The following is a 121,896-nucleotide window of genomic DNA, read 5'->3' on the forward strand; positions in this document are numbered from 1 at the left end:
CCTCAACAGAGAGGACTTTCTTCTGCAGGGTAATCTGATACCATGCATTCCATGTGAAGTAACGGACAACTATACTAACTAGAAAAAGTGTATTGAAATAAAAATCCCAGCGAGTCGGGAATGCCCCGTACACCCACTCTGCATAACTCACGCAATAGAAAAAGGGGATGCCTAGACCCCTCCCCGCCCTTTTATACACCTCTATGTTAAAGGGACACTGCAGCAAAAAGTGGTCCATAGACTCCACTTTACCAACACACTCCGCTCTAGGACATTCCCAATCATCCACAGGGCGATGCTTCAAGTTCCCTCTCACATAGAGGCCTTCCATGGAAAGTGAGCTAGGCTTGATTGCTAAACTTCAAAGGGATTCTTTCTAAACTGATTAAATGCAACCTCTCCCTCATTACAGAGCCTGGGCAATCCCTTAAGGCCAGTGGCACACTGAAAGCAGAGCTCAAAATCCTATTCTTCAGAAGATTCCTGGGGAGGGACTTGATATCCTCCACTGTCACCTGCCCACTGTTGAAGTATTTTCAGACACGGGGCAACATAAGTCAGAAGCTTGCCATGTCAGACTCTCAGACTTTTCACTGGCCCACCATCTTCCCAGCATTGCAGAAAAGGCCTAAAACAAGATTGAAAAATACCCACTCATCCTGGCGGGTTCTCTGCTAGCACGTTACCAACATTGTACATTAAAAAGAGAAGAGAAAAGAAAACTATTGGGTTGTCCATTCCTAGGTCACCCTCCCACCCTCTTCTAGATAGCTATTATAAACCTATGCTAAAAAGTTCTGGTAAGGATCAGGCAAGTGATATTTTCCATAATCCCTCTCCAGAACCAAGGAGGCATGCTGGTGATATTCACACTTCCTAAGAAGAAACTTCACCTTAGAGATCTCCCCTGGATCTCCTCTACACAAGACAAGATGATCAAGCTTCCTCCGCAAATGCTGGTAGGCAAATGTACATACCAAGCTGCTACTTCTTACTTATGGACTTGAAAAGTCCAATTGCCCTTTGTTTCACAAGTTCCCACCACTTTGACTTACTGCTACAAACGTCTAGAATAGAAACCTGTGCCTGAAAAAAATCCTCAAAGGATTGTCTTACCTCTATATCTGCCAGGAGAGCCGATTTCAGTTTCCAGGTACCCCTTCCCCTTGGTGGAGTGTCTGAGGCTTTCAGAGTCCCAGACAGCATACAGTGGTCAGAGGATTCCACCGCCCTCAACTCAGGAGCCAAGAAAGCAGAGTTCTCCTTTAAAAAAAAAACGATATATCCTACTCTGACTATTCCCTCTCTGAAATGTGAATCCCGTGCTGCCAGTTTAATGCTCAATATGCATTTAACAGGTCTGCTTGTCTCACCATATCTCTAAGAAAAACTATCATAACCAGGCCTGGACTGGGACAAAAATAGGCCGGGCATTTTAGACTGAGCAGTCTGGGGGGGGGGGGGGGGGGGGCGGTGGTGCTTCGTGGGGGCGGTTGATGATGGGATGTGGGGTTCCAGTACCTTACCCCCTCCCTACAGTGCAGACCCCCTCCCTACAATACAGAACCCCCACCTACATTACAGACCCCCTCACTACAGAAGCCCCCCTAAATTACAGAACCCCCCTACATTACAGAACCCTCCTACATTACAGAACCCTCCTACATTACAGAACCCTCCTACATTACAGACCACCCTATAATACAGACCCCCCCTACATTACAGCCCCCTACACTACAGAACCCTCGTACATTACAGACCTCCTACACTACAGAAGCCCCCTAACAATATAGAACCCCCCTACATTACAGAACCCCCCTACATTACAGACCCCCTACTCTACAGACCCCCCACCTTACAGATCCCCCCTACATTACAGAACCCCCCCTACATTACAGACCCCCTCCCACAGTACAGACCACCCCCTATATTACAGAGCCCCCCTACAATACAGACCCCCCACATTACAGACCCCCCTACAATACAGAACCCCCCAAATTACAGAACCCCCCACATTACAGACCCCCCACATTACAGAACCCCCTTACATTACAGAACCCCCCACATTACAGTACCCCACCACATTACAGACCCCCCTACATTACAGTACCCCCCTACATTACAGAACCCCCCTACTCTACAGACCCACCACATTACAGACCCCCCACATTACAGACCCCCCCTACATTACAGCCCCCTAGACTACAGAACCCCCGTACATTACAGACCTCCTACATTACAGAAGCCCCCTAACAATACAGAACCCCCCTACATTACAGAACCCCCTACATTACAGACCCCCCTAAATTACAGACCCCCTACTCTACAGACCCCCCACCTTACAGATCCCCCTACATTACAGAACCCCCCTACATTACAGACCCCCTCCCACAGTACAGACCGCCCCCTATATTACAGAGCCCCCCTACAATACAGACCCCCCACATTACAGACCCCCCTACAATACAGAACCCCCCAAATTACAGAACCCCCCACATTACAGACCCCCCCACACTACAGAACCCCCTTACATTACAGAATCCCCCACATTACAGTACCCCCCCACATTACAGTACCCCCTACATTACAGTACCCCCCTACATTACAGAACCCCCCTACTCTACAGACCCCCCACATTACAGACCCCCCACATTACCGACCCCCCTACATTACAGACCCTCCACTACAGAACCCCCCTACATTACAGAACCCCCCTACATTACAGACCCCCCTACATTACAGACCCCCCTACATTACAGACCCCCCTACATTACAGACCCCCTACCTTACAGATCCCCCCTACATTACAGAACCCCCCTACATTACAGAACCCCCCTACATTACAACCCCCCCTACATTACAGACCCCCTCCCACAGTACAGACCACCCCCTATATTACAGAGCCCCCCTACAATACAAACCCCCCTACAATACAGAACCCTTTGGACAAGCTAATACATAAAGAAGACCTAGTAATCAAGCCTGCCGACAAAGGGGGCGAAAGAGTCCTCCTAGACAGATCCGACTATGTGGCGGAGTCTCTCCGCCTCCTTGCAGATGATTCCACTTACAAAAAAATGATTTATGACCCAACCAATATCTTTGCAAATGAAGCCGAGGCTTAAACTAAATCTGCCCTCCAAGAAGGCATCCTCACAAAAACAGAAGCCGCCTTCCTACAAAAAAATTTCTACCAAATTCCCTACTTTTACCATCTACCCAAAGTACATAAAAATCTCCATCACCCTCCCGGCCGACCAATTGTGGCCGCTATGGATAGTGTCACCACTGGCTTTAGTTTATACATCGATCAGTTTCTACAGCCCCTGGTGACACAACTGCAATCCTATATTCGCGATGGTCGTCACCTCCTAAAACTTCTGGCCCCTTACAGATGGGAAACTTCATATACCTGGCTTTCCCTGGATGTCAGCTCACTGTATACCTCTATCCCACATGACTTTGGCCTAAAAGCCATTGAAGACTACTTAATCAATGAGCCCCTAATGAATATGAGGCAAGCTGACTTTGTGCTAAAGGCCGTTAATTTTTGTTTGACACATAACTATTTTACCTTCAACGGTGACTTCTACCAACAGATCCAAGGTACAGCTATGGGCGCTAATTTTGCGCCCTCATATGCGAACCTTGCGATGGGCTTCTGGGAGTCCCACTTCATCTACAAAAATAATCCTTTTTCAGAAAACATAATCTTTTTCGGCAGATACATAGATGACCTTATCCTCATCTGGGATGGAGCAGCTGACTCAATCCCCCCCTTTGTTCAACATTGCAACAATAACCCCTATGGCCTATCCTTTACGTCTAATACCAACTCCGAGACCATAGCATTCTTAGACTTAGAACTAGGACACGAAGGTCACGCGATTATTTCAAAAAACTATATGAAACCAACTGCGGGTAACTCCTACCTTCACTTTAATAGCTGTCACTACCCAAAATGGATTAAAAATATCCCAAAGGGACAATTTTGGCGTCTAAGGCAAAATTGCACCAAACAAATTGACTATATCGAATCCAGCAACACTTTGAAAACTACATTTAAAGAAAAAAACTATCCCGCACCTCTCATAGAAAACGCTTTCAAACAGTGCCTCTCAGAAAAAACTACGACAAAAACAGACCGCTCCCCACAAAATTTCTCAAGCAGATTCATCACCACCTTCCATAATGAACATAAAACTATGGAAAGAATTCTAAAAAAACACTGGAGTATCCTACAGCAGGACCCCCACCTGAAAACTGAACTCCCAGTCCAACCATATGTCACTTACCGTAGGGCCCCAAACTTGAGAAATAAAATCGCACCTAGTAAATTAAAAACCCAATCCAATCTTCCCAAAACCCTCCAACTAATACCCCTAACTGGGATGTATCAATGCCACAAAGCACTTTGTAAAACGTGTAAATTTGTCAATCACGGACAAAAAGAATTCACCACCAAGGGCAAAACCTATGCACTAAAAGAATTTTATAACTGCTCATCCGATTTCGTAATATATGCACTGAGTTGTCCCTGTGGTCTCATATATGTAGGGAGAACCATTAGGACACTCAGACAGCGCTTCGGCGAGCATCGTAGATTAATAGAAGGAGGCACAGACCCCCACAGCGTGCCCAGACACTTCGCCCTCTCCCATAAGGGGTCCACACTAGGCCTCAAGGTCTGGGTTATTGAGCAGATCCCCAACCATCTCCCCCCAGCGGAAAGATTTAAAAATTATGCTCTCGCGAAACCTTCTGGATCTATACCCTCGACGCACTCTCCCCAGGGGGAATCAACGAGTGAATCGAAATTGCCACCATCCTCTGATGTACCACTGCTCTACTACCTACCTGTTATCATATGTCGCAGAGCTCAAACTGACCCATACTAGATACACCTTGTCCATGGTGCCCTCTCTATCACACAACATGACTCCACAATAAAAACATCCCCTCATCTATACAGATATCCTCTCAATCTATCCGCTTGTTCTAGTTACCAATACTTATGTCAAATATATTATTATACATACTGTTTTATTATTACTGCATTTCTCAAGCAATTATATTATTTTTCTCTTTCCTTGTAAAGAATCATGTATTGATATTGGCTTGTATATGTACCTATGTACGTTTAGAAAATAATTCTGTATTAGCGAAATACTCCCTATTTCCCTCCCCCCTGCCCATTTTTCCCCTCCCCCTCTCCCCCCCCCCTCTTCCCCCCCCCCCTCTTTTTTTTAGCTTTCTCCCCCCCCCCCTAATTTACTCCCGTAACCTACTCCCTCGTACTCCTTTTTCCTCTCCCCGTGCCCTATACACGCGCATGTGCGTACACACACACACACATGCGTCTGTGTAGGCATATATATGCGGGTGTACATTTTGTATTATTTTTTATTATTTATTTTTTATTTTTATTTTTATTTTTATTTTATATTTATTTTTATTTTTATTCCTATTCTCATTGTCATTTTTTACACTCCCTGATCTTACGTTTTCTTCATTTAATACGGGTAAGCGTACGTATCTTTATGTGTATTTGTATATGTGTGTATACATATACAATTTTTTATCCCCTTATACACAGTCCTGCACGTCCAATTCCCAAATACAATTATATTTACATACTTCATGTATGCTCCTTGCCACTTTTTATCTTCTTTTTTACTCCCCGTTTTTCTAGCTTTTTTACTCTTTTATATATATATATTTTTTTATCAACTTTCATCCATTTTTTTAATCATTCTCCCACTCATTTTCGACTCATATATCTGCTTACATCCACATAAGATTTTTTTCCCATAGACGTATCTACCGATATGTACATAAGATTTCCCCATAGACGTTCTCTTTCCCATCTTCTTCCTTATATCAAGCCGCTACTGCCCTCTCTCTCTCTCTCTCCCCCATTTCCCTCCCCCCCCCCTCATTACTCATCGATTCCTTCCCCACACTCGGCCTCAGCCACGCGCCCTCACTTGTTCCTAGTCCGCCTCCAGCCACGCCTACCTTCCCCACACTCGGCCGTAGCCACGCCCCTTCACTTGTTCCTAGTCCGCCGCCAGTCACGCCTACTGTCCTAAACCTGCCCCTATTTAAATTACGAGCCCCCTTCACTTCTCTCTGATTTTGCCTGATGAAAGAGCGCGGTCGTCTGACAATCTCGACCCGCACGCTCAAGAAATGCGTCGCATACTTTATGACGTCACAGCCCCGCGCCCTGGTCATCTCTGCTTCCCAAGCCTCGTTCTGAAGACCGCACATCTTGCGTCCACCATAAGCCGGCTGCTTCTCAAAAACACCTGTAATGGACCTTATGTGAGAGGAACAGGAACAACCAGATGACAGATGTGGACCGGATCAATAGCTGACGTTCTAAAATCAGATACACCAGATAACCCTTTGTGTTTAATGCCTACTTTTTTGCCTACAAAATGTGAGTGCAAAATTTTATGTTTTTTACACTGAAAATAAAACCTCTTGAAAAATCTGCACCCAGAGGCGCCCCTCTCTCTTTTTTTCTCCTTTATCTGCAGCAATCCAGGAGCTCAAGTTTCAGCTCTTTCAAGGTGGCAGCCCTGTTTGCAGATTCATCCCCCCCCTCTCCATCCCTCTCCCCCCCCTCTCCTCACGAACTAAAGAACTTTCCATTTATTTTTATTTTTGGACTCGTCAAAGTAGTGCATTCTTTGCAATCACTTTTATATGTACTTCTATAGACTTTTTTTTTCTTGAGTGGGAACCCAACATCTTTTGATTTGCGCCAAATACTTGTCTTACAGATCCCCCCTACATTACAACCCCCCCACATTACAGACCCCCTCCCACAGTACAGACCACCCCCTATATTACAGAGCCCCCCTACAATACAGACCCCCACATTACAGACCCCCCACATTACAGACCCCCCACATTAGAGACTCCCCTACAATACAGACCCACTACACTACAGAACCCCCACATTACCGAACCACCCACATTACAGTACCCCCCTACATTACAGAACCCCCCTAATACAGAACCCCCTACTCTACAGACCCCCCTACATTACAGACCCTCCACTACAGTACCCCCCTACATTACAACCCCCCTACATTACAGACTCCCTCCCACAGTACAGACCACCCTCTACATTACAGAGCAACCCCTACAATACAGACCCCCCACATTACAGACCCCCATACAATTCAGAACCCCTCACATTACAGACCCCCACATTACAGACCCCCACATTACAGACCCCCCCACATTACAGACCCCCCCACATTACAGACCCCCCCACATTAGAGACCCCTCTACAATACAGACCCTCTACACTACAGACCCCGCTACATAACAGACCCCCCTACATTACAGAACCCCCCACATTACAGTACCCCCTACATTACAGAACCCCCCTAATACAGAACCCCCATACTCTACAGACCCCCCACATTACAGACCCCCCTACATTACAGACCCTCCACTACAGAACCCCCCTACATTACAGACCCCCTACATTACAACCCCCCTACATTACAGACCCCCTCCCACAGTACAGACCACCCCCTACATTACACAGTCCCCCTACAATACAGACCCCCCTACAATTCAGACCCCCCCACATTACAGACCCCCCTACATTACAGAACCCCTTTACATTACAGAACCCCCTTACATTACAGAATCCCCTTACATTAGAGACCCCTCTACAATACAGACCCTCTACACTACAGACCCCCCTACATTACAGACCCCCTACATTACAGACCCCCTACACTACAGAACCCCCTAACAATACAGAACCCCCCTACAATACAGACCCTCCTACACTACAGAACCCCCTACATTACAGATCCCCTACATTACAACCCCCTCTACATTACAGACCACCCTCTACATTACAGAGCCCCCCTACAATACAGACCCCCCCACATTACAGACCCCCCCACATTACAGACCCCCCCACATTACAGACCCCCCCACATTACAGACCCCCATACAATTCAGAACCCCCCACATTACAGACCCCCCACATTACAGACCCCCCACATTACAGACCCCCCCCACATTACAGAACCCCCCACATTACAGAACCCCCTTACATTAGAGACCCCTCTACAATACAGACCCTCTACACTACAGACCCCGCTACAATACAGACCCCCCTACATTACAGAACCCCCCACATTACAGAATCCCCACATTACAGTACCCCCTACATTACAGAACCCCCCTAATACAGAACCCCCATACTCTACAGACCCCCCACATTACAGACCCCCCTACATTACAGACCCTCCACTACAGAACCCCCCTACATTACAGACCCCCTTCATTACAACCCCCCTACATTACAGACCCCCTCCCACAGTACAGACCACCCCCTACATTACACAGCCCCCCTACATTACAGAGCCCCCCTACAATACAGACCCCCCCACATTACAGAGCCCCCTAAAATACAGACCCCCCACATTACAGACCCCGAACATTACAGACCCCCCTTACATTACAGACCCCCCTACAATACAGACCCCCCTACAATACAGACCCCCCTACAATACAGACCCCCCTACAATACAGACCCCCCCACATTACAGAACCCCCCACATTACAGAACCCACCCCCCACATTACAGAACCCACCCCCCACATTACAGAACCCCCTACATTACAGAACCCTGCTACATTACAGACCCCCCCCCCACATTACAGATCATCCCTACATTACAGTACCCCCGCTACATTACATACCCCCCCACATTACAGAACCCCCTAAATTTCGGACCCCCTACAATACAGAAACCCCCCCTTCAGAACCATAATGTACCTTAAATCAAAGCAGGACTGCATGTCGAGTCCCCTCCCCCTGTGTAGACATAAAGGAGGAGGGAGAGGCGGCTGCTACACTTTGCCGAGCCGAGACTGATCAGAGCCGTGGCCACCGTGCTAGAGAGAAGGGGAACGTTGCGGGTCCCGGCCCCCTGATGTGCCGACAGGTGTCACTCGAGTACGCCGAGGAGGCTCATACGCACCCACCCTCCACTGCAAAGCACAAATACAGCACTTAGTACACCACTGGCCGAACATCAGCGGTCGGTGTTAGAACATCGGTCCTGCGTGTCCGAGCCCGCGGCCGGCTCTGCATATCCCAAGGATGCAGACATGCAGCCCAGCAACCCAGGGGCCCCGCGGCCCCCGGCCCACCAGGGAAAATGCCCGGTCTGCCCTATGGCCAGTCCGGGCCTGATCATAACCCAGCCTGTCTATGGAGCCTCTCCTGTCTTCAGGCCTAATTATGGTGTTAAAGTAATTTCCAAAGACAACCTGCTGGGACGTAAAAAGGAAGGGCTTGATCTCTGTGAGGAGGCATTTTCTTCCCCATATTGACTGCGGTCCATAGATATTGATCAGGCGCAGGTCCTGCCCCCTAACAGATGTCCAAGACCATGCATCTCCCCATTTCTACATCAATTACCCGCCGGCACATTACCATATCGTTTTTAAAAAGGACCGCAACTCCGCTGCAGGGCTCAGCTGCAAGAGACCAAAAGGAGGGGCCGCATCTCCACTCCCTTTTTGCTAGATGTACATCAGCCAAAGTATTGAGCCAGGTCTTTTGCAAAAATAAAATCTCGGCATCAAAAATAAGGCAATCTCACAAGCTCTTGCAGATTTAATGCTGGCGACATTAAGGGTCGCCACCTTTATCGGAGTGGGAACTGTCATCAGGATGATTGGGGAAGTCGTTTCATAGCCTTTACCGCACTCTCATCACCAGTAACAGCTCTCTTTAAACTACCTGATTCCCCCTCATCCATGGATGATAAAGAGAAAGATATATAAGACCAGGGGTGGATCCAGAGTCTAGTCTCGGGAGGGGCACTGCCAGAAAATATGTTTTTTTGCGGGCAATTTATCAGGGCAATGGCTGGTGTTGGCGCTTCAATCATCACGGCACCATAGTTGTTATGGTGTCAGGCTGATTGAAGAGCATTATTTATATTATTACAGTACAATATAAAATAAAATGGTTCAACTCACCATAATGCAGAATCAGTGGGAGCCCTGAGTGTGTCACTTGCCACGTCACATGCCACACATTGTGGATTGTCCACTTGCCATGTCACCTGCCACATGTTGCAGATTGTCCACTATTCACGTCACCTGCCACACGTTGCAGATTTTCCACTTGCCACGTCACCTGCCACATGTTGCAGATTGTCCACTTGCCACGTCATCTGCCACACGTTGTGGATTGTCCACTTGGAACGTCACCTGCCACACGTTGCAGATTGTCCACTTGTCACGTCACCTGCCACACGTTGCGGATTGTCACTTGCTCCAAGTTGGGGGCAGAGAAGGAAGAATGCTGGCACTCTGCCACTTACAGTGGACGCTGGACATTTTAACATGTCTGTCTAAACTCTAAACTACAGCAACAACTGTTCCCCTATTTGAGGCTCCAGCTCCTGTCACATCGGCTCTGAGACTTGAGTCGGATGTGACTCACTGACGTCATTCGTCTGAGACTCAAGTCAGACGTGACTCAGTGCAACTGCGAGTGCGACTGCAACTGTTCTCTCCCTGGCCTGGCCTGTTCTCCAGCAGCTCCTGTTACAGTGAGTTACGTTGGCTCTGAGAGTGAGACTCGAGTCCGACATGACTCACTGACGTCACGTCTTGCTAGACGCCAGGTGGCCCAGGCGTTAGCAACAAGTGCAGGGAAGAGGCTCCACCCACCTGTTCCTCCTGGTATTAGTTGAGTCTCTCTCTCTGCGCCGCTGATCGGCTGACGTGAGAGAGACTCGGCCGAGGCAGCAGCAGAGAATGTGAGAAATGTCATGCCAGTCAGTGGCAGTGCTACTATTTCGGGGGGGGGGGGGGGAATTGCCCTGTTGCCCCCCCCCCCCCGGATCCACCCCTGTATCAGACATCCTATCACCTGACAAAACTGAAAAAGTGTTACCAAGAGGAACCCCTGCTGGGTCCGACTCTGAGGAAGAAATTACCACTTTGCTTATCCTCTTCTTTTTCTTCCTCCTAAACTTCTCACACCCCTCATCATCTGAATCCCTCTCAACAGAGGGTGAGACATGGGATATGGACCCCCTTCCATCAGCCCCATCCCCAACCAGCACACCCACATTCCCCTGATCACGTTTGCATTGGTGAGGGACAGGGACTGGAGGCTGAAAGGGAAGATCTGCTAAACTTGGCCCCCAGCAGCTTCTGCTAGTCTGGAGGATCTACGTACAGAAGAATTCCAGGACTACCACAGAGGGGACAGACTCATCGACCACATCACTAGAGGCAAACAGAATCCAAAACAACAGATGTAACAGACACAGGAGGGACAGACTCTGGGTCCACATTACTAGGGGAAGCAAAATCTGAAACAACAGATACAGGAGGGACAACAACAGTTTCAGCGGCCTCATCCTCCTTATAAAGCCTCTGCAGCTCAGCCTCCAATCCTGGCAAGTTATGTAATGCCTCCAGGCACTGACTATAGGGATGACCAAGCTTTTGGCACAAATTGCACTGAATTTCAGTACAATCCTTAGCCAAATTATCCAGATCCTGGCATAGTGAGCATTTCTTACGGATACAGGTTGATGCAAAATGGCCCTTTTCACCACATTTATTACAGACTTTAGGCTGACCCTGGTAAAAAATGGTCAGCCTATCCCTCCCCAGAAAAGCTGAACAGGGAAGGTGTTGAACTACATTACCCAGCAGCACCCCCAATTTTAGTGACACTGTCCAGGCTTCTGTCCTTATTCCATGCTCATCAAGGACCTTCTGCAGTGGAGTGAGGACCTCACCATATCGGCATAGCCATACTATCAAATCAGCCTGTGGTATGGATTTGTAATGCACCAGGATCGTCAGCGATTTTATCAGAGGCTGCCTCGAAATCAAATTTGGCACCAAGCCACTCCACTGCGGAAGGCCCCTGCACCTCCTATATCGCTCGCAAAATAAATCCAGACCCTCAAGCTTGACAAATCAAATTCATAACTCCCCACTGAGCAAATTAAGGCAAATATATCCAAGACTTTAAACCCCATTTCCAAAACCAGCTCAGCCACCCTCCCCCTTACTGGTGGAGTCTCCTCCCAGTCCCATTTCAACTGAACCACATTCCTCCTCCTGTATCCACCAACCATCCCACCACCAAACCTCCCCAAATTGTGACCACTAACATTTACAAAATTCCCTCCATCCTCCTTGTTGCGACTCCCCAAACCTTCCAAAAACATTTGTGTGTTTTGAATCATCTGACACATTTCTAACAGATATCGATTGTACAGATTTGGTCTGCACAATCAATGAGTCTTTCCTCTGCTGAGCAGAGAGAGAAATGTCATTTTTATTTTTCCCAGTAGTATTAACCCCTTCAACACCACCCACCACATTCATTGTTTTATCATTATTGTCATTCTTAATACTTGCTGGCATATTCATAGTTCCTGCAGTCTTCCCAACAGTCTCAGTTCCCACTGCTGTGCTGGTGGAATCTTCAGCTGGCCTGTTCTCTTCCATCAGGACAGGACTTTCAGCAGGGGATGCAACAGGTTAAACATCTGTAGCGCCGGCTCCTGAAGAGCACGCACTATGTGTTTTGTCATTTAACTTTACCCTTGAACCGCAGTTTGGTCTTGGATTTAATTACTATTTTTACCTCAGCACCAGTCTGGCTGGACTGCATGGTGTTCTGCCTGACCATAGGTGGCGCTGTCATCCCTGGCAGGGTTTAGAACGCAGTCTAGTTGGGTGCATTAAGGTTACTCTTGGAACCAGCCCAGTGGGAGTGTCACTCTTGCTGTGCCTTCTGGGAGAGGGTATTTAAGGTGCGGATGTCACCAGGGCCGTCTTTAATATTGATTGGACCCTGGGCAAGAATTTTCTTGGGCCCCCCCCCCCCCATGCAATTTCACTCTCCATCTGCTCTGAGACATACAATAAATAGCAGCTAGACTTAAAATAAGTTTACTGTATCAGATCAGGCAGCGATTGCGATTGGTTGTCATTGGTTACAGCATATCATTACTGCTTAATGCCTGGTTGCTAGAGGTTACAGTACATATTACGGTTCACTGATTTGTTGCTAGAGGTTACAGCAAATGATTTCTGCTTGTTAATTGGTTTCTAGAGATTAATGTGCAGTAAATACTGCTCACTGATTGGTTGCTAAGGTTACAGCACATCATCTCCTCACTGCAGGGGAGCATGATACAAATACCACCTTTATTTACAAATCAATGCCGCCGGCCACAGCTATTTACTTAGTAATGCCACCGCTATTTACATATGAATGCCGGTTATTTACATTTAAACACAGGGTCTGCAGGTGAGTCATCTGTACACAACAATAGGGCAGAGCTGTGCAGCATTAGTAGCAGCACTTTACACTGAGATATCGGGACACAGCACAGGATTAAATCTTCAACAAACAACAAAGGATTCGCCCTGGGACTTTAAATGAAGTGGGCACTGTTTCCGCCAGTAAACATAACAGTAGTAAATATAGTATATGGTTTATTCAAGTACAATTGTTTACATGGATAAATAACATCAATGGTTGCCAATTAAAAAATATATAAACAAGGAGTATTGGTACATAAATGTAGAAGTAGTACATGGTACACGGGCATCATACTACCCGACTAGTTTCGTGAGATCCAGCTCGCTCTTCAGGGGTGGATGTGTGTAACAATGTACCTAGGATGAACAAAAATATATATGTTTGGCAATATAGCACAGTATTAGTTATAAAAGCACAGGGTAGGAGGGGTTGTAGGCCCCCCCATACTTACCACTGAGCTTGGCCATGGCTCCAGGTGTGCAGCCTCGAGACGGCGGCAGCAGATGCCTCCCCAGGAAGCTGAGGGGGCAGGATCAAATGGGACCCCATCCAGGGCCAGACGGAGAGCAGGCATGGCAAAGGTTTAGTGATGTATCCCTAGGGTCCTCATTGGTCGATAAAAAGTATAGGCTGTGAACATAAGTATGTTTGTCAGGCATCTGAAGTAGTAGAGTAAAATCAATAGATATTGGTATAAAGATATGTATGCATGTATGCATGAATGAAAGGCCTGAGCCAAAGGTTGTAGGGCCATGAAGATGGTTAGAAACCTAGGACAACAGAGGGGTACTACCAGGTGACAAAGTGGACAAAGAAAGGGGGGAAAGAGGTGAACTACAATTGTGTGGGTAGTGATGTATCCCTAGGAACCTCATTAGTCCATAAAGCGTATAAGCTACAAACATATATGTTTATCAGGCATCTAAAGTAGTAAAGTAAAATCAATGAGTATAGGCATAAAGATATGTATAGTCAAGTAAGGCCTGGATCAAGGATGGTAGGGACATAGAGATGGTGGAAAACATAGGGTAGCAAGAGGGTACTAGCAGGTGACAAAATAAGAAAAGAAAAAAGGGGAGGGATGGACACGTGTGGAAAAATCAACAGTATCCAAAAAAAAAAAAAAAAAAATAAGTGCTCGTAAGATAAACGATATGTGAGATATGCAAGTGTGCCTAAATAAAGTATCAAAGAGGTGAATATGGTAAGTACCTGAGTCAGGTGAATATCCTAAGTATAAAAGTAATGAGACACAGCAAGCAATCTCCACAGCTGTATGTGTCCTCAGTGAAGAGTGAAATGAAATCCAAGCCATGCCTGACCTCCAATTTAACCCCGGAAGGCCCCAGGAGACTCCGCCCCCAACACCATGTGTGGATGGCTGACATGTGAGTGCAGGGGGCACCCACTGTCATAGGAAGGCACGCAGATGCAAGCGTACCCCCATGCCATCTGATGATATAGTGCGTCCAGCTATGCCGACGTCTGCAAAATCGCAGACGCCATGCTTCTGAAGCCTAAACATGGTGCCGATGTGTAGGTGTCCCCATCCGCCTGAAAGCAGATGGGGACAGCAGGAGACATGACCAATATCTATTGATTTTACTCTACTACTTCAGATGCCTGACAAACATACTTATGTTCACAGCCTATACTTTTTATCGACCAATGAGGACCCTAGGGATACATCACTACACCTTTGCCATGCCTGCTCTCCGTCTGGCCCTGGATGGGGTCCCATTTGATCCTGCCCCCTCAGCTCCCTGGGGAGGCATCTGCTGCCGCCGTCTCGAGGCTGCACACCTGGAGCCATGGCCAAGCTCAGTGGTAAGTATGGGGGGGCCTACAACCCCTCCTACCCTGTGCTTTTATAACTAATACTGTGCTATATTGCCAAACATATATATTTTTGTTCATCCTAGGTACATTGTTACACACATCCACCCCTGAAGAGCGAGCTGGATCTCACAAAACTAGTCGGGTAGTATGATGCCCGTGTACCATGTACTACTTCTACATTTATGTACCAATACTCCTTGTTTATATATTTTTTAATTGGCAATCATTGATGTTATTTATCCATGTAAACAATTGTACTTGAATAAACCATATACTATATTTACTACTGTTATGTTTACTGGCGGAAACAGTGCCCACTTCATTTAAAGTCCCAGGGCGAATCCTTTGTTGTTTGTTGTATATTACAGGGATGGAAGTGTGTCGCTGGGGACACCAGACCTTTTTCCTTTATCAGGACTAAATCTTCAAGGGACAAGGGAATTTAAAATGTAATTTTTACTGGGTTAGTTGGCAAGTATGAGGCAGCTGCTTTGGGCCCCACAACAATGGCAGGGCCCAGGGCAGCTGCCCCTTTTGCCCTGCCTTAAAGACGGCCCTGGATGTCACGTGTTTCGGGGTTCCGGTCCAGAAGTGCTTTCTGACTATTTGGTCCTGGTCCTGACCAGCCCCCGGGGCTTCCATGGCCTGGTGTGTGGATTCACCTGACTCCAAGTCTCGGCGCTGGCTAGCCCGAGGCAAGGAAACTGAAGGAAGGATTCAGAGGTGGTCCAGTGCCGTCTCGGTTGGTGGAGAGACCCAGCAACTGTGAAGGTATCCAGGGGAGCACTCTTCAGGAGAAGGCCACGCAAAGGTTGTCTTCTCAGCAAGAGTCTTGACAAGTGTGGTATCGCCAGACGTTTATGCACTGCAGAGGCGGTGAGCTATGTCATCCCTGCCTGCAGTTGATGAGGCTATATGAGAGGACTCGGGTGCTGGCTGGGATTAAAGAGCGATCACGGAGCCATGAAGATGATAGCAGTGACAGGCGCTCCAGCCGCCTCTCTTCCTGGGGAATTCAGCAGAGGGGCAGGACCACAGTGTTACATCCATGCCACGGGGAAAGCCAGTGAGAGAGCTGGAGGCTGCAGAGTGAAGACAGAGTGGAGTCATGTCGAAGATAGTCAACTGACCTGCCTTGTGTGCAGCAGAAGGTCAGTGTGTAATCACAGCAGATTAGTGTGTCTATGATCACCAGGCAGGCTGACTGAGAATTCCTTCTTGCCCAGTGACCGTCTACCAGGTGCTATTCCCTAGTACACTGATATCTGTATGCTGAGTCCCACTAAGCGATTAAGCCCTCTCTCCTCTCCCGTCTGTATGTGGGGGGAACTGTTAGTGCTGGCGTTGGGCAGTGTGAAAGAGAGTGTAACAGACACTCTCAGCTTAGACAACTGCAGCCAGCAACCTAGTCCAGTCTGAATAATGTGTCCGGGTTTCAGGCAGTCTGAAACCTGGACGCATGGTTCCAAACCCGAACTGTCCGGGTGAATCCCAGACAGGTGGCAACCCTAGGGAGGCCCTGGGAGGGATTCCCCTGATGACACGGGGCCTAGTGAGGAGGAGGTGGAGGACCTGACTCTGGGTCCAGGCCCCGGGATACAAATGTCTTCAGTCAGAAGATTATCAATCGTTTTAGGGTGATTGGAAGAGCTGAAGAAAAATTTTAAGTTTTGAAGGCTGAACACAAATCCTTCAGAGCCAAATACTGCCAGGCCTGGAGTAAAAATCGTTTGGCCATGGCGCCTGAGTTGCAGTTATTGGAAGAAAAGGTAAAGACACAATCTTTATTATTGGAAAAGTGGAGTGTTTAACCAGTTTCCGACCAGCGCAGGCCGATGTACGTCAGCAGAATGGCACGGGCAGGCATATTGGCGTACAGGTACATCCATTTTTATATGCCACCCTGCCATTGCGCGTTTGAACGATATCTGCGATCTGCGTGCGTCTATTCAACGCTGGATGCCCGTGGATTGGTCCAATCCCAATGGACCCATGCGCCTGTGGCCAGTTGTAGCGCCATGCGCAGTGCGTGTCCATGACAGGGCCTCACGCAATTTTGTTTTAACATTTTGTGCAGGGTTCCCCTTAATATCCATACCAGACCCATAGAGCCTGACAATGGACTTGGGGGGACCCATGCCGTTCTTTTCAAGGATTTTTATGTATATTGCTGGGATCCGGCAATACATTACAGCCACAAACAGTTTTGAATGACATTTTTCCTTTACAAATGTCATTTTGCTGTCTCCCATTCATAAAACTATGTAAGGCTGCCATGTAAGCAGCCTAATATAGTGTGGGGTGTGGACTCAGCCCCCTGAGCCATGATTGGCCAAAGGCACCCCCTGGATGCTTCAGTTTTCTTGGTCTCTCCCCACACGCGAGACAGCACAGGACCACCCCTGGATCAGTAGGCCCCAAGGCTTTTCTGGGCCTACCCTCTCATTTGCGAAGGCCTCTCCCCACACGCAAGGCACAGGACCATGCGACGCGGACCCCAGTCCAGGAGGGCCATGAGGTCGGGATAGCGGAAAAAATGGCGTTGGTGCCTTAAATACCCTCTCCCAGAATGCACAGCAGAGAAGCCACTCCCACTGAGCTATTTCCGAGCAAGAGGTGGTATTCATTACATCCAGCCTGCTGCATTTCCACACCTACCAGCGGTGACAGCGACACCTACGGTCAAGTGGGAACCAGTGCAACCCAGCTGGACTGGCACAGAAACCAGAAATTTTAGGAAAAATTAGTCTGAGCCCAACTACAGCTTCAGACAACTAAATTTGAAAAATAATAGTATCTGCTCATTAGGAGCAGGGCGCTACACATAAAATGTCCACCAACAATCGGCAGCTTCCACAAGGGCATTAGAAGCAAAATCCAGCAGGATCTACAGAGTATAAAAGAGAAGAGAGGCGCCTCTAAAAAATTTTCACAGAAGGGAGTTTAACAAGAGACATGGCAACCTATTAATATTAGAAGAAAAGAGGTTTAATCTTAAACTACGTAGAGGGTTCTTTACTGTAAGGGCGACAAGGATGTGGAATTCCCTTCCACCGCGGGGAGCATCGGTAGTTTCAAAAAAGTATTAGATAAGCACCTGAACGACAGCAACATACAGGGATATACAAGGTAATACTGACATATAATCACACACGTAGGTTGAACTTGATGGATTTGTGTCTTTTTTCAGCCTCACCTACTATATAACTAATGCCGCGTACACACGAGCGGACTGTATGGCGTACTTAGTTCGTCATACAATCCGACGGACAGTCCGTCGTACTTTCCACTGAACGGACTTGACCACACACGGATGCCCAAACAGTCCGTCGAAAGCTTGCGCGATGACGTGTACAGCACGTACGACGGGACTAGAAATAGGAAGTCCAATACACAGCAAAGCACCCTTCCGCCGTGTAAATCCTTTCTGGGCATGCGCCATTCTTAGTCCGTCGAACTAGCCTACTGACGAGCGGATTGTCCGCTGAAACCAAAGTACGACGGACAGAATTTCGAAAAATCCGAAATTCTTAGTACGCCGGGCTGCACGCTGAAAAAGTCCGCTGAAGCCCACACACGAGCGGACTGTCCGCTGAAATGTGTTTCGACGGACTAAGTACGCCATACAGTCCGCTCGTGTGTACGCGGCATAAGTGTAGCAATACTGCTACACTTAGAGGTGCCTCTCTTCTCTTTTATACTCAGTTGTGACATGACACTACTTGTATATCAAGACATCGCTTGTATATCAAGTCAAAATGTATTTTAAAATGTTGCTTGTCTTGCAAAACGCTCTCAAACCAAGTTTTTACTGTATGTGAATTGGATGCGTTCTTAACAGCATCCAATTCACATAATATGTTTATGTGACTGGCATTCAATGGAGCCAGTTAACACATGTGCGGGACGGTTGCAGTGCAGTTTTAAAAAGGGTCCTGTACATTTTTGGGTCCAGTTCAGGTGTAAATTCAGGGAAAAAATTGCACCTGAATCGCACCTGAATCCGTGAACAGAAACGCACCGGACTTAACACCAGCTGCATATATGTGAACCCAACCTTATGGCTTGTTCACACTTGTTTGGAAGTCTGTGGTTTTCTGCACGAGAATAACACCATTCTTCACAAGGGCACACGGAAAATAATTATTGTCTTTGTACCCTGTTCATACTTAAACACAGCCTTTTGAGCTGTGGTTCGGTACAGAAATCTGCAACATGTGAACATTTTTCCATCCTGTACTGCAGCTCGGTTTAAGTAAATATATATATTATCTGTTTGCAGGTGGTATATTTATTTAAAGGGGCAGCTTCACATAAATATTGAATTTCTACAATTTATGTTGGTGCAAATTTTTACTCACAACTTTTTCACATTGACGTATGAGTGTCTGCGTTGCATTGCATAGAAATGAATGAAATGCCAATAGGTGTATATATTTTTTTCTGGAGATAAATGTTGCACTTCAAGCTCAGCACATTCTTCAAATATATATGGTGAATACACCATTAAGAGAACTTCTATAAAGGGACCTATATATTACTGTGAAATATATTAGATAATGTGGCTACTTAGAAAATATTGCATTCCTTAAAGAAGCATACATTTGTTAACCATGGGAAAGGCACTATACAGTGCCTTGAAAAAGTATTTATTCCACTTGAATTTTGCCACATTTTGTTATGTTACAACCAAAAACTTAAATTTATTTTATTGGTATTTTATGTGATAGACCAACACAAAGTGGCATGTAATTGTGAAGTGGAAGAAAAATGATAAATGGTTTTCAATTTTTTTTACAAATAAATATGTGAAAAGCGTGGCGTGCATTTGTATTCAGCCCCCTTTTACTCTGATATGCTTAACTAAAATCTAGTGGAACCAATTGCCCTCAGAAGTCACCTAATTAGTATGTACTACTAATTAGTAAATTACACCTATATGTAATTTAATCTCAGTATAAATACAGCTGTTCTGTGAAACCCTCAGAGGTTTGTTAGAGAACCTTAGTGAACAAACAGCTTTATGAAGGCCAAGGAACACACCAGACAGGTCAGGGATAAAGTTGTGGAGAAGTTTAAAGCAGGGTTAGGTTATAAAAAAATATCCCAAGCTTGGAACATCTCATGGAGCACTTTTCAATCCATCATCCAAAAATGTAAAGAGTATGGCACAAGTGCAAACCTACCAAGACATGGCCATCCACCTAAACTGACAGGCTGGGCAAGGAGAGCATTAATCAGAGAAGCAGCCAAGAGGCCCATGGTAACTCTAGAGGAGCTGCAGAGATCCACAGCTCAGGTGGGAGAATATGTCCACAGGACTATTAGTTGTGCACTCCACAAATCTGGCCTTTATGGAAGAGTAGCAAAAAGAAAGCTATTGTTGAAAGAAAGCCATAAGAAGTCCCCTTTGCAGTTTGCGAGAAGCCATGTAGGGGACCCCAGACGACGTCCTAGGGTGACAAAACGCGTCGGGAGAACCTCACTGCTGTAACCATTTGACAAAAGCGCTATATCTGCTACAGGAATGTAAGTGTGATACCATTTAATTAATAAAATTAAGAATTTTACGGAATTACGATATGTTGGTTCCCTTTTTCCATCCCGTATGATCGTCTTTTGGTGGAGTGTGATCTGCTCTTTGGAGGATATTGTTACATCGCGTATGGTTTGGAGAAGTTTTTGCTGCAACCTGGCCTATATCTCACGATTTTCCGGGGATCATCCAATCCATTCACAATAAAGCTTTGCTGATCCTTCAGGTATATGCCTGTTTGGATCCAAGGCATCTGGTAAGCCTTGATTTTTATTCACGGTGGTGGTAATCACGCAATTGATGTACTCTGCACGTTTTTGGACTTTTTGATGGACTTTTTTCATCCACTTTTCATGTACAAAAAGGAAGGGAAGGAATTGTAGTTGTTCATTCTTTTCACGGATAATATTAGAAGGACTTTCTTATTTTGAGTATATTATGTATATGTACACATAGAAGCATTATGAATGTCACATATATCACCTGCTTTGTATATAAGTTTGTATGATTATCATATTTAGCGCTGCACTTTTCTTTGCTATAAGCCATGTGGGGGACACAGCAAACGTGAAAGAAGGTGCTCTGGTCAGATGAGACCAAAATCAAACTTTTTGGCTTAAAAGCAAAACATTATGGCGGAAAACTAACACTGCACATCACCCTGAACACCATGGTGGTGGCAGCATCATGTTGTGGGGAGGGTTTTCTTCAGCAGGGACGGGGAAGCTGGTCAGAGTTGATGGGAAGATGGAAGGAGCCAAATACAAGGAAATCTTAGAAGAAAACATGTTAGAGTCTGCAAAAGACTTGAGACTGGGACGAAGATTCACATTCCAGCAGGACAACGACCCTAAACATACAGCCAGAGCTACAATGGAATGGTTTAGAGCTAAGCATATTCATGGGTTAGAATGGACCAGTCAAAATCCGGAGCTAAATCCAATTGAGAAGCTGTTGCAAGACTTTAAAATTGCTGTTCACAGGCGCTCTCCATTTAATCTGACAGAGCTTGAGCTATTTTGCAAAGAAGAATGGGCAAAAATATCACTCTCTAGATGTGCCAAGCTGGTAGAGACATACCCAAAAAAGACTTGTAGCTGTAATTGCAGCAAAAGGAGGTTCTACAAAGTATTGACTGGCTGAATACAACACTCTTTTCAGATATTTATTTGGAAAAAGTTTTGAAAGCCATTTATCATTTTATCATTTTCCTTCCACTTCACAATTATGTGCCATTTTTGTGTTAGCTTATCACACAAAATCCCAATAAAATACATTTAGGTATTTGGTTGTAACATGACAAAATGTGGAAAATACTTTTTCAAGGCACTGTATACTGTACCTAATCACTAAATCTACTAAATGTTTTAACGTGTACTTCATTTCAAAAGTAATTTTTAATATTTTTAAATCAGTAGTCTTTATTAAAACAGTGCCTGGTGATCCTGCCAAAAGCTCCTTTTTCATCTACTTCCTGCTAAAGCTTGACAACACTCTGCCTTTGTCTCCTACCAGTGTTGTCACACACTCTCCCAATGGAGACTACAAGTGCTGTGACCATTTTCTGAGAAATGCCGAAAACCTTTTCTGAGAAATGCCGAAAAAAACCCAATGGAGTGTATACATGTAGATATGACATGTCCACAAAGTAGTTGCATAAAATCAGCAACACTGAGATACAACAAATCATGGAAAAAAGGTAACATAAAAAAGATGTGTATAAAAAATGGCATTTATTGATATGCAGTTCTTTAGCAAACAAAATGTCCTTCAGTTAAAGTTTACATATGCTTTAAGAACATTACATCTCATTTTGGATGCTACGTGTTAATGGCCTCACACTGTTTTCTAAGCTCACAATGCAGGGCCATGAGAGATGGCATACGTACCTGGGAGTAATAAGATGAGAGCGAACATCCATTGATAATATGGACCCATCCTGAGTGCTGCCAGTGTGAAGTCTGGGTTGTCTAACTCGGTATGTTATAAACACTACACGACCACACATGAGAAGGAAGTGACCACAGGAAGAATATAACCATGAAACATATTCTTGTAGATAGAGAAGTGGGTCACTGCCACACAGTAAGTTGGAGGAAAGTCGCAGGCACTCTTAAAGTGTATCTAAAACTTAGCATCCGTTTTCTTTTTTATAGGCTATTTTTACTGTATTTTCAACTAGTGCCAGTAGCATACTTCCAGTCCTAGGATGACAACGCCTACTTACTCTTCTGTATCAGGGCAACAGAAACAAGATAGAACATTGTATACAGTACCAGCCCCTCTGCTATTGTTCATAACATAGAGGGTGTAGTTCTGTAGTCCCCTGAGATAACGCACAATAATGTAGTTGATACTGGCAGGATTAACAGATATATTTTCAAATTTACCAAACAGATATACCTAGAGCAGGGGCGTCAATTTAATCGTAGGCCACATCAGCAGTATAATTGCCCTCATAGGGCCAGGGTGTGCTACGTGCAGGGTTCAGGAGTGTGTTACATACAGAGTGCAGCGTTCAGGAGTGCATTATGTACAGAGTGCAGGGTTCAGGGGTAACCTATGTAAAGAGTGCAGTTTCGGGAGACACTTTGAGCAACCTGTCCCTTGTATATACAGAAGATGTCCAAGGGGCAGCATAAGAGGAGGGTGTGAGCTGGAGGTGGCGGAATGGAGTTCCGCCATGTTCCAACTGCAAAACTGGGTGCAAGGGCCACATAACAAGGCCTGGCTGGCCTTATTTAACCCATGGCCTTGTGTTTGACATATGTGACCAAGAGGGTTTCAGCAGTCTGTTTTACAGACCAAAAGGGACTAATAGGAGAAGTTCATTATTAAGGTTTACATATCATTTAACCACTTCAGCCCCGGAAGAATTTACCCCATTCCTGACTAGAGCACTTTTTGCGATTCGGCACTGCGTCGATTTAACTGACAATTGCGCGGCTGTGCGATGTGGCTCCCAAACAAAATTGACGTCCTTTTTTTTCCCACAAATAGAGCTTTCTTTTGGTGGCATTTGATCACCCCTGCGGTTTTAATTTTTTGCGCTATAAAAAAAGAGCGTCAATTTTGAAAAAAAGCATTATTTTTTACTTTTTGCTATAGTAAATATCCCCCAAAAATATATAAAAAAAGTTTTTTTCTCAGTTTAGGTCGATACGTATTCTACATATTTTTGGTAAAAAAAATCGCAATAAGCGATTATTGATTGGTTTGCACAAGTCATAGCGTTTACAAAATAGGGGATCGTTTTATGGCATTTTTATTAATAATTTTTTTATTTTTATTGTGACTGCGACATTATGGCAGACAGATCGGACATTTTTGACACATTTTTGGGACCATTGTCATTTATACAGCAATCAGTGCTATACAAATGCACTGATTCCTGTGTAAATAACACTGGCAGTGAAGGGGTTAACCACTAGGGGGGAGTGTAGGGGTTAAGTGTGCCCTGGGGAGTGTTTCTAACTGTGGGGGGCATGGCTACGTGTGACATGTCACTGATCTCTGCTACCGATCACAGGGAGCAGAGATCATTGACACGCGACCCGACTCACGGAGCTTGCCGAAGGCGCATGTGCGATCGCTGGCCACCTCTTAGAAGGCCACATACAGGTACCTTAGTTTGCCTGTACGAGCCTTTCTGCCGACATATATCGGCCTGAGGCGGTCAGCAAGCGGGTATGCTTTCACTAAGATACAGTACATAGAGGGGTACAGTCAAGTGCCTGCTGTAGAAACTACTAGTTGCCTGTCTTCAGTCACTGAGCCAGAACAAGCATGTAGCTAATGAAGTCAAAGGAAAATGTTATTCCCTATTCCGCATATTTATTGGCCAATCGTTGTGGTCACCTGACCATCACACATAGCTCTGAAAACTATTTCAAGGGTTCCTCCTTAGTAGAAAAAGACTTCATTATACTCATTGTAAGGCCTAATGTACATGGGACGCTGAGGCAACCTATTCCGAACAATTTTTTTGACATCTTGAAACCAGCATTTAAAAACGTCCGTTTAGCTATGTTTAGTTGCGTTTAACGGTACTGTCGTTTAGCCGCCTTTGGCATCTGAAGCCCTCGAAACATTAGCGTCGGAAATAATTTTTTGCCTTCAAAGAAAAGCCTCTAAACGCAACTGCCTAAAAATGACATTTAGGCCCCTTTCACACTGGGGCAGTGCGGGCGTTGGCGGTAAAGCGGTGCTATTTTTATATGGTATTCGGCCGTATCATGGTATAGCCACGCTGCCCCATTGATTTCAATGGGTAGGAGCGGTGAAGGAGCAGCGAATACACCGCTCCTTCACCGCTCCAAAGATGCTGTCCTGCTAGCGCACATCTCCAGTGTGAAAGGAGCCACTTTTTTCAGGCGCTATACAGGCAGGGCCAGATTAAGAACATCATGGGCCTGGTGCTGAAGATTTTGGTGGGGCCTTTTATAAACAATAAATAAAAATGCAAACTATTTTTTGTTATAAAAAATGTAATTATAAAGAGAGAGGGAGGATGAGAGAGAGAGAAAGGGGATGACAGAGGTATGAGGGGTAAGGGAGGGAGGATGAGAGAGAAAGGGGGGATGAGAGAGAGAGGATGCACATGAGCATGTGTGGGAATGACATCAACGCAGCCTGGCCAAGGCAAGTGACCAAAGGCACAGAACCCAGAAGGAAGACCAGGTGAAGATGGAAGTGCCCGGGCCCTGCCGGACTGATCACAGCACAGCACTGGAGGGCTCAGTCTGACAATTTAAGTGTACCCTAATGTGCTAATATGCTGGGCATACTTGTACATTATGGCATAACCTACCTCAGGGTCTCTAAAAAGTAGTAATGTTAGAAAAGTTTACTATCGCTTTAATATCACAGGTCTCTCATGGGGCCCCCTACTGACCCTGTGGCCCTTGGGCAGTGCCTAAGTGCATAGTTGTCAACATTTCAAAAATATTTTCAGGGACGCTTTTTTTTACAAGTGCTATATTTAGAGTAGCTGACATCCCCTATGTTCCTCTATACATCACAATAGTAATTACAAAATTAAATAAGTACTAATAATGGGGTAGAACAAATATGAGGACTGTGAGATTTCCTTTAGTTGAACTAACAAAAGTGTGCCCATTCTAGAGCTGGTAACATTGAGGATATTCAGTATAATTTTAAAGAACAGTTTTTGTGGGTAAGAGGCATAGGGGAGGAGTATGGATGGTATAAAAGTGGGAAGTATGTGCAGGCGAGGGAGAGGAATGGGGAGGGTCTAACAGTACGCACTATGTACATGAGAAGAGTGCAGAGGGTATGGCAGAAGGCACTATGTACAGGAGAGGAGTGTGAAGGGTATGACAGTGGGCAGTATGCACAGCAGAGGACTGTAGAGGGTATAAGAGAAGAGTGTGGAGGGTATGACAGTGAGCAATATGTACAGGAGAGAAGTGTGGATAGTAGGACAGTAAGCAGTAATTACAGGAGAGGAGTGTGGAGGGAGGGTATGATGGTGGGCACTATGTATAGGAGAGGAGTATGGAGGGTATGAATGTGAGTAGTATGTACAGGAGAGGAGTGAGGAGGGTATGACAGTGGGCACTATGTATAGGAGAGAAGTGTTGGAGGTATGACAGTGGGCACTATGTATAGGAGAGGAGTATGGAGGGTATGACAGTGAGTAGTATGTACAGGAGAGGAGTGTGGAGGGTATGACAGTGAGCAGTATGTACAGGAGAGGAGTGTGGAGGGTATGACGGTGGGCACTATGTATAGGAGAGGAGTGTGGAGGGTACGACAGTGGGCACTATGTACAGGAGAGAAGTGTATGACAGAGGGCACTATGTACAGGAGAGGAGTGTGTAGGATATGACAGCGGGCGTTATGTATAGGAGAGAAGTGTGGAGGGTATGACAGTGAGCAGTATGTACAGGAGAGAAGTGTGGAGAGTATGACAGTGGACACTATGTATAGGAGAGGAGGATGAAGTAATCTGGGAAGGAAAAATTTAAAGATTTGTGGAAGGATGTTTAGGGACAGCGTAGTGGTTAATCGGGCCATACATGGATTGAAATTACACCAATTAAGCAGAGACCAGCCATAGTCGATCTATGTATGGACTAGCTGGTTTTACACAAGTCAACCTATTAGCCGACTTGAGTACAACCATCCTGTCAGGTTTTCCCCAAAACAATCAGTGCTGCCAGCTATAGTTAGCAACACTAATCATTGTATTCACTGGCAGAACACAATAACACTGCGGGAGTGATTGCCCCATTCACAGGTCAGCAGGTGATAGAGGGAGTGGGGAAAGGCTGGGGAGAGATACTGGTCAGTCCCTGGGTAGGCACTGGTTGGTATGAGAGCCAGATACACACAGGTTACATACGCCACGATTGTTAGAGCGAGAGCAATAATTCTAGCACTAGACCTCCTCTGTAACTCTAAACATGTAACCTGTAAAAAAATGTAAAGCATCGCTTAGTACACAACAAAAAATCGTGCTAACTTTAGTGTTTTTTTTATAAATGAAACAGTTTCTTTCCAAAAAAAAGTTTGAAAAATTGCTGCGCAAATATCATGTAACATAAAACGTTGCAAAGACCACCATTTTATTCCATAGGGTGTCTGCTAAAACAATATATAATGCTTGAGGGTTCTGAGTAATTTTCTAGCATAAAAAAATGATGACTTTTACATGGAGGAGAGAAGTCTCAGAATGGGCCTGGGTGGCAAGGGGTTAATTATCATAAGTAATATACAAATAATTATTATCAGTCTGCTGCAGAGTGTTCCAGCTTGTATTTAAACTGGCCGCTCTGTATGTAGCTTCTGACAGGCTGCGCAAGGAGCCCCGTATCTCCGGAACCATAGAAGATAGCAGCCCCATATTTTAACCAGTGCTGGAATGGGTCTTTAGCTACCTACCCATCCTGATCGCCGAGCTACAATCCCCGAAGTTTTTTTTTTTTTTTTTTGGGCAAATGGGCCTATCTTGAGAAAGGGGCCTGGAGCTGCAGCTCCAATAGCCCCTTTGTTAATCTGGCCCTGCCTCTGAGAGTTACAAGGCTCATATAGACCATATGCACAGTGTGGTCATATCCCTCCGGTGAGAGCACATCTGGTGGAGGGATCACCGATCACTGAGTTTTCTGGGCAATGGTGGTGGAAACAGGGTTGACCCAAGACATTGTGGTGCCTGGGTCCAAGAATGAAATGCTGCCTCCACCCAAAAAAAAAATCATGCCCACCAAAAGGTCTCCACATCCATTATTTTGAATCATGATAATTAAAACTAAAATTAAATTGATCAGGAAGTCAGATTTACAGGAAACAACATTTTGTCTATATGTAAAATTATATGACATACTATTATGTTCAATTCCAAGGGGCGGGATAGGGAAGTATAGAGAAAGGCTAGGGTAGTATATGGACAGGCTATGGTAGTATAGGGATGGGCTAGAGTAGTATATGGATGGGCTAGGGTAGTATTTGAACGAGCTAGGGTAGTACAGAGACGGTCTAGGGTAGTACATGGACAAGCTAGGGTAGTACATGAACGGGCTAGGGTAGTACATGTACGGACTAGGGTAGTACAGGGGTGGGCTAGGGTAGTATATGATATTTGTATCAGTGGTAGTGCTGGGGAGGGATGGGATCATTGGCAGTGCTGGTGGGGGGATGGGATCAGTGGCAGCACTGGTGGGGGGATGGGATTAGTGGTAGTGCTGGTGGGGGATGGGATCAGTGGCATTGGTAGGGAGGGATGACGATAAGTGCCAGTGCTAGGGAGGGATGGGGATCAGTGCCAGTGCTATGGAGGGATAGGGATCACCCCACTGCTAGAGAGGGATGGAGATCAGCGGTTGTGCTAGGGAGGGATGGGGATCAGTGCCAGCGCTAGGGAGGGATGGGGATTAGTGGAAGTAGTAGGGAGGGATGGAGATCAGTGCTAGGGAGGGATGGGGATCAGTGGCAGTGGTAGGGATGTATGGGGATCAGTGGCAGTGCTAGGGAGGTATGGGGATCAGTGGCAGTGCTAGGGAGGGATGGGGATCAGTGGCAGTGCTAGGGAGGGATAGGGATCAGTCCAGTGCTAGATAGGGATGGGGATCAGCGGTTCTGCTAGGGAGGGATGGGGATCAGTGCCAGCGCTAGGGAGGGATGGGGATTAGTGGCAGTAGTAGAGAGGGATGGAGATCAGTGCTAGGGAGGGATGGGGAGTAGTGTCAGTAGTAGGGAGGGATAGAGATCAATGCTAGGGAGGGATGGGGATCAGTGGCAGTGGTAGGGAGGTATGGGGATCAGTGGCAGTGCTAGGGGGGTCAGTGGCAGTGCTGGGGGGCAGTGACACTGCAGGGAAGGTCAGTGGCAGTGCTGGAGGAGGGGGGCCAGTGGCAGTGCTGGGGGGCAGTGGCAGTGCTGGGGGGGCAGTGGTATTGCTGGTGGGAGGGGGGTCAGTGGCAGTGCTGGGGAGGTCAGTGGTAGTGCTGGTGGGGGATGGGATCAGTGCCAGTGCTAGGGAGGGATGGGGATCAGTGCTAGTTCTAGGGAGGGATGGGGATCAGTTAGGGTTGCCACCTGTCTGGGATTCACCCAGACAGTTCGGGTTTGGAATCATGCGTCCGCGTTTCTGACCACCCAGACACATTATTCAGACTGGATTATAGCTTACTATCAGGGTTGCTGGCTGCAGTTGTCTAAGCCAACGGTGTCTGTTTCACTCTCTTTCACACTGCCCAAAGCCAGCACTAACAATTGTCCCCCCCCCCCCCCCCCCCACACACACACACACACACACACTCATACTAGAGAGGAGAGAGGGCTAGATCAGCTCCTCTTCCCACCGCTGGGAGGAGGGGGGCCAGTGGCAGTGCTGGGGGGCAGTGGCAGTGCTGGGGGGGGCAGTGGTATTGCTGGTGGGAGGGGGGGTCAGTGGCAGTGCTGGGGGGGTCAGTGGTAGAGCTGGTGGGGGATTGGATCAGTGCCAGTGCTAGGGAGGGATGGGGATCAGTGCCAGTGCTAGGGAGGGATGGGGATCAGTTAAGGTTGCCACCTGTCTGGGATTCACCCAGACAGTTCGGGTTTGGAATCATGCATCCGGGTTTCTGACCACCCAGACACATTATTCAGACTGGATTATAGCTTACTATCAGGGTTGCTGGCTGCAGTTGTCTAAGCCAACGGGGTCTGTTTCACTCTCTTTCACACTGCCCAAAGCCAGCACTAACAATTGCCCCCCCCCCCCCCCACACACACATATACACACACACAAACACACTCATACTAGAGAGGAGAGAGGGCTAGATCAGCTCCTCTTCCCACCGCCTCTACCCCTCTGTGTCTGCCCGCACTCCAATCCCTGGCACTGTGCCTCAGAAAAGGAAAGTGGGGGCCAGAAATTTGAAGTCCAACAGCCTCAGATACATATGGATGAGAGGTGCTGACTACCAAGCGGTGAGTGAGCTCACCATCCATCCCTGTCTGTGACTGAAGTCTCCCCTCTTCTCTCTCCTGCCTCTGAGTGAGTACAGTAAGGGAAATCCGGGTTCTCAGAGCACCCCTTACATCAGAGTTCCCCTTTACGTTGTCTGTGATTACCACCACACCAGTTCCAGTGTCCCTGATCACCGCCATACCAGTGCAGTGTTGCCTCTGCCTGTACCAATCCTGACTTGCTTATTGACCATGTTTCTGCCTGCTGCCTGGACCGATCCTTTGCCTGTTTGCTGACCATGTCTCTGCTTGCTGCCTGAACTGACCCATCTGCATGTCCTTCTGACTAGTGACTACATTCCTGTGAGACACCAGGACAGCGAACATGGCATTCCTAGGGGCAACCATGTACCAGTAGGCTAGGCTTGCTTGGCTTATATGAACTGGGACTGCTATAGTTGACGCTACAATAAGATATATTTCCTGATCACTTGTATAGAGGTGACCATTACAGTACATTGGTTTTGACACAAATGGTTGATTTGTGTGATACACAAGATACAATGTCCGGTAAATAATCATACTTAAAAATGCTCAAACATGGGGTATCATCATACTGAGGAGGATTAGTAGAATGTATTTTGGGGTGCAATTCTAAGTAAAAAAAAAAGAAGTCTACAAAAGACTCACCATGCCTCTTAAAAAATACCCTGGGGTGTTTACTCCCCAAAATGTGGTCATTTTGTGGGTGTTATACTGTCCTGGTGCTCAAGGACCTCCAAAAAATCTGATAAGTAGCAGGAAATTAGATGTGTCATTTATGCCCCTAGAAAGCCTGAAGATGCTCCTTGGACTTTGGGCCCCTCTATGTGGCTAAAGTCTCACATGTGGTATCAGGAAAATTAGCAGACTGTGTTTGTGTAATTCTAAAGCCGCGTACACACGGGCGGACTGTCTGGCCAACTTAGTCCGTCAGACAATCCGACGGACAGTACGTCATACTTTCGAATGAACGGACTTGACCACACACACCACTTTTTGAGCGGACTAATACGGCGTACTAAGTCCGCCATACTATCCGCCCTACTTTTGAAATGAACGGACTCGCCCACAAACGCGGAGGAAAGTCCGCTCATTTCGAGCGCGTCTCCCGGTAGGCGGGGCCCGCGAAGGAGACGTCGCAGGCCCCGCCGCCTGGTATGGACTTAAAGGGGAACCCTAACGCCGAAAAAAATCAGCGTGGGGGTCCCCCCCAAGTCCACAACAGACCCTTGTCCGAGCACGCTACCCGGCCGCCCAGGAAAGGGGGGCGAGGGAGCGCCCCCCCTCCTGAGCCATACCAGGCCGCGTGCCCTCAACATGGGGGGGTGCCTTGGGGAAGGGGGGGCCGCCACCCCAAAGCACCTTGTCCCCATGTTGATGAGGACAAGGGCCTCTTCCCGACAACCCTGGCCGTTGGTTGTCGGGGTCTGCGGGCGGGGGGCTTATCGGAATCCGGGAGCCCCCTTTAATACCGGCCCCCCACCCTATATGAATGAGTATGGGGTACAATGTACCCCTACCCATTCACCTGTAAAATAAAAGTACCAAAAAAACCACAACACACGAGATAAAATATTTTATTGCACAGCTCCGGGGGTCTTCCGTCTTCGGGGGGTCTTCTCGCCGGACTCCTCCGCTATCTTCTTGTAGCTCTTTTGCTAGCGGAGGAGTCCGGCTTTCTTCCTCGCCGCCGGCCTCTTCTCCCGACTTCGGGGGTCTTGTCCCCCTCTTCGGTTCTTCTGCCGGGCCACCGCGCCTTCTTATAGCTCTTTTACAGGCCCGGTCTTCTGTCGCCGCCGCCGCCACCGCCGCCTTCCGTTCTTCTTCTTCTTCTTCTCCAGGAGATGTTGCCTCGACGATCTCTCCGGCCGGAATGCCAGGGACGCACTGGGCGGCCACTTATATAGGGACAAGGGGCCGGAGAGGCACCCCCCCATGTTGAGGGCACGCGGCCTGGTACAGCTCAGGAGGGGGGGCGCTCGCTCGCCCCCCCTTTCCTGGCCGGCCAGGTAGCGTGCTCGGACAAGGGTCTGTTGTGGACTTGGGGGTGCCCCCACGCCGATTTTTTTCGGCGTTGGGGTTCCCCTTTAAGTCCATACCAGGCGGCGGGGCCAGCAACGTCTCCTTCGCGGGGCCCGCCTACCTGGATACCCGCTCGAAATGAGCGGACTTTTCTCCGGGCGGGAAAAGTCCGCTCATTTCAAAAGTACGGCGGACTGGCATACACACAGGCGGATTGTCCGCCGAAATGCGAGTACGACGGACAGTATTTCGAACATTCCGAAATACTTAGTCCGCCGTACTGCACGCTGAAAATGTCCGCTGAAGCCCACACACGAGCGGACTGTCCGCTGAAATGTGTTTTGGAGGACTAAGTAGGCCATACAGTCCGCCCGTGTGTACGCGGCATAAGTATGCCTATGCTTGCAGAGACCGTGTGTGAGGAAAGGAGAGTCAATTTGTGCAGGTTCACAGAGTGCATTTACACATCATTTCTCCCAACTTTTTGAGATGGGAACGAGGGACACCTTTTAGCAAAAGTATATAGGCATAGGACACACCCTTCGTCCCATCCTCTTAACCACCGCAATACAGTGCACTTACACCCCCTTCCTGACCAGACCAATTTTCAGCTTTTAGCGCTCTCACAGTTTTAATAACAATTACTCAGTCATGCAACACTGTATCCATATGAAACTTGCGTCCTTTTTTCCACGCAAATAGAGCTTTCTTTTGGTGGTATTTAATCACTAGTGGGTTTTTTATTTTTTGTGCTATAAATAAAATAAAAGTAAATTTTGTGAAAAAAAATGCCTTTTTCTTTGTTTCTGTCATAAATTTTTGCTAATTAGTAATTTTTCTTCATAAATTTTGGCCAAAATTTATACTGCTACATATCTTTGGTAAAAATAACCCACATTAGTGTATATTATTTGGTCTTTGTGAAAGTTATAGAGTCTACAAACTATGGTGCCATTAACTGAAATACCTTCCTCCGCCCCCCTCTTCTTTATACCTTTTAACCTAGATCCGCCTTTCTATACTTTCTTACTTTCTCTTATTAGGTCCATAACTCAACTGTTTAATAAACGTTACGGTTAAAAAGGGAAGGGGAGAAAAAAGGGATCTCCCAGATTTTTGGCAGGAGACACATTTCCACTGTATCGCTGTGAGTTTTCTGCACTAAGAAAGGAGAAAGACAAATGTCAGAAAATCCTAACTGATGAAATATACGACATCATACATACATGTTTGTAACTTACCATGTTTTGAGGGATGCGCCCTTCCTATACGAATAAGATACTGTAACCATCTTTGTTGTCATATCTTGTGTGGACCTAATCTACCCCTGTTACTGATAAAAACAAATAAAAAGATATTTGCAAAAAAAAAAAAAAAAGCAAAGAGCTCTTAAGACCTTTGCAATCTTATTGTTGCAAAACATACTGATGGATTTCTAAACTTCTGAATGTTTCAGTGAGCACTGTTGGGGTCATAATCTGCAAGTGTAAAAAACATATTTAATACACACAAAGGGCAGGGGAGAAAGGGAAGAAGGAAAACTGGGGATTTTTATGCGGTGCTAGATATGACAATGGATCTGATAACAATGTACTAAAAATTCATAGAAAAATATTTATTGATATACATTAAAAAACATGACAACATCACATACGATGTGTGAGATTATAAAAAAAAAAAAAAATACACAATGTTACTCAGCGGATGAAATCCCAAAGATACTGGTTGACAGCCTGACAGCACTTATTCCCAACATGTTTCGCAGATTGCTTTGTCAGGGGAATTATGCAACTAACAACAGACAATAATAATAATTAATATATGAACAAAAAATGACATTCACTAAATTAGTAATACATCACTAATAATTTCAAATCAAAAAATAGTGACCTCACAATTAGAAAACCTTGTAAGGTAACAAGCTTAAAGAGGTGTGATCTAATGGGATGGCGCTTACCCACTGTTTGCCAGAAAGACCGCTTGCCGTAAGAAGACAACATGGATGTAAAACAGGGTCTACACCTGACCTAATCAAATCACCAACCGCCTCACCCTAAAGGAGGACATAGATGGGGGTAAGTGCAGTGCTGAGGTAAAGGGGAAAAAATGATGAAGGGTAATTATATGGGGAAAACAATGAAATAGGTATATGAGATGAGTAGAACGAAGAAAACATACTTTTACCATAAACCAGTCACAATCAGATGCTCCTTGTAAGATTTCTGACAGAGGAATGAAAAGAATTATCAGAAGAGTTGTCGAAGAGCCAAGGACCACATGTGGAGAGCTTCAGAAAGACCTGTAGTTAGCAGGTACAATTGTTTCAAAGAAACCAATAAGTAATGCCCTCAACCGCCATGGCCTGTATGCATGCTCCTCGTGCAAGACTCCATTGCTTAAGAAAAAGCATGTTGAAGCTCATTTAAAGTTTGCTGCACAACATTTAGACAAGCCTGTGAAATACTAGGAGAATATAATCTGGTCAGATGAGACCAAAATTGAACTCTTTGGATGCCATAATACACACTATGTTTGGAGGTCAAATGAAACTGCACATCACCCCAAAAACATCATACCAACCGTGAAGTTTGGAGGTGGAAACATTATGATGAGGGGCTGTTTTACAGCATATGGTACTGGCAAACTACATATCATTGAAGGAAGGATGAATGGATAAATTCTTGATTCTTGATAAAAATTCTGGATTGTTAATAAAAATTTGCTGCCATCTACCAGGATGATGAAGATGAAACAAAGGGTGGACATTTCAGCAAGAAAATGATTCCAAACACAAAGCCAAGGAAACTCTCAATTGGTTTGAAAGAAAGAAAATAAAGCTGCTGGAATGGCCCAGCCAATCACCTGACTTAAATCCAATAGAAAATATATGTAAAGAACTAAAGATCTAAAGAGTTCATATAAGAGGTCTACTGAACCTTCAAGATTTGAAGACTGTGTGGAAGAATGGGCCAAAATCACACATGAGCATTGCATGCGACTAGTTTCTCAATACAGGAGGCATCTTTAAGCTGTGATTACCAACAAAGGATTGTGTACGAAGTATTGAATACATTTCAGTTAGCGTGTTCAAGAAACTTATTTTTTTTTTTTGTATGCACGGATTGCATGGGTTGTTATCGACATGTGGTGAAAAACTCATGTCAATAGCACCTTTAGAAATATATTTACCTAGAACAATTGTGGCTTGTTCAATATTTTTTAGAAAAGGTTTTATTCTATAAAAACAAAATACACAGGTAATCCAGTGAGCTATTATAACTTTATAAAATAACATTATACATACAGTAATGCATTAGGAAGAGTTTGTGTTGCACTGCATCATAACAGAATGAAATAAGTTGATTATACATTACGCTGTACATATAGTATAAGACGATTATATATATATATATATATATATATATATATATATATATATATATATATATATTCAGACAGTGTAGGTCGAAGAATAAGCACAGACCGTACATCTACCTCTAAGGCCCCTAAATGTAATGCTCATCTATCAGGGCCACGCAGTAATCTCATCATGACTAGTTTTTTAGTGCTCAGCCCCCGGGTGCCAAGCCAAGGGGCACATCGTTTTTCAAATGCTTTCATCCGACCCATATGTTGATATATACCTTTCCATGAGAAGAGTATTTCCCATATTATTCACCCATGTTTTGACAGAGGGTGAGTTAGTAGATTTCCAGCAAGGGAATCATCTTCCTAGCCTGGAACGGAGCTCTGGTGAAAGCTACTCTCGTCATCTCCTCTGGGAACTCCAAACAGACAGAAAATTGGACTTAAAGGAACAATAGTTTGGAAGACCATGTTAAGTGTGGAAAGAACCTCGTTCTTTGAAGTTTTGTGCATCTCCAGAGGAGATGAACGAGATCCCCAGCATTCTTCCGCATTTGCCACACAATGGATCAGGAAGCCTACCCATTTTTTTAGATTTTACAGGGGTATAGTACACTCTAAGCAAGATGTATAATTGAAACACTTTCTGGGATTCCTTGAGGGAGCTTATAGTAACTGACTGGAAAGCTTACTCCCATTGGTCACCAGTCAGTGAGGCCAGGTCTGCCTCCCACTGGGACATTGCTTTCATAGGATAGCCTTTTAAGAATTCCGTTAGGAGCAAATTATAGCATTGGGAAATATAGCCTTTAGTTTCAGTGGTGGATTGAAGCAGGAGGAAGATGGGTGTGTGTGACGGTGATTACACCCAGTCCATTGCAACTCCCTGGGCTCTAACAGCGTGGTGCAATTGTAAGTAGTAGAAGAACATTGTGGTGGGCAGTGCAAACTTACGCTGGAGATGCAGGAAAGTCAATAACTTCCCATTTTGAAAAATTTGAGATAAACGTGTCATTCCTAGAGGAACAGGGAACATGGAGTTAGGTACTGTAATATAGCAGCCTTATAATAAAGCCAAGGATTAGGAAACGCCAGGCCACCATCATCCTTAGGATGCTGTAACTGTTTCAGCTTTATACTAGGAGAGTGGGCATTCCAAAGCAAGCTTTTGAAGAGTGCGTTAACTACTCTAAATGTTTTTAACGGGGTGAAAACTGGGGAGTTATGAAGAACATATAAAAATTGGGGCATGATTATCATGTTAATTAAATTGGTTTTCCCTGCCAGGAACATTTTAAGTTTGTTCCAAATAATAATCTTGTTCCTAAAGCGGGTCAATAATGGGTATATATTGAGTTTGCAGTGGTCTGTAAGTGCAGGGGAAATTTGAATGCCCAAATATTTAAAGGAAGATACTACCGGGACAGAGCAGGAACTAGGCGCCTGCTGACATGGTGTGTCGTCCAGTAACATCAAAGCAGATTTGGTCAAATTAATAGTAAGAACTAAAGTACTTCCCAAAGTTTGGATAGGGATGCAGAAACATCCCCTAAAAAAAGCAGCATGTCATCTGCATACAACATGATCTTTTCATGCATCTCTTCATACCTAAACCCAGACATCTGTGGACTATTACGGATCTGAACTTCCAAAGGCTCAATTGCAATAGCAAAGAGCAAGAGGGACAGGGGACAACCCTGTCTAGTCCCCCTGCCCAACGCGAAGGCGGGTGACATTCTGTCTGATACTCTTATTATCGCTAGGGGTGAATTATAGAGTAAACGGACCCAGGGTATAAAACGAGTGCCAAATCCGAATTTAGATAGTACTGCCCACAATTATTGCCAGCTAACACTGTCAAATGCTGTTGTTGGCATCAAGAGAGAGAAAGGCCCTCTGGCCAGTATTGTCTGCAGGTGTTTGCATATTTAAGAAAAGCTGTCTGAGGTTGGTGGCAGTGGACTTTTGCGCCAGAAACCCTGCTTGGTCAGAACTGATAATGGATAGAATAAACATATTCAATCTTAAGGCCAATACCTTGGCTAGGATTTTTCATCACTTTGGAATAGGGATATGGATCTATACGAACCGGGATCCAAAGAATCCTTCCCCAGCTTAAGCAGTAGCACTACATTGCCCTGGACATGGATGCAGGTAAATAGCCTAAATTGACAGAAGCATTAAAGATCTCTAATAATCTGGGTAAAACTGTATCCCCATATGTAGTATATACCTACACGGGGATACCATGAATGAATGAATGAATAACTTATATACCCTGTTTCCCCCGAAAATAAGACCTAGCGTGATTGTTGGTGATGACTGCAATATAAGCCCTACCCCCAAATAAGCCCTAGTTAAAGTCCTTGTAGGTCTTATTTTCAGGGTAGGGCTTATTTTTGGGGAAACAGGGCAGGGCTTATTTTGGGGGTAGGGCTTATATTGCAGCAATCAGCGACAATCACGCGACAATCACGCTAGGTCTTATTTTAGGGGAAACAGGGTAGCACTACATATGCAAACTAAATCACCTCAAGGCCCTTTAGCCACCAGTGTCCATCTGGGTCTTCAGAAGAGATGAGTCTTGAGCTTCTTCCTGAAGGCCAGATGGCCATCATCCCCAGGGGCCTTACACGTGGGGAAGGAACAGGCCACCTTCTATAATTCCTCTACTGTGAGTGGTGCATCCAAAGCCAGACGAGCCGAGTGTGACAAAGTGGGTAGAAGTATATCTTGAAGATAGTTAGCCAGCATTTCAGTAGAGTAAGTATCTCGGGAGCTATATAGATCCACATAAAATGAGGCCAGCTCAGTAACAATTTGCTCAGAGTCATTCACCACTCGAACCGTGGAGGAGCGGATAGCTCCAATGGCAGGAGAAGACTATTGGGACCCGGCAATTTTTGCTAGCAGGCGACCTGTTTTCTCCCCTCCTCATAAAATGCATTTTTTGTAAAAAAGCATTTCCGCTCTGCAGCGGAGGATCTCAACCGATCCAGGAAATCCTGGGCCGATATCCATGTCTCCCTTGTAGAGTCAGAAGGATCAAGTACAAAGGATAGAATCAGAATAAGTGCAGCGCTAAATACAAAGTATCACCTGACGGACACGTAGTGCATTCAATAAACAATATTATAAATAAAGTACAATATGCAAATTTTCCCAATGTGTTCTTATATAAATCAACCAATATGATAAATATTAAAGTGCAATGTGCAGATATTGTTCATATAGTGTCCTTATGAAAATCAATCAATGGTGAAAAAATCATGCCAATCCACTATAAGCATAGTGAATAAACAATCTCTCCACAATTATCCACACGTATATGTGTTTCTCAAACTCTTTGTCCTCCCTCCACCTGTTGTGCCCTCACCTTATAGGCCTTAAAACAAGCCTGTGTGTATTATACTTGTATAACACACACAGGGAGATGTCCAGAGGAAGTCATAAAGAGTGACAAAACTAATAGGAGGGACCTGAGAGGCTGACGAACGTGGAACCAGGAAGCACCATTCTGAGTGGAACAGAGGCAAGGAGTACTGACGCCGGGGCTGCAGAGTTGGTTGAGAGGTGACATATTCGTCTTAGCACTGGTGTTACAAGTATAATACACACAGGCTTCTTTTAAGTTTTAAAATGTGAGTGCACATTTGTTGTTTTTTTTTTTCTTATATTCAAAAAGGTCATAATTATAAAACACTATTGCCAGATCTGATTGCTTTGCATGTGGTTGATGTGATTGGAGTTCACGAGCAGCAGCAAGGAGGTTTAAACCTTTGATTGACCAATGTGACTGGAGTTGCCGGGACCCGAGAGCCGAGGAACGGGTCGGCCTCGGGCGGCCGACATCGCGGGCGCCCTGGACAGGTAAGTGCTTATTAAGGCTGGGTTCACACTGCTGCGGCTACGAGAACCAGATGTGATTCCCACCTCACTGCAGTGCAAATCACATCCGATCTCTGTGCGATGCGAGTTCAGCCATACAGATAGTATGGCTGAATTCACATCGCACCCGCCCCAAACTCGCACAGGACCCTTTTTTTGGTCCGCAGCAGAATCGGATCGCATGGGTGTTCACACCATGCGATCCGATTCCTGTCCGAGTTTGCAGATCGCACTGCGATATGCGAACTGATCTGGGGGTGTCATTAACATTTCACTGACACTCCCAGCAGTTCGCATAGGGCAGTGTGAACTGCCGCCGGGAGGCATGCGATGCGGGAACCTGCCGTGGATTTGCGGCGTTCCCGCATCGCTGCAGTGTGAACCCAGCCTAAAAGTCAGCAGCTACAGTGTTTGCAGCTGCTGACTTTTAATTTTTTTTTTTTTAAACCGGCCCTCCTCTTTAAGTATTCTTGGCATTTTCTTTATCTTTCACTACTTTTAATAAATGTTATATTTATAAGTATTTGTGTGATCTCTCTTTGCACATATTGAATTAAAACCTTAAAAGAACTTAAACTATCACGTGACCATGATACAACAACCCTACAACAACCAACGTCCTACAGACTAAATAATAAACACTGATTTGGGTTATTTTCAAAGAAGAAGAAAGATTATTTGCAAAATTTTGTAACAGAAACAAAAAAAACGTTTTTTTTATTCAAACTTTTGTATTTTTGTTTTATTTATATAGCAAGAAAATTAAAAAAATCGTCCAGATTGGTCCAATCAAATCGGGCGATCAGATTGGTACAATCAAATTAGAGCAATGAGATTTCTCTATTCAAATCGATTGCTTAAAAATGGCCCAGAGTAGGATATAGGTGGACAGATTGAGGCAGACAGTTCTAAAGAAAGAGAGAAGTTCTGGAGAAGTCCTGGAGGGTAATATTTTACCAAACATTTCTCAGACACCTGCCTAACCATCTGACCTCTGGACCATGTCTGGTCAATAAGAGTGGTCCAATCAAATCGGCCAAACAGATTACCCCAGCCAAATCGGCCAATCAGATTGGTCAAATCAAACTGGCCAATCAGACTGGTGCAATGAAATTGGCCGATCAGATTTATCTGACAAAACATTCCTTGGCTTTATTATAACATTTTAACAAAAAGGTTTTTTTGGTGTATGTAAAATACCTGTTTTGTAGATATTAATGAAGCATCACCTCTGAAAGTGTGTATTATTCCTGATGCTTCCATTCCCACTTATGTTTTAAAACTTTTTTTTGTTTTGGATGTAGTATAGAGGGATTAGAACATCTGCCAGATTTTTAACGCTATCTGCATACCTGTCAGGGAGATTCACCCTCTCCATTTGTCATGTTTAACGTCATCACCAAGAGTGGAAGCAAAAGAAAACAGGTTTAGGGTTGTCCCCAGAACTTGAATAGCGGGGAAATTGTCCTATGGGGACAATAGTTCTGGTGACTACAAGGGATTTCCTAATTTTGGAGGGATTTACTCTCACTTGCTGTTATGGCTATAGGGCAGGAAATGAAAGAAAATCTCCCCAATGGGAGACAGATGGCAAAAGATCCACCTTAACTCACTGCAGTTAAGAAATATTTGGTGTTACATAAACTGTAGAAAGATTTGCTTCTAATGAGTATAGGAACATGAAAATGCGTGCTGTGGGGGAAAGTGGGTGTGGCTTCAATTACGCTAAATATTGAGCATGACTTAAATGGGGTGCGATTAAATAGTGCCTGAGATGACTTACATAGAATGTAGAATGTGGTAATGTTAAATAGGAAAATGTACAGTGGAGAATGAGGGAGGATGGAGATGACTGTGTGTGTTCAGGATGGAGGTGACAGTTTTAAGGTGTGCGTGTGTAGGTTGGAGATGATAGTATGAAAGTGACTGTGTGTATGTGTGTGTGCAGGATGGAGATGACAGGACAGAGGTGTGTGTGTGTGCAGGATGGAGATGACAGGATGGAGGTAGGTGCAGGGCTCAAGTCCTGCGGGATCGCATGGGAACGGAGTTCCTGTACTTTTTCCACAACAGGAACTCAGTTCCCGTTAGTAGCTGACACAGCTCGCAATAGTAAGTGCTGCACACCTGACCATTCAGGCATTGCCAGTAGTACAATAGTAGTACAATACCTGGCAAAGTTTAATGCCAGGAGGGATGTTTATGTGGAAATATGTGAAGGGTTGGAATAGCAGTGAGTGTGTGTTGGAGCCCTGCAGAGTTTGCAGCCCCCCAAGCTAACATACATCTCCTAAGCAGGAACACATCACATCTCCCTAAGCATTCTGTCCAGATAATGTGCAGTTGATTTATGACCTTTCCGTTTAACCCTGTGTTATTCAAACTCTGTTCAATGAAAAGTGTAAACTCACCATATAAACACTCTATATACAGTGCCTTGCGAAAGTATTCGGCCCCCTTGAACTTTTCAACCTTTTGCCACATTTCAGGCTTCAAACATAAAGATATAACATTTTAATTTTTTGTGAAGAATCACCAACAAGTTGGACACAATTGTGAAGTGGAACGAAATCTATTGGATTTTTGAAACTTTTTTAACTAATAAAAAAATGAAAAGTGGGGCGTGCAAAATTATTCGGCCCCCTTGCGTTAATACTTTGTAGAGCCACCTTTTGCTGCGATTACAGCTGCAAGTCGCTTGGGGTATGTCTCTATCAGTTTTGCACATCGAGAGACTGAAATTATTGCCCATTCTTCCTTGCAAAACAGCTCGAGCTCAGCGAGGTTGGATGGAGAGCGTTTGTGAACAGCAGTTTTCAGCTCTTTCCACAGATTCTCGATTGGATTCAGGTCTGGACTTTGACTTGGCCATTCTAACACCTGGATACGTTTATTTGTGAACCATTCCTTTGTAGATTTTGCTGTATGTTTGGGATCATTGTCTTGTTGGAAGATAAATCTCCGTCCCAGTTTCAGGTCTTTTGCAGACTCCAACAGGTTTTCATCCAGAATGGTGCTGTATTTGGTTGCATCCATCTTCCCCTCAATTTTAACCATCTTCCCTGTCCCTGCTGAAGAAAAGCAGGCCCAAACCATGATGCTGCCACCACCATGTTTGACAGTGGGGATGGTGTGTTGAGGGTGATGAGCTGTGTTGCTTTTACGCCAAACATATCGTTTTGCATTGTGGGCAAAAAGTTTGATTTTGGTTTCATCTGACCAGAGCACCTTCTTCCACATGTTTGGTGTGTCTCCCAGGTGGCTTGTGGCAAACTTTAGATGAGACTTTTTATGGATATCTTTGAGAAATAGCTTTCTTCTTGCCACTCTTCCATAAAGGCCAGATTTGTGCAGTGTACGACTGATTGTTGTCCTATGGACAGACTCTCCCACCTCAGCTGTAGTTCTCTGCAGTTCATCCAGAGTGATCATGGGCCTCTTGGCTGCATCTCTGATCAGTCTTCTCCTTGTCTGAGCTGAAAGTTTAGAGGGACGGCCAGGTCTTGGTAGATTTGCAGTGGTCTGATACTCCTTCCATTTCAAAATGATTGCTTGCACAGTGCTTCTTGGGATGTTTAAAGCTTGGGAAATCTTTTTGTATCCAAATCCAGCTTTAAACTTCTCCACAACAGTATTACGGACATGCCTGGTGTATTCCTTGGTCTTCATGATGCTCTCTGCGCTTTCAACAGAACCCTGAGACTATCACAGAGCAGGTGCATTTATACAGAGACTTGATTACACACAGGTGGATTCTATTTATCACCATCAGTCATTTAGGACAACATTGGATCATTCAGAGATCCTCGCTGAACTTCTGGAGTGAGTTTGCTGCACTGAAAGGGGCCGAATAATTTTGCACGCACCACTTTTCAGTTTTTTATTTGCTAAAAAAGTTTAAAATATCCAATAGATTTCGTTCCACTTCACAATTGTGTCCCACTTGTTGGTGATTCTTCACAAAAAATTAAAATGTTATATCTTTATGTTTGAAGCCTGAAATGTGGCAAAAGGTTGAAAAGTTCAAGGGGGCCGAATACTTTCGCAAGGCACTGTACAAAATAAAATTCCCCAATAAAGATCAGAACATGATGTTCACATTTGCATGGAAGCACAATTGAATGAATGCCAATTATTCAGAGAATTACCGTATTTATGTTTATTGAGGATTTTTTTTTTTTAATATACTAACAGTTAAGCTTCATACACACAATACGAAAATTGGATGAAAAATACCACTTTTGAAGCATGGTATTGAAGTACGTATGAGCGTATCATTTTTATTTTTTTGGTGGGGGAGTGGATCTTGGGTGGGAGTTCCCACACTTTTTTCCCCTGGACTTGACCCCTGGGTAGGTGTGTGCGTGTGTGCAGGATGGAGATGACAGGATGTAGGCGGGTGTGTGTGCAGGATGGAGATGACAGGATATAGTTAGGTGTGTGTGTGTAGGATTATACAATTCCTCTATTCTCTTTCAAACACTTTATGCACTTGAACATACCTTGAACATACCTCCTGAGACCCAGTCTGGGAGGACAGTATGGCAGCTAGCCGACTTGTCAGACTCCACATGCAGCTTTAACTCAGCAAGAAGATTCAGAGCAAAATTTATTGTCATTTATTAAAGGCTTGTCAGGTTACAAAGATGTTTTGAGCATTTAATGAAGGTGAACGTGCATCATGGAACAATATGCTTTCTAACTGTATGATAGAAGCTTTTTACTCCATAAGGACACAAACTAAAGTAGCTAGAGTGCATAGGCAAGTAGGGAATGGCAACTAAGCTCTGGTTTACCTAAAGCATGAAAAGAATAAGAATCAGTGGAATGTACCAAGGCACAAAACATAGTAATAAACAATAAAGCTGGCTTTTGGTAGCAGTACATCCATAATTTTTCAAGGTTCTCCTCCACCAGTTTCTGAAGCAGCAAGTTTTGCCATCGATACAGCACTGCAGAAGGAAAGGGACACACTAAGTAATACATACAATATATACTTTCACCACAATTACTTTCAATGACATTTTAACACTTTTAGCAGTTTTCATAGTTAAGGAGTAATTATATTCTTATTCAATTTAGCTATACAGATATGCAAACATACATTATCATCTTACAGTGTCCAAACAAAGTTTTTTTAATTTCGATTTGGACTGAGTGGGGAAGAGGGAAAGCCCTTGTTTTTTTGTTTTTTTCTGCTGTCTTGGGCTTTGTTAGAGATATTTACCCTCATTTACTGTCCCAGTGGCTACTAGTTTAACCAGACATGAAGTGGGAGAAAATCTCCAAAAGTAACACAAGTAAAAATAAAAATGCTTTTTCTAGGAGCCAAGGGGAAGGCTCCTGATTATTTTTTTTGTTTACAAACGTTTTTATTGAAGTTGAACATGAATATTCCAGAATGTACAAGCGATGCAAGAACATTCATTATAGGTACAAATGAAAAAGTATCTACAAACATGTACATCACTTATGATTATGCACCAGATGATTGAGTGAACAGTCCATCTGAGAAGTATGGGAGAAATTAAGGTCCATAGACAGACCACATTAAAATAACTTTGAAAGTAACTGAGGAAGAAGATAAAAATAATAAAAGAACCAAAACTCTTGATGTGCACGCAAAATACAGTACCAGTACAGGCTACATCCATACAAATTATCGTATCTATTTGCAGAGTCATAAGACAGTCTGGGTCGACCACCTCTATCTTGTGTATGTTTAATAATTACAGTGCTCTGTACCACCGAGGTGGTAACTATGAGGAACTAGGGGTCCTCAAGCCCTGAGCTAAGCAGGTGGGCCATCCACACATTCCATTTACGGTCAAATATAGGCATGGAGTCCAGGAGAGTATGATGGATTCTTTCCATTAGTCTAATGGACTCCATACGGAGGAGCACCTGTGACCACGGTACCGAGAGGCCCCTCCAGTTCAGCGCAATTGCCCATTGAATGGCACTGAAGAGGGTATGGATCAATTTCTGTTGTGGGGGGGATGACCTCTGGGAGTTCAGCATAAAGAATGCACATTTGATGCGTAAGAGTATCTGAGATTCCGGTTATCTTAGTGATTAGGTTAGATGTTTTAGCCCATATATGTTTTAAAAGCTTACAGCTCCAAAAGTTGTGTAGGAGTGTGCCCCTGTCCCGACATCCTCTAAAGCATGTGTCGGGAACCAGAGGAAACATCCTGTATAGACGGTCTGGGGTGTAATACCACCCAGTGTGGAGCTTGAGGACCGTTTCCTTAATGGATATGGAGTATGTACATTTGTGCATGTTGTCAACCATATCTTGCCAGTCTTCCACTGGGAATTCCTCAGCCACCTCCGCCCCCCAGCCCAACATTGCAGTAGATTTGGGGGTTGTGTTGTGATCATTAAGATACCTGTATAGGGTTGAGATGGTACCCCTCTCCCTGGACGCCTCCCCGCACATACTTTCAAACAGTGTTTTTGTGTTTTCTATTGTTGCAGAGAATTTAGCAAGATAGAAGTGCCTTATCTGAAGAAATTGATAGAAAGCAGATCTATCCAAGTTGGAAGGCTCCTGATTTTTATTACTGTCTGTGTCCCTGCCTCAGATTTTCCAGTTTCCTGTCTGGTGTCACCATTATAGAAAGTGAAGGTTAATCTCTCTAATCTACCCTGGATAGCAGTCAAAACCCAGCAGGCCTTTAGTCCTTCACCCACTATTTTCAAAATGTAAAAGAAAATTTTGACTGACCACGGTACTCACGAGGAGCATGTCCATTGTATAAGCTTCCCTTGCCCGGTATAAGCCGTTTACTACTTTTAAAGGAGCTTTTATTATAAGATGTCCAAGCTGAACAAGGATTTCTAAAGGATCTTATGCTATGAGGAGACCTATAGTGCATAGTATATCTGTCTAAAAAGTAATAATTTACAGAAAATATCATAAATAAATAAATTAATAGACCAAGAGAGCAATTGATGTGTAAACAACAAAGTATCACTCGTGCCGTGATATAAAGCCAGTGATCAAACAAATAAAGTGCCGATGTGCATATAATATTGCTTATAGCAAATAGACATCAATAAATAAAACAATAATGTTATTATCCAAAGTGACCGATATAATAATCCAGTAGTGGGTAAGGCAGTGAGGGTGTCACAAAAACGATTAAGCTGTATAGTGGAATTGTGCATTCACAGTGCAATAATCTCTCCACTCCTGTGATATCCACATGCTCACTAGGTACACCAGGTAATTATATTTGGGAAAAGTCCTTTATTAAAAAAAAACAAAAATAAAAACTGTCCCGCAATGTCCATTCATCTTCAATCACAGCGCCCGATGGACCAGGAAAAAATAAAACAAAAAGCATAACAACTCCGCCTCCATGGGAGGCTCCTGTTGACTGAAGCCTCTTCGCGATGACAGCTGTTATATAGCTGAGGGCAGGGCCACATGGTGATGTAAACGGGTGACCCCGCCTTCCTCTGACATCCCCTGGCATCAGAGGGGGCGGGGTCACCAGTTTACATCACCAGGTGGCCGCCTTCAGTTATATAACAGCTGTCATTGCGAAGAGGCTTCAGTCAGTGGGAGCCTCCCATGGAGGCGTAGTTGTTGCGTTTTTATCTCTGGTCCGTCGGATGCTGTGATTGAAGATGAATGTAAAACGGGGGACAGGTTTTTTTATTTTATTTTAATAAAGGACCTGTCTCAAATTGTCTACTGTAATGTTTACCATTTTGACACTTTTTTTGGTGAATGGGTAAGCATACAATGTACCCGATAGCCATTCACATAGGGGGGCTGGGATCTGGGGTTCCCCTTGTTAAAGGGGGCTTCCAGATTCCGATAAGCTCCCCGCCTTCAGACCCCCACAACCTTCAGGCAAGGGTTGCAGGGATGAGGCCCTTGTCCCCATCAACATGGGGACAAGGTGTTTTGGGGGGTCCCCAAAATACCCTCCCCATGTTGAGGGCAATATTTCATTTTTATTGTTTCACTTTAAGCATTATTAAAATCACTGCTCCTGAAAAAAACGTCCCTTTTTAAAACTTTTTTTTTGCATTGATACATGTCCTCTGGGGCAGGACCCAGGTCCCCATGATGTTTTTTTCAATGATTTTTATCTATATTGCCGGGATCCGATAATTCATTACAGCCGCGAGCAGTTTTAAATGAGATTGGTTTCCTTTAGAAATGTCATTTTGCTGTGGTATTGTTCTAAACATGGAAAAGATGCGCTACTTTACAGGCAGACTAAGGACACCCCCAGACGCGATTGTTAAAGGAATATTAAATTTTTATTGTTTCACTTTAAGCATTATTAAAATCACTGCTCCTGAAAAAACATCAGTTTTTAAAACTTTTTTTGCATTGATAGATGTCCCCTGGGGGAGGACCCAGGTCCCCATACATTTTGGTAATAACCTGCATATAAGCCTTTAAAATAAGCACTTTTGATTTTTCATGTTCGTGTCCCATAGACTTTAAAAGTGTTCGCTTGTTTAAATGTTTTGCCTGCTCGCATGTTCTGGTGCGAACCAAACAATAATTCTAGCACTAGACCTCCTTTGTAACTCTAAATATGTAATCTGTAAAAAAAATTAAAGAGTCGCCTATGGCGATTTTTAAGTACTGAAGTTTGGTGCCATTCCAGGAGTGTACGCAATTTTAAAACATGACATGTTAGGTATCTATTTACTTGGCGTAACATCTTTCACATTATACAAAAAAAGAAAAAAAAAGTAATCTTTAGTGTTTTTTTATATTCATGATACAGTTTTTTTTTTAAAAACACATTTCAAAAATTGCAGAGCAAATACTGTGTACATGTATAACTCATGTAGGAGAATTTGTTTCATCTCTGTGTATCACCTGAGTCCAGTCACTTCACTGGGTATATGTAAGTGTTTACAACCACTTTAAATTGGATATTTGTTAAATGTATTAACATCTATTGTGCTCCTGCCTAGGCAAGAATGAAGTCTGGGACCGACCCCCCCATCCCTTCCTGGATTTTGTGTGTAGCCAGTGCCCTGTATCAACTCGCGGTCCCATGCCAAGCTGGCCGAGGCTCTCCAGTGACAGGAGAGCACACCTTTCAGCATGTGTGGGATTTCTCCCCCTCTCTTTTTTCTCTTAACTGACTTTATGCTAATGCGAGCAGTGCACGCAAGGACACAGGCAGCCGCTCCGCTCCCTTCCCTGCATCCTCATTGGCAGGAACAGAAGAGCCAATAGGCAGCCACCTGTTTGCAGCAAGGAATTATGAGATATGTAGTCCCCATCTTAAATGGCCCCATAGCCTTGTATGGGGCATGGAGCTACAAAGCCCATCATGCTCTGCACTGGAGGGAGTAGTTGGGGACTCCATCTTGTCTCCTGAGGGAAGTCAGTTACCGCGAGGCAGGGGAAGAGACTGGACTCAGGGGAGAAGTGCCTCCCAGTTCAGTCCACCACATTGTTCCAGGTGTCCACAGCCGGTTGGGACATCCAGCCTGAGAGAGCCGGATTCCAGGTGCACATCCAGGCACACCTGCACTGACAGTGTAAAGCGATTGAGTTTGAGGTGATCAGTCAAGTCACCAGAAGAGCCTGCCTATTCCAGGACGTTTGTTGGGCCTTGACCGCAGGATTGGTGAGAGGGCACTTACCCATCTGCAGGAAACAAGGACACAGCACATAGAACTGAGAACCGCCTCACTTTTGCCTAAACTTACCAGAACCTTGGTCTTGTTAATGGCCTGTTAAGCAGTCACAGTGTTGGCCTTGTTATTATATTTGTAGTTGGGCCTGTGGTGTCAGGGGATAAATAACAGAGGTCTGACATAAGAAAAGGTCATTCTTCTACTCTCCTCCTGTCTGGACTCATAGAACCAAATTATGTGGAGGTAAACAATTTGATACAAAATTGCCACTGCTGAAGTGCTTGCCTCTGCTCTTGGGGTTATTCTCAGGTTTGGAATCCCTTGAAAGCAGCCTGAATATAGTATTGAGCTATATTGCTCTTGATCTCAGTTATTGCTCTCCAGTTGGATTACTTGAATATATATACTGTTATTGTGTGTTACCCTTTTCCACATAAATATTGCAGTAAAGACAGTTTCTGTGTTTTATCATAATGTGTGTGTTTTCTATGGTTCTTGCACTCACACTATTGCCAGGTGTGCCAGAAGGGCTGAGACTGTTATTGTTGTTGAGAGGTAGAGTATGGAACCAAACATACTTAAGCCGCTCCTTCGGGGGTAGCTCTACATGTGTGCAGGGCCGGGACAAGGGGTGGGCAGGAGGGACGGCTGCCCCTGGCGCAATGGTTTATTGCAGGGGTAGGGGGCACCCTGACCCTAACCCTAAGGGAAAGGGGGGCGCAGTTTGGCATCTTTGCCCTGGGCGCTGGATGACCTTGTCCCGGCACTGCATGTGTGTATGCAAATGCATGGGTTTCCTGCATATATGCATACATGTATGCTTTCCCCACACACACCCAAAGAAGGAAAGCACATGAAGTCAGAAAATGTCCTTGTCGATGTGCACATGCTGGAAATAATCTGCGTATGTGCAGATGTGTCAAAGGGCTCTGCCAGGACCAGATGGTCAGCCCCAGCCCTTCAGGCACATCTGTGTCAAGTGCCATAATAGTGAAGCCAGAGGTCAGGGGACATCTTTAAGACAGTGCTGCCTCTGACTGCTAGTCTCACCAGATTTGAAGTGAGACTTAGGGTTTACAACTGCTTAAGTGACATCACTAACACACCACTTTTCCCTTCAGGTAAGCCTAGAATAAGGCTTACATGTAGGTACTGGAAATATCTCCTAAACCTGTACGGTTTGGGAGATATTTGCAATATACGCTTGTGCCAAAGTCATTGTCTTGTGCCGTTTCTAAAGGGCCCTGGTAGGAAGAGGGGTGAAGATGGACGTCGCAGCCTTCGTTTTGAGGTAAGTGCAACATAATAGGCTAGTATGTGATGCATACTAGCCCATTATGCTTTTACTTTGCAGGGGAAAAAAAGTTTATTAAAGGGTATTGTGCTGCTCGCTATTGTCCTTGCTAGAGAGAAAGCTGCACTGCATGCATCTCCCTGCATCTGCTTTCTTCATTCTGTTTTTCTGCATCTTGAATAGTTCCCCACTAGTAGAACCCAGCATAGTAAGTCAGTGATGGGGAAAAGAGCTGCAGAGAGACCACAGTCAGTACTGGGGATTAAGCTTTTGCCTTTTTTGGGCACAACATCCACAGTTCAAATGTTCTTTAAAATGTTACTAAACCCACAACAGTAAAATCAGTGTGTATATGCAGTAAAGCATACTTGTTATACTCACTGTGGAACCTAAGGGGTTAATCCTCTGCATTGTGTAAAAAGGCTGTTTGATCCTGTCTTCTCTGATCCTCCCCTTCTTCCACTGTCTCCAATCCACCTCCTGCCTTTGGAGTCACCCTGCACATGTTCAGCCTGGTGTGCATTGCTAAGGAACTTTTATTTCTTGGGAAAGTGCATGTGATCATCACAGAGCCAATCAGCACTGTCCAGACAGAGGGTCTGTGATCATGCAACATCATAGGACTGTCAGAGTAGAATGAAAACTCCTCCTACAAGCTTTAACCAGACACTGATTGAAGTCACAAGACTGCTATATAATGCTGATAAGAAAGGGTATTTAGCAGTTTATATTTACTGAAATAATTGCATTTGCATGTACTGTGTACTGTGGGAGACTAGATATAGTGAATGCAGGGTCCTGAGTTTAGTAACACTTTAATTCTAGAAGTTTTACATTAGGGCTGATTTATAAAAGCTGCAAAAAGGAGATATGGCCCTCCTGCCTATGGCTGCCAATCAGGTTTTGCTGAAGAAAGCAGATAATTGGTGTGTGGTAACGCTGCTGATATGCCAAACCCCAGTATGGATACAGTCGCTTCTTACAGACAGCTGTAATATCTCTATGCAGCCTGTACTGCTGATTTTCAGACAGTGCTGGGAGAACCCGCAGTGCTTTATGCAATGATACTGGTCAATTAAAGCTTGTAGGACATTGTTGCAATGCCTTCCCTATTGTTACATTGGCTTTAGTTGAGCTTTTATACTTACAATATGCTCTATTCCTGTATCTTGCAGCTTACCTGATAGATGGGGTCTTATCTTTTACCTTACCTATAAAACATAAGAGAATACAGTTAGAGCTGTGATTTTTTTTGGTGCAGTTCATTTTAGGTGTGTTTTACATGCATTTTAGTCTTGTTACCATTGCACTCTATAGAATATGTATTTTGATGAAAGCGCATCAAAGAAGCAACATGCAGCAGATTTTTTAGTGCACTGCGCCTGAAATGCACATAAAAGGCTCTAAAGTGTTTTAACCACTTCAATACTGGGCAGGGCACTTTCATTCTCTTCCTGCCCAGAACAATTTTCGTCTTTCAGCGCTATATAAAACACTTTGAATAACAATTGCACGGTCATGCAATACTGTATCCATAGGACAGTTTTATAATTTTTTTTAACACAAGTAGAGCTTTTTTGGTGGTATTTAACCACCATAGGATTTTTTATTTTTTTGCTGGATAACCAAAAAAATAAATTAACATTTTGAAGAAAAAAATAGTTTTTTTGAAAAGAAATAATATTTCTTCATATATTTAGGCCAAATTGTATTCTGCTACAGTTCTTTGGTGAAAATAACCCAAATCAGTGTATGTTATTCAGTCTGTAGGACAGCTATAGAGTCCCCAAACTATGGTATATACAGTATCTCACAAAAGTGAGTACACCCCTCACATTTTTTTTAATATTTTATCTTTTCATGTGACAACACTGAAGAAATTACACTTTGCTAAAATGTAAAGTAGTGAGTGTACAGCTTGTATAAACTAAGTTTGCTGTCCCCTCAAAATAATGCCGCGTACACACGATCAGACTATCCGGCGGATGATCCGCCCGTGTTTGGGCTCCGGCGGACTTTTTTTCCCCAAAAGTCCGGTGGACTTAGAAAGTTGTTTTGACTCAAAAATTGTCCGCCGGACTGCGAGTCCGGTGAACAATAATGCCATCTGTGTGCTAGTCCGCTGGACTTTTCAAATGAACGGACTTTCCCGCACATGAAGATAAGTCCGTTCATTTTGAACGCGGCTCCAGGTAGCCGGGACTAGCGAAGGAGGTCAATGTCGCCGCCTTCGGCAGTGAGATTGACACGTCGCTGGCCCCGTCACCTGGTATGGACTTAAAGGGGAAGCCCTACACCGAAAAAACAGCATGGGGGTCCCCCCAAAGATCAATATCAGACCCTTATCCGAGCACGCAGCCCGGCCGGTCAGGAAATGGGGTGGGGGTCTGTGGGCGGTGGGCTTATCGGAATCTGGGAGCCCCCTTTAATAAGGGGGCCCCCAGATACCGGCCCCCCACCCTATGTGAATGAGTATGGGGTACAATGTACCCCTACCCATTCAACTGGTAAAAAAAAAAATGTAAATAAAACACCACAAGGTTTCAAAATAATTTATTGCACAGCTCCGGGGGTCTTCTTCCGTCTTGGGGGTCTTCCCGCCGGACTCCTCCACTATCTTCTGCTAGCTTTTACTAGCAGAAGAGCCCAGCTTTCCTCTTCGTCGCCGCCCGGGGGTCTTCTTCCGACTTCGGGGGTCTTGTCCCCATCTTCGGTTCTTCTTGCCGGGCCTCCTTCCAGCTCTTACAAGCGGTGGCCCGGTCTTCTGTCACCGCCGTCGCCGCCATCTCTTCTTCGCTTCTTCTCTTCTTCTTCTTCCTTGAGATGTTGACTCAACGCTCTCTCTGGCCGCAATGACAGGGACGTGTTGCGCGGCGCCTTATATATGGACAATGGGCGGGGTTACCAGGTGATGTCCCCGCCCCTTATGATGTCCGCAAGACTAAGTCCACCAGATAGTCTGATCGTGTGTACGCAGCATAGCTCAACACCCAGCCACTAATGTCTAAACCGCTGACAAAAGTGAGTACACCCTGTACAAACAACCGGTTTTCCCGTCGGACTAAACCCTGAAGGTTTTTCCAACGGAATTCCGCTGAAACTGTCTTGCGTACACATGATTACACCTAAGTCCGACCATCAAGAATGCGGTGACGTACAATACGTATGATGGGACTAGAAAAATTAAGTTCAATATCATACGAACGAGCGGTTTTTCTGATAGGAATTGGTTCCGTCCGAAATATTTAGAACATGTTCTATTTCTAGGTCCGTCAGAATTTTCGATGTAAAAAGTCCGATGGGGCATACACATGTAGCACTGACCCCCTGAAGGAGCTGCTGGTTTGATTTGGGCCTGCACTCTGCCAATAAACCCCACTAACTTGACTCAGTCCCCTTGACACAGCTGTGGTGCAATACAATACAGTACAATATAATATAACACAATATACCTGTATTGACACGTCAGGATCCACTGGCTCCACCTGCTGGGGAAAAACACTCCACACAACGGGGTACTTAACCAAAGTATATTTTACTATATTAGCAAACAGGTGGTTACAATAATTGTGCTGTCATCCCAACATAGAATGACAGAACAATAACTTTTGATAAAACAGTTTATAAACAATATAATTACAAGGGACCTCACCCTACTTTTATAGCTATGTGTGAGATCTCACTTAAAGTACTCAGTCTTTTTGGTCTTCTTGTCTTTGCTAGCAATGATAATTCCTTATAATTTGTAATCCAAGGGGTTAAAGTAATTAAAGTTGAGTCAAAGATGATCCTAGTGCTGGTTCTGCAATTATAATACAATACTGGGGATGCGATAGTAAGTAGGCCTTATGCCTGCCTAGTGTCAGTTGCTATACTCCTCCTCCATGGGACTATGGATCCCAGCGAGGCCTGTTTAGAAGTCTGACTAGGTGCAAAGTTAATAAACTGTGGGCCACAACCACCTCACCAACTGGATCAAAAGCTCGGTATGGTAACTTTGGTCCAGTGTTGGTCCAAGCCCTCAGAGGCAGGCCATGCATTCCCAAGATACCAAAGATGGCCGCTCTGGCTTCTTTTATGTCAAACCCAGCATGCACTGTCAGAGAGGGTGTCCATGGGTAGGTCACCTGGCATCCTGGGTAAAGGTCAACTCTCTAGAGTAAATAACTGTCACTTCCTGTAAATAGTTCAATGCTTGTGAAAGCAAAAATCATTTAAATCCACTATCAGTGTTTGGCCACTAGATGGCGCCAAACACTAAGCCATAGAAACGTCCATAGACTTTCATTATAAAATGTTAATATAATTTAATAAGCTTAAGGGTAACCGTGCTACACACATAATCAGAATATATGATGAAAAGCTCCCGTCTGTCTTTTCTTGTCGGACATTCCACTCGTGTGTACGCGGCCAATGTCCATATTGGGCCCAAAGTGTCAATATTTTGTGCAGCTACCATTATTTTCCAGCACTGCCTTAACCCTCTTGAACATGGAGTTCCCCAGAGCTTCACAGGTTGCCACTGGAGTCCTCTTCCACTCCTCCATGACAACAGAACTGGTGGATGTTAGAGACCTTGCGCTCCTCCACCTTCCATTTGAGGATGCCCCACAGATGCTCAATAGGGTTTAGGTGTGGAGACATGCTTGACAGTGGCAGTGGTTGTCTTGGAGGTGTGTTTGGGGTCCTTATGTTAGAATACTGCCCTGCAGCCCAGTCTCCAAAGGGAGGGGATCATGCTTCAGTATGTCACAGTACATGTTGGCATTCATGGTTCCCTCAATGAACTTTAGTTCCCAAGTGTCGACAGCACTCATGCAGCAGCAGACCATGACACTCCTACCACCATGTTTGACTCTAGGAAAGACGCACTTGTCTTTGTACTCCTCACCATGCTTGACACAATCTGAACCAAATAAGTTTATCTTGGTCTCATCAGACCACAGGACATGGTTCCAGTAATCCATGTCCTTAGACTGCTTGTCTTTAGCAAACTATTTGAGGGCTTTCTTGTGCATCATCTTTAGAAGCAGAGCTATCTGAAATAAATCTGCTATAAAAGGTGTACCACATCCCCAGAAAGATAGAAAAATGGAGAAACCCCTAGATGTGGGACTTTATAGATACTACCATATTCACATACGTAGGAAAATATGTAAAAAAAAATTATTATACAAATAAATACATAGTTACAATATCACAGAAACATATAAATAATCAAGGATGCATAACAATACACAAAAAATCATGGATAGGTGTAGTGGAGTAACCCAAACTCAACGACGTTTCAGAGATGAGTCGTATTCTCCTTCATCAGGGTTTTTTCAGGTAACACCATATCTAAAAGATTTAGACAAGGGAATCAGCCAAAAAAATCACAACTAAAATTGTTGTAATGCCATTTTATAGTACAATACATATACTTACATCCTAATCATTAGATATGTACATTTTAGCATCCAAAACTTTTTTTAAAATAAATGCAGAAGAGACATCCTGATGAAGGGGTCAATCCAAATCCCGTCCAACCAGATATTCTTTAAAGAGTATATAGATGGTAAAAAAAGGGAAATTGGAGAAGACAAGGGAATAGTATTGCATTCAGCGTCCGTCTCCAAGCCCTGTCTCACCTGTACTCAAGCAGAGCTTAAATAGTGAGCTAAGGGCCCAGCAAAAGCTGGAGAATCTACCGTATATACTCGAGTATAAGCCGAGATTTTCAGCCTCTTTTTTGAGGCTGAAAGTGCCCCCCTCGGCTTATACTCGAGTCATCGCTGTCTGCCCGCTCGATCAGCGTGTCGAGCAGACAGACAGCGGCCATTCTATGATTCAAAAGCCGCGCCTCCGGCTCCGCCTTCGCCTGTGATAGGCGGAACACTGAATTTCCCAGCAGCCTGTGTTCCGCCTATCACGGACGTCGTATCATCCTCGTACTACGGACGAGGATGATACGACGTCCGTGATAGGCGGAACACAGGCTGCTGGGAAATTCAGTGTTCCGCCTATCACAGGCGAAGGAGGAGGCGCGGCTTTTGAATTTTACAATGGCCGCCGACGAAGAGGGCACGGGACGGAGGCAAGGCAAGGCACGGCACGGCACGGGACGGGACGGGACGGGACGAAGGCAAGGCACGACACGGGACGGAGGCTCGGGACAAAGGCTCGGGACACAGGTAGGCTGGACACACACACACACACACACACACACACACACACACACACACACACACACACACACACGGATGGAGACACACACACACGGATGGATGGATGGATGGAGACACACACACACACAGGGATGGATGGATACACACACACACAGGGATGGATGGATGGATGGAGACACACACACACAGGGATGGATGGATGGATGGATGGAGACACACACACACAGGGATGGATGGATGGATGGATGGATGGAGACACACACACACAGGGATGGATGGATGGATGGACACACACACACACAGGGATGGATGGACGGACACACAGGGATGGACGGACACACAGGGATGGACGGACACACAGGGATGGACGGACACACACACAGGGATGGACAGGCATGTCTCACCCTCGGCTTATACACGAGTCAATAAGTTTGCCAGTTTTTTTGGGGGTAAATTGGGGGCCTCGGCTTATATTCGGGTCGGCCTATACTCGAGTATATACGGTAAGTCAAACAGTGATGTCATTTGCAGGCCACTAATAAACAGGAAAGGGACGCATCAAGGGCCCCGGGGTCCCATGAAATTGTACCCACTGGTAGATGTAAAAAAAAAGGAATATATATATATATATATATATACACACTGTATATATATATATATATATATATATATATATATATATATTAGAGCTGCACGATTCTGGCCAAAATTAGAATCCTGATTTTTTTTTTGCTTAGAATAAAAAGTTCACGATTATCGTGACGTAAAATCTTTCACATTATACAAAAAAAAAAATGGGCTAACTTTACTGGTTAGGTTTTTTTTCAAAAAAATTGCATTTGAAAGACCGCTGCGCAAATACAGTGTAACATAAAATATTGCAACAACCACCATTTTATTCTCATGGGTGTCTACTAAAAAAAAAAAAAAAAAATATGTATTGCAAAAATAAATAAATAAATTATTTTAATGTGAAACCAACAAATGTCAGAAAAAGGTTTAGTGTTTAAACTTTTTTCATTTACACACAAAATCCATTGAAAAAAATTTTTCAATGTTAATACTGAAGTTCAAATGATAAAGAATGTTTTGATTCTTGGCAGACTGCCCAGTTTTTCCCTTTCTTTTGAAGGCTGTGGCTTCAGAAGAGCAGAGATAATTCTTTGCATAGAAAGAATTGTGAAACACTTTAGTCAAGATCACGACAGTTCAAATATCCCCCAAATGCAGGGACGTGCAGGGGAGGCAGGACCTCACCTGCCATAAACATTAAAAAAATAAAATCGAGCTTAGAGGGTCGTAGCTCGGTGACCTGGATTTAAAGAGACCCCAAATTTGGGGGGTATGTAGCCTAAGAGTCCATTCACACAGGGGAAACTCCTGATCCGACTTCAGGTCGCCCCTAGTCGCCTCAGGTCGGACAACATTTAAAAAGCAATGTAAGTGAATGAGAGCCGTCTTAATGCACACTACTGAAGTCGCTCCGACTTCAGAAAAGGTTCCTGTACTACTTCTATCCGACTTGTAGGCGACCGGTACCCATTGATTTCAATGGAGATCGCCTCCAAGTCAGATCTCCGTCTATACGGAGGCGACTCTGACAGAATTATCAGCTCTCAAGAGGGCACTCCACGCCAAATTTTTGAAAAAAAATTTGCGTGGGTTCCCCCTCCGAGAGCATACCAGGCCCTTAGGTCTGGTATGGATTCCAAGGGGAACCCCCTACGCCGAAAAAACGGATCCACACCAGACCCTTATCCGAGCACGCTACCCGGCCGGCCAGGAAAGGGGGTGGGGACGAGCGAGCGCGCCCCCCCTCCCGAGCCGTACCAGGCCGCGTGCCCTCAACATGGGGGGTGCCTTGGGGAAGGGGGGGCCACGCGCCCCCCCCACCCCAAAGCACCTTGTCCCCATGTTGATGAGGACAAGGGCCTCTTCCCGACAACCCTGGCCGTTGGTTGTCGGGGTCTGCGGGCGGGGGGCTTATCGGAATCCGGGAGCCCCCTTTAATAAGGGGGCCCCCGGATACCGGCCCCCCACCCTATGTGAATGAGTATGGGGTACAATGTACCCCTACCCATTCACCTGTGAAATAAAGTACAAAAAAAAACACAACACAGGGAAAAAATATTTTATTGCACAGCTCCGGGGGTCTTCCGTCTTCGGGGGTCTTCTCGTCGGACTCCTCCGCTATCTTCTTGTAGCTCTTTTGCTAGCGGAGGAGTCCGGCTTTCTTCTTCCCCGCCGCCGGCCTCTTCTCCCGACTTCGGGGGTCTTGTCCCCCTCTTCGGTTCTTCTGCCGGGCCACCGCGCCTTCTTATAGCTCTTTTAGAGGCGGTGGCCCGGTCTTCTGTCGCCGTCGCCGCCGCCGCCGCCTTCCGTTCTTCTCCTTCTTCTTCTCCTGGAGATGTTGACTCGACAAGCTCTCCGGCCACAATGCCAGGGACGCGCTCCGCTGCCACTTATATAGGGACAATGGGGCGGTGTCACATGGGTTGATGTCACATGGGTTGGTCACATGGGTTGATGTCACATGGTGACCCCGCCCCCTTACCATGTGACATCAACCCATGTGACATCAACCCATGTGACACCGCCCCATTGTCCCTATATAAGTGTCAGCGGAGCGCGTCCCTGGCATTGTGACCGGAAAGCTCGTCGAGTCAACATCTCCAGGAGAAGAAGAAGAAGGAGAAGAACGGAAGGCGGCGGCGGCGGCGACAGAAGACCGGGTCACCGCCTCTAAAAGAGCTATAAGAAGGCGCGGTGGCCCGGCAGAAGAACCGAAGAGGGGGACAAGACCCCCGAAGTCGGGAGAAGAGGCCGGCGGCGGGGAGGAAGAAAGCCGGACTCCTCCGCTAGCAAAAGAGCTACAAGAAGATAGCGGAGGAGTCCGACGAGAAGACCCCCGAAGACGGAAGACCCCCGGAGCTGTGCAATAAAATATTTTTTCCCTGTGTTGTGTTTTTTTTTGTACTTTATTTCACAGGTGAATGGGTAGGGGTACATTGTACCCCATACTCATTCACATAGGGTGGGGGGCCGGTACGGCTCAGGAGGGGGGGGCGCCCGCTCGTCCCCACCCCCTTTCCTGGCCGGCCGGGTAGCGTGCTCGGATAAGGGTCTGGTGTGGATCTGGGGGGGACCCCCACGCCGTTTTTTCGGCGTAGGGGATTCCCCTTGGAATCCATACCAGACCTAAGGGCCTGGTATGCTCTCGGAGGGGGAACCCACGGCAATTTTTTTTCAGAAATTTGGCGTGGAGTTCCCCCTTGAGCTCATTCTCTGCTTGGCCACGGCAAAAGTCGCCTGGCCTGGGGCGACTTGTAAGTCGTCCCAAGTCGCGCTTGAAGTCATCACAAGTCGTTTTGAAGTCGTCCCAAGTCGCGCTGTGATCTTAACTCAAGTCGTGTCCAAGTTGCCTGACTCAAGTCACCTACAAGTCGTGTTGCCCCTGTGTGAATGGACTCTAAAGCCGCGTACACACGTAGCCATCTGTCCGACGTACTTAGTCTGGCGGACTTCCCGCCAGACTGTCCGTCGGACTTTCCAAACGGGCTACTTGCCCACACACGGCACTTTTTCAGCGGACTAATATGGCGTACTAAGTCCGCCGTACTATCCGCCCTACTTTTGAAATGAACGGACTCGCCCACACAAGAAGAGGAAAGTCCGCTCATTTCGAGCGGGTCTCCAGGTAGGCGGGGCCCGCGAAGGAGACGTCGCTGGCCCCCGCCGCCTGGTATGGACATAAAGGGGAACCCCAACGCCAAAAACATCGGTGTGGGGGCCCCCCCAAGTCTACAACAGACCCTTGTCCGAGCACGCTACCCGGCCGGCCAGGAAAGGAGGGGCGAGCGAGCACCCCCCCCCTCCTGAGCCATACCAGGCCGCGTGCCCTCAACATGGGGGGTGCCTTGGGGAAGGGGGGCCGCGCGCCCCCCCCCACCCCAAAGCACCTTGTCCCCATGTTGATGAGGACAAGGGCCTCTTCCCGACAACCCTGGCCGTTGGTTGTCGGGGTCTGCGGGCGGGGGGCTTATTGGAATCCGGGAGCCCCCTTTAATAAGGGGGCCCCCGTATACCGGCCCCCCACCCTATGTGAATGAGTATGGGGTACAATGTACCCCTACCCATTCACCTGTAAAATAAAAGTACAAAAAAAACACAACACACGAGATAAAATACTTTATTGCACAGCTCCGGGGGTCTTCCGTCTTCGGGGGTCTTCTCGCCGGACTCCTCCGCTATCTTCTTGTAGCTCTTTTGCTAGCGGAGGAGTCTGGCTTTCTTCCTCGCCGCCGGCCTCTTCTTCTGACTTCGGGGGTCTTGTCCCCCTCTTCGGTTCTTCTGCCGGGTCACCGCGCTTTCTTATAGCTCTTTTACAGGCGGTGGCCCGGTCTTCTGTCGCCGCTGCCGCCTTCCGTTCTTCTTCTTCTTCTTTTTTTCTCCGGGCGGGAAAAGTCCACTCATTTCAAAAGTACGGCGGACTGGCACACACACGGCCGGATTGTCCGCCGAAATGCGAGTCCGGCGGGAAGATTGGAGTGCAACACGGCATTCTAAGTCCGCCGTACTTTCGGGTCAAAAAAGTATGCCGGAGGCTACACACGGGGGGATTGTCCGGCGGACTTCAGTTTGCCGGACTTTTCCAGCCGCTTGTTTGATCGTGTGTACGCGGCATAAGTCCTACCTCACCACTGGTATTTGGGTCTCCTACAATCTATGGTTCTGGAGATACGGGGCTCCTTGCGCAGCCCGTGTGAAGCTAAATACAGAGTGGCCACTTTAAATACAAGATGACACACGTTTGCAGCTGACTGAGAGGTTGAGCTCACAGTACCTCTCCTCACTTCTTGTCAGAAGCACTAAGCTTAATGAACAGCTTGGAGTCTTGGACCAATGGTAAAGTACCATTGGTCCGCAGTGTCTCCGACAGTGGAGACAGAGGATGCATGGATGGACTGCGCTGGAGGGAGAGATCACCCGTCGCTGGATCAGATCAGCCATCTCTGGACCCTGGAGCGATGATCATCGGTTGCTGGATATCAAGAGTGGATTACCACCACTGGAACCTTTTTTTTTTTTTATAAAGGAATTTTTCAAAAGTGTGCTTGTCTTATTTAACTATTTTTTACACTTTCCTTGTGAAATGGTAGGGGTACTTTTGTACCCCCTTACCATTTCAAACGGGGGGATGCTGGGATCTGGGGGTCCCCTTGTTAAAGGGGGCTTCCAGATTCTGATAAGCCCCCACCCGCAGACCCCCACAACCACGGCCAGGGTTGTGGGGATGAGGCCCTTGTCCCCATCAACATGGGGACATGGTGCTTTTGGGGGGACCCCAACGCATCCTCCCAATGTTGAGGGCATGTGGGTCCAGGAGGGGGGGCGCTCTCTCATCCCCCCTCTTTTCCTGCGGCCTGCCAGGTTGCGTGCTCGGATAAAGGGTCTGGTATGGATTTTTAGGGGGACCCCCCACATCAATTTTTTTAAGGGGTTCCCCTTAATATCCATACCAGACCTGAAGGGCCTGGTAATTGAATTTGGGGGAACCCCACTTTTTTTTTTATCAATGCAGTTTTTAAAACTTTTTTTTGCATTGATCCATGTCCCCTGGGGCAGGACCCGGGTCCCCAAACACTTTTTAGGACAGTAACATTTTATATCTTCTCCTGTCCACCCGAGCTGATGTCACATACAAGCACTCGGGAAGTACAGGAGGGGAGGAGCACGCTACAGCCAATAGGGTGCCAGCCACTTCCCTGCCTATCTCTGCCTGTGTCTGCGATCCTGCTGTCAGCTGCCTGCGACTAACAGTCAGATTGCCACGAAACCCCTGGGGTCCTCTCGTGGAACCCCGGTTGAGAACCACTGGCCTAGAGGGAGGGGAGAGAGCTGATCTCTAGGGTTGGGCGAACCCAAACTGTAAAGTTCGGGTTCGTACCGAACTTTTGGCTTTTTGGGTCCCGAACCCGAACAATTGACTGTATGTTCGGGTTCGGGTCCGGTGTTCGGCGATGTAATGAAGCATTTTAAAAAGCCCTGCAGCAGCCAATCAACATTCGTTTAACTGGTGTGCCCTTAGAAGCCATCACAGCCATGCCTTCTAATGGCATGGCTGTGATTGGCCAGTGCAGCATGTGACCCAGCCTTTATTTAAGCTATAGGCACACAGCACAGCACAGCACGTCACTCTGCTTTAGTCAGTGTAGGCAGGGGAGGGCTGACAGCCTTAGGCCTGGGGGGCAAGTCCAGTCACGTGGCCCACTTTAACCCCAAATAAGTTCACTATCTATGCCCACCTTGTATTACAAGGTTACCCATGGCTAGTGGCCAGCAGAGCCCTACAGGCCATGATAAGCTCCCAGCAGGACCTACAGGTGCATGGCCAGCTCCCAGCCTGTGGGTCCTGCTGGGCACTGGCCATAGCCAGTTTCCAGTAGGACCAACAGGCAGCGGTGGTGCGTCCATAAAGGCGCATGAGCGCTGCCCCCCTGTCACTCGCTCTCTCACATAGATAGATTGCATGAATCTATATATGGTTGCTGCTGCCGCCCCCTATTCATGTGCCTGGTCCTTTGTTGGGCGCCATGCATATGAATTACAGCGGTGGAGTTTCTTTGGAAATGCCTGATTAGAGCCATGGGCTCAAATAGGCTTCCTGATTAGAGCCATGGGCTCTAATAGGCTTCCAAAAGGGAAAACAGCGGGCACACTGCTGTGCATTCGCCGATTACTTATTGGTGTGTTAGAGAACCGAAGACATTGCTTTCCTAACACTGACCTGGCTCACAGCCAATCAGGTTGCTCAGGTCATGTTACCTGTCACCTAATTGGCTGAAACAACAGGCGCCGCTATTGGACGCCTGATGGGAGGAGAGGACGGGAGGAAAAGAAGTGCAGGAGACGCATGAAGGACCCACTCGTTGTCACCTGCTGCCCCACAAGACAGGGCAAGTGCAGGGCAGAAGGCAAGCGGGTGGCACACTGTCACACTGGCAGCATTTGATTGGCACAGTGGCTGCGAATAATTTTTTTTTTTCACATTTTTTTCAGTTTGCCCCCCCCCCCCCAAAATATTTTAGCACCAGCCGCCACTGCCAACAGGCCATGATTAGTTCCAGCAGGACCCACAGGGAATGGCCAGCTCCCAGCAGGACATCATGTACTGTACCATTCCCGAGTCTTTTCTGCAGGTGATCCCTCTGTGTAATGCGGGGACAAGGTCATCCAGTGCCCAGGCAAAGATAGCAAACTGCGCCCCCCCCCCCCAGGTGGAAGAGGGAATAGGGGTAATAGTGCCATAATGTTTGTGACATGCTGTGGGGTCACTGGAAGGCATTTCTGTCAGTTTGAGAAGGACTGATTGATAACTATGTCAGTGCCATCCAGTGCACTGCGATAAAATGTAGAATTACTGTATATTATTGCAGCTTACTGCACCGCACCTCTGGACGGTACTGCAGTGTAAATGGGGCACATAGAGAACAGCTGTATTCTATGTGCTCTAGCAGTAAATGGTATTTTTTTCAGTGTGGAAAAATGCCAGTCACTGCACTAGTGTGAAAAAGCCCAAATTCTGTAGTATAAGTTAATGGAGAGTGAGGGGCTGCATGTGTTAGACTGAGGCATGATTCTGACAGAACTATTGTATTAGGCAAAAGTAAGCTGGGATGGAAAGGGTGTCAGCCCAAGTACATGTGTGGAATGCCCAGAGCTGAGAGACTACAGTGATTTATATGAGGAGAGCAGAATTACAACACAGGAGAGAAGATAAAATGAATGGGAAAAAGATAAGTGAATTGGTGCAAGGAGAGTGTGACTTACCTACAGCAAGATTGTACTGACCAGGAGAGATGAGTGCACAGAGGGAGGGGGAGGGGGATGAAGCATGAGTGAAATCAGCCTGGAATAAATGAAAGAATCTGAACAGAAACAAACGTGATGTGTCCTGAAAGGAGAGAGAGGTTATAGGAGAGCAGCCAGTAGGAGAGTTAACACAGCAGCAGGAGAATGATAGCTTGAAGTTGCTGGCTGACCGGTGTCTTGTCAATTAGGGTCCTCCATCAGATGCTGTCCTCTGCGTACTGCGCATGCGCAGTACACAGGAGCACAGATTCCGAAAATTGCCGAGGACGAACGGCGCCTGCGCCGTGAGTCCAGGTTCTATCCCCACTATCCAAGTGGACATAGAGTTAGAATAAAAAAGAGCCGAGCGCAGCGAGGCCGAGCCCGAAGCGTGGCGAGCGAAGCTCGCCCGCGAGGGGCCCTCTAAAATTCTAAACCCTATGTCCGCTTGGATAGTGGGGCTACCTCCTCCACTCACGGCGCAGGCGCCGTTCAGCTTCGGAGATTTTCCGAAGCTTCGTCTGCTCCGTACTGCGCATGCGCAGTACGGAACGGACACATATCGATGGCCGGACTCTATTAGGCAGAACACCGGCCCCCCTGTGAAGTGATGGGTCTCTCTGCCGGTGTTGTAAAATTTCATGCGACCCGTGATTTTCGCTCACCCCGTCACTTCCGGTGAGGCTACGTCATTCGCACAGCTGACGGCGGGCCTTTACTGCGCATGTGTCAATCCCCTGCCCTTAACAGCGCATGCGCTGTAGATTTATTATCACGGTGGAGAAAAATTATAGCCTCGAGTGGGCGGAGACTTGCGGGTGGGCGGGCGGAGCTGAACAGATGCTCAGGACGTCAGCAGCAGCCCCGCCCACCCTAATAACATGCCTCTGAATATTAAGTGGTGGTGAAAAATCATACTCAAGTGGGCGGAGATTTTCTCCAGGCGGAGGCTTCAGGAAAATGTCTCCGGAATCAGGGACAGGTGTGAATAGAGACGAGTCCTGGAAGATGCTGATAAAAGGGACATTGGTGGAATGGAAGGGGTTTGGAGAGGAGGTTGGCAGGGGAGCTGTTTTGGTCTAAAGCAGCAAAAGAATCACAACTCCCAGCAGGTGAGGGGGGGCTGAGTTCTGGAGCTTGTGGGCTTTGCTGGGACTTTGTAGTTCAGTTCTAGGTGGAGGAAGGATACACAGAGCATGCTGGGATATGTAGTGCTCCGGTGTGGGGGAGGGGACATGCTGGGATATGTAGTGCTCCGGTGTGGGGGAGGGGACATGCTGGGATATGTAGTGCTCCGGTGTGGGGGGACGGGACATGCTGCGATATGTAGTGCTCTGGTGTGGGGGAGGGGGACATGCTGGGATATGTAGTGCTCTGGTGTGGGGGAGGGGACATGCTGGGATATGTAGTGCTCCGGTGTGGGGGAGGGGACATGCTGGGATATGTAGTGCTCCGGTGTGGGGGGACGGGACATGCTGCGATATGTAGTGCTCCGGTGTGGGGGAGGGGACATGCTGGGATATGTAGTGCTCTGGTGTGGGGGAGGGGACATGCTGGGATATGTAGTGCTCCGGTGTGGGGGAGGGGACATGCTGGGATATGTAGTGCTCCGGTGTGGGGGGACGGGACATGCTGCGATATGTAGTGCTCCGGTGTGGGGGAGGGGACATGCTGGGATATGTAGTGCTCTGGTGTGGGGGAGGGGACATGCTGGGATATGTAGTGCTCCGGTGTGGGGGAGGGGACATGCTGGGATATGTAGTGCTCCGGTGTGGGGGGACGGGACATGCTGCGATATGTAGTGCTCCGGTGTGGGGGGATGGGACATGCTGCGATATGTAGTACTCCGGTGTGGGGGGATGGGACATGCTGGGATATGTAGTGCTCCGGTGTGGGGGACGGGACATGCTGGGATATGTAGTGCTCCGGTGTGGGGGAGGGGACATGCTGGGATATGTAGTGCTCTGGTGTGGGGGGATGGGACATGCTGCGATATGTAGTACTCCGGTGTGGGGGGACGGGACATGCTGGGATATGTAGTTCCCCGGTGTGGGGGTGGGGAAATGCTGGGATATGTAGTGCTCTGGTGTGGGGGAGGGGATATGCTGGGATAGGTATTGCTCTGGTGTGTGTGTGTGTGTGTGTGTGTGTGTGTGTGTGTGTGTGTGTGTGTGTGGGGGGGGGGGGGGGGACACATGCTGGGATATGTAGTACTCCTCCAGTGTGGGGGATAATGTATAGATTGATGTCGGTGTCCCTGTCTCATCTCCTTCCTGTCTCCTCTCTCAGGCACCATGCTGTACGAAATCTCCAGGATCATCCAGGGCGGCGCTGCCGTCTGCCGCCACGCCTCCACCGCCGCCAGGGTAGAGCATGAACACCTATTCCCTGTGAGTACTGATTGGTTGGGGGAGGGGTTAACCGCCTGGAGTGTCCCCAGTGGGGGAGGGGCATGCCACCTAATGTGCGCGCTCTGCTGCCGGACGGAGCCCCATAGACACTATGCCTCTCTGGATATAAATTTGGATACATTTGTAGCCATTCGGATGTATCTGAATCTCGGAGATGAAATGGTAACACATTTTTGTTGAAATTTAATTTACGTTCATCGTTTTCTCACCCATTCCAAATTATTTATGTACGACTTGGATTCGGATCGTTTGGGGGGAGGGGGAGAAACAAAAAGGTCAACCGATTCGAATCCTGTGTCAAGAAATAGCTGGTTGCTAAAGGGGGGGGTGGCCGCCGCCGCCTCCTTAACAACCAATGAGTCATCAGCTGTCAGCGGGCTTCCCTACTGGCTGAAATGTAAAACACCCCACCCCCTTTGTGACATCAACAGCCCAGCGTTACCTGGTTGGTGATGTCACAGGGGCGGGGCCACCCCTTAGCCATGTAAGAACCGTCGGACATTCAACAGCGTGGAGCGTTCGAAAGGGGTTTTTATTTATTTTTAAATTTTTTGGGGTGGAAAGGGTAGGGGTACTACGTACCTCATACTCATTCACATAGTTGGAGGTAGTGTGGGATCTGGGGGGGACTCCTTTGTTTTTTTGCTAATACCCCCCCCCCCCTTTCCTTGCCTGCCCCTCGGTCTGCATCGGATAAGGGCCTGGGGGGGACTTTTTATTTACTATTTTTGATCTATGTACACCATACTCATTCACATAGGTGGGTAGGGCGGGATCTGGGGTCCCCCCCCCACAACCACCAGCCAGGGTTGTTGGAAAGAGGCCCTTGTCCCCATCAGCATGGTGCTTAGGGCAGGGCCCTGGTATGGTGACCTGGTATGGTTTGGGGTGGGGGGGCACTTGCTCATACACCCCCCCTTCCCCCCTTTCCTGGGTTGCATGCTTGGATAAAGGTCCGGACCCCTATGCTTTTTTTTTTTTTTTTTTTATTCCTCTTCCCCATCGGGGGGGGGGGGGGGGGGCTGGTGCCCATGCAGGGTTGGTTGTTGGGGGGGGTTTGTTTTTTTTTCCAGGATTTTCTATTGCCAGCACTCATTTGTTTTTACGTTTCAGCTGTCAGTGGGGAATCCCGCTGACAGCCAACGAGTCGTCGGTTGCTAAGGACGTGGCGGACGGCGCCCCCAGCCCGATCCTTAGCAACCAGCTATTTCTTCACACAGAATTTGAATCATTGATCGTGTGGTGTTTGTGTTTTGTTTTGGGTTTTGTTTTGTTTTGTTTTTTGTTTTTTTTATTTTGTTTTTTACGAGTTCAAATTGTTTTTCAAAAAATTGTGGAATCCGTCAGAAAATGAATAAACAAAATTAAAATTTTTAACTAAAATTCTGAAACCAAAATTTGGTAACGTAAGAAATTTGAATGTTCTGCTCACACCTCTAGTGCCGCTCACACCCTGACCGCGGGACGGTGATCGCTGTCAGTGGGAGGTGATCCCAAACATCTGCTTCCTATAGGCTGAATATCCACCAAAGACTCCACCCAGAATGTCTTCTTTTTAACCCTCCCAATCATAGAAAAGCCAAAGCGAAGGGCACAGGTCTGACATCTGTTTATTTATTTTTAAATCTGCAGGCCGCCCTCCAACCGCGGGACTACGCCGTGCCCAACCCCACCTGGAACCCCGAAACCAAGAGGCTGTACGAGGAGCTGAGCCGAGACCCGAGCTGGAGGAGACTTCCCTCCTACGAGGAGTTCGCTGGCAGCAGATCGAGTACAAGAATAAGAATAGTGTTTGGCTGTGGTGGGGGATGACATTAGAGTGTAAGCTCCTCTGGTGACCTCTGACCTCCTCCTGTACAGGTATGAGCCTGGAGGCCGACGGGGAAACTCGTTTCTTCACCAGGAACCTGGACCAGGAAGGAATCGGCTTTGAGTATTGTATGTTCTATAACGAGGCGGAGAAGAGGACAGTCTGCATATTCCAGCCCGGGCCCTATCTGGGGGGCCTCGCAGGGTGAGCATTATTTTCTTTTTTCTTTTTTTTTTTTTTTCTTCGCAGAGCCTACCCTAACCAGAATCCTTTGGTTCCTCGGGCTCTCCTTGTTCTCCTTCCACCTCTCGCGTCCCCTCTTGCCTTCTTCTAGGTACACACACGGGGGCTGCATCGCCACCATCGTAGACTCCACCGTGGGGGCGGGAATTGTAAACAGCATCGGACCGGCTATGACCGCCAACCTGAACCTCGACTATCGGAGGTAAGCGCCCAGGGGGGAGAAGAGGACCTACCTGACACTACATGGTTGTCAGGAGATTGTACAATCGATGGCCGGCGGTGATGATGTGGTAGTGACAGGGGAAGAATAATATTGGGGAGACTCTCGCGGGGGGGGGGGGGGGGGGTAGGAGTTGTTGATGTTCTGAAGCTGTGATAGCAGAGAGGTGTAATGAGGTTCTCTTTGTGTCTGTAGTCCGATTTCCTCTGGGATCCACAGTCCTCATAGACAGCCGAGTGGAGAAGGTCGACGGTCAGAAAGTCTACACCAGATGCCAGGTCCGCAGTCATGACAGCGCTGTGCTTCACAGCGAGGCCACCGGTGAGGACTACTGCTGGGAAATCTTCATTCTGTAACTCCATTCCTTCCTCTCTTGTCTCTCCTGTCACTCATCTGTGGTTTCTGATCTGTCGCTCCTGTCATTGCTCTTCTGTCCCTCCTCCTCCTCTGCCATTCCTGTTTCTTGTCTGCTGTTCCTGACTCTGCTCCTTTGTTGCTCCTCTGCCGGTGCTGGCGTTGCTCCGCTGCCATTCCTGTTTCTTGTCTGCTGTTCCTGTTGCTGCCCCTCTGCCATTCCTGACATTGCTCCTCTGTCCCTTCTTGTTGCTGCTCCTCTCTCCTTGTCTGCCGTTCCTCTGTTGCTGCTCCTCCTCTGTCTCTCCTGTCATTGCTCCCGACGTTGCTCCTCTGCTGTTCCTCTTCATTGTCTGCTGTTCCTGACGTTGCTTCTCTGCCGTTTCTGTTATTGCTCCTCTCTTCCTCTGTCATTCCTGGTGTTGCTCCTCTGTTGTTGCTCCTCTGTCCCTGCTGTTGCTGCTCCTCTCTCCCTCCTTCTCTGCCGTTCCTAGCATTGCTCCTCTGCCATTCCTCTTGTTTCTTGTCTGTTGTTCCTGTCGCTGCTCGTCTGCCGTTCCGGTCGTTGCCAATCCTGTCATTGCTCCTCTGCCATTCCTTTTTGTTTGTTTCTTGTCTGCTGGTCCTGACACTGCTCCTTTGTTGCTCCTCTGCTGTTCCTGTTGCTGCTCCTCTGCCATTCCTGACATTGCTCCTCTGTCCCTCCTTGTTGCTGCTCCTCTCCTTCTTCTCTGCCGTTCCTCTGTTGCTGCTCCGCCTCTGTCTCTCCTGTCATTGCTCCCGACGTTGCTCCTCTGCTGTTCCTCTTCATTGTCTGCTGTTCCTGACGTTGCTTCTCTGCCGTTTCTGTCATTGCTCCTCTCTCTCCCTCCTCTGCCATTCCTGGTGCTGCTCCTCTCTCCCTCTTTCCCGTTCCTGGCTTTGCTCCTCTGCCATTCCTCTTGTTTCTTGTCTGCTGTTCCTGTCGCTGCTCCTCTGCCGTTCCTGTTGCTGCTCCTCTTTCCTTCTCTGCCATTCCTAGCGTTGCTCCTCTGCCACTCCTGTTTCTTTGTCTGCTGTTCCTGTCACTGCTCCTCTCTCCCTCCTCTGCCATCCCTGTTGTCTGCTGATCCTGTTGCTGCTCCTCTCTCCCTCCTTCTCTGCCATTCCGGTTTCTTGTCTGCTGTTTCTGTTGCTGCTCCTCTCTCATTCCTCCTCCTCCTCCTCCCTCCTCTGCCTTTTCTGTTGCTCTTGTTGTTGTTCTGACAATTTACACTTTTTTTTTTTTTTTCTCTCCTCCAGCTTTGTACGTTATGTTGAAGTCAGGAGAATCTGAAGCCCGACTATAATTTGCACATCTCAGACCTCAAGAAATGTTACAGATTCTGTTGGTTGGCAGCTGCACTTTGTACTGTAATGTATCCTGTCTGTCACTAGAGGGCAGCAGATCCCGTACCATAGAAACCCTCCTGGGAGAACTTTTTTATAATGTACTCACCGCTCTCTTGGATTGATCTTTTGTAGCGGTCCCTTTTTTCTAGGTGCAATGACCTCAAACCCGCCCCCACCATGTACCCGTTTTTGTACAGCCCTGTTTTTTTGCCTCCTCCCAACCAAATGTAATTAATAATCGTTCATAATTATTGTATGTGACGTTTATTTAAACTGAATAAATACAGAAAATATTTTCACAGCATTTCAAGTGTTGCAAATACCTTCATTGTATCTTCTTCATCCTGGGGACCGTTCCTCCTCTCGCTTCATCCTCGGGACCGTTCCTCCTCTCGCTTCATCCTGGGGACCGTTCCTCCTCTCCTCATCCTGGGGAACATAACTCCTTTTGCCTCTTCGAGGGAACCATTCATCCTCTCTCCTCATGCTGGGAACCATTCCTCCTCTCTTCTCACCCTGAGGACCATTCCTACTCCTCATGCTGGGGACCATTCCTCCTCTCCTCTTCTCACCCTGAGGACCATTCCTACTCCTCATCCTGGACACCATTCCTCATCTCTCCTCATGCTGGGAACCATTCCTCCTCTCTTCTCACCCTGAGGACCATTCCTACTCCTCATGCTGGGGACCATTCCTCCTCTCCTCTTCTCACCCTGAGGACCATTCCTACTCCTCATCCTGGACACCATTCCTCATCTCTCCTCATCCTGGAGACAATTCCTCCTCTCTCCTCATCCTGGAGACAATTCCTCCTCTCTCCTCATCCTGGAGACAATTCCTCCTCTCTCCTCATCCTGGAGACAATTCCTCCTCTCTCCTCATCCTGGAGACAAGGATCCTGGATGAGGAGAGAGGAGGAATTGCCCCCAGGATGAGGAGAGAGGAGGAATTGCCCCCAGGATGAGGAGAGAGGAGGAATTGCCCCCAGGATGAGGAGAGAGGAGGAATTGCCCCCAGGATGAGGAGAGAGGAGGAATTGCCCCCAGGATGAGGAGAGAGGAGGAATTGCCCCCAGGATGAGGAGAGAGGAGGAATTGCCCCCAGGATGAGGAGAGAGGAGGAATTGCCCCCAGGATGAGGAGAGAGGAGGAATTGCCCCCAGGATGAGGAGAGAGGAGGAATTGCCCCCAGGATGAGGAGAGAGGAGGAATTGCCCCCAGGATGAGGAGAGAGGAGGAATTGCCCCCAGGATGAGGAGAGAGGAGGAATTGCCCCCAGGATGAGGAGAGAGAGGAGGGATGGTCCCCAGGATTAAGAGAGGTATCTCCCCAGCTGGACACAGACACCAGTTCAACCTAACAATGGTTATCCCCATCCTCTCCATGCCATGTACAATCACCCCCCATCCTCTCCATGCCATGCGCCATCATCCCCCATCCTCTCCATGCCATGTGCCATCTGTTATCCCCCATCCTCTTCATGCCATGTGTCATCATCCCCCATCCTCTCCATGCCATGTGTCATCACCCCCCATCCTTTTCTTTGTTCTTCTCCTGTTAGACACATCCTGAGCCCGGAAGTCCCATCTTCTCCCCCATACCTGAAACTAGACAAGAGAAGTTGGCATTGTCCTCCACCTGAGGCTGGGGACCCCTGAGTTGGTGGACACTTTGGGGGGGGGGGGCAGCCTTGTATATGGGGATTCCACCATTCTATGGATCGGGGGCCCCTGTATATTGTTCTCTGCAGCCTTGTCAGCCGGTCCCAGCCACATTGCTACCCATTAATAGACGCTCACAGACCAGCACCTGGTAGAGACGTGGCAGGAGGGACTCCTAAGGGTGAGTGATGGCATGTAAACCTGCAAGACCTAGTGAACCCCTAGAAGAGTGAGTGTGGCTCCACCCACCATATTCTGGGGTCACCGATGAGTCCGGACTCCATATTCTGGGGTGTGGGGTCACCAGTGAGATCAGCCTCCATATTCCAGGATCACCAGTAAGCCCGGCCTCCATATTCTGGAATGTGTGGTCACCAGTGAGATCAGCCTGCATATTTTGGGGTCACTGATGAGTCCGGACTCCATATTCTGCACTGTGGGGTCACCGCTGGAGCCAGCCTCCATATTCTGGGGTGTGGGGTCACTGGCCTCCATATTCTGGGGTGTGGGGTCACCGGTGGAGCCGGCCCCCATATTCTGCACTATGGGGTCACCGCTGGAGCCGGCCTCCATATTCTGGGGTGTGGGGTCACTGGCCTCCATATTCTGGTGTGTGGGGTCACCGGTGTAGCCGGCCTCCATATTCTGGGGTGTGGGGTCACTGGCCTCCATATTCTGGTGTGTGGGGTCACCGGTGTAGCCGGCCTCCATATTCTGGGGTGTGGGGTCACCGGCCTCCATATTCTGCACTGTGGGGTCACCGGCCCCCATATTGTGCACTGTGGGGTCACCGCTGGAGCCGGCCTCCATATTCTGGGGTATGGGGTCACTGGCCTCCATATTCTGGGGTGTGGGATCACCGGTGGAGCTGGCCTCCATATTCTGGGGTGTGGGGTCACTGGCCTCCATATTCTGGGGTGTGGGGTCACCGGTGGAGCTGGCCTCCATATTCTGGGGTGTGGGGTCACTGGCCTCCATATTCTGGGGTGTGGGGTCACCGGTGGAGCTGGCCTCCATATTCTGGGGTGTGGGGTCACCGGCCTCCATATTCTGCACTGTGGGGTCACCGGCCCCCATATTCTGCACTGTGGGGTCACCGCTGGAGCCGGCCTCCATATTCTGGGGTATGGGGTCACTGGCCTCCATATTCTGGGGTGTGGGGTCACCGGTGGAGCTGGCCTCCATATTCTGGGGTGTGGGGTCACTGGCCTCCATATTCTGGGGTGTGGGGTCACCGGCCTCCATATTCTGCACTGTGGGGTCACCGGCCCCCATATTGTGCACTGTGGGGTCACCGCTGGAGCCAGCCTCCATATTCTGGGGTGTGGGGTCACTGGCCTCCATATTCTGGGGTGTGGGGTCACCGGTGGAGCTGGCCTCCATATTCTGGGGTGTGGGGTCACTGGCCTCCATATTCTGGGGTGTGGGGTCACCGGTGGAGCTGGCCTCCATATTCTGGGGTGTGGGGTCACCGGCCTCCATATTCTGCACTGTGGGGTCACCGGCCCCCATATTCTGCACTGTGGGGTCACCGCTGGAGCCGGCCTCCATATTCTGGGGTATGGGGTCACTGGCCTCCATATTCTGGGGTGTGGGGTCACCGGTGGAGCTGGCCTCCATATTCTGGGGTGTGGGGTCACTGGCCTCCATATTCTGGGGTGTGGGGTCACCGGTGGAGCTGGCCTCCATATTCTGGGGTGTGGGGTCACCGGCCTCCATATTCTGCACTGTGGGGTCACCGGCCCCCATATTCTGCACTGTGGGGTCACCGCTGGAGCCGGCCTCCATATTCTGGGGTATGGGGTCACTGGCCTCCATATTCTGGGGTGTGGGGTCACCGGTGGAGCTGGCCTCCATATTCTGGGGTGTGGGGTCACTGGCCTCCATATTCTGGGGTGTGGGGTCACCGGCCTCCATATTCTGCACTGTGGGGTCACCGGCCCCCATATTCTGCACTATGGGGTCACCGGTGGAGCCGGCCTCCATATTCTGGGGTGTGGGGTCACTGGCCTCCATATTCTGGGGTGTGGGGTCACCGGTGGAGCCGGCCTCCATATTCTGGGGTGTGGGGTCACCGGCCCCCATATTGTGCACTGTGGGGTCACATATTATAAGATCAAAAACAGGCAGTGGTAAAAAAAAAAAAAAAAAATCTTATAGTAAGTGCATATAGTGGCTCTCCTACTATGTATATTCATTGTGGCCAAAATTGGTGTGTTTCTTGCGTAGGACCGCTGAGCCTTGTTGTTCACAGCTTGAAGCCATGATTTTTCTTCACCAGTGAAGAAAATCTTGGGGTGGGCGGGGACGTTCTCACCATCTGTTCAGCTCCGCCCGCCCACCCGCAAGTCTCCGCCCACTCGAGGCTATAATTTTTCTCCACCGTGAGAATAAATCTACAGCGCATGCGCTGTTAAAGGCAGGGGATTGACACATGCGCAGTAAAGGCCCGCCGTCAGCTGTGCGAATGACGTAGCCTCACCGGAAGTGACGGGGTGAGCGAAAATCACGGGTCGCATGAAATTTTACAACACCGGGAATAGAAGTTACCTGCTTCGCTGCTCAGTTCCCTCCAGTCTCTACCCACCAGACTACAACTCCCAGAATGCAGTGCAGCAGCAACACAGCCAATCAGCGGCCGACTTCCTCAAAAAAAAAAAAAAAATGTCAGCAAACAGCCTGTTTTGATTAAAAGTTAGACGGCCTGGGGGGAGATTTCCACCCTGCCCCCCGGCCCAGCCCGCCCCTGAGTGTAGGGAAAGGTTCCTGGCTGCTGCTGCTGTGAGGGAGAGAATTACATGATAGGAAAGTGTTAGTTGTGTTTTACACTGCACTGAGAGAAAAGACAGTGTAGGGCAAGGTTCCTGTTGCTGCTTTGAGGGAGAGAGAATTATCTAGGAGTCCAGATTCAGAAATCTATTCTAATAACTCAGCGATCTACATAGATTTACCTTGTTGGGTTGCAGTGCACAGTCTTTTTACACTGCCATGAGCCCAGTGCCAGAGAAAATATAACTTTTATCTGCAAGCTCAGTGCACCAGCACTGCATATGTTGCTGTGAGATGCACCCTGTACATACTGTGGGTGTATTCTGCTATTGCAAAAACACCCATTTAGTGCAAAAAAAAAACATTGCAGTGTTTTCTGCATATGTGGAGGTGTGTGTTACACAATTTATATATTTTTCTTCTATTGTGCTATTAAAAAAATTTTTTTTAGGGCAAAAGCATTTTTTTTGAATAGCATTTTCAGAATTTCTGTAGCTCAGAGATACACCGTTTACATACTCTGGATGTATTCTGCTATTGCAAAAACACCCATTTAGGGCAAGATCCTAAATTTGGAAAATATGAGGAAAGCATCAAAGAAGGGATGTGGCTCCGGTCGTGGTGCTGCTGGTGGAGCTCCTGTTGCAGGGAGAGGGCGTGGTCGATATGTGCCAGTTACACGCACAAGTGAAACAACATCCTCGGGTGCGAGTAGGTGACAGAGCAGCGGTATTTGGTCAGGCCTAATGCGGCTGTACAAATGTTGAGGCCAGGACAAGTACAGACGATAGTAGATTGGGTTGCTGACAGTGCCTCCGGTTCCTTTACATTGTCTCCCACCCAGTCTCCTGATGAAAGATCGGAGTTGGCACCAGCAGCCGATGTCCATCAGTCTTTCACATCACCCCCTTGCAAATCAGCCAAGCAGTCTGAGCCCCAAATCATGCAGCAGTCTCTTCTGCTTTTTGATGACCCTGTTAGCAGGGTTTCCCAGGGCCATCCACATAGCCCTGCCACAGAAGTGGAAGAGATTGTGTGCACCGATGCCCAACCACTTCTGTTTCATGATGAGTAAATGGGAGGACCATCGCAGCACGTCTCGGATGATGACGAAACACAGGTGCCAACTGCTGCTGCTTTCGCAATTGTGCAGACCGACAAGGAGGGCAGGGGTGAAGACTGGGTGGAAGATGATGTGGAGGACGATGAGGACTTGTTCATTCTGCTTCATTCAGTAAAAATGGTTGCTTATACCAATGTAATCCACTGCTATAAGCAATCGTGTGTAAAAAAAAAAAAAAATCCTGATCACTTCCCCAGAGTAGTAGTAGTACTATGGTAACACTGTATTGCTCTGGTCAAGGTGTGTTAAAAAAAAAAGAAAAAATGTAATAATTTTTTTTAAATGTAGAAAAAAAATCTTAACAGCTAAAGGAGCAACTTACAGAATCTGAGGTATCAGCGCACAATAAGAATGGTCAGATCCCTGTATGAGCCTGCAGCTGCTGCGCTGCTAGAGACACTCATACACTGTCAGGTCTCCGCTCCCTTAAGCGTATCATCACTGCCACGTGACTTTCTCAAAGGGTTGCTGGGCTGGGCTGGACTGGGCTGCAGGACAGTATTCCAACATAACGACCCCAAACACACCTTAAAGACGACCACTGCCTTGCTAAAGAAGCTGAGGGTAAAGATAATGGACTGGCCAAGCATGTCTCCAGACCTAAACCCTGTTGAGCATCTGTAGGGCATCTTCAAATGGATGGTGAAGGAGTGCAAGGTCTCTAATGCCCCGTACACACGAGCGGACTTTTCGACATCCAAACTCCGACGGACTGAGTCCGTCAGACTATCCGATCGTGTGTGGGCTGCAACGGACTTTAGCTTCGCAAAAGTCTGACGGACTTTAGAAATGAAGCATGCTTCAAATTTTCCCGACGGAACTCCGCCGGACCCGGTCCCCTTCGAAAAATTCGCTCGTGTGTGTGCTACTCCGACGGACTAAAACCGACGCTAGGGCAGCTATTGGCTACTGTCTATGAACTTCCTACGTCGAATCCAGTCGTACGTCATCACGTTCGACTCCGTCGGAGTTTGGTGTGATGGTGTGTGGTCAAGTCCGTTCGGTCGAAAAAGTCCGCCAGAACTCCGTCGAAACTCCGGCGGAACTCCTTTGGAGGTCTGTCAGACTTAATCCCTCTCGTGTGTACGGGGCATAACACACACCAGCTCCGTGATTGCATCATGGAGGCGTGGAAGAGGACTCCAGTGGCAACCTGTGAAGCTCTGGTGAACTCCACGCCCAAGAGGGTTTAGGTAGTGATAGTTAAATAATAGTGGACACACAAAATATTGACACTTTGGGCCATATTTGGACATTTTAATTTAGGAGTGTACTCACTTATGGTGCCAGCGGTTTAGACATTAATGGCTGTGTGTTGAGTTATTTTGAGGAGAAAGCAAATGTACACTGTTGTACACTCACTACTTTACATTGTAGCAAAGTATCAATTCTTCAGTATTGTCACATGAAAAGATATAAAATATTTACAAAAATGAGAGGGGTGTATATATATATATATATATATATATATATATATATATATATATATATTAAAGGATTAGCATCAAATGTAGAGCTTGAAGGACACCATCACTCGCTGGTTCTTCTTTTTAAGGGCTTTGTTTGCCCACTTTTATTAAAAGAAAGTCCATCAAACAAAGATAGGTTTCCCTCGCAGAGGTTTCAGCATTCCTTTTCATCAACAAAACTACATTCAGCCTAGTAGGCTCTCACTTGCAGCACTGCTGCTCTGGCCTTACACTCCAGGCCCTTGTCTGTCTCCTACAGATTGTTTCACCGACCACCTTGGTGCACACAGCTGGCAGCCTCCTGCTGTACTGGCTCCCCCGTGGAGCCCTCCTGACTCCTGGTACTCAGACTTCCTTTCTGCCAGGGTGGAGCCCAGAACCATGGTCAGGTCACTACTAAAATATAAATATAAATATATATATATATATATATATATATATATATATATATATATACACACACATATATATACATATATACTACCACCATTCCAACCTTCAGGAACCAGAAACCCCTGCCACAGATGCCCACCAGTGACTCCTTACACGTGGGTGACCCGCCACAGCCACAAGGCCCCTTGTAGACCATCCTGGAGCCCCAGGAACCACATATCTATTACCACTGCGGAAAGATGTACCCCATCCCTTCTTAGATAAAGACCAACGTCTTTCTCCAACTCGCAATGGAGCACCACCAGCCCCCCATTGCGGACTACAAACTTTGCCACTGCTTCGTTTACACGTTCCACTGACTGTGCCCCCCCGCCAAGCCGCCCTCCCAATAATGTCCGACCATACTATTATCGTATCCAAAAAGGACACCCGGAGATGGAGGAAGTCCCATTTCACATCCCTGATAAGCTCCCTGTAGGCCCTGAGGCATAGATCGTTGTCCCCAACATGTAGCAGGATCACATCCGTAGGCCTGTCCAGACGAGCAGAACGCTGTATTTCTGGCAATACCTTGAGACCACAGGATGCCTGGGATCCCTATCCACCGCACCATAGCCTCCGCCCGGGGGGAAACTCAAATGTCTTCCTTACAGTCTGACCAATGCCCTTTTTTGCCCCCCAGTGCACATAAGAATGGCCCAGGATCCACATCAGACAAACTGGGCCTGTAAGAAAGAAGCAAAGGAGACATATACCCAGAGAACAGGCACCACACACCCATCATGCACATACCCCGGAAAGACAGCCCACATAAACACAAACATGAAAACACAACAAAGGACATGCTCCCCCCCCCTCCCTTTACAGGAGGTGAGGGCACTCATATAACCTAAACCAATTATATTCCCAACGTCCCATACGCTGCAGGATTTGATCACTCAAACCCCACTGCGATGCTTCCGTCGCCGCCCCTTTTCGAAATGAATGGGATGAATAATCCATCACAGAGAAACCCCCCACTTCCAAGCATCTCTTGAACACCAACACGAATTGGTACCTGGACAGTGGCAACCACGCCTCATGAATCGAAAATGGACCCACCCCAGGAGGCCGTAAAACCGCCCACTCCCGGATGATTTTGACCAGACATAGTGCCAAGCCCGGAAAACTCCCTGATCCCTTTTCCCAAAGGATCAATCCTTGACTTGCGGATGAGCAGCATCACCGAATCATCCGAGACGCCTAACACCCCAACCACTTAGATGGGATTACCAATTCGCCCGAAAAAGGCCACCACAAAAGCCGTCTTAAGCAGCTGAACTTCAAAGGAAGAGAAACACACTTGGGGTTAACACTGCTGTCAAAACCTCTAACATCCCCAATGACACCAGGCGCCTTGAATCAGGCATCACCCGCCCCTTCCTATAACCCCATAACACCTTCTATACAATTAAATTCTTAGTCATGTCTTCTACACTTCCCAATTTAAACATAAAGGCCAACCCAGCCATCTTACGATTTAAAGAAGCTACTGACACTTCCTCCTCACAATTCTGCCCAAGAAAATAAAGCAATTCATGGAGCCTATCCTCGGTGCCAGGACAACCACCAATGCTACTCGCCAACTCATACCACTCTGCCAAACCCGCTCATACATCTTCCAAGTGGATTCCACTACCGTCTGCCGAAGCAACGCCATCACAGTACCATCACAAGATCCCATAAACAACTGGGACACAGAACCCCGATCCACTCCACCTCCAGTGCCAACTGCCAGAATCTGTCCCACTGTAAACGAGAAAGTGCATCAGCCACTTCATTCTCGACTTCTGGTATATACACAGCGAAGATAACAATGTTCAAAATAAGACAACGTAACACCAAATGACACAACAAATGCGCCATCAGTGAATTGATTGCTTCAACTCCCAGGTTATCACAATGAAAACAACCCTCCGGTCTCTGATCAACAATGACCCCACCAATGCCTCCAGCCATCGCTCTGCACACCACCTCCCTTGAAAGAAAGCTGGAAAACCCATGGACACTGCAGCATTCGTGAATAGCCCCAGTTCCTGTACCTGCACCGCTGGTCCAAGCCAAAAAGACCTCCCATTATACAGCTCCAAAAATTGTTTCTAAACCTCTAAATTGTCCCTATGGTCCCGACCCAAACAAAGAAAATGATGCGTTGACCCCAGCCGTTGCACCTGCCAGCCACCGGCAGAACACCCTTCCCATTGGCATAATGCGGCGTGCAAAATTTAGTTTCCCCAGTAAGGACTGTAATTCCCACAATTGTACCTTTGAGCGGCGAGCCACCGCTGCCACTGACGCCTTATAATCCTCCAGCTTATCTCCTGGAAGCCGACACTCCATACGATCAGTATCGATCACGATACCCAAAAACGTCAACACTGGCACTGGACCTTCCGTCTTGTCCTGAGCCAACGGTACCCCAAAAACATGAAAATGTGCTAAATGATGGCCAGCAAAGTCAGACAGGAATGATCGTCCGGAGGACCTATCACCAAAAATCATCTAAATAGTGCAAAATCGAATGAAGGCCCGATAGATCCCTAACCACCCATTCCAGAAAGGAGCTGAACACTTCGAAGTAAGAACAGGATATGACGCAATCCATAGGGAGGCAACTATCCATGAAAAATTCCCCCTCCCAACAACACCCCAGTAAAACGCACGCTATCCGGATGAACCGGCAACAGATGAAAGGTCAACTTAATGTCAGTCTTTTCCAGCAGAGGAGGTGGTGGCAAGGGGTGGGGGAGAGGGAGACACAGACAACATAGACACAAGTCTAGATAAAGGAGAAGAAAAAGAAGAGGACTTACCAGGCTGCCCAGGCGAAAACGACTGACCGGCCGCTACTCCAGATCCCTGTAGAGGCCCAGACAGGCCTGTCTCCAAACCTGGCAAGTCCTAATCGGTCAACTCTCCTTCCAATCGCTGGTCCTCCCGGCCAGCAGAGGATGCTGTAGAAGGGCAGGGCGATCCCGTTTGGGATTAATATCAGAGGCCCTCCTCCTGGCTTGGCTGTCTACCGCCGACCTCCCACGCGGGGCCCTCTTCTTACCAGCAGCTGCTGCTCTGGAACCGATGCCTTCAGCTGATGGACCTCTGCTTCCCCCTGCGATGGCCGTGGTCGCCCTTTGGGAGTAGCCCGCGCCCGCTCTGGCAGTTCTTCCACGTTGGGCTGCACTGCTCAGGGCAGAAGGCCCTGCACATGCTGCCTGGTCCTGCTCCAATGCCGCTGCGTGCCTGCACGGGCCCGGGGTGATAGAGGGTCCGGGATCAGGCTCCCTGATCGGCTGCCCACCCTTGGAGCTACATCAGGACTAAAGCACGCCGGAGGCCGTGACCTCTGTGCACGTGGCGTGGGGGGGGGGGGGGGGTGGCTGACTGACCTGACATACCCTCCACCGACTCCGGCAGCAGCTCAGCCAGTTGCGCAACTAACCACTCTGGCCCATGAACCAAGGCCGCAGAGCAAAGCCGCTCGAGGATCCGGTCTAAGTTTTCCATGGAGAGGTAACGGCACAACACACTAGCCTGTGTGTTACCTCTTGCGCTATGGATCTGACTGATAAGCCCCGCCCCTTCCTCATGTTAAGTAAAAGCCTAAGTACTGCCCTGAGCCCCACAGCCAAAAACTCCCCTTCCTGCCCACGACTTTTTGTTGCACCTAACAGCGTCCACTCAAGTTCCTCTGTTCCGGGGCTTATCTTTCATTGTGTACAATTGTCATGTGATTGGAAACGGGCCGTTACACTGATCAGTCTTCATATGATGTCCACCCAGAACGACAAAGGTCCCCTATTTGACAAAAGGTTGGGCAAGAAGTCATTAATATAAAGGGGGTGTTTTGTGTTTTTTGTGTCCATGACCAAAAAATAACATTTGAAAAAAATAAAAATAAATTTGCAGTCAGATAAATATGAAATATTGCATGGACAAAGCTCATATTCACAATAAAGTGAAACTCCAGGCAAACTTTTTTTTTCCAGCTCTGGTTTAGCATGGGGAAGGGCTAAAATGTTTGTCAGGTTTTAATTGCTCTGTGTCTTTACTAGGGAGATTCCCACTCACGTAGTGTCTCAGACACACAACAGGAAAGAAAAGTGAATCAGCTCAAAGTGAAGAGAAATGTCTTCTAAAGCAGTTTTCACAGCAACATCTGTTCCCATTGGAAGATTTCCCTTCTTCACAGGAATGGGCGTCTATAAAACAGGTTTCAAATCTATCCGACGGACTAAAAATCTGGGAAAACCATTCGTCTGTGTGTTAGTCCGACGGACCAAATACGACGCAAGGGCAGCTATTGGCTAGTGGCTATTGAACTTCCTTGTTTAGTCCCGTTTACGTCATCACTTTCAAAACGAAAGGACTTTCGAACGGACTTAGTCCAGTCATGTGTGTCCAAGTCCGTTCCTTCAGAAAGTCAGTTAGAACTCCACCGAAAGTCAGTCAGGAAGACCGTCGGGCCTAGTCCTTTGAAAAGTCCGGTCGTGTGTATGTGGCATTACATGCATAAAACATTATTACTCGAATGTATCCAAAAATAACAGGGGTCTGCAAATGTCTGTTTTGTAATATCTTTTCTGTAAATATTTTCTTGCATCGTATTTCCCTTCATTTCATTAAAGCTATATCTGAAAAATAATAATCTAAATGAGACATTAAAGTGGTTGTAAAGGCAGAAGGTTTTTTATTTCTTTGCACTCTGTGCATTAAGATAAAAAGCCTTCTGTGTGCAGCAGCCCTCCTCAGCCCCCCTAATACCTGAGGTCCCTCTAAATCCATCTATATTGCAGGAGTGTCTCGACGGCACAGGTTGCCCTCCCCATTGGCTGAGACAGCAGCATGGCGCCCCTGCTGTCAATCAAAGTCATTCAGCCAATGAGGAAGAGAAAGGGGGCAGGCTGGACCTGAATAAACATAAGCTGTGACTTGGCTCAAGTTCCTCCATTGAAAGTTGCTTGCTGTGGGGGCACTCAACAGATGGGAGGGACCCAAGAAGAAGAGGATTGGGGCTGCTCTGTGCAAAACTATTACTGAGCAGGTAAGTATAACATGTTTGTTATTTTTAACTACAAAAAAACAAGACTTTACAATGACAAGGTATAAGTTCACTTTTAAAAAAAAAATTAAATTAAATGCACTTTTTTTACAAGGTAAAAAATTTACATTTACTATTTTTTTTTTAGGGGCCCGGGAAGCATTGCAGTAGATCACTGATGTCATGCAGGTCTCCTGCAGACTGTCAGTGTGAGCTGTCTGCCCCATACTTCAGATTGGATTTCTTTTAAAACAGAAAGTAGAAAATATATTTTTTCAAAATCTTCACTTATATCGCAAAAAATAAAAAACCCAGTGATGGATAAATACCACCAAAAGAAAGTTTTATTTGTGTGAACACAATGATAAAAAATTTATTTGGGTACAGTGTAGCATGCTTGAGTAATTGTCATTCAAAATGCGAGAGCACAGAAAGCTGAGAAGGAAGGTGGTGAAGGTGCTCAGAATTGGTGGAAAAGGTGAAAAGGTCAGAATTGCTGTTATTTCTCTGAAAGTATATGTACCCATTTGTATCTTTACTCAATTTAATAGGAATAAAAGCTGTTTGGTACCAGAAAAGAGTTGCAACAGTAAATGCTGTGTTTCAATTAATTTCTTGTTGTCTGCCTTGTAGTAGTTTAAGGGCACTTTCACACTGAGGTGGTGGCGGTAAAGCGGCACTAGTTTTAGCGGCACTTTACCGTCGTTTTATTGGCGCTTTTCGGGCCACTAGCGGGGTGCTTTTAACCCCTGCTAGCGGCCGATAAAAGGTTAAAAAGCACCTGCAATTTCAATGTGGGTTTTCAAAGATGCTGTTTGCAGGACTTTTTCCTTCACCGCTCCAGTGTTAAAGCACTCGGGCTTTCACACTGGAGTGACAGCAGAGGAGCTTTACAGGCGCTATTTTTAGCACTAAACTGCATGTAAAGAGGATCAGTGTGAAAGTGGCCTTACTGCTACAGGGCAGCAGCCGTGAGCCAGATCACATGTATACAGTGGCTCGCTTCCACTGTGATAGCACACAGCGGAAGGCGATCAGTGGATGCCGGGTACTCAATGTGCACCGACACTCCCCGACAGAGACACAGAACTGTGATCTGCCTATGTAAACAAGGCAGATCGCTGTTCTGACAGGGGGGAAAGGAGGGCGTTTGTGTCCCTGCAAAGTAGGGAATAAATTCCATCTCTTCTGCTAGTAAAAGCACCTCCCACAATTCACATAAACACTGGCTAGGCACACAGTTAACCCTTCGATCGCCCCTGATGTTAACCTCTTCCCAGCCCATGTCATTAGTACAGTGACAGTGCATATTTTTAGCACTGATCACTGTATTAGTGTCACTGGTTCTCAAAGTGTCAATTCGTTTTAGAATGTCTGCTGCAATATTGCAATCCTGCTTTAAGTCACTAATTGCCACCATTACTAGTAAAAAAATAAAAAAAAATAATAACCCATAGTTTGTAGACGCTATAACTTTTGCGCAAACCAATTAATATACTCTTATTAGGATTTTTTTATCAAAAATATGTAGCAGAATACATATTGACCTAAATTGATGAAGACATTAGATTTTTTACATTTTTTTTTATTGGATATGTTTTATAAAAGTAAAACATATTGTTTTTAGTCAAAATTGACACTCGTTTTTGTTTATAGTGCAAAAAATTTAAAAAAAGCAAAGGTGATCAAATACCACCAAAAAAAAGCAGCACATAGATGCAACAAAAGAATAAAAATAAGTTTAAAATAGTAATTTATGAAAATAAACATGGCACTTTAGTCAATGGGACAGTGCTATAGAAAACTAAACACCATCCAGTTATCCAGTGCTATATCAGCTTGCTGAATCAGGAATTGCAGTTGTACTTACATTTGTATACTATTACAGCTGTAAATGGTATTGCTATCATTGTAAGGATGTGTAGTAGGATATGTAACACTATTTTGATACTCTGGGCCTCAGCATTTGGTGGTGGGGTTATCTGAAATCATACAAATAGTACACTTTACTGTATTATAGGAAGAACTGGACAGATGTAATCTTGGGAGACTATAAGAAAATGAAAGTTTGCTGCTGAATACAATTTACCTTCATTGGAGTCATGGAAGTCAGGCTGGTATAGGAAGAAGTGGGGTTTTTGTCACCGTCCTCATTTTCTAAAAACATAAAAGCAGCAAAACAGTAAATTGTATACAACTTCACCTGCATATGGATTTTAGTTGTAGTCTAATGAATTGTATCATTTAGATTTGTATAATACACTATATATTACTTATATATTTTTTGTCTGTTATCTGAATCAATGTCGGTATGTTACTTTAGGCTAGGTTCACATTGCTGCGATGCGGGAACGCCGCGAATCCGCGGCGTTTTCCCGCATCGCATACCTCCCGCCGGCAGTTCACACTGCCCTATGCGGATGGCTGGGGGTGTCAATGTTATGTTAATGACACCCCCAGATCCGTCGGCATATCGCAGTGCGATCTGCCGACTCGCACAGGAATTGGATCGCATGGTGTGAACCCCCATGCGATCCGATTCCGTTGCGGACCCAAAAAAGGGTCCCGTGCGAGTTTGCTGTGGGACCGCTGCGAGTTCAGCCATACTATCTGTATGGCTGAACTCGCAGCGCTACGGAGATCGGATGTGATTTGCTGTGCGAATCACATCCGGTTCTCCCCCCGCAGCGGTGTGAACCCAGCCTTAGGCTAGGTTCACATTGCTGCGATGCGGGAACGCCGCGAATCCTCGGCGTTTTCCCGCATCGCATACCTCCCGCCGGCAGTTCACACTGCCCTATGCGGACGGCTGGGGGTGTCAATGTTATGTTAATGACACCCCCAGATCCGTAGGCATATCGCAGTGCGATCTGCCGACTCGCACAGGAATCGGATCGCATGGTGTGAACCCCCATGCGATCCGATTCCGTTGCGGACCCAAAAAAGGGTCCCGTGCGAGTTTGCTGCGGGACCGCTGCGAGTTCAGCCATACTATCTGTATGGCTGAACTCGCAGCGCTACGGAGATCGGATGTGATTTGCTGTGCCAATCACATCCGGTTCTCCCCCCGCAGCGGTGTGAACCCAGCCTCAAAGCGAAACTACACTGCATATGAGCACTACAAACCAAAAATGCTTTTTGATTAATTTTTATTATTCAAATTAAACGTCCCTATTCATCTAAGTCTCCATTCATTTTTCTCATTTAGCATTTCTGGCTGTGGCCATCTTAACTATTAACTAATGATAGCGACATAAGGATTTAAAATATAAATGAGGAAAAGTACGCCTCTGAGTATGTATCACAAAATTATTTATTAAAACAGCAATATCCACTCACATGAAAGAAAGCCCTTGTACACACGGTCGGAGAATCCGTCGGAATGTGTTCTATTGGACCGTGTTGTCGTAATATCCGTCGGACCCAATTTTCCAACATGTTGGAAATATTTTCCAACCAACTGGTTCGATCGGACATACTCCGATCATGTGTAGAGAATTTTGATCGGACCAAGTGCCACGCATGCTCAGATCAAATTCCTACATCAAAGCTATTGGCTACTAGTCCCATCGTAACGAAATTACGTCATCACGTCCTGAATGATCGGATTTTTAGACAACTTAGTCCGACCGTGTGTATGCAACAGTTTCGGACAAGATCTGACAGGCAAAATCCGACGGACAAAATCCGACGGATTTGGTTGGCAGAATGTGCGACCGTGTGTACAGGGGCAAAGAGGAGGAGCATTCAATTCCATCATGTGGGCTGAGGAGATGATGTGGGACTACAGGTCACAGCAGATCCTGTGTAACTGGCATAACATCAGATCCACCACCTCCACCCTTTCCTGCCTGGATCTGATGTTATGCCAGCTACAAAGGATCTGCTGTGACCTGCAGTCCCACATCATCCCAACCGTGACACTACCTGCCTGGAGTTTGCATGTTCTCCCTGTACCTGCGTGGGTTTCCTCTGGGTACTTCGGTTTCCTCCCACAATCCAAAGACATGCAGGTAGGTTAATTGGCTTCTGTCCAAAATTGGCCCTAGTATATGAATGGGGACCTTGGATTGTGGGCTCCTTGAGGGTAGAGACAGATGTGAGTGTGCAATGTACAGGGATAGGGACAATTGTAGACACTCACTCAGGTTGAACTGGATGGACTGGTGTCTTTATTCAACCTTATTAACTATGTAACTATGTAACTATAATGTACCCATCTCCTCAGCCCACATGATGGAACTGAATGCTACTCATCTTTCTTTCATGTGAGTGGATATTGCTGTTTTAATAAATTATTTTGTGATACCCACCCTTTTAGATTGTAAGCTCTTCTGAGCAGGGTCCTCTTAATCCTTTTGTATTTAATTGTATTGTAACTGTATTGTCTCCCTCTTATATTGTAAAGCGCTGCGTAAATTGCTGGCGCTATATAAATCCTGAATAATAATAATAATAATAATACATACTCAGAGGCGCCCTTTTCCTTGTTTATATTCTAGTTTATTTGAACCCGCTTTTGATTTTCTTTGTGGCTGCCCTGACTGACCTTTTGGCACATACACATATACGGGTGTACATACATACATCATTCTACCTTTGCCCTTGGACTATTGGGTACTACGTTCTGAGGTATCTGCACATTGTGTCTTTTTACTTGTTCTAAGGGTTTAAAATAGATAATGTTGAGAAGGTGAAATTCTGCTTTAAGGCCCCATTCACACTTCTCCACGACTCTACATCTCTGTTATTCTGCCCTCAATTCCAAATCATATGGCGATTGCTACAAAATCGCAAGAGGGAATACTTGTTTCCACAATGTGAAAGTGTGAATGCAGCCTTAGGCCCCTTTCACGCAGGTGGACGGATCAGGTCCACATGTTTATTTTTTAGGCAGACTCGATCGGACCATTAATCACCCTCTATAGAAATGCGTATGTAAATGTACGTTTCCATTTACACCCGCCATCATCCGATCTGCTAAAAACAGACGGATGGGTGATCCATTACCCATCTGTCTGCTGGATCGGATGACAGTTGCATGTAAACAGACAGATGAAGGAAAATCTGCAATAAATATACAGGGAGAATATGCATCTAGCCTTCCCCTACTCTACTTTAAAAAAGCACTTTATTTCTGTCTGTGTCTGTTGAAGTATTACACTAACATGCTTCCTGGTTAAAGTGGTTGTAAACCCATAAAAAAAACCAAAAAAAACCCCCCAAAAAAACAAACAAACAAAACCCTGCAAGACAAAGGCATAATGAGCTAGTATGCATCACATACTAGCTCATTATGAAATGCTTACCTTAGATCGAAGCTGGTGCAGCGGTCCCCGTACCCCAATGTAACCAGTGACATGTGTCCGGAATGTTACTAGGTTTGCGGGCTCCGGTGCTGCGATTGGTCGGAGCCGCAAAGACATCACTCCCACACATGCGCGTGGCAGCCGCCAATCATGGCACATCAGCTGAAGCAACGGCACAAACGAGCCGCTGCTTCAGTGTGCATTTGACGATGACGGCACATGCTGATACAGTGGATATCTCCTAAATGGTGCAGGTTTAGGAGATATCCACGGTACCTACAGGTAAGTCTTATTATAGGCTTACCTGTTGTGAAAAGTGGTTAGTAAGGGTCAGTGGCGGCTGGTGAAGTTTTAGGATGGGGGGTGGCAGACCCCTCCCTTCCTTTTTGGCCCTTCCCACTTGGTGAAAACGGGCATGGTGTCAGCGAAATAGTGGGCGTGGCTCTAAGCCCTTGTATACACGGTCAGAGAATCTGTCGGAATGAGTCTTATCGGACCGTGTCGTCAGATAATCCGACTGTGTGTGGTATGCATCGGACTGATTCCGTCCGAATCTCCGTCCGACCCAATTTTCCAACATGTTGGAAATATTTCCCGACCAACTGGGCCGGACGGACCTAATCCGATCATGTGTAGAGCATTTTGATCGGACCAAGTGCCACGCATGCTCAGATCAAATTCCTACATCAAAGCTATTGGCTACTAGCCTGATTGTAGTTCCATCGTAATGAAATTCCGTCATCACGTTCTGAAAGATCGAATTTTTCGCCAACTTGGCCTGACCGTCTGTATGCAACAGTTTCGGAACACAATCCGTCGGACTAAATCCGACGGGCAAAATCCGACGGATTTGGTTGGCAAAATCTCCGACCGTGTGTACGTGGGCTAAGGTGGTGTGGTCAGCGTCTGAGATGAACGAGGGATGGAGGGAGAGGGAGAGAGGGATGGAGGGACAACAGGCCCAGAACTACAATAGAAATATGTGTGTAGCACTGACCCCCAAAGGAGCTGCTGGTATTTGATTGGGCTTACCGTTCCTTCACTGTTCCACCATATCCGTCATAGGGGGTCCCATTAAAGACTTCTTGCCACAGATTTTAGCTCCGACACATAGTCTCTTTTTCCAATTCTTTATTTAAGAAAGACATATGCAAAAGGATGAAGGGTTTAGGGGAACTCAGGTACCTTTGAATTGCAGATCAGGAATACTTTCTTTGATCCAGAGGGCAAAAGCTCCACAACTGGATTCAGCAACCACCGGATAGGCCTCTCTCACTGACCTAGCAGCCGATGCGATGCTCGGTCATGGTCTCTGCCACAGACTTTAAGATTTGGTGTAACCGTTACACAATCCTCTGCCACAGGATTGGGTAATTAGCGGCTTTTTGAAATGTTAAGGCTTGATCACATAGTACCAGTCCCCTTCTTCTGAACCTATGGTACTGTGTGGTAGGTTTCCGGGGATACATCCTCCAACTGAGTCTCCAGGCTTTTCAAGAGGCACCGCCCTTGTTACGCGGTCCTTTTCTGAAAAGTCCTGCCCTGGATCCCCCAGTCGCTCGGCTTCTTCCCGCAGGCAAGACAGCACAGGACCATCCCTGGATGGGTAGGCCCCAAGACTTTTGGGCCTACCTTCAGTAACGACGCCACGAGCCAGCCGGCCCTGAGACAATTTAGCGACAGCAACACACCTGAGGCCAGGAGGGCCATCAGGTCAGAACTCCCCTGTCATGTGGTCTGTCCCTTAAGTACCCTCTCCCAGAATGCACAGCAGGCAGACCACACCCACTGACTGTTTGCAGGCAAAGAGGCACTCAATACACCCAGCTTGTTGCAATTTCCAACCTTGGCAGAAAAATAGGGCGCCATCCTTAGGTCAAGGGGAAAACCACACAACCAGCCAAGCTGAAACAGAACCAGAATTTCCAATAATGGCAGTCTGAGCTAAACTACAGCTTCAGACAAACAACATTTTTATTTATAGCGTCTGTACTGAAAATACCAGCACTACATGTGTATTCTAGAAAGTTTAACAATCAGCAGATAAAGATATTCCAAAACACCCAATGTTAGCACTTCAATCATCCCGGCACCATAGTTGTTATGGTGTCAGGATGATTGAAGCACATTGTTTCTATTAATACATTGTAATATAAAATGAACTCACCATAATGCTGAATCAGTGGGAGCCCTGAGCGTGTCACTAGCCACGTTGCCTGCCACCAGGTGCCATCAAGTGTCCCCAGCGGAGTCCATCCTTACATGCAGCCATGCCTGTGTCCATCAAATGCAGCCTTGCCTGTGTGTCCCCCAAATGCAGCCTTGCCTGTGTGTCAACCAAATGCAACCATGCCTGTGTCTACCAAATACAGCACAGTGGTACTTACCTTGCTGTGTGTTGTCCTCTCCGGTGGTGTCTCCTTCCAGCGGCGATGGAGAGGTCCATCCTCTTATACTTCCTGTTTCCTCTCTCTCTCGGGCGCAATGGGAGAAAGAAACCAGGAAGTGACATCAAACTGAGATGTCAATCAAACCGCCCAGCCATAGTAATAGATACTACAAAGCTACTCAGCACTTTACAAAAATCGCCGCAAGGCGTGCTAAACACCCACAAATGAAGCACCACGTCTGCGATCTCACTTCCCATAAGTGCACTTTTTTGGGTATTTTTTTTAAAGCAATTGAAATTCTAACTCTTTAATAAAGGGGGGGGGGGGGGGGTGCCCCGATACAGATTTTCGCCAACGGTGCTGGAGACCCTAGGTACGCCTCTGTCTTAAAATGCACTAAAATTGCAAAACGCAGGTTCAGGTGTTATTTTCAATGGCACCTAAACTGCAGTGCGGTTTTGCCATGATTGTCATGTGATTTATCATCTGGCAATCACAGAAAGTCGCATCACATGAAGCTTGTCATCCAAAAGGAACTTCTTTTGGGCGACAAGCTTCAAGCAATGTGATTTACCGCATGATAAATTGCACCAAACCCTCACTGCATTTTAGGTACCATTGAAAATAATGGCAACTGAACCTACGTTTTGCGATTGTAGTGCATTTTCAGATCATGGCCAAAACTCCCAGATGTGAATGGAGCCTTACTGAGCACCGGAGAAAAAAGAGTAAAAACCTGGCAGGGGTCCTAAACCTTCCCTACTAAATCCAAAATAAGAAATAATTTTTGGCTGGACATACACTTTAAAAGCACAACTCCAGCCAAAACATTTTGTTTTAAAAATAGCGGGCGGAGGGATAGCTATGCAGTCTATGTTCCTATTGGGAAGATGTCCCCCAATTAGTTTTAGGACAGGAAGTAATGGTGGTATGTAGAGGTTTCAGCGGAATGACCAGCAAAACAGCTACTGTACATTTATTATTATTATTTAAGGTACTTGTATAGAGCCGCCAATTTACGCAGCACTTTACACATACATTTACATTGGTCCCTCCCTACCCTCAAGGAGCTTACAATCTAAGGTCCCTAATTCACAGTCAAATACTATGGCCAATTTAGACAGAAGCCAATTAACCTACCAGCAGGGGAGTAACTAGAAATTACAGGGCCCCATAGCCCCATTGATTCAGAGTCTAGTCTTGGGAGGGGCACTGCCAGAAAATAAGTTTTTTTGGGGGCAATTTATCGGGGCAGTGGCTGATGTTGGCGCTTCAATCATCACGGCACCATGGTTATGGTGTCAGGATGATTGAAACACATTATTTCTATTATTAAATTGTTAAAGAAAATGAAATAGTACAACTCACCATAGTGCAGAATCAGTGGGAGCTCCAAGTGTGCCAGAAAGCAGGGCATGCACCGGGCGGTGGGAGATATCATCTCTCTGCTCCGCCACCCGCTGATTTGCCACCCACCTAGCCTCCCAGCTGGCAGCTTCCCACCCCCCACCGCCGAGCCACCCAGCTGCGTCTGCTCGTACAGTCAGTGTGCTGTACGAGCGCTGAGCCGATGGGCAGCTCGGTGGCTCACCCACCGCCCGCTCACCATGTCCTCCTCGGCTGCGGGCCCCATAGCGCCCACCTGGGTCGCTATGGCAGTAGTTCTGCCACTACCTACCAGCATGTCTTTGGAGTGTGGGAGAAAACTGAAGTAAACCCACAGGCACAGGGAGAACATGCAAACTCCAGGCAGGTAGTGTCATGGTTGGGATTTGAACCAGCTACCCTTTTTACTGCTAGGCGGGACTGCTACCCTCTATGCCACCCCGATTGAAAACACAACCTACCTAACCATGTAAGGTCATCTGCTTCTGTCACTGGGAGGTCACTTGTTCCTTTGTGTCTGTGTCTGTCATTGGATTCTGTGCTAGCATCTGATTTATCTCCTAAAATAATAACAATACATTAATAAAAAAAATTAAAAAAACACGCTCAAAGGATCACAATATATATATATATATATATATATATATATATATATATATATATATATATATACTTATAATTATTTTTTCTCCCTCCTAAAATTCAGTGTTATTAAATTTTTAACAAAAAATAAAAACCCCAGAAGTGATCAATTACCACCAAAAGAAAGCTCTATTTGTGTTGTGGGAAAAGGACAAAAATGTAATTTGGGTACAGTATTGTATGACCGCACAATTGTCATTCAAAGTGCATCAGTGCTGAAAGCTGACAATTGGTCTGGACAGGAGGTTACGTGCCCAGTAAGCAAGTGGTTAATATGTTCATAAACGACCTGGAGGATGGGGTAAACAGTTCAATCTCTGTATTTCTGGATGATACTATGCTGTCCAGTTCTGGGCACCAGTCCTCCGGAAGGATGTACTGGAAATGGGCAACAAAGATAATAAAGGGTCTGGAGGATATTAGTGCCTCCAGGAAAAGTTACGAGCACTGAACTTATTCTCTCTGGAGAAGAGATGATTGAGAGGGGATATAATTTCAATGTATAAATACTGTACTGGTGACCCCACAATAGGGATAAAACTTTTTTGCAGAAGGGAGTTTAACAAGACTCATGGCCACTCATTAAAATTAGAAGAAAAGATGTTTAACCTTAAACTACGTAGAGGGTTATTTACTGAGTGGCAAGGATGTGGAATTCCCTTCCACAGGCGGTGGTCTCAGCGGGGAGCATCGATAGTTTCAAGAAACTATTAGATAAGCACCTGAACGACAGCAACATACAGGGATATACAATGTAATACTGACATATAGTTAAACACAGGTTGGACTTGATGGACTTTTTTCAACCTCACCTACTATGTAAAAGAATTGTTTTCTATGTCCCGCGATCACAGCCTGAAGGTGCGGTGCACACATGCTGCATTCTATCTCACTGGATGGTACCACATGCCACCGATGATTGTGCGGCTGTGTGGTAACATAAATAAAGTGTCACATTGTGCACTTCAAATAAAGTTGGCAAAAAAAAGAAAAAAAAAAAGGGAACTTTGTGATGCTGCACGTCCCTGCAGGCCAAAGCAAAAAGTTTAACTCGCCTTTCCTTGAAAGGTCCCCGTCTCTCCCTGGCGCTGGAATCTTTTGTTGGATTCCAGTCTTTGGCCATCTTTTTTGCTTGGTATGGGATGACGTCACTCTAGAAGTCAGTCATCCTGGCATGTCAGCAATGTAAGCTGAGCTATGCATGCAGCAATCTGAATGGACCAGTTTGCTTTAATCAACCTGATTGGAGCAATTTAATTGCACTAATTTGATTGGACCAATTGTTTGCAGCAATATGATTGGACCAATATGAATAGACAGATTTGATTGCACCAATTTGATAGCAATAACCTGAGTCGGTTTGATTGGACCAATTTGATTGGACCTATTTAACTGCACAGATCTTATTGAACCAATTTGATTGCACCAATCTGATTGGGCTATTTTGATTGGACCAATTTAATTTCACCAATCTGATTGGATATATTTATTTGGACCAATTTGATTAGACAGATTTAATTGGACAGATTTAAATGGACTGATTTGATTATACCAATCTGATTGGACCAATTTGATTGCACCAATCTAATTAAATCATTTTGATTTTACTAGACCAGTTTGATTGCACAGATTTTATTGGACTGATTTGTTTGGGCCAATCCGATTGTACCGAGATGATTTCACCAGTTTGAGTGCACCAATCAGATTATGCCGCGTACACACGGTCGGAGAATCCGTCGGAATGCGTCTTACCGGACTGTGTTGTCAGATAATCCGACTGTGTGTGGTATGCATCGGATTGATTCCGTCCGAATCTCCGTCGGACCCAATTTTCCAACATGTTGGAAATATTTCCCGACCAACTGGGCCGGTCGGACGTAATCCGATCATGTGTAGAGAATTTTGATCGGACCAAGTGCCACGCATGCTCAGATCAAATTCCTACATCAAAGCTATTGGCTATTAGCTTGAACGTAGTCCCATCGTAACGAAATTACGTCATCACCCGACCGTGTGTATGCAACAGTTTCGGACAAGATCCGACGGACAAAATCCGACAGGCACAATCTGACGGATTTGGTTGCGGAAATCTCAGACCGTGTGTACGTGGGCTTAGATTGATTTGATTGGACCAATTTGATTACATCATCTGATTGGAACGATTTGATTGCACCAATCTGATTGGATAGATTTGACCATGCTGACCACACCCACAAAATCATGCCCTATTTTGAACATGCCCTGAAACAAACGGTCACAGACATTCCAGAATTAAGACAAAATGCTTTGGGCACCATGAGCAGAGGAATTGTAGGTGTCTCTCTCGGAATTGTAGGTGTCTCTCTCTTGCCCCCCTCTCTTTCCTCTCTTTCACCTCTCTCTCTCCCCCAACCCCTCTCTCCCCCACCCCCTCTCTCTCTCACCCCCCATTCTCTCTCACTTTCCTCTGCCACCCCCTCTCTCTCTCTCTCTCTTTCACCTCCCTCTCACACCCCCCTCTCTCCTCCCCTCTCCTGCATTCAGGCAGGGGGAACCAAGTAGGCATTGACTAACAGGTGACAGCAAGCGAGAGTTAGTGACCCCCCCCAGCACTGTCCCTCAGAGCTCAGGATTTTAAACGCCCCCCCAATGGAGGGGGTAGGAATCAGGTCAGTGTAATGGTCAGTATAGGAATCAGGTAGGTTAATATAGTGGTTAGGTAGGTCGGTAGGTCGGTGTAGGAATCAGGTCAGTGTAATGCTCAGTATAAGAATCAGGTAGGTTAGTGTAGTGGTCAGGTATGTTGGTGTAGGAATCAGACACGTCAGTGTAGTGGTCAGGTTGGTCAGTGTAGTGGACAGTGTAGGAATCAGGTAGGTTAGTGTAGTGGTCAGGTAGGTCAGTGTAGGAATCAGGTAGGTCAGTGCAATGGACAGGTAGGTCAGTGCAGTGGACAGGTAGGTCAGTGCAGTGGCCAGGTGAATTAGGTAGGTCAGTGTAAGGGTCAGTGTAGTGGACAGGTAGGTTGGTGCAGGAATCAGGTAGGTCAGTGTAGCGGAGAGGTAAGCCAGTGTAGTGGTCAGTGTAGGAATCAGGTAGGTTAGTGTAGTGGTCAATGTGTAGGAATCAGGTAGTTCAGTGTAGTTGATAGGTAGGTCAGTGTAGTGGATGGGTAGGTTAGTGTAGTGGATGGGTAGGTCAGTGTAGTGGTCATTGTAGGAATCAGGTAGGCCAGTGCAATGGTCGGTATCGGAATCAGGTACGTTAGTGTAGTGGTCAGGTAGGTCAGTGTAGTGGTAAGTGCAGGAATCAGGCAGGTCAGTGCAAGACCCCTTTCACACTGGAGCAACGCCCTAAAACAGCTGCTCCATTGTCTCCAGTGTGAAAGCCCAAGGGCTTTCACACTGGAGCGGTGCGCTGGCAGAGCGTCAGAAAAAGTCCTGCCAGCAGCTTCTTTTGAGCGGTGAACTCACTGCTCCTCCACCGCTGCTCCCCATTAAAAGCAATGGGGCAGCGCTGCAATACTGCTGGCAAAACGGTGCTCCAGTGGCGTTTGGCGGGCGGATTTAACCCCTTTTCGGCTGCTAGTGGGGGGTTAAAACCACCCTGCTAGCGGCCGAATAGCACCACTTTACCGCTGATGCCCAGGTAGACAGGTAGCTCAGTGTAGTGGACAGGTAGGTCAGTGTAGTGGTCATTGTAGGAATCAGGTAGGTCAGTGCAATGGTTATTATAGGAATCAGGTAGGTTAGTGTAGTGGTCAGGTAGGTCAGTGTACGAATCAGGTAGGTCAGTGTAGCGGCCAGTGTAATGATCAGGTTTGTCTGTGTAGTGGTCAAGTAGGTCAGTGTAGTGGACAGGTAAGTCAGTGTAGGAATCTGGTAGGTAAGACCCCTTTCACACTGGAGGCATTTTTCAGGCGCTTTAGCGCTAAAAATATCACCTGAAAAATGTCTCATCTGCAGTGAGTTGTGCAGTTAAAAAAAAGTCCTGCAAGCAGCATCTTTGGGGCGCTTTAGGAGCGGTGTGTACACTGCTCCTAAAGTGCCCCTACCCATTGAAATCAATGGGCAGCGCCACCAAAGTGCCTTGACAGCGGCTCTTTGCGGACGATTTTAATCCTCTACATGGCCGCTAGCGAAAAGCTCTAAAACTAGCAGCGCTTTACCGCTGACGCGCTGTCAGTGTAAAGGGCTGTTAGTGTAGTGGTCAGATATGTCAGTGTAGGAATCTGGTAGGTCAGTGTATGTCCAGATCCCTCAGGTCATTTGTATTCCTTTTGTCGTAGAAAGTACTCGAGCTCCAGGCCTCCTCCCACAACAGGCCAACCATGAGTATTACAGGTCCTTCTCAAAAAATTAGCATATTGTGATAAAGTTCATTATTTTCTGTAATGTACTGATAAACATTAGACTTTCATATATTTTAGATTCATTACACACAACTGAAGTAGTTCAAGCCTTTTCTTGTTTTAATATTGATGATTTTGGCATACAGCTCCTGAAAACCCAAAAATCCTATCTCAAAAAATTAGCATATTTCATCCGACCAATAAAAGAAAAGTGTTTTTAATACAAAAAAAGTCAACCTTCAAATAATTATGTTCAGTTATGCACTCAATACTTGGTCGGGAATCCTTTTGCAGAAATGACTGCTTCAATGCGGCGTGGCATGGAGGCAACCAGCCTGTGGCACTGCTGAGGTGTTATGGAGGCCCAGGATGCTTCGATAGCGGCCTTAAGCTCATCCAGAGTGTTGGGTCTTGCGTCTCTCAACTTTCTCTTCCCAATATCCCACAGATTCTCTATGGGGTTCAGGTCAGGAGAGTTGGCAGGCCAATTGAGCACAGTAATACCATGGTCAGTAAACCATTTACCAGTGGTTTTGGCACTGTGAGCAGGTGCCAGGTCGTGCTGAAAAATGAAATCTTCATCTCCATAAAGCTTTTCAGCAGATGGAAGCATGAAGTGGTTCAAAATCTCCTGATAGCTAGCTGCATTGACCCTGCCCTTGATAAAACACAGAGGACCAACACCAGCAGCTGACATGGCACCCCAGACCATCACTGACTGTGGGTACTTGACACTGGACCTCAGGCATTTTGGCATTTCCCTCTCCCCAGTCTTCCTCCAGACTCTGGCACCTTGATTTCTGAATGACATGCAAAATTTGCTTTCATCCGAAAAAAGTACTTTGGACCACTGAGCAACAGTCCAGTGCTGCTTCTCTGTAGCCCAGGTCAGGCGCTTCTGCCGCTGTTTCTGGTTCAAAAGTGGCTTGACCTGGGGAATGCGGCACCTGTAGCCCATTTCCTGCACACGCCTGTTCACGGTGGCTCTGGATGTTTCTACTTCAGACTCAGTCCACTGCTTCTGCAGGTCCTCCAAGGTCTGGAATCGGTCCTTCTCCACAATCTTCTTCAGGGTCCGGTCACCTCTTCTCGTTGTGCAGCGTTTTCTGCCACACTTTTTCCTTCCCACAGACTTCCCACTGAGGTGCCTTGATACAGCACTCTGGGAACAGCCTATTCGTTCAGAAATTTCTTTCTGTGTCTTACCCTCTTGCTTGAGGGTGTCAATGATGGCCTTCTGGACAGCAGTCAGGTCGGCAGTCTTACCCATGATTGCGGTTTTGAGTAATGAACCAGGCTCGGAGTTTTTAAAAGCCTCAGGAATCTTTTGCAGGTGTTTAGAGTTAATTAGTTGATTCAGATGATTAGGTTAATAGCTTGTTTAGAGAACCTTTTCATGATATGCTAATTTTTTGAGATAGGAATTTTGGGTTTTCATGAGCTGTATGCCAAAATCATCAATATTAAAACAAGAAAAGGCTTGAACTACTTCAGTTGTGTGTAATGAATCTAAAATATATGAAAGTCTAATGTTTATCAGTACATTACAGAAAATAATGAACTTTATCACAATATGCTAATTTTTTGAGAAGGACCTGTATATGTTTTTCTCTAAACATGGGAAACTGCGCCACTTTACAGGCATACTTGATTTTTATTGTTTCACTATAAGCATGATTAAAATCACTGCTCCCGAAAAAAAAGGCAGTTTTTAAAACTTTTTTTTACATTGATACATGTCCCCTGGGGCAGGACCCGGTTCCCAAACACTTTTTATGGCAATAAATTGCATATAAGCCTTTAGAATGAGCACTTTTGCTTTTGGTTTTTCATGTTAATGTTCCATAGACTTTAGCGGTGTTCCGTGGATTTCAAATTTGCCGCGAACACCGCATAATGTTCGCTGTTCGGTGAAAACCCGATGTTCAACACGAACTTACGTTTGTGTCAAACATCGGGCTCATCCCTAGTGCTATATAGCACCAATATTTGGGTTCTAGTCCCTTTAACCACTTGCCCACTGTGTCACGCAGATATACTGCGGCACAATAGCTCTCCTGGCTGAAATCCCATACGGGTACGTCCTACCCGTTTTCAGCCAACAGAGGGCGCGTGCACGAGTAAACACACAAATCCATGTGCGGTCAGAGGAGAGGAGCCATATTGTTTCTTCCTATCAAGAAGGAAAAACTATATGGCTCCTCTCCTAGTCACACACATCCCCACACAGTTAGAACATGCTGAGGGAACACACATTTAACCCCTTTATCGCCCCCTAGTGTTAACCCCTTCCCTGCCAGTGCCATTTACACAGTAATCAGTGCATTTTTATAACACTGATCATTGTATAAGTGTCAATGGTCTCAAAAAAGTGTCAAAAGTTGCACCACCAAAGGCCAATTTTTCTGCCCCTGTTTCAGGGGCATGTAATTACAATTCTTGATATAATATTTCACAGCAGGGCTTGTTCCTGCTCCCAACAAGAGTAACTGTGAGGACTTACAGTGTTCTGTTACCTCCAACACCTTACGACCCAATTTTCTGCAGAGTATATAGGGCAGGCCATATAGTATATATACTGCTGTTCAGAGTATATAGGGCCTGGGGGACCCCCACACCATTCTTTTAAACATTTGGGTGCGGGGTTCCCCTTCATATCCATACCAGACCTGAAGGGCCTGGTATGAATTATGGGGGCGACATATACACAATTTTTTTTTTTTTTTTTTTTTTTATCTATATTGCTAGGATCCGACAATACATTACAGCAAACATGGGGACGAATAGTTGCTCCACAGGCATACTAAGGATGCCCCCAAGCACGATATTTAAAGGAATATTTAATTTTTATTGTTTTACTTTAAAGCGTATTTCCACCCTAAAGTGGACCTTCCACTCATTGGAACCCTCCCCCCCTCCGGCGCCACAATTGGCACCTTTCAGGGGGGAGGGGGGTGCAGGTACCTGTACAGTACAGGTATCTATACCCAATTCCGGCGTAGATTCTACAGAAGGTACGCCCCTTTCCGCAGAATCTACGCCCCTTTCCGAAGGTCCCCCGCTGCCTGCTGGGAAACACACGGATCCCAGAGACAGCGGGGACCATCCTTATTGCGCAGCGCGACTCGCGCATGCGCAGTAGGGAACCGGGAAATGAACCCGAAAGGCTCCACTTCCTGATTCCCATACCCAAGATGGTGGCGGCAGCACCCGAGAGACGATTGAGAGATTGGCTTCTGGTGCCGACATCGCGGGCACGCTGGGCGGGTAAGTGTCATTATTTTAAACACACTGTGACCTGGCTTAACAAGAGACGCTAGTTTTACCTTTTACCATGTGAGTAACTTTTTCATGCATTTAATAAAACGAAATTTTAAACGGGATTACACTATGTCTGCCCTTTTCTGCTTCTAATGAGGAAAAACTACTGAATATTACTGGATGCCAACCGGATCAGCTCTGCAGAGCGGCACAGGGGCTCACACTGTGAAGGCACATTAACCCATTAGGGGGAAAGGGAGCTGGTGAGTGCGGTCATTTTTCTTACACACGGAAGTCGCACCGGTTGCTATCCAGAAATTCATCAATACAGAAGCACATTGGCACTTTCTTTGTGAAGAACTTTCTATTGTTCTTTTGGAGTGGTTTTATATCAACTACAAATGTGGAATTAATCGCATATTTCCATTTAGCGATTTTAAAAAATCGCATGCCTCTATTTAGCAATTTTATGAACAAAAAAGACTGGATTTGTGTTCGGTGGCAACCCTAATAGCACGTGACACTTTTTTATTTAGCCAATTTTGGTATTATGGCACTTTATTAAGCACGTAGCACTTTTTACTGTACGGTTTGCACAAATTCATATCAGCACTTTAGTATTGTAATAAGGGGTTTTATTTGCATATTTATATATTCACATAAGCACTTTAATATTGTAACAAGTGGTTTGTTTGAGTATTTTTTGCACTTTGCATATCTTATAGTGGCAGTGATATACACATCTATTTCATTATTTTATCATTTGTTGTTTGTTTTTTTGGGAGAGGAACTCCTAACATAGCACTTAAAGAGGAAGTAAACCCTTCCAAACAACTTGGACCTATAGGTAAGCCTAGATTAAGGCTTACCTGTAGGTCCAAGCAATATCTCCTAAACCTATATGGTTTAGGAGATATTTGCCCGAAAATGGGCACCGCTGTCTACGGCGCATGCGCCGTAGACAGCGGCGCGCAGGCGCACTAAATGCGGCAAATCCAAGAATGGATTTGCCAAATTTGTCGACTCCCGTGCGCATGCGCGGGAGTGACGTCATCGCGGCTTCGCCGTATGACAGCAACGGAGCTGCGAGGCGCGACTCCCGTGCGCATGCGCGGGAGTGACGTCATCGCGGTTGCGCCGCTGTCATTGGTCGGAGCTGCGAGACGCCACCAGCAAGATGGACGCGGCGGACTACAGGGATCAGCGGCGACTTCGCTGGCTCCTGTGTCAGGTAAGTGACACATAATGAGCTACTATGCGATGCATAGTAGTCCATTATGCTTTACCTTTGCAGGGAAAAAAAGAGGAAGTAAACCCATCAGGGTTTACTTCCTCTTTAATGCACCAAAAAGGTGTTGTTTGAAGTATATTTTTTATTTATTTTTTACTTTAAATAATCAGGCGGGTTTGCCGCAAGTTCAATCATTAACAGGTGAGCGCCGTAACTACCACCCTAGCATTTATTTTTGTCCTTCACCTTTTAGGTGATTATATTAGGTAGTGGCAGCCCCTTTTCATACAGTTCGTTTGCACATTTGGGTTTTTACTTTCGGCATAATTTAGTTGTTTACTGGTTTTGTTTTATTTAGAATAGTCCAGGGTCCTTAGCGCAACTTTTCCCCCCTTTTTTTAACACTTTTTATGGCAATAACTTGCATATAAGCCTTTAAAATTAGCACTTTTGTTTTTTCACGTTCATGTCCCCTAGACTTTAACGGTGTTTATGTGTTTGAACAATTTTGTTGCCTGTTCGCATGTTCTACTGCAAACGGAACCGGGGGGTGTTCGTCTCATCCGCAGTGGACAGTTTAGGCCGGGTTCACACCGCTGCGATGCGGGAACGCCGCGAATCCGCGGCGTTTTCCCGCATCGCATTACTCCCGCCGGCAGTTCACACTGTTCACAGATCCGTCTGCATATCGCAGTGCGATCTGCCGACTCGCACAGGAATCGGATCGCATGGTGTGAACCCCCATGCGATCCGATTCTGTTGCGGACCAAAAAAAGGGTCCCGTGCGAGTTTGCTGCGGGAGCGATACGAATTCAGCCATACTATCTGTATGGCTGTACTCGCATCGCTACAGAGATCGGATGTGATTTGCGGTGCGAATCACATCCGGATCTCCCCCCGCAGCAGTGTGAACCCAGCCTTAAGGAGAACTCCTTCAGTGTGGACTGCTTCCCAGTGTCCGCAATAGAGATGTGAGGTCTCCTTATACAGTGATTCAATGGTTCAACATACAGTACACGGACATTGTCCTCCTGCAGTACCAATTAAAAAATCAGACAAAACCGATATTACATTTTCTGCATTATTTATATTCGTACCCACAGAACGGTTTATATTTCATAACAGACAACCTGTACATATCAATACAAGTAAATTCAGTGCACTAAAAACTGTGTGTAATTACTCCCTGTCTGGGTACCCTGGCGGAGGCCCCGTCTACATTTTGATCCTGCCAGAAATTCAGTGAACTGACAACTTCCTTTGCTCACTACACCTACTTCACCATTTTTAGTTGTAACGATTCCCAGATCGCTATGTGGACTACAGAACACCTCCCCCTATATTATAAAGAGGAGGAGGAGAGGGAAGGCGCTCTGTAGTTATAAAACACTTCCTGTCTGAGGGTGATAAACCTGCTGCTTCGTAAATACAGTACAGTGAGTATGCATTGTCAGCCTATATAGGAAGTGTGTCACTGGCAGAATCACCAGGTGTAAATAATGCCGAAAAAAAATATACAAAAAAATAAAACGAATGGAGTCACCATAAGGCCTCATGCACACGAGACGCTGTTAAACGCGTGTTCAGAGGCAGCTGGACACTTTTTTCAACTGCCCCTGAACTCATTCAATGTTATCCTATGTGTCCATGTACACAGTCTTGTTTTTTGCTGTTTTTATGCAGTTGCGTTTAACCTCGTTTTTCCGGGAGCAAAAAAATGGGTTCAGACGCAAAAGTTTTCCACGTTTCAGACGCAAAATGTGGCAAAACGCTGCTACCGCGTTTAGTTTATAAGCGCTTTTAAAGGTGACCTTTTTTTTTACATTAAAAATCTCAAAAATGATTGCAAATGATGAAAAACCATTAAAAAAATATTTTAAACAATTACAATTGCAAGTGGACAATACACAACTTGTGGCAAGTGACATGGCAGGTGGCAAGTGGACAGTCCACAACCTGTGGCAAGTGACATGGCAGGTGGCAAGTGGACAATCCACAACTTGTGGCAGGTGATGTGGGAGGTGATGTGGCAAGTGGACAATCCACAACTTGTGGTAAGTGACATGGCAGGTGGCAAGTGACGTGGCAAATGGACAATCCACAACTTGTGGCAAGTGACATGGCAGGTGGCAAGTGACGTGGCAAGTGGACAATCCACAACTTGTGGCAAGTGACGTGGCAGGTGAAGTGGCAAGTGACGTGGCATGTAGACAATCCACAACTTGTGGCAGGTGACATGGCCGGTGACGTGGCAAGTGACCTGGCAGGTGACGTGGCAAGTGGACAATCCACAACTTGTGGCAGGTGATGTGGCAGGTGACGTGGCAAGTGGACAATCCACAACTTGTGGCAAGTGACGTGGCAGGTGACGTGGCAAGTGACATGGCAAGCGGACAATCCACAACTTGTGGCAGGTGACGTGGAAAGTGACCTGGCAGGTGACATGGCAAGTGGACAATCCACAACTTGTGGCAAGTGACGTGGCAGGTGACGTGGCAAGTGGACAATCCACAACTTGTGGCAGGTGATGTGGCAGGTGACGTGGCAAGTGGACAATCCACAACTTGTGGCAGGTGACGTGGCAAGTGACATGGCAAGAGATGTGGCAAGTGATGTGGCAGGTGATGTGGCAAGTGACGTGGCAAGTAGACAATCCACAACTTGTGGCAGTGATGTGGCAAGTCACGTGGCAAGTGGACAGTCCACAACTTGTGGCAGGTGCCGTGGCAAGTGACACGCTAAATACAAGTACACTGCTGCTCTCACAGCTGCTGCTACTCACTCTGGTCTCACAAAATTGCTGAAATAGTTAATACTGTTTTTTGAGCTTGGGGAGGGTCTATGATGTTAGCTTATCTAAATGCGTCTAGACGCAAACGCGGTAAAACACCGCTAAATGGTGGTGAAATTGCGGCAAAACTGGAATTTCCAAACGCCGGTTTCAGCTTTTAAAAACATGTGTCCAGCAGAGTTTGCACCAGCGTCTTACAATTGCAAGTGGACAATACACAACTTGTGGCAAGTGACATGGCAGGTGGCAAGTGGACAGTCCACAACCTGTGGCAAGTGACATGGCAGGTGGCAAGTGGACAATCCACAACTTGTGGCAGGTGATGTGGGAGGTGATGTGGCAAGTGGACAATCCACAACTTGTGGTAAGTGACATGGCAGGTGGCAAGTGACGTGGCAAATGGACAATCCACAACTTGTGGCAAGTGACATGGCAGGTGGCAAGTGACGTGGCAAGTGGACAATCCACAACTTGTGGCAAGTGACGTGGCAGGTGAAGTGGCAAGTGACGTGGCATGTAGACAATCCACAACTTGTGGCAGGTGACGTGGCCGGTGACGTGGCAAGTGACCTGGCAGGTGACGTGGCAAGTGGACAATCCACAACTTGTGGCAGGTGATGTGGCAGGTGACGTGGCAAGTGGACAATCCACAACTTGTGGCAAGTGACGTGGCAGGTGACGTGGCAAGTGACATGGCAAGCGGACAATCCACAACTTGTGGCAGGTGACGTGGAAAGTGACCTGGCAGGTGACATGGCAAGTGGACAATCCACAACTTGTGGCAAGTGACGTGGCAGGTGACGTGGCAAGTGGACAATCCACAACTTGTGGCAGGTGATGTGGCAGGTGACGTGGCAAGTGGACAATCCACAACTTGTGGCAGGTGACGTGGCAAGTGACATGGCAAGAGATGTGGCAAGTGATGTGGCAGGTGATGTGGCAAGTGACGTGGCAAGTAGACAATCCACAACTTGTGGCAGTGATGTGGCAAGTCACGTGGCAAGTGGACAGCCCACAACTTGTGGCAGGTGCCGTGGCAAGTGACACGCTAAATACAAGTACACTGCTGCTCTCACAGCTGCTGCTACTCACTCTGGTCTCACAAAATTGCTGAAATAGTTAATACTGTTTTTTGAGCTTGGGGAGGGTCTATGATGTTAGCTTATCTAAATGCGTCTAGACGCAAACGCGGTAAAACACCGCTAAATGGTGGTGAAATTGCGGCAAAACTGGAATTTCCAAACGCCGGTTTCAGCTTTTAAAAACATGTGTCCAGCAGAGTTTGCACCAGCGTCTCCTGTGCATGAAGCCTAAACATATTGTGCTTGGTTTTAAATTAATTTTAAAGAATTGATTCTAAACTGTTGTTCCTGAGTGTATTGTATATAGTGTATGTTAGGCCGAGTACAAGTTTTAGCCTGGGTTCACACCTGTGCGATGTAGACACTGCAGGAATTACACCGCATTCCTGTGCACATCACATGCAATGTCTGTGTGGTACGATTTCAGCCATACATTTTGTATGGCTAAAATCACATTGCATCCGCACCAAAATCATTCAGGCCCCTTTTCTTCCCCTACTCCTGAATCGCATCGCATTTTGCAATCTGTTTTGGGGTGTTAAGATAACATTGACACCCGCAGCAGATCGCATGGACGCCATTGCAATGTGGTGCGGGAAACATGCAGGATTTGCTTTGTTTCCTGCATCGCATACGTATGAAAAACGTGTGAGTAACTTAAATCGTAGGACAAGTTAAAGTGGACCTTTAGTCATTTTTTCAACTTTCCATCTATGAAATCTTCTGCCTTGTTGTTTTAACTTTGGATAGTAAACCTTTTTTTCTGCCAGTAATACCTTATACAGCCCACTTCTTGTTTCTTGTCTGGTAAAAAGCTTAGGCTTATGCCATAATTCAGAGCTTTCTCTCTCACTCTCTGAGAGTTTGCCAGGAATGAAGGGAGGATGAGTCATAAGAGGGTCAATGAGAGCTGCAGAGCTAGAGGTGTGTCTCTGTAAATCCAGGAAGTGAACAGGCAGCAGCTTCAGCTGCCAGAGTTAAAATGGTTGCAGCCAGACTCAGTGGAGGGAGATTTCTGCAGCATATTTGGCAAATACAGAATCGCAGTAAAATATACATATATATATATATATATATATATATTTATTTATTTATATGCAAAGTAGTTGGAGGGAAGCTTCAGAATGGCAAAGATGTTTTTATTACAAATTATGTGAGCAGACTGCAGTTACTCTTTAACCACTTGACGCAAATCGCCGCACCCGTAGATCGGTACTTTGACGCTAGCTGCCATAACCACAGTATTTTCAGAAACGGAGTGCATTTCTCTTTAAGATAAAAGTGGTCTCTGCAGCAGATTCGCCGCAAGATCACTTTTATCGGCGGTGGGAGAGGTGCCCCCCTTCCCGCCGCTTGTAGCTGCAGAGGCAATCACATCCTCTCCCGTGGATGCCTGGCTACCGACTGAGGGGGAAGATGGCCCACGCTCGGCTCCATGGCATGGGAGGACAGAAGCGATGTCAAACGCGATGTCAAGCGCTTAAAAAAAAAGGAGAATTCTTTTAAAAAAATTTTTTTTACTGCATTTTAGTGTAAATATGAGAGCTGAGGTCTTTTTGACACCCAGATCTCATATTAAAGAGGTCCTTTTTTCTATTACAAGGGATTTCTACATTTCTTGTAATAGGAATAAAAGTGACCCAAAAATTGAAAAAAAAAGTGTCAAAATAAAAAACTAAAAGTAAAATAATAAAATAAAATAAAATTGTTTTTAAAGCGCCCCGTTCTGCCGAGCTTGCACGCAGAAGCGAACGCATACGTGAGTAGCGCCCACACATGTGTGGTATCTCCATGATCATTAAAGCAAGAGCAATAATTCCAGCCCTAGACTCCTCTGTAACTCAAAACCGGTAACCTGTAGACATTTTTAACCACTACAATACAGGGCACTTTCGCCCCCTTCCTTCCCAGCCCAATTTTCAGCTTTCATCGCTCTAGCGCTTTCAGTGACAATTGCGCGGTCATGCTACACTGTACCCAAATGAAATTGTTATCATTTTGTTCGCACAAATAGAGCTTTATTTTGGTGGTATTTATTAAGAACTCCGTTTTTGTTTTTTTGAGATATAAGCGCAAAAAAGCGGAAATTTGGAAAAAAATCTATATTTTCATTTTTCTATTTTAAAAGAAATCCAATAAAATCTAATTTTGTCATAAATTTAAGCCAAAATGTATTCTGCTACATGTTTTTGGTAAAAAAAATTCCGTTAAGTGTATAATAATTGGTTTGTGTGATCACGGACATATGTACGCAAATGATCACGTACATATGTGTGCAGATAAACATTGGGACATGTGATTTTAGTGGGACATATTTGGGGACATGTTTTTATTATTAGGGACATGTGTTTTTATTATTTGGGGACATGTATGTTTTGGGGACATGTGTGTTATGGGGACATATGTGGGGACTGTGCTTACACTGTGTGGTGTGTTGTGTATTACACTAGACTGGTGATCAGTGTGTAAAAAGCTGTAAAAAACAGCTCATATTCACTGATCATCAGCCGGCTGCAGCGATCTGCTCTCCTCTCCTCAGCGATGACTTCTGTGTGAGGAGAGGAGGAGCCGATTGCCTAGCAACCGGCTGTTTGTTTACATCACATGACGGCCGTGATTGGACACGGCCGTCATGTGATCAGGAGGGCCAATCAGAGAGCCCTCCTGCTGATCTGAGATGCGCCGTGTCCGGGTGACACGGGCGCATCGGGATCCCGCTCCTTCTGATGGATGTTCCTGAACGTCCTATCAGAAGTAGACGGCTTAAACATGGCCTATGGAGATTTTCTAAGGGTAAAGGTTTGTCGCCATTCCACGAGCGGGCGCAATTTTGAAACGTAACATGTTGGGTATCAATTTACTCGGCATAACATTATCTTTCACAATATAAAAAAAATTGGGCTAACTTTACTGTTTTATTTTTTAATTAAAAAATGTATTTTTGTGTATTTTTTCCCAAAAAAGTGCATTTGTAAGACCGCTGCACAAATACGGTGTGACAAAAAGTATTGTAACAACCGCCATTTTGTTCTCTAGGTTGTTAGAAAAAAATAAACATAATGTTTGGGGGTTCTAAGTAATTTTCTAGCAAAAAAAATAAATAAAATTATTTTAAAAGAGGCTTGGGCTGAAGCGGTTAAAGACATACAAACATAATGTTGGTTACTCCGGGGTTGTCTGCAGATATGACAGCAGATTTATTGGAGTTGATGTTGGACAGATTAGTTTCCATTAGTTAGTTATTTATAGAAGCATTGTACTTACTTTCTTGAACCTTCACAGTGTAAATGTTCTTCTTGTCATTGAACCATCCAGAGATCTCCATTCTGCAGCAGTATATTCCTTCATCTTCCTTTGTCACATTAGTGATGGTCAGGGACACGTCCCCTCGCTCAATGTCTCCCAGTATTTGGTATCTATTAGATGTCTTTTTAGTCACTTTTCTGCCATCAGTCTTGATGATTCCATTATCACAATAGGTCTTAAATACAGCTGTACAGTCACCTCTTCCCCAGCACATGGAGGTTCTTCCATTATCAGTAACAGAATATGTGCAGTGTAGAGTCAATGTATGACCTTCTACAGTCCAGATTTCTGGTTCTCCTGACACCAATACACCTGCAAAGATAAATCAATATATAAATCATTCTGTAACTCCAGTCAGAAAAACCTGTTTTCTGCCAATGACAGCAGTCATTGTCCGCGTGCGAAACATTTCCCACCTGTACTCTGCTTCCTGTCCCAGGAATCCCGCCCCCATACGATATGACTTCTTTACTCCAGACTATTACATGTTATTTTTTCTATGGAGCCTCTGTACTGACACATCTAATGCCACATACACACGTAGCCAACTATCCGGCGGACTTAGTCTGGCGGACTTCCCGCTGGACTGTCCGCCAGACTTCCCGAACGAGCTACTTGCCCACACACGGCACTTTTTCAGCGGACTAATACGGCGTACTAAGTCCGCCGGACTATCCGCCGTACTTTTGAAATGAATGGACTCGCCCACACACGCGGAGGAAAGTCCGCTCATTTTGAGCGCGTCTCCAGGTAGCCGGGGCCAGCGAAGGAGGCGTCGCTGGCCCCGTCACCTGGTATGGACTTAAAGGGGAATCCCTACGCGAAAAATCGGCGTGGGGTCCCCCCAGGTCCATATCAGACCCTTATCCGAGCACGCTACCCGGCCGGCCAGAAAAGGGGATGGGGACGAGCGAGCGCCCCCCCCCTGAGCCGTACCAGGCTTCGTGCCCTCAACATGGGGGGGGCGCATTGGGGAAGGGGGGGCCGCGCGGCCCCCCCACCCCAAAGCACCTTGTCCCCATGTTGATGAGGACAAGGGCCTCTTCCCGACAACCCTGGCCGTTGGTTGTCGGGGTCTGTGGGTGGGGGGCTTATCGGAATCCAGGAGCCCCCTTCAATAAACCGGCCCCCCACCCTATGTGAATGAGTATGGGGTACAATGTACCCCTACCCATTCACCTGTGAAAAAAAGTAAAAAAAAATACAACACACAAGGGTTAAAATAGTTTATTGCACAGCTCCGGGGGTCTTCTGTCCGTCTTTGGGGGTCTTCTCGCCGGACTCCTCCACTATCTTCTGCTAGCTCTTTTACTAGCGGAGGAGCCCGGCTTCCTTCTTCGCCGCCGCCGCCCTCTTCTTCTGACTTCGGGGGTCTTGTCCCCCTCTTCGGTTCTTCTTGCTGGGCCACCGCACCTTCTTATAGCTCTTTTACAGGCGGTGGCCCGGTCTTCTGTCGCCGCTGTCGCCGTCTTCTGTTCTTCTCTTCAGATGTTGCCTCGTCGCTGCCTCCGCTCACAATGGCAGGGACGCAGCGCGCGCCAACTTATATAGGGACATCCCGGATGATGTCCCCGCCCATTATGATGTCACAGTCCCAGAGGATGCTTATAATCATAATAAGCTTCCTGATGACGCTCAAATGCGAAACGCGTAGGAGTTGTGGGAGACATACGGTTCTTGAATAGAAGCCAGGAACAGATCTGCCCAATGGAGGGAGACTAACACCACCTGCGGAACACCCGTGGCTTCCCAGATTTTAGAACGGTTTTCTCATTGCTGGAAAGGCTTGGTGTCGGCCAATAGACACATTGAAATGTGAGTGCAATACGTTTTTTATTGATTTTTCCATTAAAGTCAAAATGATTTTACACTATATTGGTTCCATTTAATTTTGTATGAATATATGGACGTTGAGGAATTGCTAACGGGAGGAATGCATTGTGGATTGGTTATCCGTTGAATGAACCGAAGGCTTGGGGACATCTGGTGAGTGGCCATTCTACTTGGTGACGGTGGCACAGTTTTGGTTATTTTAGTGGACACAAGTGGACTTTTGATTAGAAGATGATTGGTGATTAAGACGGCACAGTTGGAGCAATCAAATTAAAATATCGCACAATAAGGATGCTATATTTTTTGCAACTATAAATGAATGTCTTGTGTACCGTATATACTCGAGTATAGGCCGACCCGAATATAAGCCGAGGCCCCCAATTTACCCCCAAAAAACTGGAAAAAATTATTGACTCGTGTATAAGCCGAGGGTGAGACATGCCTGTCCATCCCTGTGTGTCCGTCCATCCCTGTGGGTCCATCCATCCCTGTGTGTGTGTCCATGCATCCGTGTGTGTGTGTGTGTGTGTCCATGCATCCGTGTGTGTGTGTGTGTGTGTGTGTGTGTGTGTGTCCATGCATCCGTGTGTGTGTGTGTGTGTGTGTGTGTGTGTGTGTGTGTGTGTGTGTGTGTCCGTGCAGCCTACCTGTGTCCAGCCTGCCTGTGTCCGTCCAGCCTGTGTCCGTCCAGCCTGCATCCCGTCCAGCCTGCGTCCCGTCCAGCCTGCGTCCCGTCCAGCCTGCGTCCTGTCCCGGCCCGGCCCGTCCCGTCCCGGCCCGGCCCGTCCCGTCCCGAGCCGAGCCTCCGTCCTTCAGCTCTTCGTCGGCGGCCATTCTAGGATTCAAAAGCCGCGCCTCCGTCGGTGATAGGCGGAACACTCAATTTCCCACTGACTGCTGTTCCGCCTATCGGATGTCCGTGATAGGCGGAACACTCAATTTCCCAGCAGCCTGTGTTCCGCCTATCACGGGCATCGTCTCATCCTCGTCCGTAGTACGAGGATGAGACGATGCCCGTGATAGGCGGAACACAGGCTGCTGGGAAATTCAGTGTTCCGCCTATCACAGGCGAAGGCGGAGGCGGAGGCGCGGCGTTTGAATGTTAGAATGGCCGCTGTCTGTCTGCTCGATACGCTGATCGAGCAGGCAGACAGCGATGACTCGAGTATAAGCTGAGGGGGGCACTTTCAGCCTCAAAAAAGAGGCTGAAAATCTCGGCTTATACTCGAGTATATACGGTATATATTTTGGATAATATGGGGGGCACAGTGATTATTTAGTGAATATAAGTATTATTAAGCATACTCTATTGAGAAGGGGGTAGTATAAATAGTGAGTGGGAGGCGCAATCCCCTAAAGATATATATATATATATATATATATATATATATATATATATATTGGCTAATAGTTAACTATTTTATAAGTATATAAATTATATATGAAGGGTATGTGGTATGTGTTTATTGAATGATTTTACCGCCTGTCAGTGCCACCGCATGAGTGCCCATCAGTGCCACCTATTAGTGCCACCACATGTGTGTCCATCAGTGCCACCTATCATTGCTGCCTCCTGTCAGTGCCCATCAGTGCCGTCTGTCAGTGCCATTGCATGAGTGCACATCCGTGCCACCTATCAGTGCCACTGCCTGTCAGTGCCACTTGTTAGTGCCACCGGATGAGTGCCCATTAGTGCCACTGCCTGTCAGTGCAACCTATCAGAGCCACTGCCTATCAGCGCCGCCTATTAGTGACATGGCCTGTTAGTGCCTATAAGTGCCGCCTGTTAGTGCCACTGCATGAGTACCTATCAGTGCCGCCTATCAGTGCCACTGCCTGTCAGTGCCCATCATTGCCACCTGTCAGTGCCACCTCATCAGTGCCCACCAGTGAAGGAGAAAAATTAATTATTAAAATGTTATAACAGAAACTCACCTCCTTCTTGTGCGTGTGGCCATTACACTCTGTAGCTCCAGGCAATCCCGCCCCTCTGGACTACAACTCCCATAATTCTTTTCAGTACAGGATGGAGGGGTAGGAACGCTGAGCTCTGTTCTCTCCCCTATGTATTGCCACTGGCGGGAGAGTGATTGGAGGAGGCAGCAAAGGTAGGAGAAGAGGGGCGGGATGCTGGGAGAGGGGGCGGTCATGTGTCCCTGGGATCACGACCGGTGTCTTGTCAAATAACGTCCTCCATCCGATAGTATCCGCTGCGCATGCGCAGTACACAGCAACACAGATTCCGAAAATTGCCGAGGATGAACGGCGCTTGCGCTGTGAGTCCAGGTTCTATCCCCACTATCCAAGTGGACATAGAGTAAGAATAAAAAAGAGGCGAGCGCAGCGAGGCCGAGCCCGAAGCGTGGCGAGCGAAGCTCGCCCGCGAGGGGCCCTCTAATATTCACAACCCTATGTCCGCTTGGATGGTGGGGCTACCACCTCGACTCACGGCGCAGGCGCTGTTCAGCTTCGGAGATTTTCCGAAGCTTCGTCTGCTCCGTACTGCGCATGCGTAGTACGGCCTGGACACAATTTGATGGGCGGACACTATACGGCAGAACACCGGTTATACTAGCTGACAAATGGGCGGCTACAAGTAGCACACAGTCAGGCTGGAGACACTCCAGCTCCTCCTCTTCAGCTGCTTTGTGAGTACTACTGCAGTAGCGAACACATACCTGGCTCCTCTCACAGCCAGTGCAGCCCCTGTCCACTGGGAAACTGCCTGCCCAGGATCTGCGTTGCAAAAGCATGGACAAAAGCGGGGACAGATGGGGTACGGGGACCATGCCCTCAGTCCGGGGACTGTCCCCAGAAATCCAGGACGTCTGGTCACCGTACACTATACATACACACCCCCCCTCCCCCACCATACACTATACATACACACCCCCTCTCCCCCCACCATACACTATACATACATACACCCCCCTCCCCCCACCATACACTATACATACATACACTCCCCTCCCCCACCATACACTATACATACATACACCCCCCCTCCCCCCACCATACACTATACATGCATACACCCCCCTCCCCCCACCATACACTATACATACATACACCCCCTCCCCCCACCATTCACTATACATACATAGTCTCCCCTCCCCCACCATACACTATACATACATACACCCCCCCTCCCCCCACCATACACTATACATGCATACACCCCCCTCCCCCCACCATACTCTATACATGCATACACCCCCCTCCCCCCACCATACACTATACATGCATACACCCCCCCCCCCCCTCCCCCCACCATACACTATACATGCATACACCCCCCCTCCCCCCACCATACACTATACTTGCATACACCCCACCCCCCTCCCCCCACCATACACTATACATGCATACACCCCCCTCCCCCCCACCATACACTATACATACATACACCCCCTCCCCCCACCATACACTATACATACATACACCCCCTCCCCCCACCATATACTATACATACTTACACCCTCCCTCCCCCACCATACACTATACATATATACACCCCTCCCCCACCATACACTATACATACATACACCCCCCTCCCCCCACCATACACTATACATACATACACCCCCCTCCCCCCACCATACACTATACATGCATACACCCCCTCCCCCCACCATACATACATACAACCCCCTCCCCCCACCAAACACTATACATATATACCCCCCTCCCCCCACCATACACTATACATACATACACCCCCTCCCCCACCATACACTATACAGACATACATACATACACCCCCCTCCCACCACAATACACTATACTGACATACAGACATATACCCCCTCCCCCCACAATACACTATACTGACATACACCCCTCCCCCACCATACACTATACATACATACATACATACACCGCCCTCCCCCCACCATACACTATACATACAATTGATCCAACTGGATTAGTACAATCAGATTGTAGATTAATTGGTGCAATCAGATTGATCCAATCAAACTGCTTGTTCCTTGTACCATGAGCCACGCACGAGCAGCTCACTGTACATATTCAGCAGTGCCGAATATGACTGGCCTCCCACCCATGCGTAAAGGCTGCTGACAATTAAAACCCAGAACCCAGCCTGCTCAAACTTGTCAGCAGCTGGACGGGGAGCTCAGACACGCTGCATCGCTGGAGTCAAGGCGAGCAGGTGCTTTTCTGCATGCGCATTTTTGATGCGTTCCAGTGCATTTTTGATGCAGTCCAGTGCTTCCCCTCCCCCTTTTTTCTTAACCATAAGTGTGTTGCAGTAAATTCCGGTGCGTTTTGATGCGTTTTACAGCGTTCTAGTGCAGAAAAAAATGCAGCATGTTCTACTTTTTGTTTCTGGAACTGGAATGCACTGGAACTGCAAGCACTGGTGTGAACTATGCCATTGAAAACCATATAACCTACTTTCCATGCGTTTTTGATACAGAAAAAAAATGCACTGGACTGCACGTGGCCCTTAAATTTTATGTAAACCCAAACACTATATTACCTATACGCTTTAACATGCTAATGTAATTTAGTATGTAATGTATAAAAAAACATTTTCTGTCTTTCCAAATCTGCAGCTTTAATTAAAAAATTCCTGGTGATCCCGTCAAAAGTCCTTGTTTATCTACTTCCTGTTAAAGGGTGACAATGCTCTTCCTTTGCTCCCAGTTGTGCTCCTGTGTTGTCATGAGAGATGGAATACGTACCTGGGAATAATAAGATGAGAGCGAACATCCATGGAGAATATGATGCCATCCTGAGTGCTGCCAGTGTGAAGTCTGGGTTGTCTAACTTGGTATGTTATACAGACTAATCCACACATGTAGAGGAAGTGACCACAGGAAGAATATGAACACAAAACATATTCATGTGGTCAGAGACATGGGTCTTAGGTGAGATTTCTGAATTTCCTGTACTGCAGCTTTTGGATGCCGAAAGACGCATCACTAATAAAGTGTATCTAAACGTCCAAAGAATAAAATATGTTGCAGTTTATTAGTTCTTAGATATGACATAGCTCCCAACTGTCCCTGATTTGGAACAAAGTCTCTCTGTCCCTATTTCCTCCTCATTTGTCCCCCATTTTGGTCTGATCTATATAGCTATATATAAAATGCACTATTTATCTTTCAAAATAGTGTTTCCCTGTGCTAAACCTTTTATCTGATTTCTAAATTGCTGCATTTATAAATGCCAAAAGCCAGTATAAAGGAATAGTAGGTGTAAAAAAAAAAGCACTTGTGGGTTTAACTAATAATTTTTGTATACTTCTCCTTAAAACGGGCATGGCAGGGGGGTGTCCTAGGCCTTCATACTTTTGCTCAGAGCATTTTTTCTCAGAGAATAGGTGCAGGAACTCCTCCCCGTCACCCCTTGTCTCTGCCCAATACCCATCTCTGACCACCGTCCCTTGATTCCACCCCCTACCCACCTACCAGTACTGCCCCGTTTAGAGAATACAGAACCAAGTATCATTTTGTGGTGCTAAATCATTTGTATGATGATAAAAAAAAAGCAGTAAAATAGATCCCCACACAACAATGGACTCCAGCCCAACAACAATAGATTTCCTGCGGCAACAGTGAACTACCCACAACAAAATATCACACCCAGTAACAAAATATCCACCCAAGCAACCTTAATAGATCCTCCAGCAACCAGTAAAAATAGACCTCCCCATGCTACCTAGATCCCTTACAGCAACATAGAACCCCCCCCCCCAGCAACAATAGACCCTCACACAAAATCAGATCCCCACCAGTGACAATAGATCCCCCAACAGCCAACATCAATAGACCCTCCAGCACACCCCACACCCCATGCTATTACATACATTCAGTGCTGGAGGTGCCGGAACTGCGTTCCCCACATTCCCACTGAAAAAAAGCCCTGCTTTTGCTAATAGGTGCCTCTCGCTCCCATCTCAAAAAGTTGGGAGGTGTGGATATGGTGACTGCATGTAAGCGGGGAATTACAGCAGTAAGGCACGTAGTTTCACTCCAAGCATGGAGGCACAGATACACAGCACAGTCACTTCTGATGTAAGCAGTAATTGTATTCGTCAGCACTATAGGCACTTTCCACTGACTAGCACAGTATAACCCCAAGCACATGATGCGTATCTGCAGAGGCTCCTATTCCGATCCGCTTGTCCCACCCTCACAGCGAGGACACCGTTTTTATTATCTGCAATGGGGAGTTTTTTATCCGACCAGGATTGCTGATGCAGGACTCCGTAGGAGCTATCCCTCATAAGTTGGAACACTCTCCCTATCTTCTCCTAAGGGTCGGTTCACACTAAGGCAGCACGACTTACAGCGCGACTGCTCCAGGCGACCCAGACGCGACCACTGCGGCGACTTGCAAAACGACTTCTGTATAGAAGTCAATGCAAGTTGCCCCCGAAGTCATACAGGAACCTTTTTCTAAGTCGGAGCGACTTGTGTCGCTCCGATTAGAACGGTTCCATTGTACAGAGCGGGACGCTACTTGTCAGGCGGCTAAGTCGCCTGACAAGTCGTCCTAGTGTGATCCGACCCTAACTCTCCCTGACAAGCGTATTCTCTACCCCTGTCTATGCACACACGTGAACTGAACTAAACATGGCTGGGCTTTCTTATATAAAGTATCCACCCGAGATTTGCTATCCTATCAGGACAGCAGGCTTCTCCGAAATGGTGCTGGAGACAATGATTGAGGCCAGACAACTCTGAACATATGTACACATAAACATATCAACGTATACTTATCAGATAGGCTGGAAAGTGAATATATACACTTGCTAACCCACTTTGACCTCTTGCAGCCAGCTAGGCTGCCTTGCACTACAGCTGCCTGCATGCATTCATTTTTTTTTACTTTCAAAGATTTTTATTGATTTTCAAAATAGTAACATTGCACAGTGATGTGAAGACATACATAGTATAAAGATAATAGCCATAGAGACTTATGCCATGTACACATGGTCGGACTTTCAGACGGAAAATGTGCGATTGGACTGTGTTGTCAGAAATTCCGATTGTGTGTGGGCTTCATTGGACTTTTTCAGTGGGAATTTCTGACACACAAAGAAGTGAGATTATATAGGAGGTTATTTACTAAAGGAAAATCCACTTTGCATGCAAGTGCACTTGAAAATGCACTGAGAGTGTACTTGGAAGTAAAGTCACTCTAGATCTGAGGGGGACATGCAAAGAAAATAAAAAACAGCATTTTAGCTTGCGCATGATTGGATGATAAAATCAGCAGAGCTTCCACTCATTTAAGATCTACCCCTTAGATTAGAGTGACTGCACTTCCAGTACAAAGTGGATTTGCCTTTTGTAAATAACCCCCATAGTGTTTTTGCATGGACACTTAATGGCCAATAATGATGGGCTGAGACATGTTCGGATCGTAGTCTCTACCCACCTGACCAATCCCGGCAGAAAGCCATCACTGCACACCGCCAATCATAGGAAGCGTGTATATGTGCAGCTGCTGGCCAGGAAATGCCTCACTGCCTATGATTGGCGGTGTGCAGTGAGGTCTTATTGGCAGGATTGGTCAGGTGGGTTGGGACTATGATCCAAACACTCCTCAGCCCATCATTATTGGCCAATAGTATGATCCTCACACCTAGCATAATGGGCTGATGATAAAAGCTGATTCCAAGGGTTCCTCCTCAGTAAAACATTTTGGAGAGGCTTCATTATTCTCTAATACTTGTTATGCCGCGTACACACGATCAAACAATCGGGTAGAAAAGTCCGCCGGACAATCCCCCCGTGTGTAGCCTCCGGCGGACTTTTTTGACCCGAAAGTACGGCGGACTTAGAAAGTAGTTTTGCACTCCAATCTTCCCGCCGGACTTGCATTTCGGCGGACAATCCGGCCGTGCATATGCCAGTCCGCCGTACTTTTCAAATGAACGGACTTTTCCCACCCGGAGAAAAGTCTACTCATTTTGAGCATGTCTCCAGGTAGCCGGGGCCCGCAAAGGATGCGTCGCTGGCCCCGTCACCTGGTATGGACTTAAAGGGGTACCCCAACGCCGAAAAAATCGGCGTGGGGGTCCCCCCAGGTCCACATCAGACCCTTGTCCGAGCACGCTACCCGGCCGGCCAGGAAAGGGGGGACGAGCGAGCGCCCCCCCCTCCTGAGCCGTACCAGGCCGCGTGCCCTCAACATGGGGGGGTGCCTTGGCCGCGTGGCCCCCCCACCCCAAAGCACCTTGTCCCCATGTTGATGAGGACAAGGGCCTCTTCCCGACAACCCTGGCCGTTGGTTGTCGGGGTCTGCGGGGGGGGGCTTATCGGAACCCGGGAGCCCCCTTTAATAAGGGGGGCCCTGGATACCGCCCCCCACCCTATGTGAATGAGTATGGGGTACAATGTACCCCACCCATTCACCTGTAAAATAAAGTACAAAAAAACACAGCACACAAGGGTTAAAATAGTTTATTGCACAGCTCCGGGGGTCTTCCGTCTTCGGGGGTCTTCTCGCCGGACTCCTCCGCTATCTTCTTCTAGCTCTTTTACTAGCAGAGGAGCCTGGCTTTCTTCCTCGCCGCCGCCCTCTTCTTCCGACTTCGGGGGTCTTGTCCCCCTCTTCGGTTCTTCTGCCGGGCCACCGCGCCTTCGTCTAGCTCTTACAGGTGGTGGCCCGGTCTTCTGTCTCCGCTGTCGCCGCCTTCGGCTCTTCTCTTCTTCTCTTCAGATGTTGCCTTGTCACGTCCTCCGCTCACAATGGCTCCGACGCAACGCGCGGCGACTTATATAGGGACATCACCGGATGATGTCCCCGCCTATTATGATGTCACAGTCCCAGCATCCTCTGGGACTGTGACACCATAATGGGCGGGGACATCATCCGGTGATGTCCCTATATAAGTTGCCGCGTGTCGCGTCGGAGCCATTGTGAGTGGAGGGCGCGACGAGGTAACATCTGAAGAGAAGAACAGAAGGCGGCGACAGAAGACCAGGCCACCACCTGTAAAAGGGCTAGAAGAAGGCGCGGTGGCCCGGCAGAAGAACCGAAGATGGGGACAAGACCCCCGAAGTCGGAAGAAGAGGGTGGCGGCGAGGAAGAAAGCCAGGCTCCTCCGCTAGTAAAAGAGCTAGAAGAAGATAGTGGAGGAGTCCGGCGAGAAGACCCCCGAAGACGGAAGACCCCCGGAGCTGTGCAATAAACTATTTTAACCCTTGTGTGCTGTGTTTTTTTGTACTTTATTTAACAGGTGAATGGGTGGGGTACATTGTACCCCATACTCATTCACATAGGGTGGGAGGCCGGTATCCAGGGGCCCCCTTATTAAAGGGGGCTCCCGGATTCCGATAAGCCCCCCGCCCGCAGACCCCGACAACCAACGGCCAGGCTTGTCCTCATCAACATGGGGACAAGGTGCTTTGGGGTGGGGGGGCCGCGCGTTGAGGGCACGTGGCCTGGTACGGTGGGTGTGAGTGGGGGAGACACAGCTTCCATAGATAACAAAACACAATGGCCAGCACAGCTCCGCACCCCAACTTGTAGGAAACATTGCACTATTGTTCCTACATGAGGGAATTGTGAATGGCTAGAAGGCAGCAGGACAATGTGTTTTATTGTCATAACGGATTGATAATGGCAATTACTTGTCTGAATTAACAGAGTTACTTCACCAACAATTAACCTCATATTAAAGCGGAGGTCCACCCTAAAGTGGACCTTCCGCTCATCGGAACCCTCCCCCCCTCCGGCGCCACAACTGGAATCTTTCAGGGGGGAAGGGGGTGCAGGTACCTGTACAGTACAGGTATCTGCACCCACTTCCGGGATAGCTCTCTGCGGAAAGGGGCGTAGAAAGTCCCCCGCTGCCTGCTGGGAAACACACAGATCCCAGAGGCAGTGGGGACCATCCTTATTGCGCAGCGCGACTCGCGCATGCGCAGTAGGGAACCAGGAAATGAAGCCAAAAGGCTCCACTTCCTGATTCCCATACCCAAGAGACGATCGAGAGATTGGCTTCGGGTGCCGACATCGCGGGCGCGCTGGACAGGTAAGTGTCACTATTTTAAAAGTCAGCAGCTGCAGTATTTGTAGCTGCTGGCTTTTAAAAAAAAAAAAAACACGTGGAGTCCCGGTGGACTCCCGCTTTAAACATAAAAGCAAAGTCAATCAGCTAAGGGTTAGTATGGTGGTTAGAGCAGCAAGGTTATATAGGTGGAGATAAGGGTTCTAATCCAGGTGGCAGTATATGTATTTATATTTTTTTAAATATGAGATAGCGAGGGCTTAAATTGTATTTTATCAATATATCAAAATTGATTTCAAGGTATATTAACCACTTGGGATCCGCGCTATTGCAAAATGACGGCAATAGCGCGGACCCACATTTTCGGGACTACGTCTATTGACGTAGTCCCGGTTACGAGCGGCCTGCGCGCCCCCTGAGGGGCGCGCGCGGCGCGCTCTGTGATCGGCGAGTCCGTGAGACTCGCCTGATCACCGATCCGTGTAAGGGGTCGATCCTGACCCCTTATCACGTGATCAGCTGTCAGCCAATGACAGCTGATCATGTGATAAAACGGAGCCGGTAATCGGCTAGTATTCCTCCTCGCGCTGACAGCGCGAGGAGAAAAAAAAAAAGCCGATCGCCGGCGGCCGTGTTCGGGACATCAGTCCCGATCACGGCCAGCAATATAAAAGGACACCTGCCCCCTGCCAGTGCCCACCTGCCACCCGCAGTGCCATCCTGAATAAAGTAAGTGCCCCCCTGTCAGTGCCACCCAGCAGTGCCCATAGTGCCCACAGTGCCACCCAGCAGTGCCCACAGTGCCACCCAGCAGTGCCCACAGTGCCACCCACAGTGCCACCCAGCAGTGCCACCCACAGTGCCACCCAAAATCTGCCTCAGGTGCTGCACCCCAGTGCCGCCCATCAGTGCCCAGCAGTGCCGCCCATCAGTGCCCAGCAGTGCCGCCCATCAGTGCCCAGCAGTGCCACCTATCAGAGCCACCTATCAGTGCCACCTATCAGTGCCCATCAGTCCCATCTATCTGTGGTAC

General features: G+C 46.9%; 1 protein-coding gene, 1 long non-coding RNA gene and 1 pseudogene across 3 annotated transcripts; 1 reads left to right on the forward strand and 2 right to left on the reverse strand.

Moving 5' to 3' along the window:
- Window positions 1–13,540: 13,540 nt before the first annotated feature.
- LOC143963238 (uncharacterized) lies at window positions 13,541–14,649 on the reverse strand. Its single transcript, XR_013270914.1, has 3 exons — window positions 14,575–14,649; window positions 13,814–13,992; window positions 13,541–13,718 (listed from the first exon to the last, which is right to left on the reverse strand). It is a non-coding gene; the product is annotated as an uncharacterized LOC143963238 (long non-coding RNA).
- A 29,442-nt stretch (window positions 14,650–44,091) lies between these two features.
- On the reverse strand, window positions 44,092–115,663 carry LOC143960201 (uncharacterized). The gene is made up of 7 exons (XM_077468525.1): window positions 115,579–115,663; window positions 108,998–109,351; window positions 92,858–92,956; window positions 85,401–85,468; window positions 85,182–85,293; window positions 51,574–51,604; window positions 44,092–44,421 (listed from the first exon to the last, which is right to left on the reverse strand). Exons 1-7 carry the CDS (start codon window positions 115,625–115,627, stop codon window positions 44,367–44,369), a joined length of 768 nt encoding a protein of 255 aa, XP_077324651.1. The 5' UTR covers window positions 115,628–115,663; the 3' UTR covers window positions 44,092–44,366.
- LOC143960200 (acyl-coenzyme A thioesterase THEM4-like) lies at window positions 65,358–71,040 on the forward strand (annotated as a pseudogene). The gene is made up of 7 exons (XR_013270280.1): window positions 65,358–65,523; window positions 66,701–66,801; window positions 68,455–68,593; window positions 68,683–68,836; window positions 68,967–69,077; window positions 69,291–69,416; window positions 70,731–71,040. The product of XR_013270280.1 is annotated as an acyl-coenzyme A thioesterase THEM4-like (transcript).
- Window positions 115,664–121,896: the final 6,233 nt, after the last annotated feature.

The sequence above is a fragment of the Lithobates pipiens genome, unplaced genomic scaffold (genome assembly GCF_037356315.1).
Source record: "Lithobates pipiens isolate NorthernLeopardFrog02 unplaced genomic scaffold, aLitPip1_a1.2 Scaffold_8, whole genome shotgun sequence".
NCBI classification, from domain to species: domain Eukaryota; kingdom Metazoa; phylum Chordata; class Amphibia; order Anura; family Ranidae; genus Lithobates; species Lithobates pipiens.

Bases quoted from the DNA above. Each gene is read 5' to 3' on its own strand.
- LOC143960201 (XM_077468525.1), bottom strand. From the start codon at position 115,627: ATGGCATCATATTCTCCATGGATGTTCGCTCTCATCTTATTATTCCCA. The intron at 51,605-85,181 runs GTAAGTACAACT...TATGTTTTATAG, and splicing joins AGCTGTAATAGTATACAAAT to GTAAGGTAAAAGATAAGACC. The intron at 44,422-51,573 runs GTAAGCTGCAAG...TTCCTTCTGCAG, and splicing joins GATAAGACCCCATCTATCAG to TGCTGTATCGATGGCAAAAC.